Source organism: Platalea leucorodia (genome assembly GCF_965183815.1).
Source record: "Platalea leucorodia genome assembly, chromosome: 1".
Lineage (NCBI taxonomy): Eukaryota > Metazoa > Chordata > Aves > Pelecaniformes > Threskiornithidae > Platalea > Platalea leucorodia.
Window position 1 is genome coordinate 116,759,768 of NC_138823.1, and position 144,179 is coordinate 116,903,946.

At 41.5% G+C, this 144,179-nt stretch overlaps 1 protein-coding gene across 2 annotated transcripts; it reads right to left on the reverse strand.

The window, feature by feature from the left end:
- Nucleotides 1-39,038: 39,038 nt before the first annotated feature.
- On the reverse strand, nt 39,039-111,687 carry STAC (SH3 and cysteine rich domain; the record flags this gene model as incomplete). Of its 2 annotated transcripts, none has more annotated exons than XM_082326869.1 (11): nt 39,039-39,137; nt 47,983-48,120; nt 48,243-48,294; nt 52,069-52,192; nt 53,076-53,126; nt 57,648-57,729; nt 62,160-62,275; nt 63,991-64,072; nt 66,094-66,194; nt 87,628-87,904; nt 111,571-111,687. In XM_082326869.1, the coding sequence occupies 11 exons, from the start codon at nt 111,685-111,687 to the stop codon at nt 39,039-39,041; spliced, it is 1,239 nt and encodes a 412-aa protein (XP_082182995.1). The 2 variants fall into 2 exon arrangements, with proteins under 2 accessions (XP_082182995.1, XP_082182996.1); XM_082326870.1 differs by having other exon boundaries at nt 52,069-52,157; nt 53,062-53,126.
- Nucleotides 111,688-144,179: the final 32,492 nt, after the last annotated feature.

A 144,179-nucleotide genomic window follows, 5' to 3' on the forward strand; every position in this document is an offset into this window, starting at 1 on the left:
TAATATACGGTGGTTAACCCTTTACTGTACTCTGGTTCAAAAATATTTCCATGTGGCCCAAGGATGGGACTGAGAATTGGAATAGTCCAAGTTTCTTCTTAGCTCTTTCAGAAGTGGAAATCAGGCAAGCTCATTTGATGTTTTCATGCCTCTGAAAAATGGGGAAAAATACATTATTTAGGATGAATAGAGTTAATTTATTAATATCTGAAAAGCAGTTTGAGGTCTCTAGACACAAAGTATTCTAGGAAATGTAAGAAACATAGACAAGGGACACTATTATGCTTCGGACAAATCTTTCTTTTCCTGCATCAATCAACTTAGTTTGCTCTGAAATGCCAATGAAATATGTAGCATTATAATAGTTTTAAGCCTGAGTCGAATTCTTAACTGGGCTAAGTCACCCTTGCAACTAGCCTGTGCTCTTTGGAACAAAGAGCAGCCAGTGAGAGACAGTGAGGTATGGTGTGGACTAACGTGTGGTTGGTGGCCCTGGGGAAAGGAAAGGGAAGTTTTATAGAATACTTTAAAAGTTTTCTGGCTCATTATTTCTTAGCTGGAAAAAATGGAAGTGACACATTAATGACAGGACTAACACAGAGCATCCCTGCACACTGTCAGCCAAAAGCGCTTCTGCTTCCTTGCATCAGTCCTCGTCAGTTTTCACAGACTTTGCTAAATACTGAAAGTACCTGAGAAAGAGAGGGAAAAGAATAAAAGTCCCATTTCTCTCGCTTGCTTGCTGCAAACACTGAATGCGGCTCTGTGCCTTGCAGAAGGATGATGGATACACGTCTCCATGATGGCTCTGCTGGTCCTTCACTAAGTGTAATGTGTGTGAGTTGATACTCTCTGCCAGCAGCTCGGTAAATTGTCCATGGGAGCACCATCAGGGGGGTCTGTGAACTGGGTCACTGCTCCTGGAGGAAGCATGCTGAAACAGCACGCAGACGGTGCCCTGATTTATAAACGTTTCCTCTGTCTAGGCCAAGGACACCTCTAACTCTAAGAGGAGCTGGTTTCTCTTCTGTCTACTGTCTCTTGCCTGTAAAAGTGCTAGTCCTTAGTAGCTCTCGTTGTTCAGCTCCTGGCATTTGTTGCTGTCCCTGTGATGCAGCAAACCCTGTGTCCTTTTTCTATATATTCATGTCCTGAGCAAAGACAGGATACACCGTCGCCTTCAGCTCAAGCTAGGTCTACATCTGTATGTGCTCACAGTGTTTTCTGTGACTCCTCAGACAGAACTGTCCCAAAGCTAACCAGAGTCAATGTGAAGTTTTCCTTCAATGAAGGGAAACATTGTCTCAGTTTTCTCAGTCTTGTCTTACACAGAAATATATGAACTAGAGGACCAAACCTGAAAAAGTTATGGTTTTAAATGCATACCCCTACTAGGAGTGGCAGGCCCAATGAAGCCACAAGGTTTACAAAAAAGGGTCATTCTTGATGGCCTGAACCTGCCTCTCCCCTGTTGCTTATGGCTCCCGTGACATGCAATTATTTTCTAAATTGGAAGCTGAGATTCACTTTGAATGACGACTTTTTTCTTTCCCTCTAATAGGTGAGCCCATCTGAGACACTGATACACAGTGAGTATCTTCACCTTTGAGTCTACATTTGCCCCAAACCAAGGTCCACTGCAGGATAGTTGCATTTTTGAATGTTTTCCGTCAGGACTGGTTTCCCATTTTCACATTGCTGATTATGCTGAATGCATGGAGATCATGATACCGCCCTGTAGTACAGTGTATAAGTAGTATTTTTAACCTCTGCTTTGTGCCAGGACATGGAGATGGATACAATCCTATTCCATAAGCAAGGACCTTTAGAAACACCTACACACCATTTAACCCTACCTGAATGTGTAACTGCACTGAGGATCTGGTGCAGGCTGCCTGTATAGACCATAAGTTATACCATTGCTGAATTAGATATACAGAAAATCTGCATATGCTGTGATTAAAACTTCACTGGTTTAATTCTGGTGACACAAAGGATATCTGGGGAGGTAAGACTGTACTGAGAACAAAATGATGCTAGATACTGACTAGGAATCAGGGAAATATCCAACTATGTCCTGTTTTTTTCATATGTTTCCCTGACCATCTCCTGGGGGCACTATTAGATTCAGGATATTATGTTAGCTAGATTTTTGGTCTGACCCAGTATCTTTGTTCTTTCTCTTTTAATAGCTTCAGCATAGCTGTTTGCACTTCTTGTTTGAAGAAGACTTCTAGAGAGTGAGCAGTCTCAGGCAAACAAAATGTGTCTGTTGCTCAAGCGCACAGTTGCATTTTTATGTTAAAGCACCTCAAACACTGTGGGTGAATTTTTTTCCTCCTTAAAGGTAAAAGGGAGGCACCTTTGAAGAACACTCTGGGATAAATATCTAAAACAGGTGACATGAACTGCTACATGGAGACAACTCTCTGTCAGCTATGGAGGGTGACCAGACAACTGCCTTAACATAGGCACCTAAATTTTAGATCATAAAAGTTAGGAGAGATGATACCTTTTTGTAGTGTCCTTTATCAGCTGCTCTCTTTTAATGGCAGGGGAAGATCTAGCACTGGTCCGAAATATAAGCTGTATCAATGCTATAGCTTACAATAAGTAAAGAGTATGTCACTCAAATCCTGGTTATCCTGGGTGTATCTGGGAAGTTTTTCTGGTCAGTTCTTGCATCGCATCAAGGCTCTTGCCCCAAGGTTGAAATTTGCTGAACAAAAATAATATGTCCTTGGGTACATCTCATCTGTAATGCCATCCAGTGAATGTCAGTGAGAGGTCGATGTTTATTTATTACACTTTGGGAAATTGCTTGGGTTAATTTATGTGGGGAGCTTTGCTAGATGGGTAAGCATGGCAAGCCCATCGGTCTCAGTGTGGAGGGGGAGGATTAACAGACAGCTTCATCTGCCATGACAAAACTTCTCTCTGACATCTGGGCCATTAAAGTAAATGACAGGCTTTACTGCAGTGTCCATCTCTTGGAGGGACATTGACAATTTGCTGCTTAAGACCCAAGTCACAGCAGAGCACTTAGCTGACAACTGAGACCTTGGCATCAGCAGCCAGTATTGGTAATATACAGCACAAACACCACACGAAGGGTGGAAAACATCACTCAGACACACCTTGTTGGAGTAGATCAACAAATAACACTTCCTTCTCTGTTATGCCCTAGGGAGAGAACCTTTTTGCTCAGTGCGTGGTAAAGACGGAAGGTACCAACTTTGATTCTGTTTTTATTTATTCCTGACAAGCATGATTTATGAATTAGAACACTTGTTTCATTACAGAAAGGATCTATCTGCTCGGTGCCCTGACACAATGATTTCCTTCTAAGATTTTCTGCCCGTGCATTTCCTAGCCCCACTTGTACACTGTCTTGTCAGTTCCATAAATCATTACAGATAAGTAAATCCTTCTCTTACCCTTTTGGGGTAATGGCATTGTTAATATTTTCTGAACATATTACTCCCAGACTTTCTAGAAGAGAAGACGTGTTGCTTTGCTGTGCAGCACAATAAATGCGAAAGCATTCTTGTTCCCCTTTTTCGTCAAATTGGTAGAGTTTTTAACCCTTCGCATTGCTTGTGCACAAAGTCTTTTAAGTGAGAAGTACTCCATCAAAGCTTTGAAACTACTTTTGCAGTGCATGTGTATATCATCATATTTGAGCATTTTATCACTGAATACAGATATTGAACGATGCACAAAGCTTCTTAGCAATTTCACGAATTGTAAGAAAAAAAAAAAAGTCTGTATTTGTACAGCCTTTGAACTCCTCTCTCTGCTAGCAAAGTAATTTGGTGTACAGTAGCATGGGATTCAAATTGCTTTAGGTTTATCATAGTTCTTTTGCCATATTCAAGAAGAGCTACAGGTCTGCAACGTGATTCAATTAATTTGACTTAGAATAAGAAAATAAAGCCTGGAGCTCAATGGAGATTTTTATGGAAAAAAAATGGAGGTCAAAATGGACTGTAGAAAAATTGAGGCAGAGATGAAAAATTTCTGTATGGAAAAAAAAATCAAGACATGTAAGGCACGTTGTCTAAATAACCTTTTTAATATTTGTCCAAGAAAAATCATACTCTGGGGTTTAAAAGGATTTTTTTTTTCTTATGAAGCATTTGAATGCGCAAACAGCACCACAATGGAAGGGTTCTGATTCCTTAGCTCACTGAAAGGTAGGAACAACTTTCCTCCTCTGTCCAGAAAAGAGATAATGTGTTCTAATTTTATTCCCATGACCATTTAACAAAAATGTAAGAGAAATATCTCTTGCCCACCTTTCATAGTGATGTCTCGTCCCCCCCACCTTCTTCAAAGTTTCATGTGTCCTTTGATGTCTGTGAGTAGCCAGCTAACCAAGCCATCTGTGACATGAATTTATTCATGGAGATGAAAACAAGTCAGGAATACAGACGTTCCTTTAAGCATTAGCACATTAGCAGAAAACCAGCCACAAGTGTATCCCTGACAGTAACATGAAGTAAGACCATAGGTATGTCGATTATCTCTTCTCTTTTGTTAGGGGTTTTTTTTGTAGCTTTCTAGGCTCAGATAGGTCAGGTATAGCCCACACAGAGATGTACTGCTGCAGTGTTTTCCATTACAGCAGTAAGTCCTTTCTAATGGAAATTTTGGGGTGCAGGATGGCTGCATAGATACCTAGGAGCCAGATTCTGCTGTGCTTTGAAGGGGCGAGGACTTACGCTGAGTGATTTAATTCATTTCCCCAGCTTGCTCCAGTAACAAGGTACCACTCATGGTGAGCAGAGGTCACCCATAATGAGAGCAGTTGCTATAATTAGCTGTCATCATTTTGAAATGGCAAGCACTAAAAAAAGCTCTCGAGGTTAGGGGTTTTTTTTCCCCCCTCCCTTTTTTTGGCCTCACCCTTTCAGAATCAATAGGTCTTGCCTGAAATCAGTCAAAGGACTGACAAGCTATGTTTCACAAGGTAATGCAGCAGGTCTCTGATTGTACTGGACTGTGCCCTCTTTTGTAGCAGTGAATCTTTCAACCCAGTGTATTTTTTAAGACTGTGACACATCATCTTGTCTTTTCTTTTTCAAGGTACCCCATCCATATTTAACGTCCCCTGGAGCTTCATCTGTATCCAATTTCCTCTGCATGTCTTGGTCTAAATAGTTGTCATGTAGCTGTCGTTCACAGGAGTTTTATTCTATTTCATTGATTTTCCAGTGCTGGGTGTGGTGATTCTTACATCTAGGAGCAAAACTTACCCAGCAGTCTCCATTACAGTTACACAAATGATGGTTAATATATCCCCTGCTTTATTAATCTAATCAGCTAGTTATGAGCGATGAAGGTAAAATATGCAATGTTCATATTTTAGAGATAATTTGGAATGGAGAATGAATACACTTCCAAAAAAAAAAAGTGGACGTCTGATACCCCATTGCACAGGTGTCAGCCTGTTCCTCATTGAACTCTGGGGCACGAAGACTATGATACATGAAAGCTGTTAAGGCTGTGATGTTGTTATTGCTTTGTGCTCTGTCTAGAGGGAGGAAATAAGCATTGGGTGTTCCATGTATGTCAAAAGTGGTAGCCTCAAATTTGATGCTATGACTTGTGATTGTCAAATGATGACTAGCTAGACCAAAGGAGATGTTTGACTATATGCCCTGTATCTCTGAGCAGTAAGTATACATTTAATTTTCTGGTGGCTGATGAGATGAACCTCCATTGAAAACATGTATTTGCTAATCTTAACGGAATTGCAGTGGATAGAAATCTGAATGCAGTGTAAAAAGCTCTCTTTACAAGGAATAGCAATCCATAGCAAGTTGTTGCTTGTATTTTTCCCTTTGAAAAGGAAAGATAAAATGAATGACAACACGATCTGATTTTGTAAGCTCTAATGCGTGAAGATGTCTGCGTGGGAGTCCTTGTGCTGCATTTTACTGAAAAAAAAAAAAAACCCAAACCAAAACCCGAAACATGATAAAGCAGAAGTTAATCTGGAGAAGCATCAAATCAATGCTGCCCTATGAAGGTTATTCCCCACTACTTTTATTGCCCAAGGACAAACAAGAAATAGAGATCCAGTCTTCTGCACTGTCTAGGGAGGTCAAAGATGCACGAGTTCACAGTTGTGCCAGTTGCAGTCCTGGATATCACTTACCGGTGGTGTAGCAGAGACATCTGGCAGATGCCAGCAGTGCTAAAGAAGGGAGTAAAGCTGCTGTGTGGAGGTAGGTACCAGGAGGTTAGGTAGTGAGACTTGGATTCCCCTTCACAGCTGAAAGGAAAAAGGGTGAAAAGATGAGCTGGCAAAGCAGACTTCCTGGTGTACAGCACATGCGGCTGACACCTGTGTGTCTGGGAATGTGGACTATTTAACTGGCTACTAGCCCCTGTCCACATCCTTCCTCTGGATGCAGAGAGGTTAAGATCTGGTTTGCACTGTCAAAGACTTGAGTGAGAGAATTAGCCTGATTGGAGAATCTGATATTCATACCAAGAAAAAGAAAGTTAAAAATACCCATTGTTTAACTTCGAGTGGTGTTTCCAGCTGGTATATTGTTTTGATGGTGGTGTCCTAGATGTCTATCAAAAAGTAGGATAAATTGCTCTCTGGAAGCACCAAACTATCACATTGTCTGAATTGCATCACTAGTAGCACTCTGGTTAATTACTAGCATTACAGTACCTGTCATATAGCAGCTTACACATGCACTGTAATAACTATTATAATGTCTGCCACTGTAACTCTAGGCACACTATGCTTATATTTGAGCTTATTAATAAGGTTAAAGAATATGCGAGTCATTCGGAGCAGACATTTTGTACTAGCTGCAGAGGAATTTCTAATGAACTGTTTCCTGATGAGACTTGAAGGCTTCTAACAAACAGAACATGACACTCACACTCTCTGACATAATTTTAAAACTCTCCCCTTACTAAATATCTCTTTTCTGTCATCTAGGCAATGGAGAGCACTGCCGTGCTAATGTTTGTATTCTTTATTCCTCTCCTAAGTGAATCTTCTCGTACTCATCTCATCTTATTTCAGCTCTTCACTTTTTTTGATATGTGAATGGAGCGGTCCATGAAAGCCCCAGACACAGATCTTTGGTCAAGCATATGCTCCAACAATTTTGGCACCATCAGCAGTAATGTGATCTGCCTGTGCTTTCCCACCGATCCATCCGAATTCACTGCTTGAGTGACTCCAATGCCTAATCTTCACCCTCCATTGTGGCTGTCAGTAGGTCTCTTCTTTAACACTGGTTGATTTTATTCTTATTCTCTGGCAAATTCTAAAGTTTTACAAGATTCCCGTTTGTTTTGTAATGATAGCAAAAAATGCTCGGATGACTGGGCTGTAGAACCGGAAGAGTAAGCAACAACGTTCAGCAACGCAGACAAGACATTGGTTGTTTCTCTAACAACATCTGACCCTCTGTTTCACCCTTCCAGCCATCTGCATGGTCTTACACAGAGTTTCTGTTTCGCCTGTTCCTGCCAGAGACCCAAAGTCAGATGTATTTTGCTCTTGCAAAGCATCTGAGATCCTCGGGAGTCCAACTCGGGGGACTAATTTGGACACAGAACAAAGAACGTCTTAGCGTCATCCAGAGGAACCATTAGGCCAATGTGTCCATAGCGCTCCATGGAACCAAAAATCCTGCAAAGGTGGTGGAGAAGGAACGATAAGAGTTTAATAAGTCTCAGTGTTTCTTTTACTGAAACTAATTCAACATCTTTCTACTTTCTGTTACCAAATTCTGGGCTAAGCCAAAAGAAGAAACAGTAATGTGGGTGCAGAGAAAACTCCAGATTTCCTTCTATTGCAGTGATTGGGTACTCAAGCCTGTCTAGGGTGAGGTTGTTTCTACATAGCACTTATTATATGGTCCAATAATGGAGCAAATATAGCTGCATTAGTGTGGTCCTTTGCCTGGGTGAAATAGTCCTGTCAAGATTAGCTCAGGATCATATAACTTTTATTTAGAGCACAGATTTACTGAACCTGGGATGAAGCTAGATTACCTCCACGTTACTTCATTGCATTCTAAGGCCATTGTGTTGGGATCTGGCTCCAAGCTGTAGCACCTTCAGACTGTAATTTCCCTTCCCACCTCTGCTTGACTAAAGCTTGGCCCTGATTTAAGTGAGGCAAGGTGCTGTCATTAATGCAGCTGGCTATTCATGCTAATGGCATGAGTAGTTTATGCAGTAGATGATATTCAGAGTGGCACTGAGGTTTGCTCTGCTGTCAGCATCCCATCCATCAGCTGAGCACTGCATAGTCAATGCTCTGACACTTACTAAATTTAGTGTCATTGGGATTTTTTTAGACAACCACATTTGTATTGGTGGCTCACAGAAAACATGCTTCCTCTCATGCCAAGAAAACAACCACTCCATTTTTGTTTACTTGCAGCTGTTTGGGAGGGGGGAAGGGCAGGAGAGGATTTTATTCTTAGGCAGAAATAAACAGTCAACATGAGAAAGCTAGAAATCTGCTTAGTGGACCCTATAGACGTTTGCCTGTCCTAAGGCCAGAGTTGTGGGGTGACACTTTTAGAAATTCTGAATACATCTGTCTCTTGCTGACTTGACTTCAAGGTGATAGAGAAGTTTCTAAAAACTGCAGAATGGAAATACTTGGAACCAGCCTGTAGAACTGTAGCTTGCTAAGCAAGGGAGAAGGGGATCAGAGCATGAGGGCCTTTCCTGTGACTTGGGAGGGAGTTGAACTGGGTCCTCCATCTTAGGATGAGGACACCCAAGTTACTCAGTGACTGCTTTGCACTAGGGATGTTCTTTCCCTGTCTCTTTCTTTCTTCAAGTGCTTTCCTTTTTTCAGAGATGAACAGAAGAACAGCATGAGGTCCCAGGCAAGCAAAACCCTTGCACAAATCTTGTGCAAGACAGTATCTGCATGTGAGCCTCCTGGGCCACCACCAGAGCCAGTGGCTGTGCCAGCTGCTCAGCTGCCCTCGACAGCCCGTCTTGCTCGTCACACCAGTCCTCCCTGCTGTTCAGTGGCCTTGCAGCTGGGCTGTGCCGTTCACGCTCTCACCACCAGTCCCCCAGCAGATGTTTCTTTTCCAGTTTGTTGGCTGGGGTTGGGAAAGGTCACCAGCATGGCAAAATGGGGAGGGAAGTGTTGTCGTCTCTGAGAGCTCTCCACTACCCCTCTTCTGTACACGGTCTGGCCACTCAGGACTGCGGGGAGAGCTGTGCGTACGGGATCAAGCAGTGATACCTGACCTTTTTCTGCCTTGAGACGAATGCTGGTTAGTTAAGGTCTAGGAGGCAAAACTGCTGTTGGTGCAGGCACTGGGAGTGCTGTGAGCAGGAAGGGTTTGTGGATTTCTTTGCATGTGCCAAAGCAAGCAACCGAATCATTGCTTGTTCTGCCTTCTCAGCATTTTTCTGTCCCTTTATTACATATTTTGTAGGTTCCCTAAGTGGCTCACCTTCTTCAGGTACGTAGCCTGATGGGGTGGCATCACGGTCTGGCTGCAAGTGCCTCCCACCTCAAGGGTCTGCCCTCTTCAATTTGGTTCCCTATGGAAATGAGGCTGTGTGATCACACTCTCAGAGCACATGTCCCCCTACCTACAAACTCTTTGTCAACATCAGTCATATCTGACAGAGCCTTACCTGTCTCAAAGATCAAAATTTCCTACAAGGTTTATGAAAGTAAGTGTCTGGGTGGAGGAGAGTGGTGCATCCACAGAGAAGAGGCAATAAGCTTGTGCTATGCAGGCATCAGAGAGTCACTAAGGGAAAGAGACACCGGAAACCCTGTTCATGGGAATTACTTTTACAGGGGAATCATTCCCATTTAGGCAAAAGAGGGAATTTCCTAATGACATGCTTATTTTCTTCTGCATTTATTTATAATATTGATTTATAGTAGTTATTTTTGCTTTGGTGTTGCAAAGTGGCAAAGATGAAAGCCCACATTTTCAGTGCTGTTCAAAACCAAACACTAAAAGCAAAGAAAGCATGGGCTAAAATAATACAGCCCTTCCACAGCTCCCTGCAAAGGCCAGTTTGATTTAATAGAGCATTCAGGTTGTGTTTGGTGTCTCTTATCTAAACACAGGAACACTCTCCAAAGGAACGCATGGGCTAAGAAGATATGTGTATCACTGGGATCAGCTTGAATTCAAAAGCTTGTTGATAGCACCTTCTTGCCTGTGTTATCTGACCATTCACCCACCAGCTAATTTTACTTTTTCTGTAAAATATAAGGTGATTTACTGCATTGTGGGTTAGTATCTCTTTGACCTTTCAGGTCATCAAAGATCACTACTAGCATCTTTGGATTACATAGATGAATTAGGGAGTGTACGAGGCTCCTGATGGCTGGTACTGCAGAGCAGTCGTGCATTAAATAAGAGATTAATGTGGGTTCCCATAATCTGGATCAACACACAAGAATGTAAAGCTGGCTTTCCCTCTGAGTGCTTTGAGCATTATGAGCTGTCATTAGTTTCTCTGTCTGCCTGAACTACCCTCATGGGACCTGCAGCTCCCTGGTCCTCCTTCCTGCCATTCCCTTGCACTCAGGCCAAGTGCTGGTTCTCAGGCTGTGCCGTGCAGGATCATGTTTACCATGAATTACAAGTGCTCAGGGCCAGCACCAGGGTATGATGGTTTGGATAGAGGAGGAGAGCAGGGCAGGAGGTTGTGTTTCGCTCCCGGCACTGGTGGCAGATGCACTGTGCCTCCAATGCCACTTTTTCTCCCTTGCCTCTCTGGGGAGATGCAATGCAGCGGGTGCTGGATCAGTGGGGTCTCTCTAAAGGCTGATGTGGCTCCAGGGATGTCTGATCCAGCTGGGGCCCAGGACCCACGGGGAAAGTGAGAGCAATGGCGAAATGAACTACGACTCCACAGCAGTGCTCTGTAGCAGCTCAAAAGCAGCAGATTTTCCTTTTCACACAGCTGCAGCCACAATGTATGCCTTCCTTTTGCTAATAGAAAAATGAGCAGAGAAACAAACAATCATTGGAGATTTTACTGTTTCCCAGTTCAACAAAAATTTTCCAGTGGAAGAATATGTAATTCCTAGAATTTTCAACCAGCTGCTGCCTGCTATTTCGAGTTCCCTTCCCATGATGTGGTGTGCATCACTGGTGCACCCTGAAGATGTGCTTTCATCAACTCCTTAATGTAGGTGAGTATATCTCACTGTAAATTACCCAGGATATTTGCAATTTGTCTTTTGGAAATGATCTGTAGTCTTTTTATATGTGGCCCTCAGCTGCAAAACCCTCTTAAATCTTTGTCAGATAGGTAATAATGAAGAGAATACATTTTTATGCAGCATGGACCTTCTGACTGCAGCACACAGTAGTCTCTTACCCTCCAGTGTTCTTGCAGTACATTGAGCTGTCAATCATCAAATGACCTGAAGAGAAAAGAGGAGACAAAGAAGCTGAAGAAAATTCTGGTACTTGAGTGAAAATAGTTACATTTAGCTAACAGAGCTCTAATAATGTTTCATATCCTAATAAAGATTACTGCAAAATGTGCTTAATGGCAAACTAAATTAGCAGTGAATGCTTAATTTGGATCTGGTAAAACTGATGTTTATTCAGAAGATACAACCCTGCATTGAAAGATTCACATGCAACAGAATCTTCCATTCAAGCTGTCTATACAGGGACACCCATACACCTATACCCTGATGCATCGTACAGCCATAGTGTCCCCTTAGCCATTATGGCTGCTGTGGTACTGCCTGGATAACAGCCAGTGCATGTGTGCTGTGCACATCTGCACAGGGGTCTGAGCACTGAACCCATGCACCAGCTTTGCCTTTACCTGAAGATGTTGCAGGCAGAAGAGTCACCAAAGGGGGTGAGCAGAAGGGTAACAGCAACGAGAATAGTTGTTGGTGTTGACTAGCTTGGTGGCTACTGAGGACTGCGGCTGCTGAAATTAGCTGAGGGCTGCTACATGTTGGTGGATATCGGGGCTTTGGCAAAACCACAAAGCAGCTAGAAACTTAAAATGAAATAATGAAAGTTGGCATAGATGTGCCTCTTTCTGACAGAGGGCAGATTTTTAGAGGCATTGTAACTGAACTGCAAGGCCCAGCAGTGAGACTTCATTTTTCTCTTCTCAAAAAGTGTCATATAAAATGTTTCTCACTCATATGTAATACATAACCCACTGTTTGTACATGTGTCAGTAACCCTTTAGATTCCCAAAACTGAAATATATCTTGTTTTTCTGAAAATGTGTGCTGTTGTCAGTACCATATTTTTGTATTGCAGGATGCCTCTGAAGGCTTAGGGCTGTGGAAAATCTGATTTCTGTGTTAAATAAGAAATCACTGAAGCAAGTGACATGAAAGTGCACATGTTATTACACGGGCATGGAAACAGGGAAGGAAAATATTAGCTCACATTGTGAGTCTTGTAGAGCAGTCTGCCTGTGGTTTCCTTGTCTTTTCTCATGTACCTGACTCATCTGTAAGTACAAAGTTAATTACTGTCTTTATATGGACAAGCCTCAGATCAATCTCTCTGTTCCAGACCCATCTGCTTGTGTCCAAATGAAATCTCAGCCTGTCTGTCTGGCATTTCCTCTTGATGTGTCATCCCCAGCTCCAGTTCAGGAAAGCTAAAACTCAGCTGTTCATCCTTCATCACAACTCTTAGCTGTTAATCAACAGTCTCTCCCTCTTTTGAGGCAGCTCTGCTGTTCGGTAGGTTGCCCATTTCCTATATTTTTCTCAACACTTTGGGGCTTCTGCTTGTCCTTTGCTTCTTCACATTTAGGAGATACTCCTTAAGCACCCAGAAAAGTGATCTCTAATCTTTTGTTGAATCCCCCAATAAAACCCTCTTTTGCTGGGAGGCCAAAAAAATCCCTCAAAAAAAATAGCAAACACCTCACGAATACCTAAAATATAAAGACTTTTTACTTGTACTTGCTTTCCTAAGCTAAGGCTTAGATTATTCAGATTTTTTTCTGAAATTTGCTTATATTGCTCTTGAAGCAAGAAGCTGGCACTTGTAAAAGCAGTGTGATTTGGAATGGAGAAAAGTCCCATGATTTTCATTCTCAATTCACCTACTGTTAGAATAACAATAGATTTAATTCTTCCCCCAAAAGACTCCCATGGCAAGAGTCTAATAGCAACAAAAGCAAAATCAGAGTGGGCAAAACACCAGTCCCCCATCTGAAATCAGTCCTTCAGATCCCTGCATATGGCTGTGATTTGGCACCTTTCTCTGGCTGGGCAAGGGAGCTGTGCAGTTGTATGAGATCTATGTCGCGTGCCTCTGAATTTGTATGTTTTTTTCCTTGTATGGGGCTTTGTGGCTACAGCTACAATTTGCAAAGATCAGTGTTTTCTAATTCATTAATTTGCTTGTTGCTGTTACCATGGTGCTTTTCCTTGGCAGGCAGGGAGCACTCTTAACAAGTGCACTGAAGTCAAGCTGGAATTAATTTCTGCTTTCTCTCTGTTTCTTTTCCTTGCCCCTCCAGTGGAGAGGTGTGGAAGGAGGCAGCCGGCAGTATTTCTTCCAGCATGATGGGAAGTCACTGAAGCTGGAAAAGGGGCACATGCCTGTACACCTGCTCTTGTCAAGACATCCCGTCCTCCATCCTATAGCCCGCATCTCCTGGGGGAAGGAGGAGGATGAACATTCCCACACTGACCCAATCCTGATGACCTGTGGTGATGGAGAGGGAAGGCACAGCAGAGGTGGCAAGAAACATCTGTGAAGCATGGCAGAAAGGTGTGAGGCTGACCTGGGAAGCACAGAGGTGACCCAGTGAATGCTGACCCAGGATGGGAGGTAGACACAAACTCCTGCCACCAGAGTGTGTCCATGAGGCTTTCAGGTCTGGGGTGGTTCCCCGTGAGTCTATGGAAAGGTAATTAGACAACCTGGCTAAGAAACCTGTTTCCTTGACACTCTCTGTGTCAGAGCATTTACCCTTTCTAAAGGTTATTTTACTAAAGTGTATACTAAAATACTTTATTGCACACGAATCCTGATTTTTCCAATTATGGAACTAAGTAAGATGTAATGTGTTCATACTAGCAGAGCTAAAATATCCACTGGTAAGCATGCTGCAACAGGTCTAAATTCTGCACCAGATGTTTGTGAATGGTGTATATTGTACCCAGGAGCTGTGACTTTCAGGAGAGACAGCTGCTGTTGTTTCTTGGGTTTCAGCCTAATTAGAGCTACCACAGAGCAAATGTGGGTGGATCAGGTCTCCAGAGCTGGTCTGCTTGTATGTGTACAAACTGTATATGTGGTTTCAATGCCTGGTTGCAGTGGGCCTGTGGTTGCTCTGACGCCCACTCCCACCAGCAGACAGGAATCCCAATTGATTTCAGCAGGGCCACATCAGATTCAAACCATGCTGTGAACAAACCCTGGGGCCTGGGTCCCCAGAAGCACAATGGCAACTGGGAGGGCAAACCCAAGCCCCCTCCAAAGACCTGAATCGGGCAATAGGATGAATTCAGGAGGATCAGAGAAACCTTCATTCTTGGCAGAGTCACTGCTGCAGGGGGTAGCTCTGCTCTGGGGGAGGCCAGGAGGTACCAGAGATGTTTATCCTCCTTGCATCCTGCAAAATGTTACCCAACCTCTTCTCTGCAGCCAGGTGTGGAGGTACACTGTAAACCCTCTCCTCCCTGGGAACGTGTAAGAAGTGGGACCACTCTCCCGGGGGTGACTCAGAGGTTTGATTCAGTGGGGCTGAAGTCAGGGCAAGGACCACTCTTTTCATGCCTTGAGCTTCCTGCCTTCCTCAAGCATCAGCTGCCAACTGCTGCTCTCATCGGTCCTCACCCATGCTAGAAACGAGTGATTTGGCTCACTGGATTTTCAGGCCCCAAAATGGCTGTTCCCACCTTGTGCCCACTGTAGTCCTGCGCAGTGAACGATTTGCGTGCTTCCATCATGACCAACATATATAGTTCCTGTTAAGTAATATTTGCTCTCTTTCCTCATTGACCTTTTGCCCCTTCTTCTAAATTAGCAATTGCCATACAATTTTTCAATCAATCTTCTGAATTCACTTCTTTGGTACCTTGCCATAATATCCAAGCTCCCAGAAACTCAGATCTGGGCAAAATCTGACCATATGCTTCATCTCTCAGCTTCGTGTTGCTGCTTGCTGTCGTCACCCTGAATTCATAGCTGGTTGATCAAGTTTCTGTCCAGGTGACAGTGTTCACTCCAAAGAAGTTTGAACTAACTAACTTTGGCAGTAAGCTTTTGTGGCATGGTATTAGATGCTTTGCAAAATCATTGTATATCATAGTTGCTCTCTTGCCACCATCCATACAATTTTTTAATATTCCCTTATAGCTACTCTCCTCAGTGTCCTATTCACCTGGTGTCTTCCTTCCTTTCCTTCCTCCCATTTTTCTGATACCTGCCTTGTGGTTATTTTAAGTGTGCGATTCTCTTCCCCTCCCTTCTGCCTCCCTGGTTTGTTCTAAGACAGTGACATAATAATGATTATGATATGCCTCGACATATTGACTTGGTTAATAAATATGTTAATAGAAATTATTAAATACACAGAACATGTTGCTAAGTCAGCTCCACATCTTGTAGCACTACCCTTAATTATGTAAATAATCACCCCACAAATAGTCCCATTGGGCTCAACAGGGGTGCATGGACAAGGGAACATTTCTTATTAAGCATTCAAAATTGGGCCCAATGCACAACATAATGAGCCTATATTATGGTAATGATGCCTACCAAGGTAAAAATAGGAGAAGAAAGAAAAATTCTGAATATTTATCCCATTAACAGTTTGAACCAGTTTGAGTCTTAAAATGAGGCCAGGGCGAGACAGCATTGTACATACTTTTCCTTGGGGGAATCAGCTTCAGGTTTTCTTGGTCATTAATTCAAATAGCAGCAGTATCTCTGCTTCTATTATGGATAATGCCACATGAATGCTTACTGTACAGGCTCCTATTTTCAGTTTAGTTCCTGTGATCAGATCTCTATTCCAACTCCACATATTTATTGCTATTAAAAAACCCAAATGAACAGTGTAGGTAACTGAAGCCTTCCATTAAGAAGCTAGCAGTATAGGCCTTTCTCTTGCAAATTTGATTTTACTGATTGATAGCTATCATCTCCATTCTGCCGTGCCCTTCTTGGGCCAAATTCTTTTGTAAGGTGGAGATGGACCAGAGAACAGCAACTCTGAAAAGAGTTTTCACTTTAACATCTCACTGAAATGGGAACTGTGAAGTTATGTGATCCTCAGTTAATTTGCTGGGTTTGCCAGTGTCACTCTGTGAGTAATACGGTCTGTCATCTAGCCAAGGTAATTAGCTCTATGTGCAGGGAACGAATATGAAACTTTGAAATCCAAGCTCTAAGCAGAGTGCAGGATCAGCGTGAAAAGGAGCGGTGGGGATATATTATTTCACTGGACTGTATTACTTCAAACAGCATTGAATAAATTGACTGATGGTGAGAAACACAAAACTTAAAATGGGGCAGCCTCATGGTATCCAGAGCCCAGATGGGACAGAGCAAGTGTCTTGCCTTGTTTCCTTTCACATCTTCATGACCACTCAAATGCTTGGTTCTTCTTTCAGATGAAATTCTGGTGTCCCTTTTAAAGTGAGTCTTCTCCAACCCTGTGGTTATTAAAGGACTACATTGCCTTGTGCTGCAAAACAGGGAAGGTCTACTCTCTTCTGGTTTCTGCCCACCATTCCTGAAGGTCATTTCTTCCCTTCCAGCAAGCCAAGTGACGGCACTGTGGCAGAAGATAACACACAGCCCCAGGCAGAACAAGTTTCCTTTTCCTATTGGACTTGCTTGCCTTCCTTTATAGAGTTTGCTCAAGTTCCAGCAGGTGCAAGACCTGTTAAACTGAGGATGTACAACACGGTGCAGTGGTTTAAATCTAACAACAGCCATGATGCTTGAGAAGAGTCAATGTGAAAGCATTACCAGGATTTTTGTCTGAGCTGAAGAATGTGTAATTGAAAGGGAGGATAGTTAATAGGTATTAGGATTATTACAATAATAATTAGAATTATTAGAAGCCCTATGCAAAAGAAATGAATTCGAACTATACCAAAGATTGCTTTTTTAATCAAACTGGTTTTGAATAACAATGATCAAAAATGTATCATAAAGCGAAAGGTGTGAATCTGATCATTGTATAAGTACCATAAATAACTTTCAGCTATTGGAAGCTGCCAAGTTTCCTTAAGATTCAAGTATTCACAGCTTATGTCAGGGAAATAAAGGCTTCTATTTATTTTTTTTATCCCTTGCTCTGTAAGCCAGATTTTCTTCTCATTTGTTCAGGTGCAGGTCAACTGCAGTCAGAAAGACTGTGTTTCATTCAGAAGTATGTAATAAAACAGTTGTATTAAGTATACTTGTTATTAAATGAAAGCTTTTGCCATGCCCAGTCTGCTTGCATTACCTTACACTCTCCTCTCTATGGTGAAATCATTTATTGACCACACATAGATAGATTGTAAATATCTAATATATTCTGCACTAATTTATATTTTCAGTGATCTCATTTGTTTCCAAAAGCACTTTAGGGAAAACAAGGACGCAATTTGACCTACAGTTTGATTGTGACTGAGTGAGTTAAAGGGATCAAATTTTAAATTACCAAATGTTCGTGCAAGGGAGGCAGCCAATCAGCCCTAAATTGGTCCTTCTCTGAGATCTTGCATGTCAAGATTAATCTTAGAGCAAATATTTATTTGTATCTCGTAGTTTTAAACCATATGTGCTTTCTATGAAGGTGAAGAGGCTGATAATGTTGTGCCCCACAGCAAGGTATGAAGTTTGGCTCCCTGGAAGTGTTTTTTTCAATGTCTTGGTCATTTGAGGCATCACTTTATCTCTCTTGCTTTTTTAATTTCCTCTGGTCTCCCTCTCTTTCTCTTACATAAAAGCAAAGGAAAAGGGTCACAAAGGGCCACAGCTCAGGTTTTCCGTAAGGCGGGTTGGATTAACAGGAGAAATGAAAGAGCCCTGTGCCTTGTTCATCCTCTTTGTAAACAGCTGAAAATTAAATCACAGATATTCTTGGTTTTCAATAGCCAAACCTGAAATGATAGATTTCCATCATGGATAGTTTGTTTACCAGTACACAGACCACAATGTGTGGAGGTCACGTTGCAAACAGACTTTTACTTGAAACAGATGCATATTACACAGTCGCTACTTCGTTACAGTGGAGAGATGGAAAATCAGCGTTGGAATTGAAGAACGTCTTGTATTTCACGTAACCCTACCCTGCAGAGAGATTCTTCTCTGTATTTCAACAAGCTGCAGGTCTGATTATTATTACTGGAGGCTGCCAAGACAGTTAAGTGTTTGTGGATGTGCACCTGCTTGTCAGAATGAAAGAAGAGGACTGTGTTCAGCTTCCATTTTTTTTAGCCCTGTGCTCACAGTGACAGGGATGTGACTGTGATATTTGGAAGAATAAAGTCAGAGGTTGTTAGCAACAGGTCACTGGGGATGGGAGACCGTGCTGCTAAGAGGTCTGATGAACAAATTCAATAAAATGTTAAGATTCGATGGGAAATGCAAATATTTAATGAAGACCCATGTACAACCAGTGGCATGAACTGAGGACATAAAGAAAAATCGTATGTGATAGTTAAGATCATAAATTCAGTGTTTACCTACTTCATGCCAGCATGCAAAATGTTTATTTGTTATTTGTATGCAAATATGTGACAGAACCAGTGGAAACCCATATGGTCATGGTCTGATTGATCTAAGTCCAGGGTGTCTAAGTCCTGTGAACAAAACAGGCTAAGTATAATTTCTGCTTCAGGTTTTTTGTTATTGCCCCATGAAATAGCCTCTAATAGCCAGTGGGCTACTTTGTGCTATCTCCTATAATGGACAACAAAGTGTATTTATGGGCAGAAAAGCAATCATAGTCTGACTTCCCTTTCCTGGGGTCAGCACGGCTTCATGGTCTGCAACGTTTGTTCTTCTTTCCTGGCAGGAGTGAAGAGCAAAGGGCTGTACAGTGGCTCCTTGCTGCTCATGTCATGGCTTGCAACATAGCATACAACGGTTATGCCGTGAGGCAATATTTTTTCCCAGTTTGCACAAATAAAGGTAAATCCCAACTCCTAAGGAAAGGCAAGTCAGTTCTGTCTTTTTTTGATATTTAGAAACATCTCCATGAATATAGACAACAGCGTAGGTATCGCAAACTGAGTTAACGTGATAAGGGAGCTACAAGATATGATAAGCATGGTAACTCACAATCATCTTTTTTCAGTCTTGTTTCAAAGATTTCTGTCACTGTGAACCTGAAAGGAAGCAGCTATCATTTCAAAGGCTTTGGAAAAAGGTCTGGTCATGATGTCAGAAATGCGTGGGTGTTTCAGGGAACCAACACAATTCAAAGGACAGACATTAAAACACAACGTTTTTAACTATGTGGGACCTGCTTCCCCACTCCCATATGTTTAGTAGATCAATATTAGCTCCTCTACAGTCAATAGAGCTCACTGATGTAAAACTGCTGTGTGCATGTTCTTAATGATTCATAGTTTTGAAGCCCGGCCAGTTCTATAATTCAGCCCTCGCAAAGGCAAACAACCTCCTGCCAATCTGCCCTTTCTTCTCTCATCCTGTTATTTGTTAGGCGTCTGTAGCCCATTAGCTGGCTTACTATGGTATTAATATGTGGTATCATTAATCATAGCCAGATCTGCTGATAAGAAATCGAATGCTCTGGTAAACAACTGACTGCTTTTTTTCCATGACATCAACAACAAAGTCAAATGGGGTACTGGAAAAAGGATAATTCCCAGGATCATGTTAAAAGATTACATAGTTATGTAGAGGAGGGGAAAAGCTGCTTTCAAAGCACTGATCAGGAATGTTCTGTGTCATTTTCAGCAGACACACACCGGCATGACTTCGCTCACACCAGGGACATGTACACTCATACGGCTGATCGCTACGTGCCAGGTCTGTCCACCTTTAAGAAACGGATGGGACTTCATGGTGTAGTTCTTCAAATTTTTTTTTTTTTCAACCCTCACCCCAGATGGCAAATTTATCTCTGGAAGAATTAGGGTCATACTTCTTTGTGCCTGTCTCCTTAAGCTAAAAGATTAAGTCAGTAGTAGTTCCGTTAGCACAGATCAGCTTTTCTATGTCATCATTGATATTTGGGGTTGCAAAATGCAACTGCGAAGTTAATGCACTGTTACTACCCAAACGTTAGTCTCACTTGTGCTTGGGTTATTCAGGGCACCCATAGTAGCAGTGACAGAAACACATGCATGCACTTGACCCACAGTGACTGCTGTTCTCCTTGTCCCCTACTGCTGCAAGTCCACGTCTGCCCAGGTCAGCAGCTGGGTCTCTGAAATGGTGGCTACTCCTGCAGGTGTAGTCACAGGGCTGGCCACCAAGGGAACCTGCCTAAGCCCACCGTCTTTTCCTCCATAAAAGCAGTGCCTCAGGGCACAGGAGAGCACAAGGGGCTATTGGATTAGTATGTTATGTCACTTCCATGCTACTTTTGCAAGCGTTTGCTGCCGCTCACCATCTAGGAGAGTGGGATTTGGGGAAGCTCTTTGCATATCACACGTCTGGCTGACCAGGTGTCTGTCCACACACAGGGCTGCTTCTCAGTGCTGTTTGCTCATGCGCCAGTCACATTGGAATGGGTGCAATCCCCAGAGTCAGAATATGTGTGTTTTACATTTTATGTGTGTTTTACATTATTGGGATTCCTCTGGCTTCCTTAGGGTTGCTTTGCATTGACACCTGTGTGACACCGAAACCTTCCCCTCCTCCCCTCCCCTTCCCAGTGGCTGGCTGACTAACAACAGGTTTCAAGGTTGAGATTAACTGTGATTAGACAATTGAAAACTCTGACTAGTGCTGCAAACACTTGGACAACACTTCTTGAAAAACTGAGTGCCATGTTTAAGGCTTAAAATAATTTCCACTTCTTGTTCCTGAATAGCACAATTGCTCCTTTTTGTTTCTTTGAAGTACACTCAATAACTTAGTGAAAGGATTCTTATAATGAAAGGCCTCTCAAAGACTTTCAGTGATTCATTCCCATTTTATATTTGAGGTTAATAATGATTTTCAACAATGGTTCAGAGAGGTTAAGTTCAGATGCGACCCTTACACTGTCCCCCGCATTTCCCAGTTCTTCCTGGTCTTCCAGGGTTACAGCTGTCCTGAGGTTAGTAGCTTCAGTGCTGGGTGAAGATTTTCTAAGTCATCTCTTTCTCAGACTGAAACTCTGCCATTCTTCTAGTATCTTGTCCAACCGGTCAGTTACCCTTTCTCCTCAAAAGATGCGCTTTATTTCTTGTCTGAATTTGTCTCATTCATCTTTGAATCCTTGGTGCTTTTTTATGTCTTTCTTGGACTAAAGAACTTGTCACTGGCCTTGGCCTTGCTCTCTGAAAGTAATAACATCAGGTGAACAGATTACTCAGATAACTCAGCCTTTTGATGAGCTTCTGAATAACGACCTGACTAGAAGTCATTTTTGATGTGTCTGGCATAATTTTTGATGCCTTTTCCAGCATCGGGTTTTTCAGCACCTAAATTGCATCTAGTTCTGTACGTGTTCATCTTATCTGTGTTGCCTGCACAGGTAACACAATCTCCTTTACAGTAGGCTACATATTTCTTTTTTTAAATGTATCCTAGGATCTTTTTTTAAAATCCCTACAACATCCTGCTCAAACTTCTTTTGTGTTGGGTGGGAAACCTGTGCACCTTACATACATACTTTTCAGGATGCGACTGTCCTGATCTGAAGGTCTGTGGTTACTCTCTCTTAAAGCAAAAAATGTCTCTCTGCTTCTGTCTGGGAGAGAACTTGCGTCTGCGGGTGCCAGTGCACAGCGTGTTTGAATGGGTTGGCTTACGGGCAGCTCACCTCCTTGTGAGTACCTTTTGCCATGACTTTCCAAAAAGATTGGAGCTGTATTTGTCCAATAATGAACTGGAACTTCAGCATCAACATTGGCAGTTATTAATACAATTTCTATTGTAATCAACATACTCTGAAAACTCCTCTCCCCCAGTCCAGACAGTCCTAGATCTTTCCCTGGTATCTTCAGCATAAACTCTAAGTTTTAATATGTAGAAAATAAATAAAAAAAGAAAAGTTAAAGACACTAAGGAAAAATCTAGAATCTATTTTTTATGCATTGTAACTTTTTCTATATTAATTTCTATTGGTTTCTACTTTTATTTCTTGATTTTAATATCAACAATTACATCCTTTGTCAGAGAACCAGGGAGAGTGTTTAACAAAGGAGTGTTTTCACATCATTACCCTAGACTCCCTCCATAGACAGAGACAGGGATTTGACAGTGTCTTTGGGCTAGCGTCCTTTTGCCCAGGACGTATCACCTCACACAGAAGTGACTTGGAAACTCTTTCTCCTTTACTGACAGTCTGTACAGCACTACTGTCACCCTGGCTGTAGCAGCTCCTTAGGTGGGCATATATGCATGTCACTGGATCCTGTATGTTTTTCTTTAAGGAATATGTATGTAGGCATTCATCTTAAAACTTCAAATTATTAATGATTATGTTTCATTCATTTATCGCTCATTGTCTTGAAATTTTAGGTGTTCTCACAAATGCATCAGTCTCTGTCCCTTCCTTCTATCCCTCCTCCATCACATTTTTTAAAAAAAATTTGTTCTTAATCCATCTTGTTTAACCTGCTCTGTAATTCTTTTCAACTCTAAAACACAGGCGGTGAGAGGTAGGATCATATTCTCCATGGGAGTCTTGCAGCGGACTTCAATGGGAGTGGGATTAGGACCTGTTTAGCCTGACCTCCATCCTGCTGTGAGCTCTTGGCAGTTAAACCTTTTTGCCCACACAAAAAGGTTTAACCTGGGCTTGACTCACTGGGGACGAAGGCCCCTTAAAAAGGGGCTTGACTCACTGGGGACGAAGGCCATCATTTAAAAACAAGGATGGAGCATAGATATTTCATTTAGTTCTCTGGGATTCCACTGTTTTCTTCAGGAAAACAGAGGCCACTGCAGGTGTTATTTTGCTCCTAGTTGTTTCAAGGGTGATCAGCGCTGAAGTGCTATATGCACTTGCACAAAGACATGATCTTTTCTGTTGGCTTTTCTGTGGTATTGATTTAACAAAAGACGTCTGTCAAGTGGGAGGGTGTGTGGGTGGGCCAACACAAGCTGACTTTCCTGGGCACGTATATCCCAGCATTTCTGAGAAGTGCTTCAGCAGCTCGCCTCTGACTATGGAAAGCAAGGCAGAACAAAAGGGCAGGTGGCAAGCCCAGTGCAAGGCTAGTAAGGCTAAGAATAACAAACAACATGAGTTGCACGGATTTAGTTTGCAATGTTGTGGCAATTTGGGTGGGAAAGCTTAACGGCTCTTACCATGACATCAGATCATTTTTTGCTGGAAGGACGCCCATGTTCTGGAAAAGCTATTATGAAGTTATTGTCTTCTTTTAATTTAATTTAAAATCATCCACCTTTTTATAACATCAGCCTCTGCATCTTACTATTGAGAGATATTAATTTTGGAAAAAAAAAGGCCCAATAATTAACTTACATGTGTGTTTTTATCTGTAGAGCCAAAACAGCAGCAAGAGATTTTAGAGGACTCTTCCTTCTCTTTGCACTCTGATACCTCCCTGTCCCCTCTTTGTTTTCCTTCCAGTTGCCAGACCTGCAATCTCTTCCGTTCCCAAAAGGAAGCAGCAGAGGTGGTAAAGTGTGGTCTGCTTGGCTCATGCGCTATGCTCTGCACATGCATTTGTAGATATGCAGGAGTATGAAATACTGGAAGCAACACATAGCCTTTTCCTTAAACTAAAGCAAAGTTTGCAAAGAAGAGATTTATTAGTTGTAAGCAGCACTTGAAATCATCTAGCACCATAAAAGATGCTACTTGACAAATATGAAATTCATAGGAAGAACTACAAGACAAATTTTCAAATTCAGACATTTCTTAGAGTCTTCCTTGGAAGGACAAAAGGTCCCACATGCCCAGACTGGAAGAGACAGATTTCTTCTCGACTGCAGCACCAAGACCATTGCTATCCTCCACAGTGCTTGCAAGGCTCTGCTCTTTAAAGACCTCAGAGACACCACAAAGAAGCTGTGCTGGCCTTCCATCCAAATACCAGGAGTGTAATGCGACATGCAATGATGTTAACTGAGAAAATCTTTGTATCCTGCGCACTTATATGCATTTTGTGCAAAAAAAAAGGTGGCATGCTGGGCATATCTGTATCTACAGTGTGCTCCATGCAGACATAATGAAGCTTTGGTTGTAGGCTAGGTCTCAGCTGGTCTGCAGCACCGCGGGTGAACAGGGCGAAAGCTTGGACCCACGGCACCGAGGGCAGAGCTGCAGAAACCAAGTGGGAGGTTTGCTGGGCAGGAGTAGGTCTCTGTGCTGAGACCTGAGTCACAGGGGAGCTGCTGCAAGTGTCCGTCCTTGCAGGCTGCAGGTGGGCAGAGCTGGCTGGTGGCCCGGGGCTGTTTATCAAAGGACTGAAAACACGGGAATGCTGGAAAATACACAAGTCTCTGACCCTCAAGTACCAGCATACCTGGACTTGGTAGCAGAAGGCCTCATGCTTCACTTTTTTTAATTATCTCACACTTCCCTTAGGATGCTATGAAAATAAAGCATGTCCACAGCCCACTACCATGGGCTAGATGACAGGCCAAAACTTATTCCAAAACATCTCATTTGTATGCCTCAGCCCTATCTGTCTACTGTGTTATTTATTCCTGTGGCTTTTCCCCTTTAATCTCAGTTTTCAGAAGCTCAATTTTCTCTAGCTATCACTCTGTGTTGGGATGTATCATGAGTCATGCCCCATATACTCAGCATGTATAATAGTGCATGCAAAGAGAATTGTACCAGCCAGCATATCTGAAGAAAACATCATTTTTGGAAAGTTGAATCCGCCCTGCTGCAGCAGAGCTACTTTCAAGTTCCCAATCTTAATGAAGTTCATACCTGAATCTTTATTTTTTTGAGATTTATTCTCAATTTTTTGAGATTTATTTTGAATACATGTGATTACAACAGCCTTGGTATCTTAAAAGACAGCAGAACAATTCTTCTCTGAAGCCAACAGGACTGTAATCAGTATGTCCACTAGTAATGTCCACTAAATGACAGCCCAGTGTGTGAACTTCAGACACAGCTGCTCTAGGTGTTATTGGTCTTGCAGGACTTAGATTGAGCCAAGTCATGAAGAAATGGTGTTAATCTTGCATTGCAAATATGACTGAGAGCTTATTATGGACCTCTCCAATTTCCTCAAGATTGATGATTTAGATCAACCTGGCTCTGTGTGCTCCAGCTAGCAGCTGAACAGGATATTTTTGTAAAAAAATTATTGCACCAAATATTGAACTTTCATTAGAAGGCATCTAAGATTTATTAAAATTGACCTTTTATTCAGCAGGAATCAAAAAGTCATAACTGGATGCTTCACACATGTGGCACAGGGATCAGTTGTCAGCTCCAGGAGGTGAATGCTTTTTTATTTTGCCAGCTATCACAACACAAACGGTACCCTTTCAAAGCTTTTTTTTTTGTATGAAGGTGAAATTGAGAGTTATGACTGAGAGGCTGCTGATTTATCTGGAAGCCATCACTCCAAGATTCTGGGCACAGAGAAGCTGAAAACTTAGTCCTTGGTTGCTTCTGCCCCAATTTAAAGACTACGAGTTGTTCAGTAACAGCCAGGAGAGAAATTTTGACTTCCAAGGGAGGTGATAGTGCCCCTGTACTCGGCACTGGTGAGGCCGCACCTCGAGTACTGTGTTCAGTTTCAGGCCCCTCACTACAAGAAGGACATTGAGGTGCTGGAGCGTGTCCAGAGAAGGGCAACGAAGCTGGTGAAGGGGCTAGAGCACAAGTCTTCTGAGGAGCGGCTGAGGGAGCTGGGGTTGTTTAGTCTGGAGAAGAGGAGGCTGAGGGGAGACCTTATTGCTCTCTACAACTACCTGAAAGGAGGTTGTAGCGAGGTGGGGGTCGGTCTCTTCTCCCTATTAAGAAGTGATAGGATGAGAGGAAACGGCCTCAAGCTGCACCAGGGGAAGTTTAGGTTGGATATTAGGAAAAACCTTCACCGAAAGGGTGGTCAGGCACTGGAACAGGCTGCCCAGGGAAGTGGTTGAGTCTCCATCCCTGGAGGTATTTAAAAGACGGGTAGACACGGTGCTCGAGGACATGGTTTATTGGTGGACTTGGCAGTGATAGGTTAATGGTTGGACTCGACGATCTTAAGGATCTTTTCCAACCTTAGCGATTCTATGATTCTATGATTCTATGACTGTCTCTGAAATGCAGTTTCAGTCCTGTTTCTTCCTTTCTTCTAGAGAGCAACAGTTTGTAGCCAGCTGATAATATCACTGAATTTAATTAATTTTTCCTCCTGGAAACCTTTCACTTCCTCAGGTTTCCTCTAAGATCAAAGCTTTTTTTGACAGCTGATCTGGTGGCAAACTGGGATTCTGCTACTCTCTGGTGTGATTTCACCATGTTGCACCAGACCTCTGCTAAAAATCCAAATAGGCTCAACAGGGAAGCATGGCAGATCCTGCCAATGGACATCACAACACCCTGTAGCCCTGCTGCATCTTTACCAGGTCTGCTCCATCTTTACAAGGTCCAAGTATATAAGAAGCAGCACTCATTGCCATGTCTGTTGAGTGAGTTAATATTTTTCTAATGCCCCTTTCTTATGGGAATTGCAATTTGTAGAAACTGAAGCATTTGATTTGAGATTTTACTTATCTTGATGAAATTCCAACTCTGAATATGCCATGGAGAACTTTTTCGTATGGGTATAACGAATTTCTTTAGTAGAGAATGTATTGAGCTTAACAAAGGGGTGGAAGTAATCCATGTGGAAACTGATTGTCGTTAAAAGATGTTGTATGTTGTCCAAATCATAGCTCCCAGAGACTTTTATGAATGCAGGCTTTTTACTGCAGAACATGGTAAAAAGCTTTTCCTCCCCAGTTGTTCTGACCGTAGGGCTTTTCAAAGGAAAGGCCTTATGAATCTTTAAGGTATTTTTAGGTTGTGGACAGGTTTTATTGTGTTGGCTCTTCAAAACAGGCTATTTCATCGGCTTGTGGCACCTCCTTCAGAAAGGAGATAAAAGCAGGGGGTGTTTTGGTGATATTGTCAGCCCCTGTAAAACAATGCTGTGAGTCTGCACCAAATCTGGGAGAGGTGAGTGGTCAGCAGGAGCTTCCCAGGGAGTCCTTCACGCAGAGGAAGGCTCGTGTGAGGAGAAGGATGGTGGAATTGGTGGCAGCTGTGCCAAAAGCACAGGATGCATAAAACCAGCAGAAGTTATAATGAGAGCTCCTGCAAGTCAGTGGCTGCAGCATTCCAGGATATATATCTGCGGTGTCCCTGGGGTCTAACTGGGAGAGAAAACTTTGTCACAGAGATGCATAATGCAATCACTGTCTGAAGCATTCTTCTTCCGGAGCCTCAAAGGTGGCTGATGTTTGGCTGTCACTGCTTTGTCTGTGTAGTATTGACATGGCTAACATAATTGGGAGGAAAGGCAGAGTCAGAAGTTTCCAGCTGAATAATTTAAAACAATAAATAAACTGGGATTATCACTATAAACCTTTTTCTCCATTCATTTACTGTTTTTTCTTTTTACCTTATAACTAATTTTCTACTTTTCCTCTTTGTCAGCTAAGATTCCTCACTCAATTTTTTGTAATACCAGTCCAAATCTGTTGCCCATCACTTGCTACTTACTTTTGAATAAAGAGTCTGTCCTCATCTTACTCATTTCAATTAATTGCCATGCTTAAATGATCTTTTCCAATCCTCACTAACCCGAAGGCAACTCTTATCTGCCATCTTGATAAGTGATTAATGACTTTCCATTCCTGGAACCAATGTGAAAGACAAAAGAGAAATAAGACAACCCAGAGAAGACTCTCCTTCTAACCTTGCTTTCACCTCAATCATTTCAGGAAGGAAGACGAGAAGGGTAATAAATGTTTCACTCTTCTTCAAGGAACATCAGCTCTGTTGCTCCCCAGTGTTAATTACCTGAAAAATATTTAAATGAGTGAACACACTGGAAAAGAAAAAGTCCTTTTCTCTTGTCATGTTGGGCTGGTGGCAAAAACAGATTTCTTCTGTGCCTGCTGACACTGTTAACACCCTCTTCCTTTGAGTAAGATCTTATGTTGCTCACTGCAATCCAGCCAAACCTAAGAACAAGAGCAACACATTTTGTGGGTGTGATTTTAGCCCTATCCAAATGTGCCCTTGGAGTTAATGTAATTCAGTCTACAGTGCACCAGTTGCTGCCAGACATCTGTGTCGTGGTAACACTTTGGGCTCCAGTGGTACAAGGTTCTCAAAGTGCTTTACAGTTTTAACTCACTTACCTTGTCCTATGGATTTTTATCACCCTTGTCCGCTTGTTCTCAGCCCTCAGTAGCATGGATGAACACAGATCCAAGCATCACACGGCATACAGTTGTTATTATGCCATTGCACTTGGGCTGCAGAGGTTTACATTAATACACTAGAACTTCCCACTTCCCTTCATCTTCCCTAGGGCAAAACCAGGTTCCCAAACACATCCTGCCTATTCGAGTGATGATCTGTCATGCCGGGTCTTATTGCAGGTGCTTGACTGTGATTTGACATGCAACTGTGATTTTTACATACCCCAAGTCTCCCCGTGCCATTCCCGCTGCAGTGGGAGCTGCCTCCATTCCTCAGCACCATTTGAATCCGATCGGGTGAATGTCAGCTGGGCCTTCCTTCCTACAATAATCTCAAACCCATGGTTAGCCAGCTTATTTCTCAGCCTGTAGATGAGTAGGGAGTCACCATTCCTCCGCTGCTCTGTGCAAAGCTGATGATCCTGTTTTGGGACAAAGGGACTTGTGGTGATGTATGAGCTTGGAGACAGATTCTCAGGAAGCGAGTGGCATATTTATTTAAGAGTAATTTATGGCCCTGTTTTCAATGCCTGCTGGGACTCCCACTGTTTAAGGGCAGCCTTGAGGATGGCTTTGATATCACCTAGAGTATTTTGATTTTACTCAAAACAGTTCATTTTATATTAGGCTGTATCTGGTGCGGCTGGGGGGTATCATGTAAGCTGGTTAGCAGGTGTCGCTAATAAAGCAATGAACCCTGAAAGCAACATCTGTCTCATCCTACTCAGGCTCTCAGATGATAATTGCATCACCTGCTCTATATCTCATCAGCACTGACAGCTCTTCCTTCCCTTGCTCCCAAGACAGTCGGGGGAAGGCACTTATCCCATCTGTGTTTGGATTTCCACTAAGCTGGTGCTGAATCTTCATCTTCTGTGGAGAGTCTGAGAGTCTACAACATTACGTTAGATGCTGCTCCATCTACTTGTCAGGTCTTTCCCTGACTGGTTGGAGACCAAAGCCACAGTGATTCTGTTTAAAAGAGGGTGAAATCTTACTTACAAGAAGGCAACATCTTTGAAAGCTGGCTATGAAAGTGGTACTGCTCTGAAGGGCCAAGGGGTATGTATCTCCCCGGGTTTTTAAGTTAAGGCATGCAAAGAGCACTACCTGGTGATGCCTGCCTAATGATGCCTCTTTGAGGCTGAGGATGACCTGGCTTAGTCTGGAGGTGGAACCACCCTACAGGAATGAAAGCAAAAACGACCATTCCTATTACCTCCACCACCCACAGCTGCACTGATCTGGCAGGCAGAGGAGTTCACTCACAGAGATGGCACTGCAGGCAAGAGGCTGCTTTGATGCCTCTGGCCTGCTGCAGATTGTTTCATTAATTGCTAGCATTAAATGTGACTAGTGTGCTAGATCTATGAGGGGTTAATTGGTGCACTGAAGCAGGAAGACTTCTTAAAGAGCTCTTAAAACTCAAAAATTATGGAGCTTCCTTCTCAATTAGCAGGTTTTGTGTAACTGAAGTATAAGGGGTGAGTACAGTGCTGTCAGATGAAGAACTGTGTGTTTGCTCCAGCATCTGATCTCTCAGCTGATGCATTATGTTGATTGGATTTGTGTGTTTGGGGGAGGGAAGGGGGCATTATACAGTGAAGCAGACCATATTTTTACAACCCTTACTAATGTCACACAAAACATAAAGGCCACGGGGATTTTGGAGAAACCAAGCTAGAGCATCATGACATCTGAAAACAATGTGGTCAACACTGGGCAGGCTCTGCCTGAACACAGACTGGGAAGTGGTGCTTTCTGCACAGCTCACATTAACCCTGTGCACCAGCAGTGCTGCAGAGCAGCTGAGAGCCTACAACCAAAGCTTCATTTACGTCATTACATACAAAGATTGTCCCAGTTAATATTGCATGCAGGCTTGCATGTCCCATTGCGCTCCTGGTATTTGGATGGAAGGCCAGCACAACTTCTTTGTGTTGTGAATTCTTCTCTGAGGTCTTTAAAGAGCAAAGCCTTGCAAGCACTGTGGAGGATAGCAATGGTCTTGGTGCTGCAGTCTTCGAGAAGAAATCTGTTTCTTCCAGTCTGGGCATGTGGGACCTTTTGCCCTTCCACGGAAGACTGTAGGAAAAGTCTTTTACTGCCCGATGAAGATTTATGTCCAGGAATTAAACTGATTTTCTGTTCCTTCCATAAAGCACCTCTGAGTTTGTTCCAGGATGTCAGTAAAGCATATTTGGCTGCCATTTGTACTCATAATTCATACTATAGAAGCCTCTAGAGGCCACAGGACTGTACACATCTCTATAGAAAAACTACAGCAGATGGTTTAAAAGCTGCATGTGTAAGATGATGGGTAGGAGTAAGCTAATAATTTTTTCTTGGGCTATTTTTGTGTATTTACCATTTTATTTACATGGTAAAATGTTGCAAACTGTATAAATACTGAAAAAACATACCCACTCCAGTGTGCTTTTCTAGGCTGTCCCACCACAGTATTAACTTTTTCATTTTTTGCACCAGTACCAATGGATGAAGTGCCTTGTCCATGGTTAAGCAAGAAACTGAACCCATGGCATCTAGATACTATTGTTACGGTGTAACCTTCTCTTTACGCTATAATAGCCTGGGCTTACTTCTTCCCTGTGCAGCTGATACCTCCTTCTAGCCAGGACTGAGCTTCCAGTGGCTTAGTCAATTCAGCCAATACTTAGTAAGGTGGATAGATGCACTTAGGTAATACACACCATGTGTACTGTCGGCTTAGTCTCCCCTGTGCCTGCTAATGTAGGATGATGTACTTTAGGCCTTCCTGCAAGCATGAAAGAGTGGTAAGTGAGTCTGCTGTGGGCGATTAGGAGCCTGGTCACACTAGTCAAATAATTCACCTTCCCAGTACCCATTTGGGGTCTAGCGACTTCTGGTTAAGAGGTCTACTATGGATCCAAAAAACCAAACGTGACCCTGCACTTCCTTGCAGCAGGAATGAATAGCAAACCAGATTGCTGTGCTGGCCATCTCCAGACCTGATTGTGGTACAGGTACGTCAGTGGGGCTGGATGCTGCCCAGCTGGAGATTAGGTGGTTTACATTCAGTTCACTCCAGGCACCGCCCAAAACACAAAAGCACTCATGAAGATCATTGCCTTCCCTGCCTTCCTTCTGCTTGGGCATTGGTGTTCACAGCACAAACAAGGGTGTCTTTACTCTGCTATTTACCAGGGGACACTATTAACACAAAAAAGCCTGGCCCCACCATCCTGCAGAGAGGAATTTCTCACTGTACCTTGGATAATATCCACAGGAAGCACTGCCTTTGGCAGGAGAAGAAAAACCATGGAGGGGAGACCTTTGCAAGACTGAGCACAAAGACACAAGGCAGCAGCTGATTAGGATGTGGAGTGAGTGAAAGAGAGCGCAGGAGAGATTGGCATTCACTTTGCAATTCTTGAGCCAAAATGTGGAGACATAGAGTAATAAATAATGTGAATGGGCTGAAAACAGAAGGTTTTTTCCCATGTTTAGTATGACTCATGTAACACTTGGCCTTAGGGACTCAGACTTCTTCCAAAGGGTTAAAATAAGGTAGCATCTGCTTTTCCCTTCCATCCTTCCTCACATGGGAGTGAACCCTCTCCATCTCCAGCACTGGTGGGGATGTGTCTCACAGCAGCCCCATATCCCTTTGAATGAGGGTTTCCAACCAGTTCGTAGAAGATGCTCATGTGGAAAGGCTGCTGAGCCAAGGCCAATGCCAGCCTTGCCTTTTTTGGGGCAACTTGCTTGATTTAGTACAGACAGCAAGCATTTAACAGAGCAGATGCACTGGATGGACCTGAAAGGTTTTTTCTGGCAGGACAGAGAGTGAGATAGTGGGTGTAAAATGAGGATGGCTGGTGTGTTGGGGTGCTGGTGTGCTGGTGCTGCAGCCTGCCCAGTTGGACAAGGACCACAAGCAGCGGAGGGGAGCGACCCCTTGCAGGAAAGCACAAAGAACGCCCATTTTCTGCCATGTAGTTTGCAACACCGCAGGGGTGTGCAGGAAGGCCAGACTGAGGTTTTGGGGACTGCTGCCGCACCGGCTGCTTTGTTTGGCTTCTATTTGCTTGGGATAATTTTGGTTATTTTTCTCCTGCCAGACACAAGGGCAAGTAATGGCCAGCCAGCAACAAGACTGGCATGATCCCTGGAAGGAAGAGCAGCTGGAAAGAGACTCTGTTGGCATGGGCTGGGCATGCTGGGAAGAGCCCAGTGGTCTGCTCTGTGATTGCGCTGGTGCACCTGCAACGCTGCCCTCGAGCAAGAGCGTGGGGTTTGGGAGTCGCTGCCGCGGCCACCCGGCCCAGCCCTGCCAGGGAGAGGAGGCTGCGCGGAAAAGATCAGACACGTTGAAGGGTTTGCTTCAGTACCACTATTGGACTGTTTATTTTAAAAGTCTGATTTTTACCTACCTCTGATTTCTTCCTGTTTGTGATGCAAAGCTGAAACAGCTCTCACAGTCTTTCATTTTTGTGTTGTCAGCCTCTGACCCTATCAGCTGGCAAACCGCTGGTAGCATAATAATTACTTCATTCTAATGAAGGTAAATTTATGTACCCTTCTCATGATGTGTATGTGGGACTGACTAGCATTTTTTTTTTTTAATTTTATTTCAAGCCCATAGGAATCCTTCCTGGTGTCCTCTCCTTCAGGCCTCCAAGGAGAAGTTATTCTTTATTTTCAATATCTCATTATTGTGAGGCAGCCAGGTCAAAGAGGTATGATTTACATGTTGTTCTGACAATGTTTTCAGGCTGCCAACTTGTATGCGGCACGCAAGCCTAACTTTGCCTGATGAATGACATGCATTTCAGAGCAGTGAGTATCTTGACTCAATGTATTGCATATTTGCAGTTCAACTGCCTGTAACTCTGGGTTTATATGTTATATGCTTTGTCTAACACAGATAAAACTTGCCAAGGCTAGACTTCTCTCTGTACAGCCGTGTCGTCTCTGTACTTGTCGGCCACCAATTACCATCCTAACTAGGTGCTGAGTACATTGAGATAAGGAAAAAAAATTAGTCAGGACAGATTTTTAAGGGCATGAGCTCTTGCCATGGGTTTGATGTTAATGAATGTAGGAGATGAGATATATATATATGTATGTATGTATATGTATGTTTATGTTTTGCTGGTATGTACATAAATAAAGTGAAATTAATTTAAGCTTATTTGATTGAAGAAATGACATTAATTTAGGTAGGTGTTGTATAGATTCCTTGAGCCACTCAGGAAACAGACATACACACTGACCTGAAGCAGCCCTATTACAGTTTTTCTGGGCCTCTTTTGTGGAGACCCTGCCAAGTGTTCATTCCCCAGGCACATGACAATTTTCTATATAAAGAATGGCTTTAAAAATAACTCTCATGTACCTCTTAGATTCAGATGTTTTAGCCATGGAAAACTCAATGTTGTGATGACATATATTCCCACTGGGGAAAATATTTATTCTTCTTGCTTTACACAATACAGTGTGCACAATCATCTGGATAATTTGGGACTACATTTTAATAAAATACCTCAAATATGAAATTAAACACTTGTGTTGGTCTGACCCTATTTGTACAGAAGGATTATGCATGGGAATGTCATTCGCACTCCTTCCTCCTTATATTTTAAACAGAACCTGACATACTTTGTACTTGTTCACTTTTTTTGTGCTTATTTTAATTGCTGTACAAACTATTAGATAAGCATAACACCAATGAACAGAAAGTACATAGCTGCATTTTGCTTTTTGTTATGTATGAATGAGCACAGCAACACCCACCCTGGTCTGATTGCCCAGGCCAATGCTAGTCACTCTGGCGGTTCATAGCATCTCAGAATGTTATCCAGGAGAAACACTGTTAAATGCTAATAGAAAATGAACCACACATGGATCTGACTCCCCCTAGGCATACGGTAAGTGCGTGCTACTGTTTCTCTTGTGGATATTCAGTATTCTTGCAGGCAGGGATAGGACCATGCCAATATTCTTCATGTTCAGTATTTTAAATTAAAATGTCCTTAATAAGATCAGTTCTATATAGTATTAAGGAAGTTATGCTTGTATTTAAATGCGAAATGTTCTATTTAGGAAGCCACCCTTGTCCACCAGCCAGTAAAGGAAATTCTATAGAAAGAAAACAGGGTTAAAAATGCAACTCTTCTCTCATTTCTAATAATAACCATTACTAGTAACTCCAGAGGCATTGTAAAATGTACCAAACAGACACGTGGTAGTCAGATGTATGTGTTACAGATATATACGCTACACCTATACATCCAGAAATTCGGGCTAGGAATTCTTCTGCCCTAATACAGATGTCATGTCTACAAAAGTCTACATATGACGGGCTATCCAATGCTCCCGTGATTGCTGATGGGGAGAAACAAGCGCTTGTGAGGCACAATCGAGGTTGTGCAAATGCAGAAGTCTCCAGTTGGTCAGATGAACCATAGTACTGAAGTGCATGTTACTCTCTTTTCTGGGGAAGGGGGAAAGCAAATTGATTTACTAGCTTAGCTGTAGACATCTACAGTTAGATTAGACAAATTACATCATAGATTTTGGGGAGAACGGTAACATTGACTAGCCTTTCCGAGATAATAGCTGAACTCCAGTCCCTGTGGCATTCAAGGATTCTTTTTACTGTGGACTTAAATGGGACAAGATTGATATGGTTTGCTGCATTTGTTCAGTATCCTTTAGGGAAAGAAAGATGTAATTTGAGTGCTTAATAAATCAAACTTGTCTGAACATATTTAAAGTAAATGAGTTTGGTTCATTTTCCAAAGACATCCATCTAGTGCCATTTTAGACAACCTACGTGGTCTCCAGTGGCTTCTTTAGGTCACAGCTTTTCCAAATCTCCAGTGTCACTGCCTGCTGGCCCTGTGCAGGTTCCTCTGACAACCTAGCCTGTCTACAATGGCACTGGGTGCTATATTTAGTCAACTGAATCTCAACACATAATTACAAAACACATAATTACAAAAAAAGCCCTGTAAGCAATGCTAAAGATACACCATGTTTGTAGGAATAAGCGTCTTAGTTCCCCTGGGACAATGAGTCCACAGCTGACGGTGCACTGCAGCATCTGTTTCCAAAGGACGCCACCGAGTCAAAATGGCCAAGGGTAGAGAAAGATGAAAATAAACTGCGATATTGTGTTATTTACGGACAGGAGGAGATCATGATTCAGGCAGCTCATCCTCAACTCATGTTGATCAACTGTTCCTAGCACTTATGAAAATATTCTGTAGCCAGTTTTATGCTGTGATGAGATGTTGAATGGCTTAAAATACATTCTGATCTGCCAGAAACGAATGTTCAGCATGGCCCCACCACAAAACTTCACTCTGAGTCTATACAAGCTACATACATCGCAGAAGAACTACTTTAGAAATGGTTTGCTAAATGTGGCAAATGCAAGTGCTGTAGATTTTAAATGGAAATGCTCAGTAACATCTGCTACTGATGGGTTTAGTGAATGTTCTTGAAGGTGGATAACTGAAAATGATAGAGTCTGATGCAAAGAAGCCAAGAAACATACACTTCTATTCTCCTTCCAACCATCGCATAGTCTTTATTAAGCAGAATATTAAATTAAATCTGAACAGCATTTATCTCCTAAAATTCAATTTTTCTGAGCATACGTCAGATAAAGTCCATTCCATCTCCTGTCTGACTTCTAACTGGTTGCTGATGCAGTATCTATTGCGAACTGCGTATGGTAGGAAAAAAACGATGGGATACTTGTCTGGATTCAAAGTAAGGCATCCAATATAAATTTGAGGAAAATGACCTTAATTCAGCAAAGTGCTTCAGCTTTAAGCATGCAAATAGCCAATGAATCACATGCTTAAAGTAAGACTCATATATGTGCTTCTTGCTAAATTAGGCATAAATTACGTCTCCATATCAAATGGCAGCAAAAGCCCAGTAAAAAGACAAAACAAAAAAACACAAAGAAAAGATAACCATGAAAGCTTTGGTTCAGAAGCAATGCTTTTTCAGATGTAATACAGTCCACATAAGGTCTGTTTTGTTTTTACTCAGTCATTTTATTATTTATTGCTCAGTATCAAAAGGAATAAAACTGACATTGATTGAAGGCCATTGTGAGTTGTAGGTAATATTCATATAATTCTTTGAATAGTATGATGCACATTATAGGGATAAAATGAAATCATAGAAGACTGAAATAGGAGGGAATCACAGTATGATGCAATCATGTAAACAACAGCACATATGTATAGATTAATACAGATTTCCTTTGCCAACTTGACAGGCCTGATCAAAAGTAGCAAATATTTTAATTCTAACAAACACTTGAGTTTTTCCTTTGAATGGGTGAATATAAAAAAAAACCAACAAACTTCTTATAAAGCAGAGTGGATTAATATGTCTCTACTGCTTCTCTTCTTGATCTTTAAGGCTTATCAGAATCCTCTGTCCTCCCACTGAGTTTATCGGTTTCTTAGGAAAATGAGCTGAGCAAATGTTCATTGTTTGAACTGAAGAAAAAAGATTTATAAATTGCTGATATTCCCATGGAAGATATGAAATCAGATACTTTTGATCAGCCAGGAGGACATTAATAAGCTGTATAGACCACTTACGTTATGAAGGACCACGTTTCAGCAGTTGACACCCCTGCAACTTTTTCCTCTGCAATTAAATGATACGTAAGAGCTGTAAAATGTGCCTCTGAGAGGTTGAAGACTGATCTGCTCTGTGAACTTCTGGTCATGTGTAGAGTTGCACCAGACTTCATAAGGCTTGGTGTAAGATGAGCTATTCAAATAGGGTAACCCAACTATGAGACCTGGACTGTGCAACACAAATGCAAACTTCCTCAGTATATGGAAACAGAACTGGTAGTTTGTTTTTAGAAATAGTGTCAACTTTGTGAAGGCCTATAACCCGGCAGCATCTGAATTTCTTCTTGCAGTATCAGGATTTAGGACATTAATTTGGGGTTAATTGCAGTAAAGACTGGCATTCAGTCTCAAGCTGGTCAAATAAGGCATGAATTCAGCAGGGAGCTTTGGGAGAGGACTTAAACTTAATCTCTACGTCATAATACATGCTAAGCTGTTTAAGTGTATTTGGTGCAATTACATCCAATTAAATACTTGGAAATTTGGTTCCTTGTCTTTAAAATAAGGCCCCTGCTCTAGAACAGGATTGGCACTGGCTGACATGTATAATTTGGTCAAGATCCACAGGTCCCACAGACTGCTCTCCAGGTACCAAAAGGGTCATATGTCCAAAACGTATTTGAAGATGGAGGCTTACATGGACACAACAGACCTGTCTGCACAGTCTCATTGGGTTGGAGAAGATTTACGGGATGCTGACGGTGGTTTATGCCAAGGGGGAATTCATGTCAGTGTATTTACTGCTGAATCTGCAAAACTTCTATTTAGCAAATGAAGAAGACACCTTTGGTGTGTGAATACAATGCTAAGACACTCAGTGCCTTTCTGTCACGAGTTCTGGATTTCGATAATTACAGGCTTCACTTCTATGTGCAGTCTGTCCTTTCCTAGCGTTTTCAGTCTTCCAGGGGCTTAGTTAATTGTTTTATTTTTTATAAATAGGATTCATATATAAAATCTTTTAAGTGCAATAAACACAGAAAAATATAAAACATTTCAAGCCTGTGGCTCTCTCCCAGCGTTTTGCTCATTTTCTGTATCACCAGAAAAAGGTGCAGGAAAAAACAGAGGGATACTTCCAAGCAGGCTTGTGAATCGGAGGACCGGCTATTTTTGTGAGCTATGAGAGCAGCCATCACACCCGACATACGCTGAGAGCTTTTGTTCATATACAGAGAAAACAAAGGACACACAGGTTCGCTACTCTTTCATATAGGAAGATTGCACAGAAAGAGAAAGCTGCCGACTTCCAGGGCACAGTGCATTTCTCGGACTGACGTTCACATGGTGTCTCCAAAGTGCTTTGTTATGAGACTAAACACCAGGATTAAACGCTTAAACTGATCAGTTGATACCGGGGACAAAACTGTAGAACCACAGCCACACTTTACTACAAGCATTGGACTGTAGTACGAGGACAGTTTGAATGGTACTTTCCCCCCTCCCCCCTAAATACACACTTCAAACAAGAAAGCAGTCCAACAGGTTTCTAAGACACAAGAACAGGACGTGAATTTAGTCCTTCAGAACAAGCTGTCTGTCTCCATCAGGGTCGTAACAGCCATCTTGCACCAGAAATCAGCCCAGACTTCTTTTTCCTTACCTTATTCCTTTTAGTATCTAAGGACCTCTCATTTCCCTAGCGGTTTCTGACTATATTTTCTTTCAATCATTCCACTTTTCTTATTTCTTAGTGTTGCTGTGGCAGTCTAAATGTCTTTTTCTTCTTGTAGTTGCAGTTTTCTCACTGTTTCCCTGAACATCTGCAAGACAGCCCATCTGGGTTGACACAGTGTGAGATGAGGCAGACAGGCATTGCCAACAAAGGGCTCCTACTGCAGCAAGCGGGCTGTTGAAATCAGATGTTTTCCAAGACGTCTATGGGGACAAAGCCTTTCTTCTTCCCGCTGTATACTTTGATAAAGCCATCGTGTTCCTTTTCAGAAGTCACACAAATCTGAACGCAAAGAAGGTATGAAAATAATGAACTCTTTGCCATGATCAAGTGACAATTATTCCAGGCTATTTATCAGATGGGTTAGACATCCTGCTAGTTACTTCTATAAGCAGAACAATCATTTTTAGATTCTCACTGCTTTGATAAGAAACTCAAACTCATACATTTAGAGAATTACTTTTACCCTGCCTTCTTGAAGCCCCACATATACATGAGAGACATTAAAATCGAACTTTGTAGTGGATCAAAGATTTTGAAACTTGAATTATGACTTCAGCCTACTGTAATGATTGTGATTTAGCTGTCTGTGTATGAGAGGATTGGGTATTTCAGGCCATGAGCTAGCTGGCTCCCTCAGTAGTTGGTGGTGAAAAGTAATCCTGATGCCAAGGTGGGCCACGCGTAGCAGCTGATCTGAATACAAGCATATTCTCTTTTGTATGTTTAAAGACCCCAGATACTTCTCAGATGGGCAGTGGGTTATGTTATTTACTCAGCTCTTGCACCTACAGGTGCCTGTGCCTGTTGTGGATACCGAAGTATTTGATCTGAACACAGATCTGCAAGTGTGTTTGCATAACACCTACTCCAAATGGAGGCAATCATGGTGAAACCATATGGTCTTTACAATAGTATAAATATTACATCACGGTAAAGGCTTCCATTTCCTGAAGACCTTTGTGATCTCAGGCATTTCCATTTTAGGCCCCATTCTGCGATACTTTTGGAAATGGCTGAGCCATTCGAAAGCCTAGTGGTGCGGGTAATTTAGACTGGGCACTTGAGCACAGAGCCACACGAAATAATTGTTTTCAAACATCTGTGCCAAGGAACTATGTATTTCCTACTAATCAAACAAGGTTAAAAAATAGCCATAAAACTGGTGGTCCTGTTGAGACCAACTCATTTCAACTGATTTCTCATTATGTCGGTGCCAGGTATTTAAAGCCCTCTGTCTGGACTAACACTCACAAAGGCTCTGTCTGATGGGTATTTACAGTGTTTGATTACAATAATTCAGAGGGTATGAAATGAACAAAAATGGCTTGAAAATGTTCTTGGCTAAGTGCGTTTCAGCATGACTGTTATGGATTGTATGGTGACACCTAAATACCACATCCGAATTCTGGCCCAGCTTGTCCTCCTGTTGTTACATACATAAAACTTACTAGCAACACTGATGCTGCCAGAGGGAAATTAAAGGTCATAAGAAGGAGGTGAAGCTGCTTCATATTTGGCACCTCCAGTATCTGGAAATGGGCAGGTGCATCTCTGTACCTGCAAACAAATGTTTGGAAAGCAAATGGACTCATTAATTTTCTTACTTAAGCTACCCACTTAACACTAACTGAATTGGATCCCTGGGGCAGAATGATTGAGCACACCAACAGAGTTGACATGTCATTAAAAAAAGTAATGTATTGTTGTTTGGGCTAAATCACATGGAAAGCATGGGAGAGGCATGGAATTGATGCCGTTTAGTTTAGGTACTGTTGCAAAAGAGCCAAGCTCATTTGTGTCATGAATCCCTGGCACAGCAGCTGCTCCCTCTCGGGGTCACATCACCATTCAAAGCAGAGAGGTGTAAAGCACATGTACACAGAAAGGTATTTCTGACTACTGCTAGATGGTGGTCTGTGTCTCTGAGAAAAACTATAAAAACTTCAGCGATGAGAGAAAACGCCTACAAAGAAGCACCAGACTAAGGATGGCTGAGCATGGCAGAGTATCTGAGTGTAGGAAAGAGCATCTTGGTTGAAAGATGCCCCTTCTCAGTTGATCCTTGCTGCTGTGTGAGAAAATGAGCTTTATAAAGCTTTTCAGGTTTATAAATAGACCTGGCTGGTTAAAAGGAATGCCTGCATCCATCACTGTGCTTTCGTCCTAACTAAAGATGTCTGCAAGACCTCTAGCTTTTTGCATGGGCCAAAGAAACGCCAAAAATAGTCGTATCTCCAGAAGAGACCTGCAGCAGGTCTGCACTGCTCACTAGCCATGCTGCATGTCTTGCTTAACCTCTGGTGCTGTGCAGAACATATTGCGAGAACAGAGTACTTTTCCCTGATGTCCTGTACTGTCAGCAGAATGATTTGTCAACAAAAGAAAAATACTGAACTTTCTGAACACTGGTTTTCTTTGTCATTGAAGTGAAAAAGGATGGCAGATTTGGTCTTTTTTTAGAGGTTTTTTTTGGTTCTGCTGCTGGTTTGAGTGCTCCTTGATATCAGTGGGAGTGCTCAGCTACAGCAATAGCTTTAGATTTTCACTGGGCATGAGGAGTACAAGGCCTTTCTGTAACTTCTCTCACTCTACATACTAATACATTGATCTGAATTCTCCCAAATTCCAGCTGAAATTCTCTCACGCTAATGCACTAAGCCTTGCATGTGCTGGCCCCCAGCTGGCAGAGTTTTTCCCCAGTCCTGAAGGAAGGGGATGTGTTGGGGGCAGAGTGAGCTTGGCCACAATATGCCACACTTCCCTAATCCTGTGCGACTCGGGAGGTCCCCTGGTGCTGTGGCAGCTGCTGGAGCTTTGCAAAGCCCTGGAGCTGCTCCAAATTCTGCAGGTACGGAAGAGAGGGAACACAACACCATCTTTGGCCACTTTTGTCCTCATCCCATTTTGTGAGTGCTGCCAAGTATTTCACCCACAAGTTGTAGCCTCTTGACTTTCTTAGGTGGGTGTAAATCAGGAGTAACCCCAGGTAAGTGCATGGTGGTATCCAGAGTTTTGGACTCCACCTGACGAACCAGCTGTCACTGAGGACTGGCCCTGGTGACAGACAGCAAACATGATGGTTGTGAAGGCCCAAGGTGCCACAGCTACCATCAGGCATCCATGGTTTGCTGTATCAAATTGGAAACTGCTTAAAATGGCAGCTATTCAGGCTGGCATGTTTTGGGGGGAAGGCTGCTGGCCTGACAAGGTAAGTGAGCCACCGCAACACAAATGGAGACAAACACTTGTTTCTTTTTTCCTGCACCCTGGCTCAAGAGGTTAGCAGTGGAGTAAGCCACAGGGTAAGAAGCCACATCTCAGGCTATTTGTCAGTCATCAACTGATCTTCAGAACTAGCCAAAAGTGGGATCTAATATTATAAAGTCACTTCCCCATTCTTTCATCTCATTTTGTTTAATAAAAATCAAAACAACACTAACACTAAAACAAACAACTGTTCAGATCATGACTGTTGTCTGAACTTGTCAACATCTACCCTCAGGATTTTTTATCCATCAGTCAGCCCCAAGCAATTAGGAAATGATCCTTTAAGCTGCAGGGTCATTAGTACTCTCCTGTTCTTCTAAGTCCTGTGCTTTGAATTTGGGCTCAAGTGTCAAATTCTCTTTGTCCAGGAGTAACTTTGAACTTGCTCTAATTTTCTGCAGCTGTCTTTTGCTTATCTTCTCTCTCCATATATTTAACCCATCTGTCAGCCACAGTCTGGTTCTGATGATGTAGGAATTTGGTTATGAGGACAGTACAGTTTCAAGAGCTGTCCTGGAGCCTGCAGGCAGTGCCAGGTCAAGACATTTGAAAGCTCAAGTTTTCTGTTTGTCTGTAAGAACGACAGCACAGGGACACTGTGAATTTCTACATCATCTGCTGCCTGTACACTGAAGTTCTTGCCTACCTGAGCTTTGGGGATGGAAATGATAAGTAGTTCAGTTTTCATACGCATTCAACCACAGTGCAAATGATGATGACAGGCTTTATATCAGCTGTTTCATTAGCTTTTGGACATAGCTTATTTTACTTACAGCACTTACTTACTTAGGCTTTTAAAGATGACCTGGACTAAACTGGATGCATAATGGGCTGTGCCCATGTCTTGGACTCTTGCAAAACTTGTGTGCCACTCAGTGTCTCTGAATGAATGGGGACACCCCTCCCTGCTCAGCAAGACTGACGTCAATGAAAATCAGAGAGAGCTGGAAGAAGACCCCTTTCCCCTTAAGCCTAGCTGTGAAGAGCAGCAGTTATAGCTGGGGAGCACATGAAGAACTACAACGTGACTTTCTGTGCTGGGTTTGTGTTTTACGTGATTCAGTCTGAATGCATAAGTCACCGTGATGCAACTGATTTTCAAAGGCAGCCGAGTCATGCTCTTAGAAGTTCAGCTCCTTTTAGAGTATCCCAGGATGAAAAATGTGGGGACATAAAGTAATTCCTAGGCAGTGAGGTGAAAAGCCAGGTAGCAACAAAACATCCAGACTAATCAGAAGAAGACTCAAGACAGGTGGATCCCCTGGGGCTGGAGACCTGGGCTGCAATCCTGCCTTGTTAAGCTTCACCTCACGGATTTATTTAAGCCCATTGTCAGACTATTCTGGGGTGGTTGGATCAGATCAGCACACAGCTGCTAATGTACACGTGCTTAAAAATCACTCTTTTTGAAATTTGTGTGACCGGATGTTGGGCTAGGAGGGAAGTTTGTGCCCTGAGCTGTGGTGCCAAGGGGACAGCGAGGCCGACAGCTCTGGTTCAGAGGTTGTGGCCATCACAACAGCAGGGGCCCATCTGCAGCCACCACAGAAGCTGACTGGGAGATGCTTTCAGTAACAGGGCTAGTTTACATCAGTGACATTTATAAAACACATCCATTGCAAAATGGATCTGTTGCACTGACCTTTATGTAAACACACAGTCCACATTTGGATGAGGCAGAGGGTTTCTGATTGCCAGTCTTGTTACAAATGTCGTGGTTTGGGGTCACTTCTATTGCACAAGATCACTTGTGCAATTTAAAATCAATTGTGTTATTTAATCACAAAAAACCCAACTCTAAAGTGATTTGTGTTAGTGTGACTGTAGACGTCAGAGAAGCTGCCAGTGAAGGATGTGAGGAGATTTTTTTTTTGAAGAGGGTATTTCCTTCATTTAAGTAGGATATTATAAGAGGAGTAAAACTAAACATTCAAACAATAGATTGTTATAACTTCTTTAAAAATAAGGATGACCAAAAATGTCAGAGGCATTTTAAGAGATGCTTTTCCAAACATTGATGATACGTTAGATATATCTTTTCAAAACGGTGACTTTTTGATTTGTCAAATAAGAGGTCAAATAAGAACCTGTAGTCATGCAAAGAAGCATTTGTATAATGTGTGGTAATGAATTTGGGTAGGCTAGAGCAGAAGTTACAGGCTGGAGAAAACTTTATATATCCAAGTGATGGTACAGTCAATCAGAGTTGGAAATTATGCAGCCAGTATTGTGTGTGAAACAGCTTAAAAGAGTAGAAAGCCACAGAAATTGGCTGGTTTTGTTTTCCCTGTTAATAATCTTCCTTTATTAATGTCAGAGACTAATTCTGCCTCCCTCCCACAGATTCCTGATTGAACCCTGTGGTGAATTTGTTTCAGGATCCACAGATCTGTCAGTGAACCCTAAACTACAAGATGTTGATGTCTCTGAAGCAGTACACTTTTTCTCCCCAAGGCTGGGTTTGATATTTCATAACAAAATTTTCAAGGGACCCTTTGTGAAGACTAGGTCGTGCACATTGCTCAAGATGGGTGAGCAAATTGTGTTGGTTTTCTCTCAGTCCTCTCCTTGAGTATTGGCTTTGCCAGAAAGGTTTGCATGAAGCTGAATCTCAACATGTTATTTCCAGGGCATGAAAGTGGCAAGTGATTACAGAGAAAGCTTCACCCACTGTGCTTCAAACTTTGAAGTCTGCTTGCCTGAAATGGCTTTTCTTAAGGTATTCTTGTGGCTTTGTTGATGTGAATATATTGCCTTTTGCCTTACAAGAATAGACTCTCTACCTGGGAACATTAATACAAGGCACAAAGCGGATAGAGACCTGCAGTATAAACTGTGCATGTTATCAAACAATATACAGAAAATTCATATTACTGTCACTGGATAAGTTTTCCTGTTGGCATATCTTCCTTGCCTTCATTGTCAGAATGGCTCTGGACTCTTATTAGACCCTGCAGAATTTGACCCAGTGAATTAACAGCATAAAATGGAGACAATTTGCCATACTACAGTCACAGGAATTTATTAGACCAGTTAATGAGTTTTTCTAGCTAAAGTGAGACTTGACAGGAATTGGTAGCAATGAATAATGTCCCCTTCTTGCTAATCTGGAACAAGCCAGTGCTTTGCACATAGTACGTATATTGTGCTCACAGCACTCTGAACACTGTGCCCAGAGACAGCTAAAATGGCTGGTTACATCCCACAGAAATCCCCAAATAGAACAAAAAAAAAAAAGAAAAAGAATTCTGACAAACTTTTCCCAGAGGTCCCACTCAGACATTTTTTTTTTTTCTTTTCATGTCTTCCCTACTGCACCCCTCTCTCTGCTTCACATGGAAAACAATGGGGAAATAAAGGACAGAAAATAAGAGAAATGGCCGAAGAAAGAAGAAAGGAAATTTTACTTTGGAAATATAAAATAAATTTTTAAGGTAAAAAATTCCCAATAAAAATTAAAAAGTTTTTCACAATCATCAGAGTTATTCCACAGTGAAGGCAACGTTGTTCTGCTAAAAAAAAAAGACAAAAAATTGTGCCATTCAGGCAGTGATCTCCATGGTGGGCACATGTCCCACAGGTGGGTTCAGGAGTCCTTGTGCTCCTGTCCCCATACTACTGCTGTGCAGGCTGCCAGCTCTCACTGGGGACTATTAGGCGGGGCTTAAATGCTGCATGGGGGTGCAGGGGGAAGCAGATGAGCGTCCATGACCTTGCTGTTACTGTCCCACCTGGAAATTACTCAAAATGGCCTTGAAGCTACTTGAATGTCCCCTTTTTGCATAATTTGTGTGAGGGTGGAGTGGGATCTGTTGGCTCTACTCCTTTCCTCTCATGACTCTGCATTCATGTGTTTGTTCAGTCTGCTCTCTGCCCCCTGTTTTACACCAATTATTTCTTTCTTTCTTCCTCTGAAGCCTCTCCCACAAGGAGTGAGGACCCGACAGCATTCACATTCACCCTCAGCGTTTGTGTGGGTTTGAGATAGGGCTGAATAAGTTTGCGAAAAAAGAGGAAGTAGTAGACAGACAGGATGGATTCATCCCTTTCTTTATCTCCTGCCCCACCAGAGACGATGATGAGCTCTTGACTGTGAGTTCCCTTGTGAGCCTATTATGAAATAGGGACAATAGGAAGTCCTTGTGTTTAGATGAAGCTGCCAGACCTGCCCACTTGGAAACCATGGTTTTGTGAAAAATGAGACAAGAAACGGGGCCCTCACTGTTTGCAGCAGCAACCACACTAACAAGAGAGGATTTCGTATGCCCACTGATGAGAAGGGACTCAGACCTTGACCATGCCCTCATGCTGGCATGCCGTATTCCCACCCTACCATTTCCCCAAGCTTTGCCCTTGTGCATTGCTTATTCTAGAGCACAAAGGGTGCAAAACCTGTTGTTCTGCTTTGGTAATATTTTTCCCTCTCTGTGCACATATATAAACAATCAAAAGAGGTGCTGAGTAAAAAAAAAAAAAGACTTTCTCTCTTTCTAGAAACTTCAGGGCTGCCCAATATACTATGTGCACAGGGGCAGTTAAAATGTATTCTGGTCACTGTATTGCTGTGCCTTCCTTAAAAAGCTGTGTATACCCAAGGATTGTTAACCCTTGTATGTTTTGCTATGCCACAAGTCAGCAGCAGCAGCAAAGTACAAGTTAACCTTGTTATCCACCAGTGGAGTGAAGTGTTACAGAAGTTCTGTGTGGAAAAACCTGTGGCCCTGAAGTCCACCCTGATGCTGACTTCTGCTCTACTTTATTAAAATCAGTGGTTGTCCAGGCACTGTAAGACAAACAATTCCTGGTGACGTGACATCAATTGTCAAAGGAAAGGAAATACCTAATGAGGTAGAAGAACATTAGGCTTCACAAGATGCAGTGAGAAAAATCTAGCTTTCTATTTCATTCAGGTGTCAGAGAACCCAGGCTGTACATCGCCCTAAGTCAGCCATCCTCCTATTCACATGGGCTTATGCCACAAACCTGTCCCTTAATGTAGGTTTTGAGCCCTGTCCTCTCACTTTACCTCAGCAAGCATTTATACCCCAGAATCACCAGACTTGGCACTTGAATGTATTAAATATCTGGTAAAACTCTAAAATCACATTTAAATTCAGATCATAGACACACCCCATAATGGCAGCCATGGCTTTCACCTTGTGAACCTGTCTGAATGACACAAAGTAGAAGGAGCTGCTGAAAGTACACCGGGGTGAATGGACCCTGCGAGTCTTCACTGTACATGGTGTACTTGAACTCATGGCAGCACTTCCAGTTTAGAATAAATTAAAGCCTGTAGAGAGGGTGTGTAAGTGGTGACACAAGCAATTAATGATTAAAGATACTTTGCAACTGGTGAATAAGAGTTAAATTTAAGATTTACAGGTTGGTTTGGTGCTGTCTTAACTCTGCTCCTGCTGAAGCCAAAGCAATGAGCCGTGTTTAGATCTTTAGGCAAGGTAAGGGGAGGGAGCCACTGTCTTTTATTAGATTAGCTCTAACAGTGAGGAGAAAACTGGACCATTTTTCAGGCACACAAGGTCTACCTCTAAGAATGTGTTTTCTTCAAGCTGTCCCTTTGAAGTCAGTAGGAGAGTGCATAATATCTAAAGTATCATTATGGATGTCTGTGACACTGCAAATTTAGGCTATGTTAGGCAGGGGGCATGCGTTTGCACAAGACTAACACTGGTCTTAACTGGCTACTAGACACTATTACCATACAAATAATAAATTTTGTAGTAAAATAGCAGTGAACAGCATCTGCCTGTGCTCATCTTGCGCAACTTTCCCTCCAGTCACTGCTCAGACTGCTGGATGCTCAAGTCCAGTGGGGATCTGGCACAGGGGAACTTACCTGGTTCTCTTTCAGAGTTATCTGTCCCTGTTGCTTGCAGCCGATAAATGTCCTGATACACCTGTAAATCTTCTCATCGTGTTGCACTCTCTGAACGAAGTTAGCAGGAAAAAATCCAGTTCTGTCATCAATTTTCCCCTGTGGAGAAAACATATTGATAGAAGAAGGTTGTTAACACTTTAATACAAGTTCAGCATAGAAAAGAACATATTTTTCCCTTCGGAAAGAAAACAGATAGATATAAAATAATTAGCACATACCTTCCACCAGTCTTCATTGGAGTCTTCCAGAAGAGTGATCATATCCCCTGGCCTGTAATTAGAAGAGGAATAGTAGTTAAGATGACTCTTAATTGTTATGCTGCATCAGCTTCCACAATTACCTTCTAATAGGAAGGTGGTCCTTCCTTGGTCATTTTATCTGAGCATTTGCCGCAGGTAGACTCAATGAGGCAGCAACATTTTATTCAATTATACATGGTAATGTAGAAAGACGGTCTCTGTATAATGGGGCTAGATCTTTAGTTTGAGACAACATCTGTGAACTGGAATTTTTGCTTCGTGTTTAATAAGAAACTGTTTAAATTACAGTCCCTATTTGTTACAGGCATTATCTTGTTACTTCAAGACATTTCACACTGTTGGGACACACCACTTTATCATCTGTGTTTTCAAGCTGTGATTGCAGAAGGAAGGCAGCAGGAAAATAGTTCTATTTAACTGACAAAGGCAATTAGTCAGCGGGGATATAATTCTGCCCAGGAATGTCTTTTTGATTTGAATGGGACATATTTACCTTTATAATGTGTGGTACAGGGTTGTAATTGCTAAGTATCAGCATCCAGCTGACTAGTTCCAAAGTAGAGCTAGGAGAATAATTTGGTTGGAAATGCTAATAGTGAAATGTGCTGAGCTGATTTTGTGCAGGTAGTTGAACAGTTATTTGACCTCCTTCCCCCCATTGGTGGCACTTCATCAATGTTAATATGCAATTACAATAGCGCTGCATTGTAGAAAGTAAGCAGCAGACCATTTCCAAGAAGATTAACCTCAGAAAGCTCTGTCTGCTTGATAAGAGGCATTTCTTTGATCTTAATAAAATTAATGGTTGACCCCTTCAGCTTTCCTTGCATTCCCTGTTAGGCTCACTGTATTGTTGAGGTATCAGCACAAGAGCCTGCAAACGCATCTGGAGCATGTGATGGATAATGGGTCCAATTTAACGGTGTCTGTCAGAGCATGCATAGAAGCTGTGGACCTGTCTAGGATGCAGCTCGAGGTGGGGGTGGTGCTGGGCCTCTTTGGTCCACTTGTCCAGTGGTTACCATTGCTGCTGACAACTGGAGAATCAGGCATTTAGTCTTCTAACACCACGTGATCTGAACCAGAGTTTTCCAGCTTTCACGGAAAGGCACTTTCAATAGGACAATAGGGTAGGATTTTCGTCAAGCCCTCCTCAGAAAGCTGCTCCAATGTGTTCAGAATAATTAAATGTTGCTGAGGTGAGAAAGGAAGCTAGAGAAAAAGGACAACTTGGTGTCCCAGTGGTAAAAGATTTCTTCATGGGAAAGGACTTCTGAGTCCCTTATTCCAGTTAATATTTAATATAAAACACTTAAAGAGGTTTTGAGGGAGCCCATCTTGCCACTTCAAAGTGAATAGGCTGTAACACCATTGGAGCTCTTACACTGCAAGGAAGAATTCTTTCAACAAGAACGATTTAGAGAGCCCCACCCTCCAAAAACCCTCCAGCCTCATCATTAAAAAAATAACTTAGAAAATATAAATTTATTTATCTCTCTGTCAGAGAAACATGGCAACTGAACCTGAAGTCTCTCCATGTCAGTGGTCTGACCACTGAGATTTTTAGATGCAAGACCTGCAGATTTTGCTTTCTGATATTTTTTAGCACAGGGCTAACATAGATGTCTCTAATCTCCAAAAAGGATTCAAAATAGAAGTCCCAGCTGGACCTATGTTACTCTTGCTTCCTAGACTTAGGCTGCTAATCCCTGAAAGGGGGCAACTTGCTTGGTGTTTACTGCTGGTTGAAATCACTCTCGGGTCTCATTTTTTACTTCTGTAAATCACAAGCCTGGATAAGCTGTTTGCTCTACATCAGTGCTCTAGATTTCAGTAGGTGGCAAGATAGGTACTCATCAGCCCTGGAGTGGCCAGGCAACTACTGATGATCATTGTAGCTCCCTTCCAAATATTCTATTCTATTCTATTCTATTCTATTCTATTCTATTCTATTCTATTCTATTCTACTCTAATCTACTCTGTTCTGTTCTGTTCTGTTCTAATCATTGCAGTGTCTGAAACCTGGGGTTGCCTGTCTCCAGGGCTCTCTACTTATTGTAAAATAAGGCCATCTCTTAGAATAAGCATGTTACTGGAATGTCCTACTTTACTTATGCCAGAGCTTTAGAAATCCTGACTGGCTGCTCCTGCTGTTGAGGAAGAAATCAAGGTTGTGGTAAGTACTAATTGATGTACTACTGGCACCTCTCCGCTGCAGTAATCTGCCACCCCTTGCATCCCCTCAGAGGTGAGCTGAGATCTTCAGAAATCTCCCCTAACTCTTCTTCCCAGCTCAGCTCCTTCCCCTGCTACTTGCCTTCATTATGTTAGGACTGATCAGTGTCTGGCTGGTCCCCGAGCTGGGTTCCCAGGACAGTGCTTGTCAGTCTTGACAACATTGCTATGCTGAACCCATCTCCAATAATTCAACTATGTTAAATGAAAATTCATGCAAGTGAGCTGAATCCTGCTGGCCTCTGCAGTGACCAAACAACATTACCAGCTATTTGGCATCCCTTATGAAACAATGTTAACCCATGTATTACTGAATTTCTGGCCATGGGAGAAACAACACTGCTGTAGCTGGGTAACACTAGTCTAAAACCTGGCTGGTGTCTCTGGAAATAGCCTGTTAGTCATGACAGTCCAGGTTGCAGACCACAGGTTGCTTTTTCCCCTAATATGAGGGACAGAAGAATTTTGGAGAATGATGTGTTTTCTGGATTGCTATGTCTTGATGAGGTCCAGTGCAGGCTTGTCTGAGCGGTGTTCCACTTCATGGAACAAATGTACAAGCTGGAATATACCCCTAAAGGAGCAGGCTGCAAAGTGGAATCCCTCAAGCAGAATAGCTGGCAAGTTGCACTAAAGGTCACCATACCCCGTGGTTATTTCCTGAAGAGCTGACATTCCTAAAATAATGATCAGGAAATGCCAGCAAAGCAGAATGATAGGGAAGCTTGTAATTTCTGCCTTACATCCCACCCATTAGTTCCAGAGCAATGAGAAGGCACAGCTGGGAACAGGAAAAAGGCTTCCAGTGAAGGAGATGCTGACAAGAGGGGCATTTCTCTGGCAGTTCCCTAAATTCTGTGGCACGTGCATGATTATTTTGATGTAGGGAATGCCTTGAAGAGAGCTGACATATTTCATGACAAGAGCTCTAGCAAGACCACACAAAACATGAGTAGCATGAGTCAAACTAATTGCACTAAAAGAAAAGATGTCCTTTCACTTCAGTGGGCTTGGATTAGACCTTGCAGTGCTAGCAACTGATGCAGAAGTGAGGAAGGAAGTGTTAAAAATTACAATTAACAAGGTTATTTTGCAAAGATCAGAATGCATCTTTCTCATGTGAAAACTGCCATCCAGCAGCTGGACATTGTGCTCTTTTCTCAGATATAATCTGAATGTGAGGAAAAATCAAACAGGACTGGTAAAATGTTCAGCATTAGCATGAGAGCTGGTGAGGAATTCCTACTTGAAAACTTCTGGTTGAAAAACAAAAGCAAATGAAAACTGAATATTTTCTAGCTAAAAGCCATCTTGCTCCTAAAGTGACATAAGTGTTTTTGAAACTTTTTATCTATTGTGTCCTTGCCAAAAAAGCTGGTCACCAGCTTTTTATCTATGAGAACATCTTTGTATCTACAAGTGGATACCTCTGTAAAAAATGTTTAGTACAGATGTCAGAATGAACCCTCCCTCCCTTGAAGTCATATACAGCCATATGAGCCTCAGTTTGCATGGGTCAAATCAACTAATAAATATTTTTGGGCTTTACCTCATCTCCAAGTCTTCATTTTCTTGTGGTACAAATTTGTACAAGGCAACATAGGTGTTCATTTGTAACGTGCTTTTATAAAATGGTCCCTTTAAGAAAAAAGAGAAAGAGAAAACATAAATATCTGTCCTGTACAGGAATTTGGTTTGCTTTGTTAGAGACTGAGGAACCAGTGCCTGATCTTCCAAGAAATGAGCCAGAATCATCTCACTGCTTTCACACCTTGGAGGACTATGGTCCAGATACGCTGCGAGCCACTGAGGCAGTAACTATCTTCATATAGAAATAAGATTCTTTGAACCCCAAGATCAAGTTCCAGGCTTCCAAAGAACACAAGCAGAAATCTGAATAAGTTGGTCTTTTGGGTGAGATCTTAAAAATGAGTCTGCCTTTTGCTGTCTGTTAATGTATGACTCTTATGAGCCCAGTAGTGTATTACTGGCATTATATAAGGTGTCTATTATACAGTCCTCGTTATGGATGGAGCTAGAGTTGTACAGTGCACAGGTCCAAAAACAGGGTGGGAAAATCACTTTTTTAAACAGAAAGCTGCTTGCACTGGGCATCCCACAGAGAAGACTGGCTACTCTATCCCCTCCCTTTCTCCACTGGTAATCTGGAGGAAAAAAAGCACCTAAACCAAACCCCAAATAATCTTCCACATCAAATCTGTGATTTTTACGTTACTGCAGTTCTATTGTAATGACATGGCCTCCCCACTGGATCTTTTGTGTTCACAATATCAATTTGTAACAAACAGCAGAACATAAAAGGGACCATAATGGGTAAACCAAAGAGCCATCCAGTCCTGTATATTGCTTCCAACTGTGGCCAGTGGCCCAGAAATGGTATAAGAACATGGCAGTCAGATATTGATACTTCTCCAGAATAGTGCCCCAGCAGACATACTCAAGGTTTTCAGCTATCCATAAAAACAAGCCTTTTATATGACTTTGCATTCCTATTGCATTCTCACAAAATTTATGCCCATACCGGGGAATGTATACTTTTTGGTTCTTCTCCAAAGTGTTCTGTGCCATTTTCGGAGTATGTAAACACTGAAATAAAGCAAACACATGACATCTTAGCAGTAGTTTAAGACTCTTCACCTCACCAGGATCACTTTTATTTTGTTAATCTCTTCCCTTTCCCCTTTGTTTTCTTTGATCCCTTGTGCTCTCCTCTGAACCCTTCTACACCCCCAACAAAACCACATATACCACTGGCACATAGCACAAAACAATCTCTGTCGTGAAGAATTTACAACAGTAACAAATAAACCGTTTTGATCAGATGAATATACACAAGAACAGCGCTGGGAACAGAACCCAATTGTATTACTATTTAAAAAGTCCAGCAGCCTTTTCCTCACACTGAATACTGTATTTTCATGTTTAGGACGAGCAGTATTTCCGTTTAAAAGCACCTGCAAAACCTGATGACCATATATGAGCAATATTGTGGGAAGTTTGTATGCAAAACCCCTTCTTCCCCCTCTTTGACCCTCTGTCTCTAAATGTTTGATACCCTTCTTCGATCTCTCTCTCCAGTAGTCCCTGCCTGGGGCCAATGGATACACTGCCTCTCTCTGATTTTATACGAGGTACCTGAATTGCTTTCAAATTGGGATGGGTTATCCGAGACACAGGCCTGTATGTGTGAAAATTTGCTTCAAAGTTACTATATCAGAAACTCACAGAATAAGACAACAGTCACAGCACCTAATCGTGGAATCATAGAATACCAGGTTGGAAGGGACCTCAAGGATCATCTGGTCCAACCTTTCTTGGCAAAAGCACGGTCTAGATAAGATAGCCCAGCACCCTGTCCAGCTGAAGCTTAAAAGTGTCCAATGTTGGGAAATCCATCACTTCCCTGGGGAGATTATTCCAATGGCCGACTCTTCTCATTGTGAAAAATTTTGCTCTTGTGTGCAATTGGAATCTACCCTTGTCTTTTCCATGTGACTCTTTGTAAAAAGGGAGTCTCCATCTTCTTTGTAGCCACCCTTTAAATACTGGTACATGGTGATAAGGTCTCCCCTAAGCCTTCTTTTCTCAAGGCTGAATAAACCTAGTTCTCTCAGCCTGTCCTCATATGGTAGGCTTCCCAGTCCTTTGTTCATCTTTGTGGCCCTCCTCTGGACCCTCTCCAGCCTGTCCACATCTTTTTTGTATAGCCGGGACCAAAACTGAACACAGTATTCCAGGTGTGGCCTGACAAATGCTGAGTAGAGTGGGATAATGACTTCTTTATCTCTGCTGGTGATGCCCTTGTTGATGCAATCCAGCATCCTGTTGTCTTGCTTTGCCACAGCAGCACACTGTTCACTCATATTGAGCTTGTTGTCCACCAGGACCCCCAGGTCCCTTTCCACAGAGCTGCTCCCCAGCCAAGTAGATCCCAGCCTGTGCTGCACTCCTGGATTATGTTTTCCCAGGTGCGAGACCCTACACTTGTCCTTGTTGAGCTTCATAAGGTTCTTGTTAGCCCACTCTTCCAGCCTATTCAGGTCTTCCTGCAGGGTGGCTCTCCCTTCTGAAGTGTCCACTTCCCCACTCAGTTTGGTGTCATTGGCAAACTTCATCAGGCTACACTTGATCCCATCATCCAGATCACTTATGAAGATAGTAAACAGCACTGGGCCCAATAACGATCCCTGGGGGACCCCACTTGTGACAGGTTGCCAGTGTGAAAAGGAGCTATTTACCACCACCCTCTGGGTGCAGCCTGTCAACCAGCTCCCCCCACACCGCACAGACCACTTGTCTAGACTGTAGCGCATCAGTTTCTCTAGAAGGAGGCTGTGGGAAACCATATCGAAAGCCTTGGAGAAATTCAGGTAGACAACACCCACCGCTCACCCCACATCAATTGGGCAGGTTACTTTGTCACAGAAGGCAATCAATCAGGTTTGTTAAGCACAATTTGCCCTTGGTGAATCCATGCTGCCTTTTCCCAATCATGTGCTTCATTTGACTTGCGATAGCCCTCAGGAGGATTCGTTCCATAACTTTCCCAGGGACTGAAGTAAGACTGATGGGCCTATAATTTCCTGGATGCTCCTTTAAGCCTTTCTTGTAGATTTTGACCCAACATACCTGATATCTAATCAGTTACCCTCTATTGTAATTGCATCATGAGCTGACTGATGCCTGTCCTCACTTATCTCCCTAGAAAAAACACAGCAGCTTTGTTACATTGACTGAATTCCCTCTTCACATTTTAAGAATTGCCTGGTGTTTCTTGCTTCTGAATAAAGTCTGAATATGATTTTAATAGCTCTCTACAACTACCTGAAAGGAGGTTGGAGCGAGGTGGGGGTCAGTTTCTTCTCCCAAGTAACAAGTGATAGGATGAGAGGAAATGGCCTCAAGTTGTGCCAGGGGAGGTTTAGATTGGATATTAGGAAAAATTTCTTCATGGAGAGAGTGGTTAGGCATTGGAACAGACTGCCCAGGGAAGTGGTACCATCACAGTCCCTGGAAGTATTCAAAAAATGTGTGGATGTGGTGCTTAGGGACATGGTTTAGAGGTGGACCAGGCAGTTAGGCTAACAGGTTGGACTCAATGATCTCAGAGGTCCTTCCCAACCTTAACGATTCTAGGATTCTGTGAGTCTATAGGAGCGATTACGCGGCCACACATGTGCTGGATCCTTTCACTCTTCTGCAGGCTGTGTGTCTTCTGCTGTTTCCCTTTAAGCAAAGAGTCTCAAATGTACATTTCCCTAAAACCTTATTTGCAGAAGACAGTTTTTTAATGGGAAAAAAAAAAAAAAAAAAGAACTGGAATAGACCTGATTCATCAAGGCATTAATGTGGCACTGCCTGCTAAAGAGGCAGTGGACAACTGAGGAAAAAGTAGTGGTGAATCACCCTGCAACAACATTTTGAATTTCCTTTGTTAAATTTTTAATGTCTGTTTAGCTCATGGTCTCTGGATATTACTAGGAGGCACTTGAATCTGAAGGCCATAGAGGTATGCAGTTCATGTCTCCACACAACAGAAATCCATCTATTTTCATATTTGTTTGCCCTAGCAGCAGCAGACCAAAGGAAAAAAAAAAAAAAAAAGCAGGGATTTTTACAGTCTGAAAAGGATTTTACCATTTCCATAGCTTGTGCAAACAGTGCGGGCAGTTTATTAAAAGTCTACCAAGGGGAAATTTTTGGAGTGACTGATGCATAATTTATACCCTGAGCCTCTGAAGGATGGATTGTAAAAAAGCTAGTGCTGATCAAAGGAATCGTTAATGTGCCACGGAAGTTATTTGGAGGTTTGACACATGCTGAGTTTTTAAACTAATCTCTTTGAGTAAGTTCCTTGAATGCCTCTGAGTGCATTCAGTGAATGCAGATCTCAGAGAAAGAAGTTTCTTTGGGTTTCAGAAATGACACTGCTGATCGACAATGAAATAAAAAGTTATGTGAAAACTCAAACAGGGCCAAATTAATCTCAGGTGGGCAGGATTAAACAATGTGAAGCAGACTGAATTCTTTATCTTTAACCAGGTCAGGTCAACTTGCACTTGCAAGACAGAAAACCTAAATAAATTGTCAGGAGAAAGCAGATAACATAGATGGGATGTTCACAAAATGAGAGGGAGGAAATGACTGAACACAGTGAGAAGTGATAGGACCAGGAGGGGAGGAAAGGAATAAAGAGGCAGCATAAAACGGGAATGGACAGCTGAAGCTGGCATTTCACCTACATGAATTGCTAGCAGCATGTAAGGAGCACTGGGGGTCTAGCAGATGAAAACTATGCTCACTGTGATTTATTTTTATAGTGTATATCTCATGTGAGATTCAGCAAAGCAGCCTTCAGGTGCTGTTAGAGAAGTTGCTCTGATGGTTTGGGCCTGAAGTTTTGCTTAGTGATCCAAAACCCTTTGTACTTATTACTTCCCTCACCACGACTGAATTCAAGAACAGGGTCACAAACACCCCCCTCAGTGGCTGAGATTTCATTACTAAGCTCTTGACTGGTATGATGGTCTCAAAATCCCATCATACCAATGCTGTAAAAATATTACTCTTGTACTGCAAGCAGACAAAAGAATCGGGCTATTAATGTTACTGGGCACATACTATAGTTGTACTGAGAAGCTGCAATTACAATCAGGATTCGTTGTGTTGGATATTTTACAGACATATGGATATTATATGATTCATTTCCTGTCCCAAAGAGATTATGGTATACAGAGACATGTAGACAAGTCAAACATATGGAAGAGAAAGGAAGTATTATTTTTGTTCCACTCTGCCAATGCGGAACTGAAGCATGTTAAGTCTACAGTCTTGTTCATGAAGCGTAGGAGATAGACAGGGAATGGACCTGAACCTTGTCCAGCGTCAGGTCTGGACACAACAAATTAAGAAAACTGGTGGCTTGGCTTTCATCTGAATGGCAAAAAGCATTCCCCAAATTCTTGCACCAACTACATGCCCCACTCACTTCCTGCTCTGAAAACCAGAATGCTGCTAAAACACGGACATGCCATAAAAAACCACCTGAAATAGGTTGTACACAGGCCTATACATCTGAAGATGCTATCCTGGCCTGGCAGCACTCACCGCTGTTGCTGCGTTTCCTGCTTATGTCAAGGGTGCCTGCAGAGCTACCGCCTTCCTCAGGAACTTCTGCCAGGTCAGCTGTCTGCAGGGACAGAAAGAGCAAATGAGATGGGACAAGCCAGAAAAAGCGAGCAATGAGGTGAAATAAGACCACACAAGAGCCTTTGGGGAATGTAGTACTTGGGTGCTATCACAGCAGAGCAAGTCAGCCTAATGGGACTGCAGAAAACACTGTACCTGGTGATGCATAACAAATACCTACTTCACAGGGAGCAGTGAAGGCCCAGAAAGAACTCCAGACCAAGTTTCTAGTCTGAAGTACAAAAGATTTCTGCAGTATAAAGTGAAGTGAAAGTTAAGGAACAAAGGATTATGTTAAACAACATGGTTCTCTGTATAAAATAGAAGGGGCTTGGGGGAATTTGTAGATCCTGCAGGTATAATAAATAGCTGTCTACCAAGGAGACTGGACATTAGTTGAAACTATTGACTATTAATTTATTAACCCTGAATACATTATTCAGTAAAATAACTGTAATGTAAGGGTGATTTTAATTCTGTTAACATGCTGTGAAAGAGGGAGCTGGAGTGTGATGGAGCTGGAGAAGTCAGTCTTTAAATATCTGCCCTCACTCTCTTTTTAAACAGTCATCTGGCTGGTATGGTTAGGGAAAAATGAAACCCAAATGTTCTTACTAGAATTACTATGATTTCTTATTTGTACCATATTAATGTCAATCATGATTAGGGACCCATTGTTCTAGGGTGTAGGAAAACATGGGATGACATAATCCCAAACCTCAGAAGTATACTCTGTGTAAGGCACCGGATTCCTCGGTTGGGTAGTTGGCTTCTCCATGTATAGCCCAACAGGAACCAGGAGCTGCTCCAAACAACTCTGTCCGCAACTGACCTTATGGAGCTTCAGTTTCTGAACTCTCCACACGTGACTTCTTTTGGGTAAAACGTCTTTTATAACCATAAAAAACCCAAACATTGAACTTGAGTCAGGTGCTCGCTCTGATCTGAGAAACTCTAAATCCTTATATGCTCCTAAGATTTATTTATTTTTTCTTAACAGAATTTTCAGACACATGGAAGGATTTAACTTAATTATTCCATGACACTATAGAATTATACTGTACACATAGCTCTGTCCATTGCTTTGCAGACCTTTGCCTGCATTACAGGAAGAAAAGCCAAATGAGGAACATTCACTGCCTTTGTTCAGGGAGCACAAAATCTGAACTGCTTTACAGATTTTTATATGTTTTTTTCCTTTTACTAGTGTTGACAACAAAGCTTTTTTTAGAACGTACTTTGACAATTTTATTTCCCCTATCTAGTACTTTCCTAGCTACTTCTCCATCCAAGGATACTAATGAAAAAAGAGGTTATAAGTAGATTTATGCCACAGGTATCTTGTGTTTATCTTGTTTCCCTTGCTATTTTAAGAGCTTTCAACTTTACTGCTCTGTTATGCCTTGGTTTTAGACTCAGCCTTTCACAGCACTTCATGCTTGTCTTGCATCTTGCACAAATGGGCCACCCCTAGACGAGAAGGCACTGCAGTAGCAATGCTAACATGGAGTCACTGTAGAGCTTATCTAGGGATTTCTAGTGGCTGGGTGGGGAAGGGAAAGACTGGCTTTGCTGAAATAGTAAGGCCTAGCTATTTTTCAGCTCATTGCTATGGCATGTTCCTAGCCTTCATAGACTAGATTCATAGTTGCTGAATAGCTTCCTATTTTGTTGGGTACTACTGCATATGGGATGTGCAGTGACTCTCTTCAGTATATACCTCATCCAAAACCTCCTGAAGTAACCTCAGTTACCTTTAATGATTTTTCAGTCAAGAGCTATATGACAAATGGTCTAATAGAAATTATAGAGGTACAAAGTTGCTTTTGAGAGGAGCTGAGCCACAAAAAACTAACAAGAACTGGAATCACATTTGCATCACCTCAAGTGACTTTCTGTATAAATGTGGGTTGCAGAAGCACATTTTTGAAGGAAGCAGTAGGTAGTAAATCTGGAGCATATGGCCACTTTCTTTTATGGGAAATGCAGAATCCGGGCTGAAAAATCACAGTGGGTGCGTCCACACTGCTCAGTCACGTTAAAAATATCTTGGCTAGTTCAGAGCAAGAGGGTTATCGCTACTCTGTGCAGAGACATGAACTGCAATCCTGGAAGCTTCATGGCTGTAGAGGCAGGGCACAGCTCCTAGGCTAGTCACCTTTTAACTAGGTAGCTGGTAGTTTTAACTACCTTCAGCAGGAGCAGCTATGCTGCTCTGACCCAGAGAAAGCCCTTTGACAGCTTGGACACCACCTGCAAGATGCAGTAGGATCCCAGGTGTCACCATGTCCCTGGTGACTCTGGTTTCGTCACGTGGCAGAACCTTGAAGAACTCCCCAGCTCCTGGGGCTGGGGCACAGCCCAGCTGCAAAGCCTCAGTGCTGCTCTGAGCCTCACAGCTGCATTGTTGCTTCTGCTTTGAGAGAAGAAGAGCAGCACAGGAGTGAGGACCACTGGGGAAAAATCTTAGTCCCTATGCGTTATTAACTGCACATGTGCTGCTAGCTCACATGCTCTGGTGCATTTTTACCTGGGCTCTAAGGGCTCTGTGTCACGTCCCTGCTCTGGTCACTGGTCAGTGCCTGCTCCTGGGTCACACATCACAATTGCAAAGCTCCATGGCTCCATCATTTGTATCAGGGTTGTGTCTGCCCCTGGTTTTTATCCTTGTCTCAATACACAGGCTTGCACTGGCAGAAATTATGGTTTCACATGTCTGTTTATTCAGTTCTCTAATGTTTTCTCTTTTCTGTATGCTGACACATGTTATATTCTCTCTCAGCCTCAATACCCTGGAGAAATTCCCATAATGAACTTGCGTTCCTCATTCTACACCCACACCCCACCTAGTTATGATCAGCTCCCTAGGGCAAACTGACACAGCATTCGTGATTTCTACGCTTGAGTTGTCATTCATAATTCAACATAATGCTTTATTGATTTAGAAAGCAATAATTACATTTGTAGAACTTCTGTTTCAAAGTAAATTAAATAATTGAAAGAAAGAACTGTAATCACAATGCCACAGGTGGTAGAGTCACTTTGGGTTTTAAAAAAGACTGGAAATTACCAAATTCCTTTTAAGGCACAAACAAGGGTGGATAGAGGACATGTCCTTTGATAACTCCCTTGCAGATTTCACTTAGTTCTTGTTTAAATTTATCTATCTTCTTTCCCATCTGACACAAAAGAATGTCTGTTTAGAGGCCACCTATACCACCTGAGGTTACAGTTCAGCCATGTGAGTGAGCACACATTTAAGTGCCAGGGAAATGTTATACCAAACATAAACAGATTTTAGCACAACTTTAAATTAAATATGTAAGTATTTGCTCTGAGGCCTGGAGACCAAGTCTCATCATGTCTCTGTGCCTGGTGATTTTTATTCTGAGGTGAGTGCAGGAAAGATTGTCAGATAATGTGGATCTGATTTTTAGACAGGACAATCAGCTTGAGCTTCCAGTGTATTCAGCTGTGATTTTTTTGGGGGGGCGGGGGGCGGGAAGTGGGGAGGATTTCTTGGGAAAAAAGAGAGCCCCAAGCACAGGTTTAAGTGCCTGTTTATGAGAGATGAGAGGGTATGAAATGTTCTTTCAACACCATGCATGAGCTCCTGATCTCATGGGTCCCAATACTGTTGAAATAACCATTTCTGTAAGGAAGAAATTGGTAAGTGTTATTGTTGAGCTAGGTATGGATTTAGCAAAGGCAGAGCTAAGGGAACTATTGTTTCCCTTGTCCTCCTTCCCTAGCTCTTCTGCCATGGTCCTGAAGAAGTGACTGTTATGATAGGAGAGAGTGAATGACAAGGATCAACATGAAGGTGAAAACGTCCCTGACTGGAAACGTCCCTGACTGGATATGACAAGCTGAACACTCCTGTATTTGGGTTTTGGAGAGAGGAGCCCAACTCTGTGATGCCGCCCTCCTGAGTCTACACTGGGCAGGGGTGGAGCTGCCAGTCCATTGCCTTGTTGCAGTAGCAGTGGCTTAATTTTGGCTGGGCTTGTATTGTGGAGCTTGTACTTTTAAATCTAGGTGCTGAGGACTCCAACCCATCACTATCACTTGTATGAAGGGTAAATGCCCACCACCACCAAGAGGCAGGATGTGTCTACTCCAGCATGACAGTTAAATATCTGTTCCACTTTTACACGGATATGCAAAATGAAAAGAATATAATTTCCTTTTCCAACCTGATAAAAGAAGATTATTAATTTAATTTGTATTTTTCTCAAGAGTCATCTAAAAGATACTTAAAACCTGAGTTTGCAAAAATAACGTTTTCTGGTCTCATTTTGGAAGCTGGGAGTGAGATTATTTTTTTTTTAGTTTGAAATACAAGCTTTGTGAACTCTGATACAAACTCCTGTGAATGAATATCTGTTGCTTCTCCACAAAGAAAATGGAAGAAAGATGTGGGATACTTACAGAGTTTCTGTTGGGAGAGTCAGACCCACTTCCAGAACTGCCCTTTTTGGTTTTCTGAGCTAAGGAAGTCCCAAAGCGGAGAGTTTCATACACAGGGTCAACCTTATTTCCACAGGCTGCAACAGAAGGAGCAAAACATACATCAATCCCTCGAAGATATTTCTAGTCATGTTCCTGCTCCACTTGGAGAAACACCTGCCTCTACCAACATGCCTAGACACAAGTTGAGAAATTATCCTGATAAAAAGTGTTTGATGAACTTAGTGGAACTGGCTTTTGCTAGCAATTTTCTGCTGCCTCTCTGCTCCTGTAAAGATCATCCTCCTCTCATACAGGCTCTTCAGGTCCCCACCATTGCCTTGTCTCTTTTCTCCTGCCATCCCCCTTCTGTAATCACCACTGATGCTGCCTACAGTGAGGTAAGGAAAACAAAGTACCAGGAGGCTTTAATCCATGTTTTCTGCCTGTTCCTACCACTGAGCTCTTGGATTGCTCTCAACAGTAGATGCTTGAAGGGAAAAACCCTGCATCGTGCCTGAGCATCCTCGCGGTACGGGTGGGCCATCACCTTTATGCATCTGTCCTCGCAGTGCTACTACTTGGGCAATTTGGATAAACAGGATGGCCTGGATCTTCCTTGAAAGGTACTGACATCCCCACTGTGGGGCCATATGAGGTCTGGAGGCAGGTATGAGTAGGTACCTGCGGTTGGGAATGTGCTCCAGGTTGCTCAGCTCAGTCTAGGGGTAGCCAGAAAGGCCACCACCCCCACTGGCATATGTCCATTCAGTTTGCACTCCCACTCTTGCTCATAGCTGGCCCCAAAGTCATCTCCCATGGCAGAGAAATGGATGTCTTCAACTGGCATGAGCAAATCCAGTTCAAATCCTCTTCTACATACTGCATTATTAGACCTCAGCCTCCCTCGCACTACAAGGCAGTAGACATGTAGAATACAGTACATTTGTAGCACTGCGTAGAAGGAAGGAAATTTTGACCAAAGTACTGAGAAAATACATGGGATTTTGAATTTTGATGGCAGCAAGGCACACCTCATTTTTTAGCCAGAGTTTGTTCCAAATGTTTCTATAACTTCTGACAAAAATTATGGATGTTTTTTAGAATGAGAAACTTAGATGAAATCCATATAATTAACTTTTTTTTTTTTTTTTTTAACTGCCCAAACCAACAAAGTAAATGCTCTCAGACAAGTTATTTTAAACTGACTGCCTAGTTTTGGCTTTCATTTTTTGTACTGCCAGGCTTGCCTGGTCAGAGTACTGGTGGGGAGAAATATTTTCCAGAATCAACTCAACTTCTCCATTTCAAAATGTTTCTTATCAGGAATTTGGTATTACAGTGAACAAAATCTGGTCTTTTAAGTACTCAGACAATGTGTAGACATGGTCAATAAGGAAAAATATGAGGAAAGTAAGAAGTGTGGGTAAAAAAGGACAGGAACCTAGCAAAGTCCCTCAAAAGCCAGACCAATCTTTTATCTGGTTCTTCCCAGCTCAGACCTTCACCTCAATATTCCAGTGGTTCCTCCCTTTAAGTTCCTACCTGGAGCTCAGGTAGTTATTATTATAAACAGGGTGATTACTAAGAGGGTATATATATGGGGTTTTGAGTGAAACGCACAATAAACACACCCTCTCCTCTTCCAGCTTTGTATCTTTGAAGTGGTCCTTTCCTGAGATGGCAGAAGGACATCCAGTCACCGAAAGGAGCTGGAAGGCTGCTGAGGGTAAATACCACGGCTGGAAGTCTGCCGCTGCTGTTGCAGAGCACTGCCAAAGGGAGACTGAATGGAAAAGCAATCAAAACCTACCAATAGGCATCACTTCTTTGATGCAGCCAAACTGTTCATGAATGAGTAGTGGTGAGCTGTAGTACCGTCGAAATCCCTTTGGCTGGAGGGAGAGAAAGCAAAAACAAATGAAGTGCATTGCTGCCATGACCGAGGTAGTAGAAACAGTGCTTCGGCTAGTGGCGTAACAGTGCGGTGAGGCTGGAAATTTGCCTCCTGTTGTTGAGTCACTGTGAGGTTTATAGATCAGGGATTTATTTGATTCTTCTCCTGGAAAAAAACAATTTCCCGTATTTATGCGGAAGGAGGAGGCATTAATTTTCAGCCCCCCTTTTTCTTTTGTCTTACACATAATCAGCACTAATTAATTGCAGCAGAAGTGCTGAATCATTAGAGGTTCTGGGAAGTTTCCCTCTCCCTTTCTTCTTATGTAATGTGAATTTGCATTGTTTTGCATTTGCTAAACATGCGACTATTCTTCCCTACCCTAACTCCAAATCCTCATGTTCCCACATATGCACTTGTGAAACCCAAGGAATTTAGAGCCTTTCTATAAGTCTTTCTAAGGTTTGCTGCTGACTGACAGAAGCTTCCACTGCTTTTTTGTCTTGTAAGATCAAAAAATTCCCCAAGTCGTCACCAGATGAGTACCCAAAATGAAGGTGCCCTTCAAAGTATTAGAGATTCACAAATGGTCTCTCAGGTTTCTAATCTTTGCAGGCTGTGAGATCTTCCAGTCACAGTGAGGAGAGGGAAAGCCTCATGGGGATGTGCATATTTTCCGTATCCTATGTTCACTATATACCAAAAAATGATAAACAACTAGTTCTTTTGCTAATGAGCTGCAGTATAGATTAAGAAGAAATGAGGGGACTGATAAATTTAGTTTCTTAGAGGAATAAATTCCAGATTCCCCAGCCTCAGTTTGCCCCCAAAGAAACTAGATTCAGACACAACATGAGCTCATAAAACTCCCATGACTTTGCGGGACAACTTCCTGCTGTAAATTTGGGGTCTACTTTTCTGCTTTTTTAAACTAGTGACCACAAGAGCTGAGGCTGGAATCAAGAAATGCGTGAAACGATATGAGGTCATTCAGCGCTTCACAGACCAACTTCCTATACCAGAATGCCTCACACTAGGGCTGCGATTATGGTTTAAATACATAAAGATTTGCCTCAGGTGAATAACCAACAATAGCATTCCCTGAATACTCTTGGACAGAAAAGATCTTTCCAGTGAAAGGTGGGTTTTCTAGCCCTTTTGAAGTCAATGCTTGCATTTTTTCATCATTTAACACAGTGAAACTGTTTGGATTTAGCTTGTATTTGTCTCAGGTGCCTTCAGGTTGCAACAAATCTGAGAACATCTGAAACGTGAATATATGTATTCAGTTTTCATATTCCAAATGGTCATTTTTCCAAGTTCTTTTTCTAGGAGTAACCGAAATAACCATATTCCCATAAAAGTCATCAAGATGGGTTAGAATAGTCTCAATTGCAGTGTCCTGCCTTTGCCAATAATGAGAATTTGCTGCTCAGAAGGTGACCCAGACACTAAGGTACTGTGTCCATACAGGGACAGGTCTCCTCCCAGTCTCTCCTACCGAGAGATTGCTTCAAACTCTGTAGTGTCTCACTGTGAAGTATCCTTTGCTTTTCTTTTTAAGATGAATTATGGTTTTTCTTCAAGCCCTAACAGTGAAAAAAAAAAAACCAATAAAACATAATTTGAAGGATTTTTCATTTGTTAAACTCCATTGAAATATTTTGAATAATTTATAGCATTCCTTGAGAGATTTACACTACAGCAAGCACAGTTTAAATCAAGGGAATTAATTCTGTTATTCAGCTAAATTTGGATTATGTAACTGTATTTTCACATCCACAATGCAGACTAGATTTGTGTTTCATTTTTGTTCAGGTTTTTGAGTAGTAGCAATAGCCCAAATTGATAATAAGGCACCACCTGGCTTTACTTTTCCCACCTCAGTAAAGTGACCCGGTGTCAGTTCTGTTAATGCACCAGCTAAATGCCAGCCAGGGGGTCAGGCACACAAAGCAAGCGGCTCCAGCACAAGCTGATGCCTCCCACCGCGCTGCCTGACCTGAGCTGCTCACTTACCAGCTTGCCCATGCAACGCTGTTGTCCAATACTGTCTACACACTTGTGGTGGATGCTCATCTTACACGCCTTACAGCGCAGTCCATGCTTAGCGTTTGTCCCTGTGAAATGCACAGAAATGATTTAATTAGACAAAATCAATAGTTTCCATGCATTTAACAAATGACCTGAAAGAACTGATGGGAGGTCAGTTGCAGTAGAGTAAATATTGACAGCATTCTTCGCCTTGCCTACTTTTTTTAATATACATTTATATATGCATTTTCTTTACAGCCTCTCCATTTTAGGCATTTCTCCCCCAGGCTCTTTCCTAGACTGTTGCTGCCTTTAGATATATATTGGATTATGTTCTGTTGTATGATAGTTGTCTTAGTGATGTCTCTGCATCATGAACATCAAGCAAAACCCCTTTGCTGTTTTGAAAGGGCTTGGCATGAGAGCTGAGCGTGGCTGAGGGAACCACTGAAGGAGCACCCAGGCTCTGGAGCTGCTCTGGGGAGCCAGGCCATCAGTGGAGGGCCAGGTTTTGTGGGTGAGAGGTAGCTCCAGGGGTGTGTGAAAAGGCTAAGCCAGCTCCCTTACCATTGCCCACCCATGTGCCTAGGGACTGCTGCTCTCACCTCCCTGGGCCAGTGCTCAGAGGGTGCAGGTAGGGCTCCTGGCACATCCCTGAGCAGGGCAGTGAGGATGCCATGGGTCTGACCTTGCTCTCCTTCACTGGCAGGGGAAAAGTTCAGTGCCACAAGCAGGGGAGCTCCAGGAGAAATTTTGCCTTACACAAGCAGACTTCTCTCACTTGGGCAACCATAGTTCTGCATTATCTTCAATGTGGACCTACTCTTAAATGACAGAGTCAAGTCTCTCTCCTTCCAGGCAGGAAGAGCCACTCTTATTCATACACCCGTAAGACTCCCTAAACTACACAGAAGCAGTTAAGCTGCAGCAACTCTTTTATCCCCACAGGACTGTGTAAATGGAATGAGTAAACAACATGTCAGTTCATTATCATCTACTGTGAGAGTGAGTAAGAAACAAGATAGTAAAAAAACCACAAAAAATTCTTGACATTTTAACCGGCCCTCATTAGTCAGACATGATAGGAATATTAATCAGAAGGATCCTGCATCTGAAAGTACTCATGTAACTCTTGGTTATTTGAGTAGTTAACTTCATGTACACACTGCTGACTTCATTCAGTGAAATGTTACATCTGAAAGAAGCACTTCAGGGAAGGGCTCATCAAGTTGGTGACAAAACCTGAGCCTTGACAGGACCACTTTCAGGGGAAGAGGTTCCTGAAGTGGCCACTTTCAAGCCAGACAGAGGCAGCCTGGAGGAGCTGGGGGCTGGTAGTGAGCCAGGCTCAGACATTTCACTTGTGTGCTTCTTGTAGGACAGGGCACTGACATCCTCCCCACGTTCTTACGGAGACTGCTGGAGAGATAGGGAGTGAACGGGGTTGAGTGCGGGGTGCACCCTGGAGACTCCCATGGAGTGGGGTCAGCGCCTGCTCCCCGCTTGTTGCCTGCCTGGCCCCTCTCGACTGAGCCAATGCAAGGCACCTCGCCCTCATTCCTGGGGTCCTTTTTCCTAGTAAACACAGGATTTACTAGAAGAACACATTCCTAGTTTGTGGTTTTTGGGGGTTTTTGGTTTTTTTTTTTTTTCTGTGTGGTTGCGCTTGGATTATTGTGCTGTGAGGATTTTTTCAGTTATAGTTTCTTTTCAATAACACATGCTCAAACCAATATTGACTTCTGCAGCTTTGTGCTTTTATTACTGATGATGAAATGCTGAATCACCCTTCCTGATGGTCAACAACTGACACAGTGAGAAAACAGGACTTCCTCCACATTTTTTTTTATTCTATTTATAGAATGAAAAAAGGAAAACGACATCATACTTTGCCTATACAACACGTATTTAGCGTCAGTGCTTACGCTGGGTTTAAGTCTCCTCGCACGCTGGTCTGTACTGACATAACTCTTACCTGCTTTACCAAGTTACTCCTGAGATTCAGCTGAAAAGGCAGTGAGTCTCACAGTCCTTTCTGCTGGCTGTGTTATGCTCTGCTCTGTTAACATTACAAGGTGGATATTACTCCTTACATGTTATAGCCACGTGATCACAGAAGATACACATTTGTCAATACAACTGTGCATCCAAATGACACGCAAAATGAATGCAAAGTATCTGTGCTACTTTCAAAAATTAAAACCCAACTTCTTCAGAGAAGTGGTCATGTGAAAATGAGTAAGACAATAAATCACAAAAGAGCAACACTATATTGCTGGATGCCATTTGTTACCTGTGGGTAGGTAAGTAGTGGCTTCAAAGAGAGGAAAAGTATTTCAGTCACATACTTGAGTCTATAAGAAGTCTTTGTAAATCGAAATGAAATTCCCTATCACTACCAAATGCTTCAGTCTTTAATTCATTGTAATTTCTAACTACTTGGTTTACTGTGGGACTAGGCAGCTTGGAAATAATTTGCATGTATCTCCCTGCCTCCAACTGAGGAATAACTAAAGGGCTTGAAGAAGAAGCATTTATTCTGCATTTGCACTTAACTACCATAGCTCAAGCTCTGAAAATGGCATTTCTACAAGACACATTTTCTTTTTTCCCCAGGATAATTCTTTCTTCTTCAGTTTCTGATCTCCATCACACTAAATCAAACCTCCTCAGAGAATCATGGTTGAGCTATTTCAAAACTGTGTGCCAGAGATTAGACAACTACATATTGGCAATGTATCTGTCCCAAAAGTTGAGATTCAGAACTGAGGCACAGCCACAGCTCACATTATGGAGAAGAACAGATCCACATTTGGTATAGGCATAAACGAGACCAGGGTTTGACCCGTTGCATCAGGTTTTGCCTCCCATGTAAGCAAGCTTGCTGACTTTGCAGTTGCCTGAATGGGGCTCATTTTGGAAGGCATCCTGGTGGTTTGAAATGGGGAAAAAGCAGGCAGAACATGGATCTTGTAAACAAGTTATGTAAAGCTGAGTGAGTACAGTGAGAGTCCTACAGTCATGCCGGTATAAGAGAGGTATTTCATTATGCTTAAGTAGTGGCACAGGATATAGCAATGTGTTGAAACATTATTTGCCAATAAATTCCCCCAGAGAGCATGAGAAAGCTAGGAATTTGGTCTGAACATACATTAAATAGTAGAAAATAAGTGGCATTAATGACTAAAAGTAAAAAAATATGATGATGACAATAATACTACCACCACCACCACCACAATGGGGCATGCTATTTGAGAGGAAATTGTATAATTTCATTTATCTGCCATAGGGTACCAGGGCTTGTTTGAAGTTGAACGCCTCTCTGTGGTGTGCTTATTCCCACTGGGTTAATCTTTCTGTAGACTGAAGCATGGGGAAAGGGAAGAGTAAGGAGAGAGTTCGCATTTGAGACAGCCACAGCAGCATCTGGAAGGGACAGTGTTCCTGCAGAAGTAGTGAAGTCTGGGATACTAACACACTCTTCTCGGGGACTTCTGCTGAACACACTCTGATGACCTGCAAGCCTGACCATCACTCTCGTTTGCTTCTTGCCACCCTAAATAGCTGACAGCCTGACTGCAGCCTACCATTTATTCCCATTAGCAGATATTCCCCTACGCCAACCTTAAAGCACAGCTGGAAGCTACTGGTATAAAGTACTCACTGAAATATCTGAGCACACCTGGAATCATTTCAATCTGTGGTGGATCAGAAATAGAGGAACTAAAGGCTTAGCAGTTAAGCTAAACTTGGAGTACCTTAACTACTTTTTCCTCTGGTTTTCATTCAAAGGGGGAGTAGACTAACAGCTTTGATGGACTCTTTGTTATTACTTTCAAAAAGTAATCATCCCTCCCACTCTCTTCTCCAAAGACCCTTACTAAGATTACTTAATCAAATTGTTAAATGCTGAGCATGCCAGAACAAAGGTTCTGCTCAGTCACTTTTTGATTGCAATCTAGGGATGTGATTGTCACTATTTTTATTAAGGCACACTACTTCATTCAATGAACAGGGTGGACAGTGTTCAATGAACGGGCAACTCTATTCAATACTTCTTTTTTACTTTCATCGGTCCGTGTGTGTCCTTAAGCATCATCTCTTCAGTACCATATTAGCCTATTCCAAACCAAGGTGATTAATAGCCTCATGGGCTTTCTTATGGGCTCACTGTCCTTGTCTCTTTATGCCTTGCAACATGAGCACGTTTGCCAAACCTTGGATGTGATGGCTCCCATCTGAGGGACTCACGGGTGTCACTAATATAGCACTATTTAGCCCAGATGCTGCCATTTAAGTTGTAAAAATTGCAAGCTGCTAAAACTGGGGGTTTAGAATGGAAAGTACTGGACATGTTTAGCTGACTTGTAGTGCCCATAAACATAACTGTCAATGTAGTCATGAAATTCATATAGGAAAAAAACACTCATGCATACATTTGCACATATGTTCTCTGTGTCCTATGTATTAATGTATCTATTAATTATCTCACAGTCTGTAAAGGCTGGTATTCCTTTTGCAAATGAAAAAGCCCAAACTGACAAAAGAACCAGTGTTTCACTGGAAGCAAATGAGGAAATTTCGTATCAGGATACCTGAGTAGCTCTTAAATAAATTTACAAATGAGGTTCTGCCACAGTCATTTTCTTCAGATACCAGCTAATGCATACAGACACCCGGCACTGGAAGGACGCATTGTTTTGAGAAGCAGGTCATGTTTAATAACGGCTTGCTAGAAATACTCTCCGACTGGGTCAGCTCCCATTTGAATATCTAAACCAGTGGCTCGGTTTTCCAGAACAGCCGTGGAAAATTGAATCTTAAACTGTTCTGATAATCTGACCTTAAATACTACCAAAAGGACACACTGCATCACTTTTGTAAATCTAAGCCTTTTTTGGAGGAAGTTTAAATGGAAACAGAGCACCTCAACACAGGTGAATGGAAAGATTTGGAGGCAGAGAGACGGAGGAGACAGGGCAGAATCTGATTCCAAGTCTTTATGTCTGTCTCTCCTATAAAGGTAATTTAGTAACTACTCTGCATTTCAGGAAAGTGACATTTATCCTAAGGAATGCAAATGAGAATTATGTTTGTCACACACATGCAAAAGGAACCTTTATCATCCTCTTGGCCAGCACAGCTATGGCTGCGGCACTGTTGGCTGATGCTTTTTGCTTGTTGTTTCAAGACTCAACATAAGATTAATAGCTAGAGAGGGAGAATGAGCCCTACAGCCTGGACAAATCTGAAAGAAAACTGCAAATGTTGGTAACAACAAGATGTTATGCTGACTGTATAAAGATAACTATATTAGGCACTTATGTTAAAGGGGGGGGGGGGGGAGAGAGAGAATAAAAAGATTCAGGTCTATAAAAGAAAGAAAGAAGAAGGGAAAGAGACACAGAAAGACTGTCACCTCCATCTAATCCAGCTATGACCCAACCACTATTTTTTTTTCATTCCAGCTGAGAGGAACGTGCCAGTCAGAAATTGTTTTGATTTAAAAAATTCATAAATAAATACATTCAAAATTACATATTTTCCATAGCACTTCAACTTCTGCTGTGGGAGGCTGATAAAAATAATGAGTGCCTTGCCCCTTTCTACCCAAGTGCATTTGCAGTTGTCACCAGAAAGCTGTCTCCATGCCAGAATTTATGGGAAATGGAGAATTTTAAGCAAGCTGGGCCAGTATTGTAGCAGTGAAGGGTTTAGGATGTCACTTTAGAAGAAAAGTCCCTGAAATGGCCCTGGTGCCCCTGCAGTCATCTCTAAGCCTTTGTGCAACCTCTTCTCCTGCCCCCTTCATTTTTAATTAATTGGTTTTGCGTAAAAGCTCTGATGCTGAAAGGGAGACTATTTTTAAAAATTCCTCTATGGCTCCTTCCTGCCCCAGCAGCTGGCTGCTGCTGGACAAGTGCTCACCCTCCTCCTTCCCCTGCTCTGCCTCAGTTGAGAGCTGTGGGTAGATCAGAGAATGGCATTTTCTACGCAGGACATCCACACCTTCAAAGTTAAAAATCTTGAGCGTAATTCCCCCAAGCCATTAGGTTTGTAAGGATGAGCTGGACATCCCCTTACTTGTCCTTCCTTGGCCTTCAGCCTCCTTGGGTGCCTCCTGCCACCTTAGGAATTGCCCCCTTTCTTTGCCCTAATAGCTAGCACCCTCCTACTTCTTTTTCTTAACTGATGCTGGGACCCCATTGACTCCCCCGGCTGACATCATGGAGAGGACAGAGGTGCAAATCCTCAGCTGGTCATCAGGCGAGCTATAGATCAAAGCCTGAACCCAGCCACCTTAGATGGTTCACCGCTGGAAGTCATTGCTGTCTGATGCCTGACTGACAATTCAAGTTGATGGATGCACAGTTGCCAGGTGTGTTGACTGATACACAAATATTCACCTCATGTAAAATTATCAGTAGTATTAGTAATCTTCCCATTGTACTTTCCACTGCTAAATACAGGACTGAATGGATTGTTCAAAAAAATTAATAAAAAGAGGACATAATAATTTTGTGGTCTGCTGTGTATTGTTCTTAACTGGCCCACAGATAAATGTATTATGGCAGCTCTTGGCATTGTCATTTTGATGATTCAAAAGGATCAATTTTCCTTTTATAAGGAGATGAAATTGCACTTTACGGATACCCTTCTCTTTTGACCTGACTAGATAGTCTACACTCATTTGAACACTGTGGCAAAGGCACTCTATGCATGAATAACAGATGTGTAGAATGAAAAAGTTCAAAACACACAGAGAAGACTAGGCAAAAGTCTTATTTAAGCAATTTTTCATGAATAATGGCAGTATGGGACTGACTTGAAAGGTTTTACTCTTTAGTAAGGGGTTTTTTTTGTGTGTTGGGGTTTTTTTACAGTTAAATCTGCCAGTTGAAAATGTGCAGAGTTGTGGATAGGTTAAATCAGTAGCTCCTTGGGATGGGGGTACACTGTACAGGGATGCCCAACAACATGTGGGAGCTATAGGCGGAACTCCTCCATTTGGGACCAAGCTGCCAGGTCTGGACCTGACACCTTGACTGGTTGGAGTGTCCTGTTCCCCCGAGTCCACCTTGTGCCAGTCTAAACCAGTGGGGAGAAGCTGCGACTCATATATTTATGTTCTGTAGAATAGAACTTGATATCCAATCATAGAACCTGTCCTGCCAAATTAATAAATTTCAGATTATGTGTCACTGAGAGGTGCGGGTCTGTTTGAGTGCCTACCCCACCCAATTTCCCCATAACAATATCCAATGTTTAAATAGCAAGAAAAGTTGCCCTGCATGTAGGCAGGCTACAAAACAGTGCATAAAATTAGAACTGACTTCCTAGTGATATAGTTTTCTTTAGAAACGACATGCTGAGAAAAAACTGAGGCAGTAATAGGCAGGTTTTTCTTCAAGGCTGTTACAGAGAAAAAAAACAACCCTGCTAAAATAAAGTCCTTTCTAACTTCATGGTTTTAAATCATACATATCAGCAACAGGAAATGCCTTTATTCTTCTTGCAAATCAACTCTGTAAGTCCTTGACAAAGGAACTTCCAATGCTGCCAGACCTTTTATTCTGTGGTTCAGGAACAATGAGACTTACTTAAAATGCAAATAGGCCTTTCCTGTCTTTTGGTGCAAAAGTGATTCTTATTCTTGATATCTGGTGATCAGAAGAGGATGAAACTCACTGCTCTGTGCTGAAAAATTTGGGCACAAGAGTTTTTTTGCAATGTACTTTTCACATATTCAGCAGCTTTGCTATAAATGTCTGTCCCTGAAAGGAAATATCCACCTCCGTACTTCTTAAAATATCATCTCAGGTTTTTGATCATCTAAATGTTAATTAAGATGCTGGAACGCCATGATAAATAAACTAACAGCTAACTATTGTTGAAAGAGAAAGCCCCAGTCCTCTAAAAACCAAACACAATAAATCTTATCTAACATTCTTTGCTCTAAACAAACTGACACTGATAACTCAATACCTACTTTTCTAGACAATTTTCTAGACAATTTTCTAGACAATTTTCTAGACTGCTGAGCCTGTGCTTGTCGATCTTTCCACCGGATTGCTTTGCTGAGAAGAAAAATAGCTCAAAGAAGATAGGCATAGACTTGCCTATGGGAGGTGATGCTGAACTGCTCCAGAGATGATGATGATACCAGAGCTGAACAGGACAAGGGAACATGGGAGAAACTAAACCTGGTGTGGTGTCCCAAAGGAGGAGAAGCAGAGATCAATGGCTGATCTTGGTCTCAGTAATATTGGTAAACAGTGTGTTCAGTAACACTTCTTGAGAGGAAGATGATGAAAGTCAGATTTCAAACAAGATCTCCATGTTGGCAGGCTCAGATTATTTGTACCTCTGTTCTTACATGTGTTGAAATGAAAAGCCATCCAATTACAGACTTTTTTTTGTGTTTTGAGATGCTTTGAAAAAGCGGTTGAATTTTGTAGGGCCGCTTATACGTACTGAAACCTTGATCTTTCAAGGGCCTTGTACCATGATAGAGGAATTGGAAAACAGAAAAACAATATCTGAACAAAAACTATGCTGCAAAATGAAGAGAAGGGCTCTGGGCTTGCTGAAAATGTGGGAAAAGAGTTACAGAATGAAAGAACAGTCTGCCCTCAGCAAAGGGATTTAATATCCTCCCTGGTCGGCTGATGGAGTTTTAACATTGCCTGTTGCTTACAGAGCTCCATCATCAATGGGCTTGAAATGAAAGGCTGCTATGTGCCAGAAGATTAGGACAATCAATTAGGACTATAAAAGGTTTAGTTAAAAAAAAATAAAAAAGATATGCAAATAGCCAGTTGCTCTCTGGCCTTCTGCTGTTTCAAACTTACTGAGGTTTTTGGCTCTTTCCTCCTGTAGCAAAAACGCTCCCTCATCAGCGCAACCTCTTGGTGTTGTTCCTGGTCTTTAGGTTAGCACAGACTGACTGGCAGCGCCTGCAGCAACGGGCCTCGCAAACGAAATGCTGACGTGTGACTTACCATGGCCGGGACTCATCTCCCTCCCTCTTTTCCCCATTCCACAGTAGCTAGTGATGGAGCTGGCAAGTGGAGCAACAGAAGATAACTACGCGTGTCTCCACCTAAAATCTAGTGCATGGTCAGGATCTGGCCACACACAGGCTTCTGCTCCAAAGCCATTTCTTCCCTTGGATCACACATAGCTGAGGAGGACTTCATCAGAAGCTACAGGTGTATGCTACAGCATGATTTGCTCAGACTAGAGAGGATTCATGGCACCAACGTAAGTAACTGGGCAGTTATACCAGTTTGGCGGGATCAGTTTCCAGGGAAGTTATTTTTACAGTTAGCCACAATGTGTTGCTTCTTTACAGAATTTTACGAAGTGTTGCAGTTTCTTTTCCACAACAGTTTTGAAAACAAAAAATGAAATGGTAAATGTGAAAAACATTCAAATGTAACCTTTCAACCCAAGTGCAAGTTTTTTTATTTTTTTTTCCAGAAATAGTTACTGATTTCAGTGACATCACACAAGTTGGGCAGAAAAACACTTTCGTTTACTACTGCCATCTGCTCAAAGAGGCAATCTCAGCCTTCACTGTTACAACCTGAGAGAATTTAGTACTTGACACATAGCAGTGCTGGCCTAAAGTACACCTACAAGTACACTTCCATGTGGCATCAATTATCGTTTAAATGAATATGAAAAACTTCTGTCAAATGATTGTACAGAAGTTTCTGCAGCTCAGCAATGCAAAAAGAGTATTACCTGCCTGGGGGTCAATCTGGGGAGTGAAAAAATATGGACGTTAAGCTGAAATGTTACTTTCTTTCTAAATATTTAAATCATTAAACTAAAAATACCAAAAATCTGCTTTCTAAGATTTTGTCTATCAACAGGAATAATTCAATGCATCACTTGTAAACTGTCCATGGTTAGAAAGTATTTGCATTATAAGAATTCACGCTGGATCCAAGTAGAAACAACCCAAGCCAACTCAAGCCATAGCTTTTCTCGTGTACACATGTGGTTTGCACGAGCATGACTACGTGGTTTGTTGTCCAAAAGCCTTAATTAACATTGACCATAATTGTGTTACCACTATTACAGATAAGGAAACCTACAGGGCTAACAATACGCTTGGTAGCTACAACTGTCTGGCCTGTACAATGATATAACCTATAACGAATGTCTAGCAAAATCCATCAGATGATAACCTTGCTTTTAGCAAAATGATTTCCAGTGCAAAGGAGATGTTGGTGGGAAGTCACTGAAGGCATGATTTGGAGGGGAGAGGAGAAAAAAAAAAAAAAAGCAGATCAGTGTGTCAGAAGGCACTGGCACTTAGCTGGATCTCAGTAACAGAGAGCAGGGTCAATACATATATTCAGATTTAGGAGCTGTCATAGGCAAAAAATAGCTGAAATTGTGAACGGGAACAGGCAGCAGATAACTGTGTGTATGTGCATGGGTGAATGTCTGAAATTGAACTCCTCAACTCTCAAACAGGAGCCTGCTACTTGAAAGCTGCAACCAGTATGGGCTGCTTGGAAATTTTGATAACACTGTGACTAAACAAAAGTGCTGCATCCCAAATCCTCCAATTAATAAAAGAGACATGAGATCGACCCACCCGTTAAGAGGCTGATCATGCGCTGCTCTTATGCACATACACTATTTAGACTGGAGAAACTGGGAGCTTGATTTCCAGAAAGAAGATTTGGTGCCAAGAGATGGGTTTCTGAAAGGAAGAAGTGGTCTCAGAAAGAAGAAGGGGGCCCAGAAAGAAGAAGGTGAAGATCCTGGCCTGGGGAGAGGTCTGGGAAATGGGAGAAGATCTTGGAGATGAGGAAGCCATGGTCATCAATGCCAAGGATCTTGGCCAGTGGCACCTGAGACGGGTAACTGCAAGCAGTGTCACAGCAGGAACTGACATGACTTTCGGCCCAAACTTCCCAGGCCAGCAGTCACCTCCCCGCAGGGAAGGGGAGACCTAGGGAATGAAATGCTGGCAGGGAGGGAAGGAGGGAGAGAGTGTGAGGAAGAATAAGTAGGGTAAAAGCTGTAATGTCACTGATTCTTCAATAAAACCTGGTATCCAGATCCTCTCCGCATTGGCATTTATGCTGCCTCATCCTGGACAAGAGCTCAGCATAATTTTTGATTCTTTGGTTAAGCAACAGGCTGAATTTCCAGATGGGGCATTTTGAAAGAGCATCTGTGAGAGATGCACCCAAAGCCCATCAACATCTTAAGTATTTTCTGTTACTCTTCAGAAAAATCTCTGTTTCAGCTAACAAAGAGTTTGTTGCCCTTGGAGAACACCACTAAGCAGTTCAGTCTGCCAGAGCATGTCATCAGCTTGTTATGGAAAACAACTGCTCATCAGAGGCTGTTGCTCATCTGCTGCTCTCTAAGAGAAACATCCTGTGTCCTCCTTCTGGTGACATTTGAGACCCATCATACTCAGTGGCTGTTTATCCCATTGTGCTGGTTTTGGCTGGGAGAGAGTTAATTTTCTTCACAGTAGCTAGTATGGGGCTATGGTTTGGATTTGTGCTGAAAACGGTGTTGATAACACAGGGATGTTTTCATTATTGCTGAGCAGTGCTTACACAGAGTCAAGGCCTTTTCTGCCTCTCACCCCACCCGACCAGCGAGGAGGCTGGGGGTGCACAAGAAGCTGGGAGGGGACACAGCTGGCACAGCTGACCCCAACTGACCAAAGGGCTATTGCACACCACATGCCGTCATGCTCAGCATATAAAGCTGAGGGGAAGGTTGGCAGTGGGGACACTGCTCAGGGACTGGCTGGGCATCGGTCGGTTGGTGGTGAGCAATTGTTTTCATTTGCATCACTTGTCTTTCTTGGGTTTTGTTTCTCTCTCTTTGTTATTTTCTTTTTCATTACAAGGTATTATTGTTATTGTTATATTTCAATTATTAAACTGTTCAATTATTAAACTGTTTTTATCTCAATACGAGTTTTGTCTTTTACCCTTCTGGTTCTCTCCCCCATTCCACTTGGGGGGGCAGTGAGAGAACGGCTGTGTGGTGCTTAGTTGCCAGCTGGGGTTAAACCATGACACCCATCCAAAGGTTATTAATGGAAAATGGACTTCCATCCTCAGCTGTGTTCAGGGACTAGATCTAACAAGACAGTCCAAGCACCTTGGTGTAACCTTTCCATATTTGCTAGCTGTAACAAGCACTGCAAGACAGACAACATCTCACCTTGCAGCTGTAAAAAAATGTGCAGATGAACCCCGATGATGCCAATATGCTGTGCCTGGGCTTAGAGAGGAAGGCAAAGTGGTGGAACAAAATGAGGCTGCACATTGCAGCTTCTCATTTCAAGCCCGTTGATGATGGAGCTCTGTAAGCAACCAGCGATGTTAAAAAGTCATCCCCATGCTTCACAAAAAAAGACCTGGGGCAGCATAAAGTCTGTCTGGAGAGTTTCATGTGCCACAGATCTTGGGATATGAAAGATTGCTACACTTCTGAGAGGTGCAGCTAGAAAAACAGGCAATATTAGCACTGTAAATACAAGTTCCCTCATCAATGCACCCAATCCTCATTTGGAGGGATATTCCTGTGCATTAAAACTATAGTTTTTCTTTTGTGATTGCTGAGGAAGCCAATCAATGCTGTTGTAGTTCACACTGGCTCAGGGATTATACCACCTGTATGCCATTTCATCTCTTCGCTGGGAAAGTGGAATTGTTGCAGGGACTGGGGGGAAGACATAGCCACCTTTTTTTTTTTTTTTCCTTCTTCTTTCTTTCTTGCTTCCAACACATCTATTAAGCAGGAAATAATCTAGTGGTCAAAACAAAATATTTCAAGATTTTCGAGATCACTGCTTGCATGTTATAAAGGAAACTACAATGTAATCACAATTTTCAACTGAAGAGTGTGTCTTCAGAATTAGAAGTCAGGGAGAGGATCCATGTGTGTGCAGCATCCTTCAGCATGTAAGATAAACCTATGTCAAAGAGCAAAAAAAGTTGTAGATCGCGTATACCTGGAAAACTAAAATTTAGGCAGTTTAGAGAAGATAATTGCTGAAGTTGCATTTACTTGCATTCATATTATTAAAGCAGAAAGAGCACGCAATGCTCCATGTGAGCCACAAGGATCACTGCTCTCTGAGACATCCTTCTATATTAAGGACAGCAACAAGCAACTGCGGGTAGGCATTTTACTCTACATGATGGCAATGCTGTATTTCTTGCAAAAGCATTTCTGCTAATTGCCTCATTTTATGGCTTCTGCAACTCATAGTAAGGTGAAGCTCCTAATAATTTCCCTTCTAGATGATGCTTTTGTCAGCTATGTGGCAATGTAATTATCCACATAACAGTGATACTCTGGTAGACAAAGACTCTAAGTAGAAAAATAATGCTTTTACTAGAAGGTCAGCTTCAAATTTGCTTATCTGAAAATACCCAGTGTCCCACATGAACTCAGGAAAAGTACATAGCAGCACATAAAAAAAGAAATCTTATATTCTGCTTCATCCCTAGGTCTTTAACAAACCTTAAGCTTACCATTATGTTCTTCACCAGGGTTGATTTCAGTAGCAATGGCCACTACTGAGTAGGGTGTTTGGTGTTTTTCAATGTAGTTTTTGGTCAAAAATCATCTTGGCTAACATCACGTTACAATACTGATTGTAGATGTGCTGGAAATTTTGTTTGTTTTCCATCTAATTAGGCAGCAAATGTTGGTCAACATCTTGAAAGTCTCTTTTCACTGAGGATTAACTGCAGTTTCATATTAATAGCAATTTCCCCAAAATTACAGTGAGCTTGAAAATTATCTAGTAACAAATGTGAAACATGCTTGATGCTGTTCAAGGACAAATTAGAATTTAAAATATATTTCCACCCTCTTTTCTCAGCTAAGCAGTTCCTGATTATCCAATTTACTGATAACATTCTTGCCTCATCTCAGAGGAGGAAGCCCTCCCAAAGGATAAACAAACTAAATATTTGCTTTTCAATATTTGCTTTAAAGTATGTTTAACTCTTTATTACCACAGAAAAATATTAATTTAAACCAGGGATAATGTGTGGCCCTCTGTAGCTACTTTACAAATGTGGGTCTGTATGAATTGGATACTTTTTGTCATGCTTATTAAAAATAGGAGACATACTGATGGAGCTCACCTATACTGCGTATGCTGTATGTGTTTCTACCTCTTTCCATCTGTTCATATGCACTTTATGTATTTTAATAGACAAACTATCCACTTTCTGGAAATTTTGCGGGGTCCAGATGACATTATCTATACCTGACTTGTCTATAACTAACAGTTAACTGTATACTGTACAGTTTGATTAATGTAGCACTTCATATTTCCAGAAGGCTTTTGTTTAGCTCTTCTTACAGGGCTCCTCTCAGAAGGGGGAAGGTCTATGCTTATGGAGAGCTATTGAGAAAGAAATTATAGCAGAAGCCACATTCAATTTCAAGATAATAAATACGTTAAAATTATTATTTTGCATCCATTTTTTGCAGATGTGTGTTAAAAAATACAATGTTTTTGTTTGCCCTAAACCCTAGCACAGCAGGCCAGAGAGGACTGAAGTAATTCTCACTCACATCGATTCTCAAAAGTGCTAGAACATTTAGGTGCCCAGAGCCATTCAGCATCAATTGGAGCGAGAGCCTAAGTCTCCTAAAGCCAGGAGTGGATTTACTGGAGGGAAGGAGGAGGGAGAGACAGGGACTTTAGGCCATTAAATAACATATGGGATGGCACCTGGTACCAGTCACTGACAAGGTTACACAACTGCCCCTTTTCTTACAATCAAAACCAAAGGAGGCTGGATTCAGTTGCTTTTGAAAACCTCTTTCTACAGGGAAACCCTTTGCCTTCTTGCATTAATAATAAACAACATATACACACACACAATTTTATACTGTAGTAGTCTATCATCTGGAAAATAGACCTGGGAAGGCTCAGCTGTGACCGCACAAGCCCACTGGAGAGGTGGACACGAAGCCACTTCCACAAGCTGCTCCAGAGGCATCTCCTCCTCACGGGCAACTCTTTACCCTTCTCTACAGGGGACAACTCCCATGCAGTGGCAACACGAATCTCTTTCCCCGAGGTCATCTGAGCTGGGAGATGCTAGAGAGACTGGGAAGAGTGGAGGGCAGGGTCAACACTGAATGAATAACATTATTTTTTTCCTTTATCCTGCAAGAAAATCCTCAGTAAATAAAAATGCATTTTCATCTAAAGAGCTCTGGAAGAGTCCTCCAAACTACCACAGCCTTGGAAACACAGCTTCAATTACAGTCATGCTTCCCAGGAGTAATTCTACTTTGTCTAGCTGCCAAGCAGTGGTGATCACCCTGTGACTGTTTATCACATCCTTGTCTACCTGGATAATGCTGAATAAAGGCAGGCTTGGATCAAACAAGAACGCCTGCTTAATGGATTGAGGCAGCAAGCTTAAAAAAAGTCAGGAATATTCTTCATGAGGGAGCTGATCAGACTGGAGGTAGAAAGCACTGTGTCATAGTTCCTGTGAAATTTTGCTATACTTAATAAACATCCACATAAATTACAGTTATATAAACACTTCCTCAAACTATGGAGTTTTTCCATTGCTTATTAGCCGCAGTTACTGATAGGCTAAGAGAAGAGGTTCAGATGTAGCGACTAACAAAAATGGGGGACCGTAGCTCCTATCCAGATCTCTCTCTTTCCTTCATTCCTGCATTTGAAAAGCTGGGCCAATTTATCAACTTTCAGCCTAGCTTTATGGTGGATGTTGTATTACAGCTTTGGGGATAAAAGTGGTTGAAAGTTCTAGTAGCCACAGCAGCCCAGTGAAATAAAGAAATACAGGCTGCTTGTAAGAGATGTGGCCAGAAAGAATTATTCATGGCACTTTGTTGGTTGTTTGAAACTCCAGAATGACTGGCTAATCCAGAGCAGACGGCAGTAGGAGTGAGTCAATACTGAAGGGATAGCACAATTTCATTGCTTAAGCACTGTTGATTAGTAGACTGGAAGTAACTGTGCTAGGGGTTTATTATTGGTTTTATCTTTTTACTTGCTTGTTTGTTTTCTACAGGTTTCTCTGACTGAAACCTAGTTAGTTCCTTGAGAAGACAGGTACTAAGTTATTTACCTCCAGAGCTGCAAAGGTCTGGAGAATCTGCATCCAAACCAGAAACTCGATTGCCCTGAGACTAACTATAAATGCATATCTCTCAGGTGCCTACGCCAGTAATGGCATGATCCAGAAGGACCTGGTTTTGACTATTATTGGACATTGCAGAGCACAATTTTGTTTGGTCTTTCTGAAAGTTTGTGGCCCTCTAGTATGTCTTTCCAGGCAAAGATACCCCAACAGGTATGTCAATAAAACAGGTGGTGGGTCAAAATTGTGTGTCAGAGTTAAGGTTAAGCATGGAATGAAACTGCTAAGTACACTTTTGAAACACAAAGAAACATATAACAATGTTGTTATAAATGAGCACCTATTTCTTTAAAACACTGCTTTAAAGGATTGACTTTAAAGTCAGCTATTTTTAAAAGCAAAGTGGCTTTTTTGCTATACTACTTATATTTGACTTAGATGGGAATACATTAATTGCATGTAATATGCTTGGAATGTGTGGAAAATAACATTTTTTCCATGTGAGTCAGCACAGGAAATGAACTGCAAATGAGTAAAATGTTCAGAAGTCTACAGATGGAGTTTTTTTAAAAATACGCAATGTTTTTCAAGAGTATAGTAATGACATCACGTTTTCTTCAAGAGCAAAGTATCACAGAGATGACTGATGAAGAGCAAGAACTTGCTTCTGATCAGCATAGTTTAATACTCTAATCTGATGCCACATTAATTTAATAGTTTCTGTCTTTCCTGGTACCAGGTATTTGCCTCCCCTTGTTGGACATTGCCAAAGCTTACCACATTCTTGCTAAACACAGGAAATAGTAGATAACACGAAGTAAACTCAGAGGTGTTTTGACTTTTTTTTTTTCTTTTCATGGTGATGTAAAATAAACACACCAGTGTCTTCTAAATAATGATCTACTGATACATTCCACAAGATACTTTTATTTTCAAAATAATTTCCTTGCCGTGGTTAGATATTAAAATAGTAATAAATACTACTAGTAAGAACAGCAAATGAACGGGTTTCTAAGAGTCATACTGTGAGAGGATGTTCATGGGTGGATATACTTAGGAAAATATGCAACCCACCATGGAGCTGAATCCTCAATCCTAAACTAACCAATGCTTGGAGCTCACAGTGGCAGTGAGTGGCAGAAAGGAGTACAGGTTCTGCTCCAACATACTATTGATTTGCTCTGAAATTACCTGAATTATTACTTTTGATTTCAGTATTAGAACTGATGATTGTATTGGCGTATTTGATGCTGCAAGAAGGCCCCATTAATGTAAAATGGATCCTCCATGCACTCCTCAGAGCTCCCTTGAATCTGAAATTTTCTCTCTTATTTCATTTGGCAGAAAACTACTGCTTCTATATAAAATTTTCCTTCTGTTTACTGAGGTAGAACTTTAGCCCCAGTCTAGTACAGTTAGTAGGAACACTTCAACTCCTGTCTTTAATGTGAGGTATGAAGCACACTTAATATTGTTTTTTCTTTTTTGAAATTGAACCAATAAACAGAGTTTCTTTTGAATATGTTGCACTGCACTCTGGGATGCATGAAAAGCATTTGAATGAGTAAGTTTGCAGTATACTCATCCTAGTAAACATCGTCCTCTGAATGCTGAAACCAATTACATGTATTTGGCCTTTATCTTATGACTGTACTTCTGTCAAATGAACAAACAGGCACACGTGCTGCATCCCAAAGGCAACATTTGGCTCATAGTGCCTAACAATCAAGGAGAGATGATGCACATATTTTTTGTAGGAAGATAATGTTTCATGTTCCTTTGCTTTAATTTTGCTGTGAAAAGAGCAGCACAGGGAGCCTGCTGCCTCTGCTTCGAGTGTCCTCTTTGCTCTGAAGCTACAGACAGATTCTGCCACGCTAGTGAGACTGAAGTGCGTACTGCACGCTCATGCTATGCACAGTTCATCATGCTGCCTTGTACCAAACAGAGCTGCTTAGTTCATAGATCAGAGAGCCATTTAAGGTGAACGTGGAATCATTCTTGGTGGCAAAATTGAAACCATGTAAAGTCAAGCTGGGATTTTCCTGGACTCTTTCCCCCAGTCTTCAAAACATGTATCTGTCTTTGCCTTTATTCTCATCAATAAGGAATTTAAAGCCATAGACTCATTACTCTCAAATGTCACTGCCCGTGAAAAATGCAAATAGAAAGAACAAATAAGCTCCATGTTGCAAGTGTAAATTCAGAGTCCCTGCACAGAAGTGAATTTTTTTCAGCCTGCCTTTGGGAGCGGGCTTGACATAATTTCCTGAAAAGCTGCCTGTTTTGCTTCACCATCCCCATAACCAACAGTTGCACAACTTATATGGATTAATTGAGCTGCAAACAGTCACATCCAGATCTCCCATGCTGCTTAAAACACAACACAGCGAAACCACACATGACTGCATTAAGGATCAAAGAGAGAGGATTACAGGAATAGAGGAGACATCTGTCTATGAGAATCAGGGCATCTAGACTCTAAGGCACTATAAGGGAAAACTCTTAACATCTTTTCTGCCATACCTCCAAGCAAAGATGTGCTGGAGGAGGTCAGAGCAATTCACCTGACTCAGCCTGCCGCCAGACAAAATAGGTCACATTAGCTTCTTCAGCAATTATTAAAGGCTTCTTTCTCTAATGAAGTGGCTAAGATACAGAACAGAAAAGGGAAGCCTTCAGAGCATAGAAAAGAACAGAAAAAGTTCAGAAGGCAGGTGGGGTTAAAGCTGATGTTTTGAAGCTCATAGCTATGCTTCAAGACTTTCCTATCCCAGGCGGGACACAGATTGCCCAGCAAAGGAGAAGGGCATGAGTGTTTATGAACTGGAGTTACTCCCTGCAAAGTTTGCTGCCAGTAATAATCCCTCTTGAGCAGCAGTGTTTTGAAACAGTATTGCTGAGTTGTGCAGATTTGTGACGATACTAATCTCCATACAACTTCATGAGAAGCTGCCAGAAATGCGAAGGACTTATATTTGCAGTATGTATTTGTGAAACTAAGCTTTGATAGGACATCCATCCCCATTACAGAATGAGACAAGTTCTGGGCCTGCTTCCATACATAAAGTTATTTCAACTAACTGCCTATCTTCCAGACTTCCTTTCAATCTTTGGACTATGAACTTCCCTGATATTGATGCTTTACTCTTTCTCCCTTTAACTTGTTCTTCCACTTAAAGTAGAAAAAACCTTAAAAGACTGGAAAATAACACCAAAAATGTGGGATCAGAAGTCCTCTGTTTCCCTGGGTTCAGTAGAGCTGTGGTGTGGAGAGATTGACATCAGGCCTTATGTGTTTAATTCCTTAATATATGGAAGCAGGATTGTCTTGCATCAGATTTAATGTTCTGCAGACAGCTGCCTTTTCCAAAGAACATGAGCTCCCCACAAAAGTGGGGGACACTGAGCACCCTCATGTGGAAAAGGAGGTACCATTCCCTGAAAAAGGTTGACCAATCCTATCAGCATCTTTCAAGAACTTAACATACTGTTATCTGAAAGGCAGTGACTTCCATGCCAAGGGACAAGAGTTTCTTACAGTAAGCTAGACAAATTACAGACAATAGTTTGTACTCAAAGACCTACACTGCTTCTACATGAAGCTAAACCAGTGTTTCACTCCTTGTCCTGCCTAAAAACCTGGAAATTGTGTCACTCAATTTCACACTGGTACACTGCCACTGAATTTATTCCTGATCTACTGTGCTAGGACAACTAGATGATAAGTAGCAAAAAGACCAAGTCATGTGCATAACAAGCTAGCTGCAACGATGCGAATTTCTAGGACCAGACTTCTGAATAGCAACTCCTGCAGCTTCCCCACAGTGGTGACCATGCATGCTCTACACCTCCAGCCACCTGCCACCACTTCTTCCCTTCTTCTGACCTCTCCTTGCACAGCCCCATAGATAATCCACAGCATGAAGGCTGGCTTTTTAGGCCTTCCACACTGCACTGAAAATTACCTTACAAGCAGGACTCAGTATGGAGTTGTTCTCTGCACACTGAAGAGAAAAATAAATTATTAGCTCTGTCCTCTATCTGTCTGTCAGTCAGTCCCCGGCAGTAACTTACATGCCCATGGACAGTTTCAGAGAGAAGACAGGGCGATCTTTTAAAAGTATAAAGTTTGTGTGAGGTTTTGTGAATAGCAGGGATCGGGTAGAAGAATCCCAAGAAAGTCCACAGTGTGAATGCAGCTGTTATTTCTTCTGTTGACCTGGTCTCCTGTCCTCGTTGTGGCTAGGATACAGTTAATTTTCTTCCTAGTAGCTGGCATAGTGCTGTGTTTTGGATTTAGTATGAGAATAATATTGATGACACACTGATATTTTAGTTGTTGCTAAGTAGTGCTTATGCTAAGTCAAGGACTTTTCATTCTCCCATGCTCTACCAACTGAGAAGGCTGGAGATGCACAAGAAGCTGGGAGGGAGCACAGCCAGGACAGCTGACCCAAACTGGCCAAAGGGCTATGCCATACCATGTGATGTCATGCTCAGCATATAAACTAGGGGAAAGCTGGCTGGGGGGCCACTGCTCAGGGACTGGCTGGGCATGGGTCAGTTGGTGCTGAGCAATTGTTTTTCCTTTGCATCACTTGTCTTTCTTAGGTTTTATTTCTCTCTCTTGTTGTTATTTTCCTTTTCATTACAATTTATTATTATTATTATATTTCAGTTATTAAACTGTTCTTATCTCAACCCACAAGTGTTCTCACTTTTACTCTTCCAGTTCTCTCCCCCATTCCCACTGCGGGGACGGGCAGGGAGTGAGCGAGTGGCTGTGTGGTGCTTAGTTGTTAGCTGGGGTTAAATCGCGACATCTCCCAAAACACGTCCCCTAGACAGCCAACATGCCCACACAAGCAGCTCGGGGCCTACCACCCAGCAGATGATACTTCTTGCCCAATTGTCGCTTAGGAGAGATGTGAGACAGCTGGAGGAGGTAGGCATGGTTGCTACAGTGAATGGGAACTGGGGGCACACACAAGGAGCAAGAGAGTTAGAATTACTGCTGTGGAAAAGAGTAAGGACAGCGGAAATAAATTTGCAAGACGGATCTCTGCTCTTTCTAGTGTAACATACAACAGAGTTTGTGCTTGGTGCTCAGTATAACCTGAATGAGAGAGGAATTTGACTGTAGCTGAAACCCTCACCTGTGACTTGTGATAACAGTATGTGTCTACAAGGCAAGAGATCTGTCAACGCATGTAGAACTTGTATTAGCCTGTGGCAGATGTGACATAAGTCCAGATCCTTTTTGCATGAATATTCTCAAGTAGACATCTGGGCTCACATAAGTTATGGAAAGGTCATCCTGCACGTTCTAGCACGGACACCCACACAGATTTAAAAAATCGTTTCTTACCAACAATCATGTGGTTGCAGACATCGCAGAAGGTGGGTTTTTTGAAGATGTGCTCTTGGAAGATGTGAGCTTTGTTGTTTTCTGGCAGCTGCTGGGTTCTGGTGGGGGAGGACGCCTGGCTCTCTGAGCTGGGGAGCTGCCCAGTGCTTGTGCTCACCTCAGGCATCAAGTCTACTTGCAGTTTCACATCACTATTAGTCCTCTGGAAGAAATTGTCAGCACTTTTACTCCGCAAGCTTTTGGTCTTGAAGGAGAGTGATCGTTTCAGTTTCTGCAGCTGCAACAAATAAGCCAGTTACAATTACTGCCTTTTCCTCCCCAACAGCAAGGCAAGGCTCCTGGTTTTGGGGTGTGCTGTTGACAAGTGAACCTGGGAGCCACTGGCAGACCTTGAACCACCTGAACAATAAAACTGACTTTAGAATTTAACCAGCAATTTCAGAGCAAAGAAAACAGATCCCAATCAGAAAATAAACTACTCTACATATGCTTTCTGATAGACAATAAACTTTATAGCCCTAATGAATGCTTCTATTGGTCTTTTCTTTCAGGTATGACAGCAAAGAGGTACTGCAGAGAGTTGTACACATTGGAGAATATATCCTTTGTATTCAAGCATGAGACAACTTAGAGTGTTATTCATCCTTGCATGGTCCTGTAAGCAGCCTGTAAAGCCATTTCAGGAACAGCTCCTCACTCAAGAGGAGTGAATAGAGTAAATATATTTGATATACTTAAATTTCTTGAATTTGGCAGAAAAAGAGATTATATGCAGTTTTGACTGAGAAATTCTTGTTTTATTTTTTTTAAAGGAAAGAAGGCTGAGGAGCAGTAATGGTATAATTAATTAGCCAACTGATAGTTAATGCATTAATTAATTAATACTAGTTAACACACATTCACATATATTCTTGTATATTGTATTGTGTATTGATTGTCAGACTATTAAGCACCACAATAAGGTGTTATTAACTTACATTTGTCAGCTCAAACTCTTTACCTGTAAACTGCCTTTTACTTTATCAGACCTCCTCTCGTCCTTCCTCCCCCCTGATTTTATATAAGGCTGAGAAGGGTGCTAGGTGAGGCACAAAAGCTATCAGGATATCAGCTACACAAATTTGCGGGTTTGTCAACTCCAGTGGCCCACAAGTAGAGCCTGGGTAAAAGGAAAGCCAGCTCTGCGTCCACTTCATGTTTGCTGTCTCTGAAGTGTAGCACATCCATATCACCTTTCACTCAGCATTATTCTAACCGCTGCAAAATCATTTCAATCACTGCTGCAATTCTCTGGGTGAATGTGATGTAACAACTGAAATTTTCCATGCCGCTCAGGCTGCCTGCGGTAACCAGCAGGAATGGTTTATATTAGAAACTGTTTATGTTAGAAGCAATGATGATCAGGAATCATAATTCACACTAATATAAAGGGAAGGAGTTCACATACTTTCCCAAAAAAGCATGGCACTGGTCTGTCACACTGACTTAGTGGTCTCAGAGCACTTGCTCTCCCCAGCTTCTATTCCTGATCCACCCATTTTCTTTATGATGCAGCCAAAAGCACGCGGTCGGAGAGGGGCCTCAAGGCATCCCAGGGGGAAGCCTCTCTTCTACCTTCAGACACGGGCAGGTTGCTCTTGGAGAAGGGACACACTCCAGCTCTCTTCCCCACGTTTCACAACAAACTCCCTGAGTCCACTAAACAGCCAAAGAGCTGCTATTGCCTCTGGTTAACAGTGTTTGGCTTTGCTACATGGAAGCAAACTGCATTCTGCTCCCTGAGCCGTTTCTCCACAGTGATTTCGGGAGTAGGAAGGGATCAGAGCCAGGGGCCCATCCCACATGCACCACTCTGACTCACAACTCTCTCTGGGTTCACAGGAGCAGCCCTGGATCCAAATGAAGGAAATACTCACCTGTTTGCAAGAAACTCTCAGTCTCTGGGGGAATGTGTAAATAAGAGCAATTAAGTCATTGAATGCCAGCTACGAGGCAAGAGCAGTTTCTGGTTTCTGAAGCTCTTTCAGCTGAAGGCTAAGTCATGGACTAGCTGAGCCCAAAACTCACTGTACAACACCACCAACGAAATGTGAGTTCTTCCCTCTTCTGCTTGGCTGTTAAGTCACCGGCTCCTGAAATTACCGAGGTTACTCAGTACTGAGATTACTTCATCTCCCCAGTGACAGCCAGGAACTCAGCAATAATTCACCCCCTTGCTCCTGAAATGCTTCTCACTGAAGTCAGACCTAATTAGTGTAGCAAAACAGAGAGAATTACAACACCACAAGGTGACTGAAATGGCATTCATTATTGATTTGCCATCCATTTCTACAGTGCCACATGAAGTTAATTAAATTTCAAAATGTTGCTTCTGCCACAGAAAGAAGACTAAGCTGTGCAATACAGTATTTGTTTTATCATGAAACAACTGTCCTGCTAGTTTGGACAATGTATGCAGTATATTTTAAGAAGCTCTGCATTTAGTATCCTTATCCCATTCTCCTGTGCACAGTCACTTGCCAGTTCAGGGATGTACCAGCAGCCTTTCCTCCCCCAGGCAGAAAAGGCAACGGTTTTTCAAAGAAGGGTAGTCCAGCATTCAGGCTATGCATGTCCAAACACAGACCTACACACTGAGGTGAGCATGCAACTGTGCATGCTGCATGCATCTCCAACCACAATGTTCAGAGCAGGAAGCATATTCAAGAATAAGTTGACCAAGGTACATTCACAAATTTGGCAGGCATCTCTGCACAAGCTAATAGCCATCTCTGAGATTCCCTGAGCACTGTCCTGTGTTAATCTGGTTAAATATTTTCCAGACAAGGTGAGCATCCTTGTTGTTACCCAAATGCAGATTTCATACTCATTTGCATTCAGGCTGGAAGACACCTATATGTTTGGCTTGTATTGCATACCCAAAACACCAATGAAAGTCTGCAGCTATTATATCGCAAATAGGTTACATGTGTACAGAAGTGACTACGCAAAAATACAGAACACCGGCAATGTCTAGCAATTTGCACAGCTAATTATACACTTCACTCAGTACTGTTAAAAAATACATCTCAGATCAGAGTGGTTTACACCCATCTTGCATAAGTGAGGGTATACAGGGCAACAGAAGATTGGCATCAGGTTTTAAAATTTGATCCAACTTTCCTTTTGCATATTAGGCCCATGAAAGAATTTGAAATAGGATACTGGTATGTGATTGTTTACTCAGGAAAAGTTGGCCCAAGCAAGGGCAAGGGCAGGTTGCTGTACAGATAGTATAAATTGTAAACCCATAAAAGCTTAAGTGATTATTATGCTGCAGTCAAGTAAGCATCACTTCCCTTACTTAAATATCACCATCTCCTCATTTTTAAGTTTGCTATGGCCTAGCCCTGTTCTTTTATTAGAAGATTTCAAATGTAATTAAATACAGGCATGTAATATATGCCTGATTTTGATCTGCCGCAAACTGATTGAATGTACTTGTGATGCCACTGGCTCCTAATAGAGCTGCTATAGCATTCACCTGAGGCAGGAATCGGCTCTTTCAATAGAGAGGAAAGTATGTAAATTTTACTATCTATAATTTCTTCTGCAGAGTGATTGAGTCCAAAGTTAAATCTTAGGAACAAACACTCCCAAACTTTGGAAGAACCTGTGACTAGGGTTGTGCTGCACTCAATACCTGCTTCAACACTTCAATGAAAAATCATGTATAGGGACTGAAAAAAAAACCCTAAAACAAGAACAAAAAGGCTTTAAGAAACATATTTGAGATAAATCTCTTAAGCCTTTCGCATTTTCTCCTCTGCAAGGAAGGCTACGAATTAGCTTTCATTTAAATAAAAATAAAATTCCCACAAGCACAAGAGTTTTTCTAGACTCATGATGGCATCACGAGACTTCACAGCGTTGACACTTCAGAAACATGAACCCTTGATACCAAATCCAGGATGTTTCTGTGGTTTGAAATTAGAGTCGGGGGGGAAAAGTTTGTCTGTAGTTAAAAGCATTTTATCAGTCACACAGACTCTCAGTGACTGCACATACCAGCCCCGCAGGCAAGGTAGAGGTAAGTGCAACAGCTCAGCCTCAGAGCTTGATTAACCTTTTTTTTTCAGTATTTTCCAGCACAATCTCCATCTTCCACCAAGTTACTGAATGGTCAAGCTTCAAGGGATCAGGAAGCTCTGATGAACTGCAGTTTATCAGCACGTCCTCTCTTCCTAACTGCCCTATACTACGACTCTTTAGCTGCTATAACCAGAAAACAGGAGGTAGCAAAAGGACACCTATTGAAATTCTTTCCTTGTGTTAACTAGGTGCCACTGCTTTTGATGTGAATGGGAATTGCACCTGCCCTCACTAAGACTTTATTTGACTTAAGCACTGGAAGCATGCAACTCTTTTCTACAATCTTGGTTTAAGAACTGCCCATAGAAGTTGGGAAGATATCACTGATTTGAGCTGTTTTATAATCCCTAGCTTTACAATTACAAAAGATAATCATCTACCCTACAAAGAGTTATTTATTCAGGCTCCTAACTGCTCCCTGATATCTCAAAACTCTTTTTCCCTTGCCTCTCCAGCTTGTCTACTTTAGCAGTCAGTGTGGCTCAGTAGGAGTGGATCTGGAGACTGAAACAGGGGCTGTTGAGGACCCAGCAAGACACACCGTATGCATTTCAGGGCACAGAATACTCTGAACCAGACCAGCTCATTAGTCCTGGCGATCATTAGGTGCACACCTGGAGCACAAGCAAACTCCCAGGTGATGCAGCCTGTGCACCACATCAAGGACCAAAGTGGGGAGAGCAGCAACAACTGGGAGATTTGCCTTGAAACCACACTCCCAAATCAAACTAAAATACTAAGCTAAGTGTCCCCTATGCCATCACCATTTCTCTAGCACAACTTCTTCATTACACCTTCTCACTATTCAAAGCTCAGGGAAAGCCTCACTCCTTCTACATCCTACACACAAATGCTTCATTCCCCTTCCTGAAGCTCCCTCCTTAGTGATCTCAGAGGGAACAGTTGTTAGAGGAGAACAAACTGTTTATTCTATTCTATTCTATTCTATTCTATTCTATTCTATTCTATTCTATTCTATTCTATTCTATTAATTTGCCTGGGCCATCAGCTTTGGCATTCAGAGTAACCCTCATGGAGTCTGCCCACATCAGCTTATTTCTCAGCATGCTTGGTCTCGTTCACTTCTCAGCCACTGCTAACCATCCTTGTCAGCAGCAGAGGCTCCTGTGCAGCGTGGGGCCAACAGGGAGATTATTTTTATACATTTCCACTCCTAACTATCTTCCAGGAGAAATGAACAAATGAACCAGGCTTATCAACTGTACTTTACTGACAGACCACATAACCAAGCCCTCATTTTCAGATATCAGCTGTCTGCTGTATTGCTACTGTGCTAGCAATAAAAAGAAGATATTGCTTGCTCTTCTCTATCCCTTTCTTTACACTAGTGTTAACAATATCATTAGATAGATTACAAGTAATACAGGGTATTAACAGAGTTGGAATGAGCCATCAAGCCAGTTTGATTCCTGCAATTCTTATAAAATGTAGCTACTTTGTTTTGCTATGCAGACTAAAAATGCTCTGTCAGCAGATTTCACTCTGCTGTGAGATAAACATCCACCTTCTGTAAGGAACCATTTCTTCTTCGTTTCAGCTTCTTAGAGCAAGTTTCCAAATTATTTGACTCTCACGTTGTTATAAAAGAAGGACTTAAATGCATAGTGCCCAGATGATGTTGTGTAGATTCACTAGAGAGCGTGTTAGGTACATAGGATGTTACCAAAAGGGACTCAGACCAAAAGCCTTTCAAATAAGGGAAAGAACAAAAGTCTTGGTGAAAGGCATCTATTCTACTGAGTACAGTCCATTTTCGGGGTGAAGGAGCATTCAATTTGTATTAGCAACCCTCAGAACATACTTTAGATGTTAACTAGATTTGTCAAAGGACTAGATGTTACGAGGGTGTAAGCTAGCCTGGCGGCATTGCTGGGCTTCAGCTCGCTATGCTGATTAAGAGCAAACAAGGAACCAGCTCAAACAAGTGCTTACTTTTTGTGAGCATGAAGGCTAATGATTTTCTTCTTACAACTGAGGGATACAAAAGTAAGTGATTTTTGAGCACAGACAAGGGTGGGTTTTTTTCTGGATTTGATTTGAAAATGCACTGCCTTGGCATTTTAATGAGCAAAAATAAGATTACGACATGCCCAAAGCCGCTATGCAATTTCATAAATAATAAGTGTGTTTGCCTGCTGATGAGAGAAGTACCACGTCTTATAGCATTAACAAGATAAAAGGATATTTCAAACACATAAGGGGTTGGTATTGTTTATTGGCAAAGCATTCGAGATAAAATTTGTGAGCAAAGCTGATTCCTTTTCTACCTTCTTTCTAAATAATAAATAGTACGAATACTCTACTAGTACAAATTGAATTAGCTAAACTGACTTCAATTGTAGCTGATTTATACAGTCTGAGAATCTGGCTGTATCGTGTATTTGTGTCTGCCCTAGCCAGCTTTTTTGGAAGCTGTATCCTTTTAATCCACTACAGACAAAGAGGGAGTGTTAGTTATTGCAGAATCTGCTACGTATTATATTTGTGTATTTTCCCAAACAGATTGCATAGCTGGCATTAGAACAAATATGTTTGTTACTGTTGTAAAAAAAAAAAAAAAATCAAACTGTCTGCTTGAATACTGTATTGGACTAGTCAAAGGGGAGACATTTTCCATAATACCTAACAATAACATTGTTAGTGATTTATTGGCTACCTCCAGCTACTCTGGTTGGCTCTTGCTGCTCTGATCGTCATCCTCAGATTCTTCTTCCTGCCCTATACTGTTTTGGAAACCCACTCACTGATCCTCAAACCTATTTAGGATATAAACGTTTTCAGGAAGGGCTCTTTCTGTGATTTTGTTTCACACAGAGAGTCCTAACTACAGTGAAATGCTCCGATTGGCACGTCAGAGCGTAACAGCAAAAATCCCTGAAACAGCCTCAGGGTTTGAAAGCACGAAATCCGAAGGGATGCTCAGTTGTCACTGCTCCCACAAATGTCACTGTGAATCACACCGTCTCAGCCCTCTCCTGATGTACTACATCCTTGGCAGCTGTGCATTTGCATCTCTAATTGGCAGACCTCTAAATGATCAAGCGGTACAGTCTGCACATGTAGCCAAACAGCGTGTTTGCTTAGCAGACCTGTTCATTCTGTTTGACTCTCTGGTTTGGTTTAAGTCAAGCTGAAAAATTTATCTAGTTCTCAACAATTGCTCCTGCAGTTAGTTTGAAATTATCCTACAGTTTTGGGTATGTCTTCTAATATTGCAAGGAACCAGGATCAGCAAATACGTGAGACGTGAAATGAAGTGCTGAAAGTTTGAAGGCCTGAAAATATGAAAAAGTCTCCCTTGTGCTCCGAATTCCTCTATATATCTTCAAAATTCAGCATAAGATGTGACAGGACAAAGTAATGCAGTCCAGGGAGTGATAGATTTGAGGAAACACAAACAATTTATTAACTATAACAATTGCCATCAAATCTCAGGGAAATCCTTTTTTGTCTCCGTTATGTTTGGAACTGTCTACTTAGTCTTAAGGCATAAGAAGAGTAAACTGCGTTAGATATTCTGCAATTGTGACTTACCCTGATCTCGTATTACCTTCCCTGCCAAATATATTTTCATATTAACTTCAAAAGACTCACAGTCATTTAAAAAGTTTAAAACAGCTTGTAAAAAGTAGGAAACATATGCAAAATAAATATAATGATACTTATATGCATGTCAAATCCAGAAAGTTTTAAGGCTTTTTTTATCAAAAACTAAGTAAAATCCCTCCCCCGACACATTCAATAAATTTATTTATTTAGCCAAAACTCTCCAATTTTATATCTAACAGCATTTTTGCTGTTGTGTTTTTGAACAACCCTATTTTGGTGTATTCCTCTGTTTTCTTTTAATCAAGCTATATTAGAAAGAGTAATCTAAAAAGAAAAGAGTACATCTTACTTTTCTCTTCCTGAGAGATCTGATCTCCATTAGTATTTCTTCAAACTTCCTAACAGGTTTGATTTAAGTTTAGTTTGAGGAAAATGCTTGCAATATCACTCAACCATGGTTTGTGTTCAATCTTTTATAATTGAGGTTATGAAAGGTGGCTGGTGGAATAACCAGCTGCAAACCTCTGTGTGCCTCCTGTCTCTCTTTCATGGTCTGGCAACTGAATTGTCTCCGGTCTTTCCTCCTGAAACCAACGGGAAAGCTCACGAAGAGAGCAAGAGATGGTTAGGAACAGTCCTCCCATTTTTTTTAAATCCCTCTGTACTTTCAGTTTCAAGACCCGTACTTGTTTACAACATCTTGTTTTGTACTTTGGGTTTCACCTCAGGCATCTGGTTGCTAAGCAGCCGGTCATCTCCATACTTTGTCCCCATTAGGATGAGGCACATGTGTGGTTATCTCTTGCCTCTTGACATAGAAGGAATTTGGACTGTTATCTCTGTGGTCCCTTCTGGGAATTCTGCATTTTGCTGCCCTGTTTGGATATCTCTTTTCCATTTCATCTTCTAAATGGAACAGTGATTTCCCTTTGGTAACTCCCGATTTAGTCATTTACTAATCTTTGCTGCAGTGGAAGTGGCACAATGAAATTTGGAGATTAAAAGGCTGGATTTCAGAGTAATGTAAATCCGGGCAGCCCTGCTGAGGTGAAGGAAGCTACACTGGTATCCACCTGCTGAGAGTCTTCAAGAATAATAATAATAGGGCCTGAGTTTTGCTTCTTTTCCTTCTCATGAGTAATCTGCAGTGAATGTGACTGCAAATGTAAGATTAATCATCCTTGATTGTATCTCGTGTCTGTCCATCTATGAAGTGTGCATCATTATTTTCCACTATTGATCTCATGAGGAATTAAAGTTCCATACAACCCCCTTGGACCTTTAAAAAAAAGAACAGTGTTCTGCTAAAAAGTGCTCGTCTACCTGTAGTAATTGTTACCACTGATTTATTTTACCCATTGGTTTTTCCTCTTTTTTTTTTAACAGAGCTGTTTTATAATACTTTAAATGGTACTATGTCTCTTGAAGCAAATATGGAAATACATCTGGCAGGGAGGCTGATACTAACCGAGGGCAAATTAACATCAGCACCAGATCCCACATACTGTATAATCACATTAGTACCATCTTAAAACAAAAAGGAAGACTGAGATCTACTGGGAGTTGTTATAGTTAATATTCTGTCAGTGTTTCCACTCTTACTTCTGGGGTTCCAAACTTACGCTGTTAAAAATTGCTTTGCAATGAAAACATGTAAGTGCTCAGCTCTACAACAAACTTATTGTCACTGGGCCAAATCCTAAGTTCTTTGCTTACTGCTAACTCCCGCTGACTTCAGCGAGCATGTTTCCTGCGTAAAGGCTTGGGGTTTGGCTGGGTTGTTGTTTTTTTTGTTCTGAAATGAAACTTTTTTTTACTGTTTTACTCTGTGCATTAAAAACAAAGGCTTTCTGCATGCAGCATGAAGAAACACCTGGCCACATTTGGCATCCTATTATCTGGCTGACTTTATTCAACCCTTCTCAATTCCCTCCTCTTTTTTTAAACAATCTCTGTCAATCTCTGCTCCTCCACAACCAAATATAGATAGATTCAGGGGGACACCTATGCTTCTTGCTGCTTTTGTTTTTCCTAGACACTTGTTTCAAATTCATACTTTGTGTGAATGAATTCTGCCCAAACTTCTCACTTAGCTGCTGTGCTTTAACGCTGAGATGATGTTACCTCATTTTCCGATCAAAGAAAGAACTGGAAATACAATGCCAGAATTTGGGTGCTATACAGCCTATTGGCTTAAAAATAGCCCCCAAACATGGATATTTTGGCTTATTTGATCCCCCAGGTTTCTGCACTCCCTTCTTTGCTGCCTGTTCACAAACAGAGATTCAGATCCAAATTTTACAACTTGTTTCCTTCTTTCCGTTTCAAACTCTTCTCAGTGGGAGATAGGATAGGAACTTACGCCTTACAGAATATTAGCAGTGTTTGTTGGTTCACTTCCAATTTTTCTTTTTCACAGTTCCCTTCCCCTTCTTGTGCATATTTTTGCAATCTGGTACTAAATTTGCTGCCTTCCATCTTTTTATCTGTCCCATAGACTGATACTGTCCCATTCTCTGAACGCGGCTTCTTGCCAGCCACTCTGGAAGCCAGGCCATGCAGCTGCCCTGGCACTGCCTGTTCTGACACCACAGGTCCAATAGGACCCATATGGTCCTGGTGTGGAGGCACATCGCTGCCCTGGCACCACTCTGGCCTGAAGCCTGGGATCTGGGGGAAGAGCTGACAGCACAGGTCAAGCAAAGCTAGTTAATTCCTCTGGGCTTCTCCATGCTTCACCTGGGTACCCGCTGAGTTTCCTTCATCTCACATTTCCAGTCCTAAAGTCCTACAGCAGCAACCAGATACATAAAAAATGTTGTGCCAATTAAAATTTTTTCCTACCTTGATATCTTCCTTGTTATTCGTTCTGCATCCAGATATCTTACTGTCCACCATGGCAGAGATCTGTTTATTTCCAGATCCAGTCTAGATCTGGTACATTTTTCATTAAAGCTCTTCTCAAAGTGCAACTTATGACACGCATTTATCCCTTTCAACACATCTACTCTCGTTGTTTTCTAATTTTCAAAAAGTACTTCGAAATCATTTTGGGGAAACCTGTGCCTGTGGTACCAGTTTCCAAGGAACCTGTCACTGGTACAGAAAGTTTCCATCTCAGTCTGTCTTTTGTCTTCTTGTTATTACATGTTAGTCATGCCCACCAAAAACTGCATTCAGTGTCCTACATAAAGAATAAGCCAACTCTCCACATGAAGAATCTGTTTAACTTGATGATGATATTGTTGTATATACGACATACAGTTACTTGGCACTTCATGGAGACGTTTGAAGGCCTAAACACTGCTTCAAGAAGTTGACAATGTAAATACATGTATTTGGAGATGTTAATTGGCAAGAGTTGTTATGTATGAGATTTATCATACATCTTTAACTCCTTTTGCCTCAGGCTAATCCATTTCTTTTATATTTTTTCCTAAACCGCCAAGCTGCTGAACATCTTTAACCAGCTATTGTTTCAAGATCAACCCTGCAAAACAAAAACATTTTATTTTTATCCTCACCAGCTGTACAACTTTCCTCCTCAAATTACCTCTATCAAAGTTTCAAGATTAAAATGACTGTCTGAACTGCAAAAATGTGTTTTTATATAAGACAGCTAGCTTCATGTAAAAAGATAGTTAAATAAGGAATACCACAAACAGAAAGGTAGAGAATTTAAGACTATAACTCTTTCTGAAGAACTACAATTTTTTTCTGAATGTTAAAAGAGACTTTTTTAAGTCCTTCAGAATCCTCTACAGTTAAACTGTTGCTAATGAAAGCCTGCACACAAACAGCTAATAAAAAAAAAAAAAAAAGCTTGTAACACTGTCATGAGGTTGTGCTCACCTAATAAACGAAGCATACCTAAACTTCATATTTTTGGTGTTGCAAGAGAAAAGAGCTGTTCGTATTGACATAAGATACTGACAGATTTAATAGGAGTTACTTATTTGATAGGAAAGTGAGGGATCTCGAAAACTGTGAAGCCTTGTCTGACAAAGAAAAATATCAGTGACTTCAACAGGAACAGCATACTGCACAGGGCTGCATGAGGGATTCAGGCAGGCAGAAGAGCAAGCAGGGGAACAGAAGAAGGAAAACGAAAGGAAAGTCAAATTAGGACAGAGCGAGTTTTAAACAATATGAATACGAATCCTGTGTAAGAAGGAGAATTTCCATGAAATGCCTCACTTTGTCTAGTCTATTCTGTTGTCAGAGTAGGTACAATTCTTGGTATCAGTAGAGTAGCGCAGACTTATAAAAAGTGTGACATGTTACAGCAGAAATCAGAGCTACTGACCACTGCTGAACTGAAGAGCGAGTGCAGTGCTAAATTCTGAGATTTATATCCATTTTCTCCTGTCAGTTGGGGTTTTTTTTTGTTTTTTCTTTTTACATGCAGTAGTGGCTACGACTATACTGGAGGGATGATAACTTACGGAAAGCAGATTTTTTTTCTGGAACTCAGCAGCTGGTAGTAAAGACCAAATGATATTACCTCAATTGCTACTTCAGGAATATTGTATTTATTGCAGTGTGTTCCCTACAGTGCCAGAAAAAATAGGTTAGCTTTCTCATCTTGTTTGAAAAAGGTCTGGTTCTTTTTTGACCAGAGTGAGTGGCTACTTCTTATGGCCAGCATCTAGTCATAACTGAGTTCTTCTCAGAGGCAAATCATACTGTTAAGATTTTTGTTTTAAGGCTGGGCTGTCATTTTCTGAACCTTTGTGAAATGCTTTTAATTTAGCTACGTGCTAGCAGGATTCAAGTAGGTCTACTACAGCTGTTGGCATTCATTTTAGCTTTGATAATCTCTAAGGAATCATTTGTCCTGTGCCTTTTTCTTGGATACCAGGCAGGAACTGCTTAAAAAGCCAGTGCTGTCGAAGTGCAGATCTGCAGCCCAGGGAAGTCTGCGGGAGCCTAGGCTGCTGGGGAGGCAGGAGCTCAAAAGCCCTCCAACTGGCAGCGCAGTTGAAAAGGGGTCTCCTGAGTGGAATTGGTCTTCAACTACCTACCCAGAAAGGAGGAGACTAAGAAGAGGGCTTCGTTTCTTCTGCATAAGGAATGTTTTCTATTACCTCATTGCCTACGTTTTAAATGTATGTGTAGTTTCCTGCATATACATATAAAGAAAACATGAGGTTACATCAAGAGATAAATAGGCATCCACATGCAAGGAACACACCACGTAATACCAGATAACTTAAGGAAACTAAAATGCAACTTAAGGCATTTCTTTGTGAATAAAGTAAGCACGGCTTGGGTATAGGTGAAAGGGAAAGTGCAAACTGTAGGGTTTGCTTTGTTCCAAGCATACTTATGGCATGAGCACCAGCATCCACACAGAATTTATAAAAGGTCCCTTCCCATAACAGAAGAACCACCATCCGTTTTCTTAACAGGAATCTTTAAACTTGGCTAAGCTTGGAAACCTGGAAGTTTTTCCTGTAAAGACAGAACTTGCATCGGCTCATTGTATCAGAGAGCCTGGTCCTGGATCAAAGCATTTGGGTATGAATAGGAACAGAATGGAGAGACAGAGAGAAACATTGAAAGGCAGAGAGCGAGTGGGTGAGCTGGCAAAAAAGTTAATTGTTCGCCTGGATCTTTAATGGCCAGGAGGATGAAGTCCATTTGTCATTACGACTAACTACAGAGATAGATCTAACTGCTGTGAACCTGCCAAAGACTCCTGTGTGCCCATACTTCATGAAACTGGTACATGATTCATCTTGTGGCTACAGTTTAATAGCAGCACTTCACATTTCGAAGCCTGGATAGGCTCACATTTTTCTCTCTTTTTGTCATAGGTGCATAACTTTCCATTATAGGGCTGGCTGGAAAACAGCAGTTCCACTTAGCAAAAATTTTCAAAGTTTGAATGATTTTGCTCTATGTTGACATAAAAAACAACTGCAGCCTTTCAAAATGTCTTTGAGGGAGCTATGGGCATAAGAGGGGAAAGTCAGACAGACTAACCTGCCAGGGGAACAGATGACTGACCAGTTTTTGTAGGCAAGGGTCAAGACCTCGCTCTGACAGATTCACAGTGGTGTTCACCCTACTTAAATTCAAGCTTTTAACTCAGCTGTAACTGCCTACTATGGTAAACGAAAAAAGATTTCCCCTCAGAGAGGCTAATTTAGAACACATAAGGTAGGCTTTTCCTCTAAATCACCTCTGATAAAACAATTTCGGTCTGTGTTCCATTTATAACATAGAGAAACTGAACTACTAACTTAACTTCCTAAAGTTGGTCTCTAATTACAGGGGAGGCTGTATGATTTAACCTAGGATGCATTTTTCTCCTCTTTTGACTGGAAATTTCACCTGCAACCAGGGAAAGCTTCCTGACAAAAGTTTACACAATCAAGAAAACTGAATATTTCCTCAAAAACAGAAGTTTTGACATTAAAAAAGGCAAAAAAAAAAAAAAAGCACTCAACAAGCACACATTTCACTGGAATGTTCGTTACCAGAAATGTCTGGCAAATCTTTACAAGTCACCTTATGTTTATTTGTAAATAATTCCTTAATTAGATAATTTGAATTAAAAGAGGATGTGTGAACATAAGTGAGAAATGAGCTACATACACTTATAAAAAATATAAATAAGTACACTAAAAGGTACAACAAAAATTGTATATGCTGGATCCTTGAGCTGATCAATACTGGTTGATAATTTAACAGTAGGTGCATTTTAAAAACGCATATGGACCCGAACGTCTTAACAATTGGATCCTCAATTTACCTGCACAGAAGTCTGTGGCACTCTGCCAAGTTTACCATGTTGAATTTTGCCTAGTATATTTTGTTTACTTGTGAGGACAGAGATGCCCAGTCCAAGGCCATTTCTCACCCTGTGTATGCGCAAAGGCAAGTGGGGCTGGGTCAAGGTTTTCAACCTCTCAGTTCAATCCCAAGACATTTTGAGAATCGCTACGACAGCATTTAAACTGGGAGGGAAAAGACTGGAAAATCAATAATGAATAGTACACCTATATATGTGATGTTTGAGCGGGTGACTTGTATGCATCATGCCAGAAATCTGACTCTTTGCCAACATGAGCTGATGCCTCCCTTCACTATGCATGAGCAATTTTTGTGAAAACCAAATGAAGTTAAATATTGGGGTAATGGAGATGCAAGTCTGTCTCTAAGGTCATATTCAACAGCATTTTCTATAACAACCTGTCAGGCTGACTTTGCTCTCTCACCTGAGCTGTGCCTCCATAGGGTACATTTCTTTGTCTTTGATGAATAAGCTATGAAAAAAAAATCCTAAATGTTGATTTTAATAGCTTCATGAATACCAGTTTACTGTATTTTGCTCCTTTCTGAATTAAACCTAATCATCAGTGACTATAGGTCAGCTGCATTTTGCTTCTCTATTCAGAACACTAGACTGCTAAAATGATCTTTATTAATAAAGCAGTGCATGTGTGGCATTTTAATAAAGCTTTTAAATGGCACTCAGAAATGGAGCATATTATGTCTACAGAAAGAAAAGCGTTCAAGTTGTCACTGTTACTCGCCTAAAGGACTCTGTCTGCAATTCCATATTGAACTTGCAGCCTTCTGCGGCTGGGAAACTCCTCTCTCTCACAATTATTCATGCTATGGTATTTTTAAGTTTCACCACTGCATCCCCTGAACTGTAACACTTTCATTTGACAGTGCTTAGCAAACTACTCTCATCAGTTAAAAACAGGTCAGCTAGGAAATGCTGACCTGTCAATGGGAAAACTTTTATGAGCCTCTAGCACATTTATGTGAGACGTGAGACTCTTTTTTTTTTTTTTTTAATAAATAAGAAGATATGCAAGCCATTTGTCATCTTTAACTGCTGATGTCAAAGACAGAAGAAGTCTGCTTTTTAGACATCCATTGTAAATAAGTTTTGCAGGGTTCCTGAGTTGAATTCTCTGACAAGGAGCATGTATTTTATCAGTTGGTCTCCTGAATCAATGGAGTTTCCTTGAGCAGAGGCATATGTCAAAGGAAAACAAGGTCAAGTTATTTCAGTCATTCACACATAGATTTCTCGTTTTCACAGCTGTCCTCTTTGCTAATGAACATGCAAAGTTTGCTTATGCTTCAGCTAGAATACAGACATTCACTTGCCTGGAAAAGGCAGTGCTCATTAAACACTGAATGACCATTTGCCTAGGCAAGTAGAAGTTGTGCAGGGCTGAATACTGTGTTAAGAACATTCAACTCGTGCTCAGATCTAAGAGATTAGTCCTCTGCCTGACAAACATCAGCACAAATTTATCAAATATGCAATCTTCTACCTACCAAGAATATACAGCAATGGCTCAGGTAGGCAATAGGAGAAATGCTCGTCATATAAGGAATTGTAGTTTTCTATCAGGTGATTATGATTTACTTCCATTTAAACTAAATAAAATGTAAAGGAAAAAGGAACCTCTAAGCCAAGTTTTGGATTTCAAGAGCATAGCCTTTGATGTGCTATATTCCCTTGAAGAAATTCCAAGCCTTCAGCGCTCTCAGCTCCCTAGGGATATATTTTAGACCACATCACACTTTGGAGTGTGACACAGAAGGACCCAAGCTAGTGTCGCTCTGAAGGTATGAAGGTCTTAGCAGTGGTCTGGAAAGCAGCACAGCTGCGTAAGCAGGTCACTGCATCTGCTAACGAGCGCTGGCTCTCAGCAAGGACTGAGTGCTGATGAACCCAGATGACCATGGGTTCTGGAACAGCCTTGGCCTTTGCTAGCCTTGAGGTATCAGGTTAGAGACATGCTTCATTAATAAAGATGACTGATCAGAAATGGTCAGACATTTGAATGTGCTTGGATGTGTAAGAGGCACAGAATTTCTTCAAAGCAAATCTGGAAAAAAAGTACCTGGAATATGAAACAAAAAGAAATAAAAATATTCTGTGAACGTGTGCTCCTGGCAAACTGCATGAAAATAGTTACCCCAAAAAGGAAATCTGGAATAAGCAAAGAGTCCAGAAAGAATGGTGGGGAAGGGAACAAGAGAAAGAAAAAGAGAAAAAAAAACCTGGTGTCCAAATAAAACTGGAGCTTTCAAGCAGAGTTCCTTAGGTGTAAGCATGTTAATTGTCAAGAAAAGCTGAGTGAGTCCTTGCAGAACATATTTAAGGAAATGTCAATGGATGGATTCAGGCTAGGGAAAGCAAAAGAGGAAACAGGCTGTAGTACAGTAAGGATGGGATAAAAGGCTGGCTCAGAACTTAACAAACACTTCATCTTACTTTCTTCCCAGAACAATGACCCTGAGGCAAAATAATAGCAATAATAGGAAAGAGGTTGCAGAAATGGATGGTATGACAATAAAAAAGCAGTTCAATGTGTCTGCTGAGGTGAAAGGGAGAAAAGAAACCAATTAATCTCCATTACAAAATTCTACTTTGGAAGTCTAGGAACAAGTTTTGTTAACAAGTTTTGTCAAGCCAGAAATGATACAAAGTAAAAGACCAGTCTGTTTCAAGAAGCAGGAAAAGCGACCCCAGCAAATACAGATTTGTAGATCTGACCTCAATAGTGCTTGACAAAAATGGGGAAAAAAAAGGTAGATCCTCCTAGGCCAGTTGTCTTGGATAAGATGAGCAATATTCTAGAGAAAGAAAATGTTTTAGGTCAAAGGTAGATTCTGTCCATTTGGATTTCATTAAAATTATTGAGTATGCTACCAAAAGGGAATCTATTAGCCAGGACTGAAAAGAAGGGAAGTAGTGAAGAAATTTTAAGGAAAGTTTAATGGGAGATGGTTACTGTTGAAAGGAGAAATATTAGGTTGAAGGAAGGTCGTTGGTGGAGTTCTTCAAAGAACAACACTAGCCTAGTCTTAGGGTCAAGCTTGTTCTCTGTATTTTTATTACTGAATTTGATGCAAAGATTAGGCATGTCATAAGGCCATTTCCCTCTGACATGAGGTTGGAGACATTGTCAAAACTGAGGAGGCCTGGGGCTTGAGGGATGGAGTCATGGAAATGTGATGAAGTTCAGCTGTGGAAATGCAAGCTTGTGCACGTGAGACCTGATCCAAACCACTCTGGATGAGGACAGACAAATCTATCCTGGATCCACTGGAAACTACACAGAAATAGAATGGCGACCTCTGGTTGACCGAGGGGTGATTAGGAGACACAAACATCAGAAGCATGGTTTCTGGGAAAGTTAGTGAAGCATTAGTGATACTGTAGAAGATCTCATGTAGAATACATGCACAAATTGAGTCACCCTTTTTCAAGAAAGATTATTCAAAACTGAAACTGGTGCATGGATCTGCTACTAGAATGAGATGAAGAATGGAGAGTTTATCTTATATCAGCCTGGCTTGTTTAATATAGAAAATAAAAGGCTGGGAAGAGATATAAAAGTCTATTCTTACATGATGGAAACCTGCACCAAGAATGGAAAAGAGATGTTTAAGCTAAAGCAACATTATCAAAATTACAATGTCATGCAAGCTGGAGAGAAATAAACTTAGACTGGAATTAGAAGGGGGCGAGGGGCAGAGGGCATCCCTTAGCCATTAGAGAATCCAAGTGTTGGGAGAGCCTTTTAAAAGTAGTTGTAAAACCTGAATTCAACAGGATTACTTTATGAAAGAGTATACCGCATAAGAGACTGAGAAGGTAGGACTGGACTGTCTTCCAGCTTTGAAAACAACTTGTTTTGTTTCAGTGAAAATTTGCACTTTTTAGCAAATCCATTTTTTTCCCACACCAGATTTGAGTCAAGTCATCTTTAGTTGTTGAAAGGTAATAGATATTTTCTTCATTTTGGCAATGTTGAAAGTGTGGATAGAAGAGAATGAACTGATAACATTTCTGTTTTGCCTCAGATATCTCAATGTGCCGAGGAACTGATCTGACATATGTATCAAAGCGATAACAATACCAGAGTGTTTTAATCAGAAAAAGAGTAAGAAAGAGAGAAAAGTCAAAATAAATGTAAACATAAGAACAAGCCTGCTCAAGAAATTACGGATAGGGTAGAGTATTACTTTCCTGCTCTTAATGAAATCTTCCTGTACATAATTTGTTCTAACACTTCATCAAAACACATAAAAATACTTAAGGTCATTTCTTTCCCTTAGTCTTACCTTCATGGTATGTACTCACCATTTTACGCAGAGGCATGGAGGTAAGATTCAGACGGAGAGCTGTTTTTTTCTTCCGCTTTCACAGGATTTTTTTAAGCTGTTTGGTACTCCTTTGAAGACTACAGCTGTAGTTTACATACTGGATATTTATCACTGGTGTGGAGGGTGAAACACTAGCTGTACACCATAGTCTCTGCCCTTTTAAAATATTAATTGATGAGTAACCATCTATGGAGCCTCATAAAGTATTAACTCTTTAAGTGGGGAAGATCTCTGCTTAACAGCATAGCACAAATCCTACATGATTTAAATCCCACACAATCCTATTAAAGTCCAAAGAGTTTCAAGCTGTTTATGTTAGTTCAGTATCTAATATTAACACCTGGTTTTGAAACCTCATGTAAGCAATATTGGTCTATTGAATCAGCAGGACAAGGGAAAGTAAATTCAATCTTCTTGACCGATGTGGTCATACATAAATGAAGTCTACATCTTGAACTTCAGTGCTTAATCCTTTTCTTGGCTTGCTACTTTTCAGCAACTTCCATTTCATGTACTACATATCAGGTTAGTTAGTGTTTGAACAATTGTGCTACATGTCCTGAATTGCCATACCTGAATTTGAAGATAATGGTCTGCATTTCCCTGAATACTGGCCACTGGACAGTCAGTGTATAGAAGTGTCAGATCGAGACAGATGTGTTTGTTTTGTGAAATACATAGTCCAGGTGCCATATTTATTTGGAGTTTCTCTTTTTTTTCATTGTTCAGCTATTCAACTTACCTAACTGACCTGAATGTAAGCCCATGAATTTGTGGTTCAGATGAAAATTTTGAAGCTATCACACCAAAGATGTGTGACTGCAGTACATAACAATTATAGCTGGACTTTATAAAAAGTAGATGGAAATGGGCAAAGCTGTGAAAAAACATTTGGTCTTCACAGATATCCACTGATATCTACAAATAAGTAACTTTGACATGACAGATTGCCTTCAATGGCAGGGGCAGGGCTTGATACCCCTTCTGAGGTGTATGAGAGAGCCTGAAAGATGTTTAACACACTTGAAATGAAACACTAATAGCTTGAAGATCAGCAGTACTAACCAACCCTGCTGGTACTAGCTCAAACATCATAGTTGCCCAGGTCACCCTAAAACTGGTAAGGGAATTTTCTAAGATGTACTTATTGTCTGTGAATATCCTCAGCCATTATTCACAATACAGCAATAATGACTTGACTCACACCTAAAGAAATCAGCAGATGGGCTCCTTCCTCTTCATATAGAAATGTCAGTTAAATATAAGAAGGATAAAGCTAACAGAGTTATGTGCCAACTATGCCAAAACATAAAGAAATACTGCCAGGTGTAGGAATCTCTTCTTTAGACATGTATTCCCTCAAATTTTAGTTTCTTTACTAAATTCCAAGGTACCTTTATATAAGAGAGATCAAAAATATGATCTCTGACTGCTGCCACTAGATTTCTGCTTATATTGCTGAGTTAGTGATTGTACTAGTGTGCAGTGTGTCTTTAATTGCTACTACCAGGAAGAAATTTTCCCTTAGGATTCATTAGCTAATAACTTCCTCCCTTGCTGAGTTGTAAATCTACAAAAGTCTTTGGCAAACTGGTCATTTGCCTTCTTGGAAGCCAGATGTGAAAGACCCAAAGAGGTGGGAGCCATAACTACAAACATATGCATGTAATAGAATTAGCAATTACATGTATTTGTATGATACCCTCAAAAAATTATTCTCCTAATAAGCTTTAAGTATCCACTCAAGTCATACTTAGGTGTGAAGTAAATGTTTTCAAGAGCCAATAAATTAATTTAATAAATTAATTATTAGTTTTGCAACATTCTTAACCATTCAAGCTCTAGGGTTTTTAGCACAGTAGCTGTATACACAGTGTTACAGGATGGCCCACTTACAGCATGTTTGCTACCCTTCAGACACCTATTTGAAGTTATATTAATGAAACAGTACACAGAGGTGCTATGCGTAAAGTACTTGAGGAAACATAATCCAAAAGACACTGTCATGTTATATAGCAATATATATACTATGCCATAAGGCAAATGTACTTAGAACATGTAAATGGGTTTGCTCTCAGGGCCCAGGAAATGTGGTGAACTGAAAGCGTATTTGAATTTCCTCATTCAGAGCAGCTGTAGTGAAGTCCAGGTGTCCAGGACATGCATGAGAGTCTAGTTTTTCAGCTTTCAGCATCTGAGTATGCTCACCTGTAAATATCCTCCTAATCCATAGGAAAAGGTGGTGGGAGGATTTAGCGATTATTAAAAAGGGAGTTGCTTTCCTGTGGCAGGGGTGTGTGACTAACACGAGAGTCATTCTTCCAAATTTTACCTACTTGGTAGGAGCCCAAAGTTCTGCCTCTCAAACTCACGCTAGTCAGGAATTGCAATCTCTCCTCTGTGTCATCTTCTGAGTACAGTCTGGAGTGTGCTAGATAAAACTCTTTTTCTGGACTTTGTTACTACAAGGGACTACGTGCCACAGTCGTCTACGGTTACACAGGACTGGAAGCAAGCTTGCTACATTAGTTCTACATTAGTTTTTCAAAATTGTTTTTCTGCTGAAATGTTTTCAAATGCATTTTGAAGGCTGATATTATCCATGTTGTTTCTGTTCCTATATTTGGAGTCGTAATAGTGTTTTGCTACAGAAACAAGTCATTGTGGGGTAATTAGATACTGCACAAACTGTTCTGCAGTAACTGCAGCAGACATGAACTTGTTAACCTATACAACACAGAGTACCTGAAGAAAGCTTAGCCCTCTGTAAATGACAGGATAGCTCCCTCAGCAGGGGACACCATGGGATAAAAGCTTGCAGACAGGCCCTTGGCAGGCACTGACTTATGCCTTTTTCAAAGTCTTTAGCTTTTGAAGTACATCAATTCTCTTAGGAAAAAAAAAAAAAAAAACAACAAAACAGCACAAACAACATCTTTATGAAATCATTGGGAATTTTTCCATCCTGCTGTTTACTAGGACCACAAAAAGAAAGCTTATATCATTACCCCAGTAATCAGAAGGTTCTTTTGACTCCACCTACTGAAATGACAATACAGCATGCTTTCTGATCATATTTGCAGTTCTAAGATGTAAATACGCAGATTATATGTTTACTAAAAATATCCGTATGCAAGTAACGGCATCAAGTGCACAGTCATAGCTTTTGCCTATTCCAGTGTATAGCTTCAAATGCTCACAAGACTGGAAAAATTGATGAGAATAACATTTGATTATAAACCAGTTTGTAGTCTATTTGTTCTCTGGCCAGATGTTCCTAATTCCTGTTGTCATCCTCGCAAGAGCACGGATGCACAAACAGCAAGAAGGGACCCTACATGCAGCACTTCGCTTTCTCTCAGTTGAGGATTCATGCTGGCCAGTTCGTCTTGGGCACAGCGGTCTGTGACCCACCAGGAAAGTCTCTCCAGCACCGTTGTAATGAAATGCTTGACCATGTGAGGAGCACCTCCAACTCCATAACCATTTGCCCAGCACTGCGTGAGGACCATAGCTGGGAGCACAGGGAGCACACAGCCCTCCAGGCCCTGTGTGCAGCCCAGCACACATGAGGAGCTGGTGCTGGCAGTGCACTGAAGGCCACGGTTACTTTTGGGACCTCACTGGGGGGCTGAGCTTCCCACTGGCCAAATAACAATTCAGCAGTTCCAGAGAAGTGGTCGGGGGGGGGGCGGGGAGGATTTAGGTACCGATCAACCAGATACTTTTAGAGCCTGGGGTTAAACCAATATCCTGTTTACTTTTCATTTCCCATTAACCAGGAAGACTGTAGCAGTGTCCCAGTAGTGCTGGACTATATAGTGAACAGCGTGACTAGTGTATGCTATCGCTGCTGGGAGAGCTCTTTTCTTTTAAAGAGGCAGTTTTACATAGGGAATACCTTAGCTCTCCTGCTTGGAGTATAGCATCTAATAAAAAAAAAAATCCCAAAGCCCACGTCAGAACTCTACCCACACAGACAGATAATTTCGACTCACTCTCCAGAAACCTAGCTATAACTGTGGAATAATGTAACAGTCTTCCTACATTAGACCCAGGCAGCCACTGCCTTTAAACTCAGGCCAGCACAAACCTTCCCTGTCAAGAAGCTGTTTTGCTCATACAGTACCTGCTAAGGCACTGCCCAGCTGTAAGCTCCTAGTGACAAGGACCTCCCCATTTTTACATGTTTACACAGCACACAGCATCACTATGAAGTTCACAAGAAGATCTGTCAGGTGCTATCATGATATCAATCATAAGTAAGTAGTAGCAGATCAGTAAAAGCACATTATCCAGGTAAGCTGCAAAGACCATTCATTATGTAAGGTTACTACTTTTCTCCTTTTACTTCTCTATCTTACAAGTAACATACCCGCAGGCAGAAAAACTTTTCATATGCAAGTCAATTAAAAATTCAGAGGCCATGCCATTTGAGCTGGAAGTTGTTTCTCAGTAAGGTAAATTGAAACACATTTAAAAATGAATAAATAAATAAAAGCTGTGAAAAAAAATCCCTTTCTGGGTGGTGTATATGAGGATTATTGTGCCAAAACTGTCACTTACATCCTGTTTTAACTGCTGGCTCATTAAGCAGTGCAAGTTCACTGATGGGTCTGCCAGAGAAGGTGAGGCAGGTGAAACACCCCAAGCCCCCAGGCAAAATTCTCTTCTCTGAACCTGTGAGAAAAATCAATCTTTCCAACCATGAACAAAACCCTTTAAGTGATCTCATGCTTGATGTGAAAATAGCTAACAACATCTATTGGCGTCAATCCCCTCCCTGAGCCCACCACTCCCCCAGGCCCTTACTATAATAAGGAGGAGAAAAAACAAGCAAAAATCCCCAAACCCAAACCTCTCAAAAGGCAGGTATTTTCCCCGTTCAGACTCCTGAGCTGCCCAGGTGACAGGGAGAATTCAGAAGTAGGAGTGACAGAGCAGGCACCGCGATCAGAGGTGGCTCATAGCACTCTACCACTGATCCTGGCACAGGGTTCCAAATAAAAATCAAAGCAACACATCTCTCTTCAAAACACATAAAGAGAAAAAAAAAAAAAAAAAAAAATAAATATCTCATTCTCTGAGTACCTTTGATTCCTGGCTGGTAGTTGATGCTGGAGAGGGGGGCTGCTCTGTGCTCTCCACTTCATTCTCTTTCTCCACACTATCCACGCTGACTTCAGTCGTGCTGCTTGGAGGAATCATTTTACCTCTAAAACACTGCTACTATCAGGAAATAAAGCTACAGACCTTGCTTGCCTTTTTTCATTTAATGTCCTCTTTCTTCTCTGCTCTTCTAGAGCAAATGAACTCCAACTGCTCGGTTTCACTACATTTGCAAGACTAGAATTCTCTGGATTTTCTTTTTTTCCTTCTCCTCCTCCTCCTCCCCCTCTTTCTCCTCTCCCTCCTTCCTTCCTCCCCTCCCCTATGCAATTCTGCTGCCAGGGAAGTAAGTTATTGATGGCTCTGTAGGTCAGTTGTGTGCCTGCTTCTATGTTTTCCCCGATCCTCCTCCCCTCCGTGTGAAGCCCGGAGGTGTGGAGCAGAGTCGTGACCGTCAGCCCGGCGATCAGAGAGGAGTGAGCCGAAGCAGAAAGCCTGAGCCACGCACACACACACGGGGCACTGGAGGGAGGAGTTGTATTTCTAATGCTGTGAATAGCTTTGGAGGAGCATGTGCTGTCATAGTAGTGAAAGAAAGTAATGCGCGCATGCACTCACACACACACATGCACACAGAGAGGCAGACAGTGTATATGAGGTTTGGAAGCGTTTTACCTTTTAACAGGCTGGAGAAGGCAGAGTTTGAAGGGCAGCTTTATATTTTTACAAGTCTTTTCCTGAAGAAGGACTCTAGAAACAGAGGAGAAAAATTAATCTTCCCATACCTTGTCCCAGAGAAGATTATTTAAAATCCCAGCTACCCACTGTCTCTAAATCTCCCACCTTGCCTTACATCCCAAACTTGCTAGCAAGTGACAGGACAGAACCAGGGGAGACTCACCTGTGGATCCACGTGTTCTTTGCTCTCCTCCCGGGCAGGGAAACCCAGCTCTGAGCCATGCACACGCAATCAGGGTCAGCTGGAGCTCCCGCTACTGTGCACATCCTATACCTGTAGGTTGTCATAGAGATAACACGCCATCGGGCAGCAGCAGCGCAGAGGCAGCCGTTGGGAAGGGCCTGCTGGCTTCCCCCACTGCTGTCATTCTCGAGGACGCGGTGCCTGAAGTCATGCTTGGGGCTGCAGTAATACCCGCAGAAGGTCAGCATGACTTTGCTGGCTGGCTCAGATTGCTTTATATTGCTCGAGTTTTGCCTCTGATTTAAATCTGCTACAAGGTGCCTGTCAGCTCTCTTCCCTGCTGAATGAAGGTCCGTATTGTGAAAGGCTGAATGGACATGCTCCCCACCAGAGCTCCTGCAGAGCGGGAACCACTCCATATGACTGGTGGAGACACCTCTTTCATTTAAAGAAAACAGAAAAAAGCAACTCGAACATGTTTCCAATACACAATACTTAATCCTGGAAAGTGAGAAGAAAAAAATTGTGGCTTAGTTAATCTATAGTGGAGGTATAAGTGTTTGGAGGTGATTTGCTGAGGTCTGAGTCCGAGAGGAGCTTCAGCACCTTGTGGCTCTGGGAGAGGGTACGAGATTCCCTTCCAGCCCCATCCCTTAGAAACACAATTGCTACCTGGAGCTGCCTTGCAGCCCTCCCACCCCCCCTCAAATAATCCATGCGTGAAAGCGAGGGCAAGTTTTCAAGATAGTAGGGGTTATATGGATAAAAGCCAGAGCAGAAATTGCCCTGAAGCCTCTGTATTCTTAATAACTATGCAGAAGCCAGGGAAAAAATCAGCTTTTCTTGAATCCATGGTGAATTTTCAGGACTGGCACTTAGATGGGAAAAAAACTTTATTTCTTTGAAATAGAGCATATAAGATACTGAAATCTTTAGCAGACAATAAACATGAAATGTTGCAATGCTATTTGTACAGCTGCTTCAGAGCAAAAGTGCATCTTAGGAATCTGCCAGTAGAACCTATTATTTGGCCTGTAGTTGCTAACACCATTACAGAGATCAAAAAGAGAACACTGGTTGCTGTTGAGGCACTGTCAGTGACAACTGAGATTGAAGCAAGGAAATACAGAGCTCAGAGGGGCAGATTTGTCAGGGAAGTAAAAGAATTTATTTCCAAGGGTTTGATTTCTAAAATACAGCAGCATCTTAGACTGTTCTCTTCAGAGCCGGAGGAATTCTCCAGGTGCACAGCTCATTTCTTCCACTCAGCAAGTAGGATTCAGGCTTTGCTGTAAAGTCAGCCTCTTAGCAATGAGCAGGGACTGGGCAGAGTCACAGTTTGGGAGAACTAGGGCAGCTGTGGGCAATGGAGATCTTGGCAAGGCGACAGCAACCGAATGCTCCAGCTCTGGCCATGGGATCCTTCCCTGACTGTCCAGCCTAGCACAGCCAAGTCAGGGCCAGGGCATGGGGTCTGCCCCCTGCAAGGACTGTTCTGTGTGCCCAGCAACGTGACAGATGAGAATCATGAAACTAATTTTTCTCCAGTTCCCCAGCAGTGTTGTGAACCAGTCTTTCCTGTTAAGAGTCTCGAAAACATCATCTGGTGAACTTGTTGGTCACCTTTGAAAGGGACCTGGAGTGGCTGGTTAATAGTTAATGCTCTAGGGGTTGTAAAATCTTGCACGCATTTTGTATGAAAAGCTTGTAACGTCATGACTGTGTAAGTGACTATCATACCACTCTACTCTTTTTTTTTTGTTGTTTTACCAAATTAGTACTAACACCTGCTGTACTCCCTCTCTTCTCCCAATTACTCACTTGTCAACCACGACTGATCTGTCAGTTTCTTGACAATTAGCCTGGGAAAGATGAGTCAAACCTAAAATCTTACCAAAAAAGCAAAAAAGAAAAGAAGCTGGATTTCTTATATTTTTATTTCCTTCCACAGGAGCTGGCTAGAGAAAATCAAATATTCGGTATAACAAAACAGACCGATCAAATTAGATGAACCTACATCTCCCTCTCTCTCCCACACTTCACTCCACACTTCACTCCTGAGAAGTTGGACTTGTGATTACTGCCGATCAGTCTCTAAGTGAAGGTACTCGGCGGAAATGTGAGCGCTGCAGCACAGTGCTAAACAAGAGGAAATTGAACAGATTCTCTAGTGAAGAGATGAGTGTAGATTTCTGGAGTGGGGAAAGGCAATTTGGATGAATAAAACATGAGAGCTGATTCTCAGCCCCCAGCTGAAGTTGTTGCACCGTGTAAAGGCGCCTGAATTTTGCCTGGAGTCACTGCCAAGCACTCCCCTGCTGGGTGGTCCGAGGCTGACTGCATGGGTGCTACGCCTTGTCCGTCCTCCCTCCCTCCCGCTCTCTGGCCACGCACACAAAGGTGACAGTGTGCGATACAGAGCACCCCTCTGCACCAGGGCTCCAGCAGTTCTTCCTAAACTCTGCAGCCAGCATAACAGCATCCCAGAGGCTCCTGACACCAGGAATGTATACACACTGCTGTACTGCCAAGTCCTACCTGCTGTAGAGCTCCATAGCGGCAAGATTAAGCTGATGTAGAGGTTTTGGCCCATGCCATGTTCTTTTGCCTTCTTTTTCTGGTACAGACACTCCTCTGAAATATTTGAGCACCTTTCTAAAAAAGAAGTAAGTGAGCAGAGCTGAATTTCACAAAAGGAAAGATATGAAATCAACACTTACCAAAAGATGTTATTCCCTTCTAGAACCCCATATATTTACTAGAGAAAAATAAGTAAAAAGGAGAGGGGGAGCTATAGGTGTCATTATTCACTGCCTGGTGCATAAACCATCTCATACTCCTGAGCAAAGAAGGTATAAGCAGGCATATAGAGATGATACTAATAATAAACGGCACTGGTTTAAACCACTATGTACCTCTCTCTAGAAATGTACAAAGCAGCGAGGAATCAGGCTGGTTGCCACCAAGGCAGAGACTGAGAGTCCAGCTTCCAAGAGGATGCAGACTGAGTGCCACAGAAAACTATTTAGACACAAAAAAGGTGGTAGTTCTGGCACTTGCAGTGAAACTTGATCAGCCTCTCCCCAAGTCCTTCAGTCCAATTTGTGAGTGTTCCAGGTGAGAAACAGTAGCTTCATTTCTTAGTCAATTCAATTTTGTCTTTGTGGAAACTGGCAACAGGATACCCATCTAGTGCCATTTGTGATGGGAATTTTACTTTTGGGATGGTGCATTTGGCCAGATGTACTGGTGGACGTCTTCACTAGGCTCTGCTCTCAAATATCCACTATTGCCCTCAGCTGGCTACTAGACTGCAAAGACCAGACCACTGCTCTAGTGGAGTATCTGCCTGTGTTTCCAAGTAACAGGCTTGTGGGCACTTCTCGCCAGCAAACACTGTACCCACAGAGAAAACGATATTAAAATAGTATCAGGTGGCTGGGGTTTTTTTGTTTATAGTCACACACCCCTTGTTTGCTTTCAGTACAATCTTGGCAGTTCATCGAGCTACTAACATAGTAACACCCCCACACCCCCCCCCCGGATTCTGCTTATCAAAATACCATCTAAGGGCTACAATCACTGGCTCATCAAGCTGGAAGCACAAGCTGGTCAATGCTCGAAAGCATTCCTGGTACTAATGGGATATTGGTAGTTTGCATTTTGACTAAAATGATCTCAAAGTACTTTTTAGATTTAACATATTAAGCCTCCCACTGCTCCAGGGAGTGATTATACTGTAGCAAACGAGTAACGGTGGAGGAAGCCAAACCAACAGATTTGTGCTTGTACTTAAGCAGGGAGAAAAATGGAACCTCTGCCTGAGTATTAATTTCAAAACTCTCTTTCTCTCCATCCATAGCAATGCTACAGGGAGTGATGCAGAGATCACGCTGCATCTTGGGCAACTTGAATCTGTCTTTCAGAGAGATCATGATGAGATTGAAACACCACTACCCAGACATCTAGATGAGGAGAAAGAAGAATGCTGCATCCTCTGGTGACAGCAAGAACTGTTTGAGAAGGGGAGAAGAGGATGTAATTATAAAAGATGGAATTTAGCCAAGATACAGCATGTAATATGTTCAGTCTTACAAAAAGCATTGCAATACCTTTAAATAACCAGCGACAGTCCCGACCTGATTTTACATCTCTGCTGGCAATATGATTCCTTCTCACTTTTTATAGGAAGGCGATATAAAAAGAAGAGGCCCGTGGAATCAGTAGCACCATTTCCTGCAACTCACAGATGCTCCTAGAAATTCCTGCCATTTAATAACCATTTACTGACTCGGTCCAATATGACTATAGCAGGAATGCCCTGAAACAGTTCAACGGGTTGCTGCAGCGGTGATTTAGCCAGGTACTAAATCCTTCCAGGATATCATGCTCCAAATATTTAAAGAGATAACAAAGATATGATAATTAAGATCATCTCCTCCACTCTTCCTGGACTCTGCTTTAACCTCACTTCTGTTTCCTTGATTAGTCATTAAGACTCTTCCTGATAGCTCTCAGTACCACTCAGAAGGGTCTCATATAACCATACCATCTCAGCCAGCTCTATCTACCACTTTTCCTCTGCCTTTTCCAGGGTGGGGTGGGAGGAATGCCCCACAGGGTCACCACCCTGGATCTTGGGCTTATTTTTTTTTCCTGAAAGGCTTTTGATAGAAGGGAGCTTTCAATTGCCTCTTTCTTTCCCAGACCTTCCTTGACCTGAATTGTCCCTTAAATCGTCCGGTTGTTAGCCTTTCCAGGCATGAGCTGGGTATTACAGCTTGCAGGGCTTCACTGCATTCGTCTCAGGTTCCTGTTTTCTCCATTCACTCTGGTATTGAATACCATCATCATGAGCTATTTCTTAACTAATGTCAGTGAAAATGCATTGAGAGCAACGTTTTGCTTAGACTGTAAACAGAATCCAAAATAAGATCTGGCAAACATTCCCAGCATAGCTGGTGGTGAACACAAGGATATGTATATGCATTTTTTTTCCTATAGATAACGTAAGGCTGTGCACCAATTTTTAAAAGGCTGTGGATGCACAGTATTTCCTGTCTTAGGTAGTTAACAGCGTGCCTGTCACTGTAATATTTAGGCACAAACATGCATGCTGAATGCAAAATGAACCTCACTCTCAACTGCAAACCTGCAACAGTTGTGCTGTCGTATTTTGTTTTGGAAGAAAAAAGGATTTCTCAGCGTGCCAATGACCTTTTTCAGGAAAGTGGGGCTTTTCTACAGGGTGTGGTAGAACTCAGTTACACACAGCAAATCTTTTAAATGCCTTCGGACCCTACAGGATGAAAAGATTTGTAGAAATATCAGAAATTATCATTATCTAGATTAACATTCCACTCTATCAGATTAGTGCATGTGTCAACTGGAATACAAGTATGTATGATGAGTGTTGCCTACAATTATGTAACTTATTATAATGATATATTACAGCTCTGAAACAAGAATAAAGAAAATAAATGTTCAGCCTGTTATAAATCTGATGGGAAAGTGAATATCTTACAGCCCAAATATATTGGTTTTGTTCCTTCACTCTTGATAAGATGCAAAATTGAAAGATATTGATGGTAGCTGGGTTGTTACCTCTCTACATAGTTACCAGTTCAAAATAAAAATGGGAACTAAAATTCGAATTAAGCAAAAAATAAAGGTAAACCTTAAAAACACTGCAAAAGGTTATCTATAATTATTTGTATTATTTTATTTAAAGCAATAAAAAGTCCAGTACAAAATGATAATAGGAAGATAAGTTTGGCTTCTTGGCAAAGACAAGACTATCACTATCCTATGAGCCTACCAAATATAATCAATACATTTTAAGAGGATTCAGGTCAATTTACATAGAAAAAATCAGATCTCACTATTAAGTCTACAAGCAGTGATAAAACAACTAAAGCATTGTAGTTGAGAACCTTTCCAAATAGATTTCTTCGTAGAAATAACATCCATTTTTTAAAGTGCTCCAGTGCATACAATTATTATATTTTGTTGCTTAAAGCCATAGGAAAGAATATGATCACTTACTTGCATTTGAAATCTTAACACAGCATTCTGGGATCACTGCTTCTTTTGGTAAGTACATATCATTGCCTCTTATTATTCAAAGGGGTCAAGCTCAGCTGCAAGAGCAAATGATTTCACTAGCAAAGATAGTCAAGATTTTTAGAAGTACAAACGTCAGAAAAGAAGAGAAATAAAAGAAAAATGAGGGAAAAATTGTCCAAAATATGAGTACCTTTACCTTCCACATTCATAGCTATTTCTATTCTTCATTGGATTTAAGAACAAAATCACTTAAGGTTTCCTTACGTTTGTTAGTCATACCACCTGCAGTAATACCACTCTATAATTGTCATTCTGATGCCTCAGAGTGTTTGAAGTGTTCAGGCACAAAGGGATTGCACACCAGACCCAGTAAGAGCTGGACTTCTGCTGTTTCCATGGAATGGGTTATCTCAAATTCAAATGCCTAATAACTGAGCTCTATGGTTTCAGACATCGAATAAGCAGGGTACTGCTTATTGTAGATTTATCCATATAATTGGTCAAATTGATTTTGATAAGATAACTGAGACACTTAAAGTTACATGAATGATGATTTAGCTAATATACCTCTGTATGATTTTAAAATTCTATTTTAATTTTGTAGTCCATAATACTTCTGTGTCTTATTAGTCTCTTCTATTGGACCATGAGAAAAGACTACTGAGCAATGAGCATCAGGACGGCTAAAATCTGGAGGAAAAGCAAGTTACTACAAATTCCTAGGGAGGGCTAATATTTGGCATGCTTTAATTTAGTCAAAAGCAGAACTAACAGAAGTGAGCACAGATGGCTGGACATATATAAATTCAGGGGACCAACAATTAAAGAAAACAACAGTTTATGGCAGAAGGGATAGCCATCATCTCAGAACGTCAGGGATCGTTTCAAACTGCAGCATTCTTCTGGGATCCCAGATACAAGGAAATCCGGGAGACTTGGTAGTCCATGTGATCAGAACATTCAACAGATGCAGACATTAGGAAGATATAACTTCAGTCAGAAAAACACTTTGATTCATGAGAAAATATGAAAGGGAAAGTACTAGTAATCAAGCTGGAATACAACAGATGAGATTGTCTTTCCAAGGGGATGTGACCAGCCCTCAGATATGAACTCCTGCAAACACAGAAAGTTTATATCTAAATTGTAAGTTCTTCAGGCTAGGTGTTGTCCTTCCATTTTGCGTTTGTACAGCATCTAGCAGCTAATTTTGCTTTCTGTCTGCTCTTAGGTATTACAGTAACCCAAACAAATAATCATTTTAAAAAGTGGATGTGTGTCTACTCAATCCCAGTGGCACTGTAAAACTAACTTCTAACTTGTGCAATATTAGGCTGTGTTCAAAGATTTTATCACCAAAATTTTCTCTTTGCTTTCCCCTTTGCTCCTGCCCTGCTCCATTCTATTATGATGAACAAAGTTCTGCTTTTCTGCACTGATTATTAGAAACTAGAGAAAGAAGTGTAAAAACATCTTTAAAAAAGAAAAAAAGAAACCACAATGGTATTTTCGAGACTGAAAGCTTAAACAAAGACATTGAAGTAAAACAGTAGAAGCTAAAGAGTATTTATATATATATATATAATGTTCATATGCTGCATACTTAGTACAGTAATGGCTTCGTATATTGTAGCCATGTTGAATGAGACAATAATAAGCAGTAATGCTCAGGAAAGATAGGGGAAAGATCACTGCAGTAAGGACTCCATACATCAAAAGAAGTAGTGTAGAGAATGACCTGATTCAGAAAAAAAAAGTCTGCTGTGTATTGGTGTGACCCCCTAATGAGAGCTTTGTGTAGGAAATCTATTTTTATCTTCCACATAGAAGAGCAAAGAATGTGCAGAGCTGTGAATGATATGATTTAACTGCAGATAGTTGGTAAAGGTTTTGACTTCTTTGGGATATTTTTTTAATCCCATTGCAGCCAGTGGAGTTATAAGGATGCTTGCAATATATCTTAAAAGCCATTTCTCCATGAACTGAAATACACTGTGCTGAAATCATCATGGGATTTTTCAAAAATGCTTCATGGACATTTCTTTTCTTCCACAGATGTGAAAGCTGCCTTCCTTGGACCTGGACGGTAAAGCTGAACCATAACCCAGCACTTAGCTGAAAATCCTAACACCACTTTGGTCCAAAACAGGTTAGGTCTATTTTTCTTGTTATCATTATTTTTTTATTATTAGACACCTAAAAATTACTCCTGGACCCTATGCTCAGAAACAAAAATAAAAGTAATTTGGTGCTGGCTTCACTCACCTCATGTCCATATTTTTTACTCCTTAAAAAGTCAGGATACAAAGCTTTATTCTACTGAATCAAAACTTTATCTGAACTAAATGCAAAAAGTAAGTTGTAAGTAGCATAAAATACATGATAACAAGCAGCTGCAACCAATTTTTTTCCAGTCCTTTATTGTTAGGTGTTGTTTAGCAGCTGGTAAATAGGTTATTAAAAAAGACTTGGGGACAATTTTCCAAAAGACATGAATGACACCAGAGTCCTGAACTTTGGTTAACAAAAGACAGATAAAGCTCATTTTTAGTTTAAAGTGAACACATCTCCCTCCCACCCAGAGAGGCACATTTTGAAAATTACAGTAAAAGCTTCTGTGCCAATTCTGAAAAACATCTTCCCTGAGCAATACAGCTTTGCACATGAAGTTTCAGTCCTATTATTCCATTGATAAGGGGGAGTAATTCACTTTCAACTATCAAAAGAATAAATATTTTGAAAGAGGATTATCTTAAAGGGAAATTTTGAGGATGCATGAAAAATCATGGGACCACTGAAATCAGTAAAAGGTCCTAGGATTTCATCCCTGCAAACAAATCCAGGTGGTTCCAGTTAGGCATGTCTGCTGCTATCTGTAGGAATAAAATGATTCTGAAAAAACAGGCCATAACAGTTACCTGGCAAACAGATCAGACAGTGCTATTATAGTCAGCATGCAAACCATTTTCCCTGTTAATTATATGTGTCTAATGTCAGAGATCTAATTATCCAAGAAAAAATTAAAATTCCTGAAAGAGCACAGAACTGAAAAAAATGGAATACAGCCAAACTTTGCTGAAGTTTTCACTCATGACAATGTTAGCCTGAGAGATCAGCATCAATTTTGACTATGTTTTAACTGTGGTTATTTTTTTTCAAGTGGCATGAAAAAAAGGGAAAAATAGACCTTGGGTGTATTACTGCTTACCTCTTCCAGCGCTTCTTGTACCATCTGACTGTACTAAATTACCCTGATTATTTTTTTCCTTCAGTCACTGTAAGAGAAGCATCCCTGGAAACATACTATATTACTTTGTGAAATACAGTTTTACACCAGTATTCATTTCACCTCTGAGAAAACCACTCACAAATTCCTAGAGCCATGAAGAATATCAATAACTGCTCTGTTAACTATTTAATCTCATCAATTGTGATTGATATATGAAACAGAAATTAGAGTTTAGGTGAAATTCCTTCCTGAAGACATAAGTTTTCTCTGCGTACGTGTTTGCCTTGTTTCACCTAATTCAAGAAATGAAATGGCTGAGTTAAGAGATCTTCTGATGACCAGTATTACTAGGCTCCTTTCCATCTTCCTCCTAGAGGTTCCCTGGACTGAGGACCAGCTATTTCTCCAAGCCTCTTGGGAAGCATTATCCAAGTCAAGAGCAGGTTTACATTTGGCAACTTTGTCCCAAGGTTTCCTGCTGAAGTACCTTGTCATTTTAATGAGTCAAGATGTTATGGGACTGTGCTCTTCACACTTTTTTCCTTTAAAAATCTAGCACTCAAAAAAAAAAAAAAAAAAAAGGAAAGTGGAGACAAAGGTGAATGGAAGAAGAGGGAAAATTCTGTGAAATGTTCAGTTATTGAGTTTATTGAGTTGGCCCGATATTGGTTGGTATTCAACTGGGTTAAACAGCCACAGCTCAACTGAATTTAGGGACCTGTGTTAATTTACACAAATGGGTTTAGAAGCATGAAGTAGCATTGGAAAGCAGGTGAGCCAGAACCAAAATTGTATCTGAAGACACATGTGGAAGTTTGTAATTTTTTTTAGATCAAGCCTAAAGCCTCTGTTCTCAACTTTCAACTTCTCTACTACCAGAGGGTATAATATGAGCTAAGGGCAAATTTATAGAAGAATGCACCAAAAGGAGGAATAAGTATTAACTTGACATTACAGAAACTATATTAACTACATCACCTGGGACCACAAAAGAGACACAAATTAATGGAACCATCGCTCTCATTTTGTAAGAGTCTACCCATGAGGGAGCAACTTGACAAAATATCAGTTGCTATTTTAAACGACAAAGCCAAACCAATTCATCTTAGCTGTCAGACATTCCTACTCAGAAAGGACAGTCCCTGCTTTTAGCACGCACTTCCCTATTTTCTGTATTTTTCTGTACAGTCTGTCTCACAAAGAAGTGTAACTATTCCAGCGCATCTCAGCACAGTTTAAAAGCCATGTCCCTATTTCAGCCTCAGGGGTTCCTATTAATTCCCTTCAAATGTGACATGTTAGTTCAGTAAAAAAGGAATTTCTGTTTTAATTAGTCACCTTAGTTATCAACACATATTCCACTATCAGTCCTGGACATGTAAACGATTTATATATTCACCATAAGGCTAGCTTCGATATTGAGGGCCTTATCCAACAAACAGTTTGTCAGTGCTCTCTAACAAATTTAACCTACTATTTTTTTCACTCAGAGAATACCACTACACTATAATCTCTACTGGGATTTATTAGGAGATGTAGAAAAGCATGGTTGTCAACTTAGGCAGTGTGGTAAGCAGCTCCACAGGTTTTCCCAACAAGGAGGAGGCAAATTGCCACTCAGTGAGAGCACTGCTGGTGTCTTGGCTTTTATTAAAGACTCATCGCAGACCTGGTAGAGAGCCATCAATAATAAGGCTTCTTGGGGCACAGGTTCTGAATGTATGTGAGCATGCCCCTTTGAGCTGTGGCCAGAGGATCTTCCCTTCTTCCCCAAGTGGGGAACGAAAGAACGTGGAGTTATAGAGTGATTTGTCTACACAAAACCTGTGTGCCTGTCTGTGTTCACTCCATGTAGACTCAGGAATGGACTGCAGGCAGGTTTCAGAACATGTTTAGGAGAAAGCTAGGGTTTAGTCACTGATTAGCTGCCTCCTTAGATGGAGGTGAGAAGAATAACTGCTTCCTATTTGTTAGAAATGAACACCTATCCACCATAGACTCACTGGTCACTTTGGCTTGATGCTAGCATGAAGGTCTGTCATTCAAGCTGAAGAGGAATAGGTGGTTTTTTACTCCTTGAAATTCTAAATCAACAACATAAAGTATCCTGTCAACGACTGTTGAGCCTTTCCTAAGCCCAGCTTTTCAGTTGTCATGGCTTAGTCATGTTGGCATGAAGACATTAGGTAATACACTCTGAAGGCTAACACCTATATCTACTTATTGAATCACCAAACGTATCTCCTAATTCCCTCACTCTTAGGCCAGTACAAACTACCACCCTTGCTCTACCTTGGTCTTTGATTGGAATAGTTGTGCATAATTTCTCTCATCTCTTCCGACAAATCTCTCCAGTGTTTATCATTTATGACGTGGACAAAGCCTTTCAAACCTGTGAGTCATTAGAGCTTGATCAAGCCACGTGAGCTCATGAAAGGAGGAAGGAGTGTGCTTGTGGACATGCTTTGCTTTCTTATCTGTTGTGTGTCTGAAGTAAGCCTTTTTCTAGGCAACTGCTCATGAGCAATGGTCTTTCTATAAAAGGAGGGAATGCACTGGGTATACTGTGTTCAAATGAGCCTTTAAGTCTGAATGTAAAATTCTTTTGGATGTCAGCTGTACATACCAAAGCATATTTGAAATGGAAAATGGATCAAATGTTGCACAGTGCTGCAGCTGGATCGGCCTCCTTGTCTTCCAAAATTGAATGATTTGATATATTTTTTTAATCCCTTATGAATAAATAAAGGTAAAAGAGCAGAATATTAAGAACTCAGATCTTGACAAGGAATGTGGGAGTTGGGTTTAGTTTTGCTGGGTCAGATACACGGATGGTGGAATTCACTGCAGTGCTTTCAAAGCTAATGGCAACACCCTAAATTTGCACAGCAGAATATCAGATTATGCAATCAAATGACACTGCAAAACGTATCTGTGATTTTGATGTAAACCTGTCAGGTGGTTCATCTATTTTAGAGGAACATGATTTCTGCCAATTTTGATGCATTTGACATTAACTGCAACTTAACTGTAGCAGAACTTGAACCCAGTAGAGCACCTGATAGTATTAGGTTTCCAGACACTTAAGAGACATTTTCCTTATGAGGGTCAACAAAAAAGAACATTTGCCCATATTAAATTCAATGTTATCACAGCATTCCTGTGACTGCTCATCAGAGTCAATGGATAATTTAAAGACTGTAATGTAAGAGCTACATTTTCTTTGAGAGTAGGGCAATTCCACATTTAGGAGAGAGTTCAAAATCCAATTTTATATGCATATGAATGCTGCAAATTCTTTTCTGGGCATGGTGTGCTGTACTAATTGTTTTGATTACAAGAATTACAGCCAACAGAGAATTAGCTCTGGGGCCACCACTATAGAGCGAATAAATCTCACGAATCTAAACATCTCAAAGTTTGGGATTTAAAAGACAAACCAACATCTGAATTCTGCTTCAGACCATGCAGCCTCCTCCTCTCCCCTGCTTCCGCCTTGATTTTGCATCCCAGAAGTCAGACAGCTCATTCCAGGCACGACCCTATTCCATCCTTCTCCCTGCTCCAGTGTAACTTATCAAGCATACCCTCATGTGTTTTCATGCTGCTGCTACTACAAAATCTATTTCTTATGCAATACTGGAAGCTGCATGTCTGAGGTCAATGGTCCTAAGCAAATGTCTCACTCCCTGGAGGATCACTGAATTATGTAAAGGTTGCAAGAACTGGGGCCCAAAACTATATCTGCTGTAGCCTCACAGCCTCTGAAACAAGCACAGTCCTCTCAAGTCCTCTGTTTATACCTTCTACAATGCAGATTTAAAGCAATCTGGGATGGCCAAACTACCTTTAAATGTAAAACCAGATTAACCAACCTACACTCATCTCCATGTACAGATCACTTATGTGAAAGACCTTCCAAAGGCCTTAATCTGCAATGCCCCCCCAGCCATTTTTTCTCTCTATGCAGCCACAACTTAAAATTAAGATCTCGGTGTATTTGTGGCATAGCTCACCCACAGCATGTCAGCAGTACAGGTTTTACTTCTTCAGCATTACATTGGTCATACATCTTTGCTTCTAGCTGGAAGAGTGGCTCATGAAGACCCTCAGCAAAGTTTCATTTAATGCAAGGCGAAAGCAGTTAGAAATAAGGACACTGAGCCAAGCACACCTCTCAGTCAGGTTGGCTCAGCGCTGTGAACCAATCAGCCTAATTAGACAGACATGATGAGGAGCTACTGTCCTCTCTAGAAGCACCCAACTGTGCACAGAGCTGGCAACAGTAATCAGCCTTTTATCAGAGACAAGAAGCAAAACATTAGCAGCACAATTACCACTGAATGACGCTCAGGTGCAGAGCCTTGTGTATCTGTGTGTGTGGCACTGGGGAATTTTTAGGTTGCTGTGAAACTGTGCTCCAGTAGCTAGAAAAAGAAAAAAGGAGAAAGGAGAAAGAAAAGAATGAAAGATGGATGCAAGTTCTAGCAGAATTAATTGAAAACTGTCAAAACTGTGAGATCTTGGGAAAAAAAAAGCTCAAAAAAAGGCAATTATATTCTTGCAGTTTTATGAAGTTATTTCTGCTTTAATACAAAAAGAATTGAACAAAACTTATTTTAAAATGTTGAAATAAGAGACAGAATTTCTTTTCATGCTGTCATATCTGCACACTTTTTTCAATAATTATAGTTTCTAGTCCTTATGATTATGAGTATAATTTAGAAAACATTAATTGGAACCCTATACAGAGTAGAAGTGTCTGCAGTCACTGAAACAACAGCTTGGATGGATAGGAATTACTTCATCCACCTTAGCATGTATTAACTCTGAAGACTGATGACAATACTGTTACTATTTCACTACATTTCACTTAAAATATCTAGCTAAAGCGCATATTTCAAAAACTTATATTATCTCTAAGCATAAACCCCCACAACTATATTTTGTGTAATCAAGTATGAACAAATATTCTCATAGAATCACAGAACCGTTTAGGCTGGAAAAGACCCTTAAGATCATCGAGTCCAACCGTTAACCTAGCGCTGCCAAGCCCACTACTAGACCATGTCCCCAGGCACCACATCTACACATCTTTTAAATACTGCCAGGGATGGAGACTCAACCCCTTCCGTGGGCAGCCTGTGCCAGTGCCTGACTACCCTCTCAGTGAAGAAATTTTTCCCAATATCCAACCTAAACCTCCCCTGGCGCAGCTTGAGGCCGTTTGTTGGAGTTTCTTTGACAGAAATGTTTTCTTCTGGCAAATGGTTTCTTTTCACTCCTCAAAAAGGGTCCATTTCCAATGAAATATGAACGTTCAATACAACTAAAACATTTTTCTGAAGCTAAAGTTGACAAAATCTGAACTGGGAGCAGCAGTTCCATTTATATTCAGGTTTGTAACATTGTGTGTTACATTTCCCTTGTGCCGTGATGTTACCTCTCCCTACACACTTTGTCTGAGGCTCCAAGGACCCAGAACTGAGGGTCATTTATGCAAAATAGGTGTAAACTTAACTCACATTTTAGCTTAGCCTCAAATGATCTTTAAGCTCCTTCAGGATCTGGTTAACCTAGTTACTAGCTGCACCACATTAGACAAAAGCCAGAAAACAGAAATGGTGGAAAGCTTTTTCACCAATTTGTTCCTTTAGTTTTTTTCTCTCCCACTGAAAAAAGGCACCAAAGTGAAAGACTTTGTTTTCTCCCAGTCTAATTCCTCTTACATCTCCGCAATGCTGGGTTTTTTTGTTTTGTTTTGTTTTGTTTTTTCCCCTCACTTACACATTCTTTCAGATGCAGATCTGGAAAGCAGTTCCCTGTTCCTAAATTTGTGTCACAGGCACAATGAGCCGGTGGGAGATGAAGGCAGTGGAATTCCACAGGCCCCCCACTGACTCCAATTAAAATGAGGGCCAGAAAGCAATTACTCCGTGGAAGTATATCTATCTGCAACCACCCGGGAGGGGTAGCATTAATAAGAGTTTTAATGCTGTTGCCTAATTAGGAGGAGGAGAGCTAAGGTTAGCAGTTTTGCTTGTCACAGTGATCCAAAGCATGACAAAGGGGAGTGAAAAATAGTACTTTTAAGGTAAGGGAAGCTTCACTTTCAAGCTCGCGGCAACTACGCTTTCATCTGATGACTGCATGACAGATGGAAGGAAAAAGAAACACCCCTAAGAAGCCACAGCCTAAGAGCGCGTCACAGATTTTGGAAAGCTGTGTCTTCAAGGAAAAAGAAACTTTGAAAAATGAAAAAAAGGAAAGAAGCCATCTTAATTTACATATTTCTTTTGAACCTCACTACCATCCCATTACACCCTCCCCCCCTCCTCAGGTCTCGCATTTGGGCAAATGCCAACTCAAAACGTGTGCCTCTGGGCTCTGGATGCTCTCCAAATTTGCCAGCACTTTTGTTCCTTTCATCATTAAGTAGCGAGAAGTTCAGGGGCTGAAACGTTTCTGTTAATGTTGTCTGGACCACTGTGAATTGATTTAAAAGGGCTCATCGCCCTACTCTTGATAATCAGGTCTCCCTCCTTTCACTCACAGGGTGAACTTGCCTGGTGGCCCTCCAGGCAGGTAGGCTCCAGTCTCCGGCTCCTCCTCTCGGACAATGACGCCTGTATGAAAAGCCAGATCCTCACCTCTTCTCAAGGAGGTCAGAGGATGGTTAGAGACCAACTGTTCAGCCAAATCCACCTGTACTACAGGGTTTGCTAGTGTGCTCATTTTGGCTGGGAGAGAGTTAATTTTCTTCACAGTAGCTAGTATGGGGCTATGTTTTGGATTTGGGCTGAAAACAGCATTGATAACACAGGGATGTTTTCGTTATTGCTGAGCAGTGCTTACACAGAGTCAAGGCCTTTTCTGCCTCTCACCCCACCCCACCAGCGAGGAGGCTGGGGGTGCACAAGAAGCTGGGAGGGGACACAGCTGGCACAGCTGACCCCAACTGACCAAAGGGCTATTGCACACCACATGATGTCATGCTCAGCATATAAAGCTGGGGGAAGAAGGAGGAAGGGAGGGACATTCAGAGTAATGGTGTTCTGTCTTCCCAAGTAACCGTTATGCATGACGGAGCCTGGCTTTCCTGGGGATGGCTGAACACCTGCCTGCTGATGGGAAGCCGCGAATGAATTCCTTGCTTTGCTTTGCTTGCGTGCGCAGCTTTTGCTTTATCTATGAAACTGTCTTTATCTCAAACCATCTCAACCCACGAGTTTTCTCACTTTTACCTTTCCACTTCTCTTCCCCCATCCCACTGGGGGCGGGGAGCAGCGAGCGAGCAGCTATGTGGGGCTTAGTTGCCGGCTGGGGTTAAACCACAACAGCTAGGAAACTTTTTCTAAGGGTGCTGCACTGCATCCTCTGCTGAATTAAACTGCCCTTTCCCACGAGACGCAAATAGGTCTGCTCCAGTTTACACAGGCAGTTATACTGCATCACATTCAGTTTGACTGGAAGGAGAACTTGAGATGGGCATTAATACAATTATCCTCACTAGGATGGACAGAAAACTCCACTCTCATGGCAAAGCATATAAGACTATGTTACGCCTGTTGTTCATCAGGGCCTTTGTTTTAAATGTTATTAATCTGGCAGCATGTCCAGAGGCAGAGTATCCCCTACAGCTACTTTGGATCACTGGTGAATTTGAGGAAGAAGCACAATTACTGAATCATCTCTGCCTGCATTGTTCCAGGTTTTCAGCCACTTAGCAACCACTCTTACCCTAGCCAGATTATTAGAATTTATGAGGCCATGGCCCTATGGAGTATATGTGCTGTCTAGACAGACAGATGCAATAGGTTTATATTGGACAAACTGGCACTGTATGCTGTTTATTAACAAAATAACCTCTTCCCATGTGCTAATTATTTACTTTGCTACTGGAAAATGTGCCACAGTAATATCAACATAGAGCAGCCAGCACATAACATTTACACTGAACTTTAAGTCATGTCAAGTACTGTTGCAACATTTAAGAATGGGAAGCTTAGAAACAACTACTACTCTCATCTATTTAGAGTATGACCAGAACAGGCTCAATTGCTCTCAAATGCTAGCATCTCCTTATATATCGTCAGGAGGGTTAAAGGTGACAAAAGTAAGTATTTATACATATTTCTTTCTCTCCTTTGCTGTACAATTAAAACAAACAATTGTTTTTATCTGCCAGGCAGAAAGAATGTATGTATATATTACAGTAAAATGGTACAAGTCTCTCTCCATGGCTAACTGGTGATGATGTTTTTAAAGATCGTCTGGGAAGATATATGCTCAAGTGCTATTACGCCTCTACACTGGCAGCTAAAAAGAGAAAAACAACCTCAGTTACCCTTCTGACATCTCTCAGTTGCAGACTCTTCCTCCCTGCAAGCTGCCAGTTGAGGGGGTCAGCCAACAAGAGCAATCCCTGTATTTTAGGTCATTCAGAAACTGTTCCTTCACTTTTACTCTTATGAGGGGGAATCAGGATGCTTAAGGAAATCTGGAGAAGCGACAGGGCTTGCTTCCCCTTCCACCACCCACACGATAGGTCTACACACAGGATGAGGAGAGCACTTCTAATGGAGAGAAAAAGATTGCACTCCCACTGCCTGCGAGTAGCTAGACACCAGGTCTCCGGCTTAAAAGCCAGCATCCAGCTCACAGGCTCCTAAGTGGAGCTGCACAAGCATGCCAGGATCCCTGCTGCTATTGAAAGCTCTCTTATTAAATTCAGGCGAAGCTCAGCATGTTTCACCTGCACTACCCTGCTGGGCTCTCTGGGCAAAATTCTTACAGCAATAGTTTTGGTTAAAAACAAATAGCGGAGAGAAAGAAGACAGCAGAATTTAAAAAAAAAAAAAAATTAGATATCATTCTGAAATCAGGAAGATAGTGAATATACAGAACCTGGGTATATTAAATGATGAACCTGTTTTTCCCAGGATACAGTTATCATGAGTCTGGATTTTCCTGGCATAACATCTTGCCCCTCGTTCATTTTGTTCAGGAAGAGATAAGGCATTTAGCTAGTCCCCTGGGATTACAACATACACAGACTTCCCCTTGGAGCACTAAGTCCAAGTGGGCTACCCAAAATCCAGTGGTCTGGACAGCCCTTCTACAGGCATCTGCTATGTGTACGTCACACATGTACAGAGCCTGGATGCTCTGGGTGGGACAGACTTGCCTCGGGACAACTGTATATAACCTAATTGTCCATCTAATAGACAAAATTACACTCCCAGCTAGAAACACAGATGCATTCACTGTAGAATCAACTTCCATATGAACAGCATGTCTGATATATCCAGCATGTATTGGGTTCACTCTGAGTGACTTTATATGTATGTGTATCTGGATGATACATGGGGAGCCCTGGGCCAGTACATGGTGCTAATCCGCCATGAGAGAGCAAAGAATGATAGTGCTGCGTAGCTGATGGCTTTTCACGTTACACAATGAAGTGTGGAAAGTTTTATGATAAAATAGCAATGCTACATCTACTCAGCATGTGTCTGTACCACGTGATTGCTTTAGTTCCAGTCTACCTGGCTTATTTTAGCTTGAGGCAAATGTTTCACTACAGCTTTGACTCCATTTTGAAATGCTTGCCTGCTGCGCTGTTCTCGCTGCTTGATAATTCTCTCCTGAGTAGCAGACTCCTTAGAGCATTTCTGTGAGGATGTCTCTACAGAAAGTTTCCTGAAAAATGGCTGTTAATACCAGCTATAAGAACTAAAGGCAAGGATCCTGAATGTGCCAGAGACTACAAAGAAACAGAACAAAGTCTCTAACAGGGCACGTGAGAAGAACTGATCCTTGTTAAGGGGAAAGGGGGAAAGGTGGAAAGGGAAAGGAGTGGGGGATTTCAAAATTCTCTCTTTAAATTATCAAAAAGGGACTAAAATGGCACTAAGTTCTGGTCTTATAGTCTCCTGATTCAATTTTCTACACTTCCTCCCCATTTCCTCTTTCCCCAGTCCTCATTCCTTCCTAGCCGCATACAAGACATTTTAGTGGCTTGATGGAGACTTTTTCTTAATGCTACCACTTTGTGGAAACAATACATTTCCTCCATACAAAACTGAAACCTTCTTCTTCTGTAAGTGGAGTTGAAGAGCCACTCTGTTAATTTTTATTTTAAGGTTGGCATCATACCCATGTAATGATACATGAGCAGTAGATGAGTTGAGTCTATAAAGGAAATCTGAGATCAAGGGGACTCTCAGGAAATCCTCCGCAACATTAGACTGTGGTGCATCGTGCTTGGAAAGAAGTGAATCATCATTCCAGCCAGCATCAACACTCGCACAGCTTTTCCTTAACCTTGGAGCCCACTGCCAGCACCCTTCTGGCCTGTGATCCGAAGTGCAAATCTAGTCCTGTACCTTGGGGATGGCTTATGCTAAAGCCCTGCCCTCCCAGTAACGAATTAGAGATCCATCCTACCTTGTGGGCCGATCTCACTATTTTTGTGTTCACTGAGCACCAGCAACTGTTCAGCCCAAGCAGAATATTTGGAGAGAGAAGGGGACTTTGAAGACAAAATAAAGAGACAGGAAGAGAAAGAGGGTGACTTTGCTACACGACAGTGTTGGTTGGTGCTCATTATCAATGGGCACTGACTCCTTTATCAACATGGTAGCTTTATACTAGAATTACAAGGCCTGGAAAAAAGCTTGTATGCTGACTGTGCCTTTAAGTACTTACAAGTAAAAGATATCACAAACCACTGTAACCTCAAGGAACTGAAAACCCCATCAAACAAACAAAGCCAGCCAGATACACTGCCCCCCAATTAAGCCAGAAGTGAAAATGCACTGACCTGAACATTTTTTAAGGTTGCAAAACAAGTTTGATTTAAATTCTGAAAAATAAAAATCTAGAAAACTTGGCAATAAAGGCACATAATAAACTTCCTCTGCTACCAGAACACACAGGACTCTTGCAATTCTCTATTAGCAATAGGAACACCGGGGTTTTCACCAAGTATGTTGGGCAATCAATCCAAGAGTATTTGCAGTACCATTTCCAAGAATTAGTGTTTGCAAATATAGGAGGATTTTTCAAATTATCTCTTCCCTTACCAAGATAAAGAACTTATTTTTTGTTTGTGTGTTTGTTTTGAAAACCAGAGAACTCTCAACATCTTCCTGCTGTAGCATTTGTGGTCGAATTTTAAGCATCTACACGGGCCAATTTCTTGAGCACTTTTGAAAATCCAGCCTCTTAGCCTGGTGCCTAAATGCGTACTGTGAGTTAAATCAGTTTGGAAAATCCGGCCCGGAACATGACGACCACCTAATTATTGTTCAGATTAGATTCCCAAAGACAAATGGTCTAAGAACCACTGACTAAAACAGGCAAGAGATACAAGCACTTTTAAAACTAATTAATACTTCATTAAACCAAAAAAAGGAAAACCAAAAAAGCTGATGTAGAAAACTGGCCTTCTAACAAATGTCTGTTTCCCTGCTTCTTGAGGGCATCTATAGGTATGACTCAATCCCCCTACTTGACTTCAACCCCCATTAGGTGGAAGGGGATTTTCCTGAAACTATCTTTATGAGGAAGGTGACAGAGCTGTAAGTTTGCCAGCAGAAGCCAGTAGCAGCTGAGAGAAGTGGAGCAGATGAGCATGGCCCAGTTTAGGCAAAGACGGACTGGTGCGTGTCAGGAAGACCATAATGGTTAAACTTTTCTATAGCTCTTTGCCAGAAGCAAAACCGGTACCTATTTGAAACTGGTAAGACTGTCTGGATTGGGGTCTGCTGATGAGGATGAAAAAAGAGAGAGGCAAGGCTGAGATGGCAGCAGCCATAGCCATGCAAAGAACCTGAATAGGCCCAAGATAATATAAAGTACACGAGCACATCTGCAAAAAAGGCACAAGGGGATGGCCAACGCCACCCTGGGATCACACATTGAGATTTTGATCTCTGAGCAAACCTGGTCTCTGTGCGAAGACAACCTACACAGGAAAAAAGTGCCAGTTGCCTTTGCAAGTGGTGAGTTCTTTAGGGCAGTTTGTTGCCCATGGGCTGTAGCTGCAAAGCAAGTTCAGGTGACACGTGAGGATGGGACACGTTTCTCCCACGGTGAGGGCAGTAGGAAAGGTACCTGCAAAAGTCATGGCTCTCGCAGAAAGCCTCGTGTTGCCACAGCCCTGTGGGTTGCCCAGTAAGGCAAAGGGTGGTAAGGCCCAAGGTTTCTCAAGAAGCATGGTTAGCACAGTGCTCCAGCAGTGCCCAGCCCTGGGAGGGAGGATTAGTGACCTTTATGAGCAAGCGTCAGCCATGCTGTTCATCCCAGCTCCTATTGTCAGCACAACAGGGGCAAGGTGCACTTAAAATATCCTCTGTGGACTCCCAGCATGTCAGGTGATGTGCTTGCATGACCATTCCCTGAATTTCACAGCAGGCAGACAGTTGAGGCATTTGGCCTTAAACTTGCTGATGGGGATGTCTTTACAGGACTATGTAGACACAGCCACTACCATGAAATGTCAAAATGCTTTTCAATTCTATACGTTCACAGCCAGAAAGATAAACAGCAAGGTCTCAGATAAGCTCTTCTAGTGTTTTTGTATTATTTTGTCCTAGCACGAATGCATGTTGGTTTTTTTATCCTTTTTTTTTTTTTTTTTTTTTTTTTTTTTAAAGCTGACAACTAATTTCTAACTAGATTGACACGGAAATTGTATGATGAATTCCTGTTATCTGTTTTTTTTCCTCACTCTTTATTAAGGTAGCCAAAACAGCGTATTTACTAGGACAAAAATACAAAGAGAAGATTAAAGAAACAGACTTGCTACTATAGCAAATTTTATATCACTTCAGAATAAAGAACACTTTTCTAAAATGGCATTTCTTTTCATGAGGAATGCGGTAAAACACATGGAAGAATTAATTTGAACTTCCAGACAAAAAAATAAATGCTAACAATTTATATTCTTCCCTAAGGTTCATCCCTTTTGGGAGGGGTGGAGGAGAGGAGGTTATTTTTGTTTAAATGAAACGAGTTCATCGAAGCTTGGCAGAATCTCAAAAGGTGGGAAGCTCAGGAATCAGTTACAGCAGGATGAGGACCTTTGAATACTTCCCTGAAGGTCTTGCACCTTTTTTTTTTTTTTGCCAACTTTGACAAGTTCTCTGTGCCTAATAAAATAGGTCATCTCATGAGTTTCTCAGACTCATGCTTCTAGTCCCAGACATAAAAGCAAGACAGTCAGCTTTCCTTCTGCTATTTTACAAGTTCTATATGAAGGCAAAAGTCCATAGCTGTAGGAATAATTAATGAAAGTCTCAAAACTTTTAAGCTGTTTTTCAGCATAGCACTTGGTAAGATGGAACTGCAGAAATAATTGATTATTTGGAGTTAGTGACTGAAACTATAAACCATCCAGCAACAAACAAAACCTAATTTGGATGAGGTGCTCTGAACTGTAATATTTCGTCCTCCATCTTCTCATTAGATTAAAAAAAGCAAAAACATTTTTTAGAATTTAAAGCTGCCCTTTTCTGTTGGCATTGGTTATCTCTTTCCTAAATTTTAATTTTGTTTATCATGATCTAAAATGTGGATTTGGAAAGAGAAAATGTTTTCACTTCAAAAATGCTGCATGAAATATGAAAAGCAATGTTACAATAAGGCCCTCAATTTTCCCAAAGGAAATTTTCTTCTGAACTTAGTTCCCCACTGGGAGATTGTTTAGGTCATGCAGAAATTGATTTTTCAACTACTAAACAAAGTGGCTGAAAAACTTTTGCCTAAATCTAACGTTATATCCGATTTTGTCAAAACCAGTTCAGCTATCCTAACCTCATTTCCTAGGTTACTTTCCAGATTTCTTAACATTTACTTAAAGACTACAATCAGATATGTCATTCAATCGAGTAATAATTGAACATTCAACTAAATCATATGTATTTCAGTAACCACACATTTGTATGAAGTGAATTAAAAGCTTTGGTCTTTTCTGATTGCACATTCCCAAGAGTTTACTAGCACCCACTAACAGGCATTAACAGACTGGGCCCTCAGATCCTCTAAATCGAATATCATACCATATATGAAAAATGTGTAATCATGGATGAAAAACTGTTTCTCTATGCACAGTAATGTATCTATAAAATATGCTTACAGACAAATGCCCACACTTAACATTCTGTGCACTTTAAAAAATGGAGGTGCCATTTAGGGGCACATCTGACATGCATTTTAAGAAGGTCTACAGAATACCAGAACAGAAAAAAATCCACTCCTACAGACTTACAATGATGCAAAAAACCCCAAAACACCTGTATGTAACAATGTACAAAAATGTAGCTGGTAATAAAAGAGTTAGGAACAGGGTAGATAGTCTCACTATGGCTGGGAGGAGATAAAAAAGTGTTAGGAAGATAAAATGGGCAATTAATGTGTAAGCATATTTTTTTGTGATCTAAAGCAGAGTGGATAAAAAGGATTATAAAACCCTTTGTATCCCGGCTCTGTGCTCTATGGCAAGTACACCGTAACGTGCACCTCCTGAGAAAAGTACATACACATATAAACTGATAATAAGGATGACATCTCCCTCCCTTTACCTGCAATTCACTGATGAAGTTGAAAAACAGTAGTGTGTAGCAGAAATTCAAATGGTTTGCCATGGCCTTGAGGCCAGTTGAGCTTCTTTGGCATAAATCATAGCCATTTCTGTAGCCAAGAGAGCTATTTTATTGTATTTGTCCATTTGAAGATGTCAACAATCTCATTAAAACTGACACTACTAGGTTGTGACTGATGTTACTAACTCATGGAGCTAGTGCAAAAGAATCTTCCTTTGGAGATGTAATTTCTCATTTGCCTTAATTAGGGCAAATTGCATGCTGCAGCTATGCCAGGCAATGCTAGTAGGTGATGCCACGTTAGACCATGCCTGAAATACACATCCAAGTCATGGCCATCAGTGTCGTTGTTGGTTGCATCTGCTGGGACTTAAACAAGATCTGAATGCTTCCCAGGAGATGCGAGTGTCCCATCTTTGCTCTGCTAAACAATGGGTGGAGGAGGAGGCTGAAGACTTGCATCTCCTAAGAGCAGCACAGGACAGCTTTGCAGTTCAAGACCCTGAACCGCTTGACAAGAAGGCGTTCAGAGGCAGCTGTTGTCCTCGCTCTCCATCTTGGGTTTGGACTCTTTCACCAAATTAGAATCCTGTTTCTACAAGCCTTGGGTTTATAGCTTTTTAGTCGTAAATTTAACTACGACTGATTGGGGCTATTGTTTTCCCCTGGTAGCACATCTCAGTGATTCAGAGTCTGAAATGATTCATTTAAAAACTCAGGGACATTCACAAGGGATTATTTTTGGAAATGGACAAAACATCCAACTATTGCAATAGCATCCTGAAGAGTCACTTATACAAAGGCAGAGGAGATGACTGACTGAGGAATCATAAGCAGCTGAACCTACAGTTCTGCTCTTAAGCCAGCATGAGGAAATGTTCCTGTGTGTATGTCCATTTGGCTGCTAATAAGAAACTGGAAAAGATGGTAAGCAAAGCAGTGCTATGACTCATTAGGGCCATCAAATTGTTTTCTTCACAATCTCAACATTTCCCCTTTAGCTTTTCATCATTATTTTTGTATTTTATGACCAAAGTTAATAAAAAAAAAAAAAAAAAAAAAGCTGAGAACAGACATAGTGGTTTGGTTTGGAAGGATTTTTAAATGAGTTTCCCTCTAGGTAAATAATTCTCTCTAACTGTTCCCTAACTACCAACTTGCACCAAACCCACTAGCAATTTCGTGCTGTCAGCTTTGGAAAAAAACTTAGCAGTAGAGAAGGAACAAAACTCTTATTTCAAAGGCATAAGATTCAACAGCCCTCCCTGAGTGCAATGGATCCATGCAGTGGGGTATGTTCAATGCAACATCACCCCACTCAGCCCCAGGCAGACAAATTCTGCATTTAATGGGAGGAACAGAAGCTTCTCACCTGATTCCCCACAGTATGAACAAATGAATGGGGACAGCAACACGTGTAGGAGCAGTCCTGGTTTCTCTCTCTTGTCAATAGAAGAGAAATAGTTGTTGGCAGCACGAAAGGGAAGACCACTGGAGTGTGAAGTAACCACCCTTCCCCTAGACTGAAAGGGAGTTTCTCACACTCATCACTTCCCATTTTATGGCCATCTGTATAAGCTTTCCCTGGGTAAGAAGTTGTGCAAAGTCACAGTACAACTACGTTCTTTACTGGCAGCTGTGCAATCTCTGCAATCAAAAGGCCAATGCCTCCCCACAAAACTCTCTCAAGCAACCTACCCAAGCTTTACTATAACATTCAGTGTGAAACCAATAACATCCAAGGAGATGAAGGAGGCAGCATAAAATGAGAAAACTTAATGCAGACTAATTCTTGTTCTGAAGAAGAGGAGAAGAAGATTAATTTGCTCCATGCTTCCTGGTATCAACAAATGCATGCCAAGGAGAAAAATCAGAGAAAAAAATCTAAAAGGCTCTGGAATACTATCTGGCTTTCTGTATAAAAACAATTTTGGAGTGGGGTGGTGTTTGTTTACATTCAGTTTCTGCAGCTAATCCTTTGAATCCTGAGTTCTCAAAAAAAGTTGCATATTCTCATCATCTCATTTTCTATACATATCTACCTTCTATGTAGGAAATCCGTCCTCACAAGACAGAACACATCCTTCTGCCTACGTTAGGAGCTCCCACCAGTGAATAAGACTTTCCGAAAACTCTGGCTCCTTTCTTTCTTTCTGGGGTGGGTCAGGAGTCTTTTGACATTACATAAACACCAATTTCACACTCATAGTAATTATAGTTCTCTTACACTGAGTTTAGGGTTTGTGATTGTTATACAGTCTGTCCACCCTCTATATTTAGATTCATAAAACTAACATCCTTCGCTCAGAAAATATCACACACTTTCACACTCAGATCTGTCCTTTCATCCTCCGAGGATTTTACAACTCTGCAATAGTACAAACAAGACAGAAAGGCTTAGTTTTCCAATATATATAGTCATGGGACAATATCATAGTCTGAGCTCTCTTTTTTTCCTAAGAATTATGGCTTGCAGTAAGCAACTCGGCTGCTTTGCCCCGATCCCACTGGAAACTTTGCTGCTGATTTCAGAACAGGAAGAATGGTTCAATTTGTTATATATAAATTTGATCTGATATGAATTATCTTCAGGATACCACAATGATGTTCCCTCTACTCCATTATCTTTTTTCCACCACTGGTCAGTAGGTTGATATAAAGAAAGGCAAAAGTATATGTTATGGACTAGCCTGTCTTTTGCAAAATATCTTTCTAAGGTACTAGACTTTAGACCCCTCACGACATTGAATTTTGTCTAATGCAACTGAGCATTCATTTTATCAACCTAGACAGAATACCAATAGTAAGCAATACTATTTTGCAGTGATAAGATTATATTTTCATTGTGGAAAAGAATGCAGTATTACTCTCTATTAATTGTTTCCCGGGGTGCATACGCACTTGCTGGAAGCTTGGATCAAAATCTAATAGAATATCAGATAGGGTTAAATGAAAGTACAGATAATTAGATGTAACATTGATCTTCCTGTTTTTAAGTACCAGTTTGTTTGGTGATTGTGTATTTTTCATCAGGCTGGCTACTTAGCATATGACAAAGCACACAATACATTATCTGAAACCAGGAAACAAAGGTAATCACAAGAAGTGAAAGCCAGACACTCTCAGCTACAGTCTACCTAGAGATAGCTATACATTGTGCCTGGAAGACAAAACTTATCTTACAAAAGAGGTAAAGCACAGAGAAAGGTAATAAAGCAAAAAAGATACTTACCCTGAAAGATACCCAGTAAAATCAGGTATAGGATAATATCCAAGACATGGATTACAGAAGCTATATACAAGAGAGATGTGTGCATTGCATAAGGGATGTTTCTTAACCAAATAAGAAGGTTATTTATGGATAACTTCTATTCATAATTTAAGTACATAACCTATTTTCACACACACACATGGCTGGAAAAGTAGCTGCAGACAAATAAGCATAAGCTTTCTGCTCATCATGTACTTTATGTGACCCAGGTGGTTCTTCCAAGTCTAATATTTAACGGGAATGGTACATGCTAGTCACTCAAGTCTGCACTCAAATAAAGAGTCTTCTAAGACGTGGAAGAGGCATGGTGGAGCTCAGTGAGCATTCACACATTACAAATCTTGATGCCCAGGAGGGACAATACTCCAATTTCCTGTTTATGGCTCCATAGACTAAGATGACTATTTTAAATGGACGAGAGCTCAAAAGAGGAAAGGCAAGACTGGACAGTGGAGGTGAGATACTGAAGAGGAAAAGGTTTCTGGGAAAACTAAAAGCAGCACATTAAAAGTTACATTACAACCGTATCTCTACAAAAGCCAAATTCAAACACAATTTTCAATCCATTCCCATTAGGTCTTGTGCCCAGTTATGATCTTTTAAATCCAAAAGGGTAGCAATCCCTCTGCATACCTGGAAAATTGCTGTATTCAGAGGGATGTATTTATAGAATCATAGAATCGTCAAGGTTGGAAAAGACCCTTAAGATCATCGAGTCCAACCGTTAACCTAACACTGCCAGGTCCATCGAGCACCATGTCCTCGAGCACCACATCTATCCGTTCTTTAAATACCTCCAGGGATGGGGACTCAACCACTCCTCTGGGCAGCCTGTTCCAATGCTTGACCACGCTTTCAGTGAATAAGTTTTTCCTAATGTCTAACCTAAACCTCCCCTGGCGCAGCTTGAGGCCGTTTCCTCTTGTCCTGTCACTTGTTACTAGGGAGAAGAGACCGACCCCCACCTCGCTACAACCTCCTTTCAGGTAGTTGTAGAGAGCAATAAGGTCTCCCCTCAGCCTCCTCTTCTCCACACTAAACCACCCCAGCTCCCTCAGCCGCTCCTCATAGGACTTGTGCTCCAGACCCTTCACCAGCTTCGTTGCCCTTCTCTGGACACGCTCCAGCACCTCAATGTCCTTCATGTAGTGAGGGGCCCAAAACTGAACACAGTACTCGAGGTGTGGCCTCACCAGTGCCGAGTACAGGGGCACAATCACCTCCCTGGTCCTGCTGGCCACACTATTCTTGATACAGGCCAGGATGCCATTGGCCCTCTTGGCCACCTGGGCACACTGCTGGCTCATGTTCAGGTGGCTGCCAACCAACACCCCCAGGTCCTTTTCAGCCAGACAGCTCTCCAGCCACTCCTCCCCCAGCCAACCATTTAAATGGTTTTACCCTTGAAGGTGGGAAGAGCTGCACTTTTATTTGGTGTACTTGCCAAGAAAATTCTGATTTACGGTTATTATACTATTAAAAAAAAAATCCCAGCACCTGTAGTAATTGAGAAATCACAAAACATGTGTTTTTAGCAATTGTTAAGTGGGCCTTAGCAGTTGGCAGCAAAGAAAAATCACAAAGAAAAGTACGTTTAAGTTGATAACCCTGGCCCCATGCATGTAGCAGTAGGGAAGTGAGAATTACTACAGAGGACCACTTTGAAAACAGCGAACTGCATTCATTTGGTATTTTTCTCAGTATTTGATCTGAAATATGGACACGCAAAAAAAAGAGTTATAACAAAAGCAGCAAAACACAGCCTGGTAATTGCTTTGTCGATACCTCACCTAACAAGACCTGATTTCCAGCAGATCTGCATCTGAAGTGTGGGAACATGCACCGATGTGGCTAACACAGAACAAAGTCACCACCTCTCCCAGAGTGACACAAGCTTGGGCGTCCCTCTCCCACCCAGCTTGTTGTCACAAAAAGAAGTTCCACGCTCCTGGCAAATTTGGTTAAGATTTGCTAATGGTATCAAAGTTACCAGGGACAAGTGAAGGGGAGGAGATTGGTAACCAGACTTTTTGATCGTCAACATTTTGTTGTCCTAAGAAATGCAGCAAAACCCTCTGGAAAATTAGTCTCCAACACCATTTAATGGGGAGAGCATTAATTTTAGCATTACTGACTGTATGTTCGTCCTCTGGACCAAAGTGACAGGGGAGAAGAGTCTGTTACAGCTCCAAATAAGGATGAAATAGTATATCACAGGCCATTAGAGATCTTGGTTCAATTCCTACTCGCTTAGCCAACATGGCAACTGTCACACTATCATAAATTCTGCAAAAAGATATCTTAGGAGCAGTTCTGGCAGCTTCCTCTACTACCTCATTCTTAACTCTCTATTTGGTAAGCGACAATATCTATCAAGTAAGCATCGGCAAAGTTGGGAAAGTAGGGCAGAAATGGGAGGACTAGGCAAATGCAAAATGAAGAAAGTGTGGTTTTGTTTTCAGAGAAGAACTAGGGAGAGAACTAGGGAGAGAGTAACAGTAGCCCAGCTAAGTATTTGGCAAGTATGTGTAAGACCTCACTATCAACTTTAATTAGAGTACTTCTTCAAAACACTGTGTAACGCACTTTGATCAGAAGCATAAGAAAAGATGACATGTTCTTCTAGAATACTGCAAATATGAGTGAAAAAACCATCCTAACATTTAAAAATATTTTAATGCCCCTATCTTCCTGCCCTTATAGGTGCTAATATAACAAAGCAGGAGAATTCAAACCTGAAGTGCCTAACCGTACATCAGCATTATTGGAGCATTCCTGAATTCCTACAAAATTATTTGGCAAAAACTCAATTAAAATGCAGATCATTAAACTGTAATTATATAAATTTCTTTCCATATTTTCCCTGTGCTTTCATGCAGGAAGCTGTAAACAAATATTTATAAAACATACTGTGGCTGTAATTAAAGAGATCACAGTGCTGGTAGAAAGAGGGCTGAATGGGTTTACATCAAAGTGTTCCGCTCAGAGCATCTATTAATTTAAGAGGCTAAGCCGATCATCATTTTTTCCAAGTTTTTGAGCAAATCTGAAAGTGCTAGGAAAAAAAAGAGAAAGGCTCTTTCTTCTCTCTAAGTCTAAAATGGTGTAAATGCCAAAGATTTGATTAGTTCTGTTAATAATCAATATTAGTTCTGTTAACCATCAGTATTTCCAGTCAAGGCTCTAAGTGAAGCTAGTCCCCATCCCTTTGTGTGCTTTACCTCTAGTGTGGAGCTCAATTTTGGTTCTTTTAGCACTGTCCACAATTTGGGAACTTATTTGTTGCTTAAGGGATTGAAAGGCTGCCTAAGAAACCCCTCCATTTTTGTGGTCAGGTAGAGAGCTTCTAAAATGAAGTTTGGTCTTGGTGAAAGGAGATGCCTGCAATGCAAAATGGTCACCCCTTCTTTAACAGTACAAAGGGCAAAAAGGAGCAGCTGGACCCATGTTGCAATGGAGCTGTGCCAAACCTATAATTTTTTCCTACAGAATGAAGGTGAAAAGTATAGCAGGGGGTTTCTTGCATGTTGTGTAACACTCTTTAATAAAATGCGGTGAAATTGTGCTCAATAACTGCATTGACTACTTGAACGCAGGAAGTTAGATTAATCCTCTTGTCAGCTTCACAGACTAAATGTCCCATCCCAGGCTTCCTTGCCTTTGAAATCTGTAAGAGAAAATGTTCCTAAACAAGAGAGTCAATGAATGAAAAATACATGGAAGAACATCACCCATGATAAAAACGTTCACTTAAAATACCCACACGTGCAGTGTTTACTGTCTTGAGCAACTATGTTTCGTGCTACGAAGATGAGGAAGACTGCCTTAAAATCCTCAGTGCACATCCACATCCAGCCTAGAGAGGATGCCAAGGGAAGCGTTTGCTGTGGTTTTGTGTAGGAGACAGGCTGAGGCAAGAAATTTGCAGGTAAACTGCAGGAGTTACTTCCCAGAGCTGGGAGCTCAGCCTGGTGGCACTTTAACTCCAGGTTAGAGGAAGACCATTTTCTGTCTTCCATCCCTTTGGTGAGCTTTCCATGGAAAGGGGAGCTGGACATGTGGGTCACAGCCAGACTGCAGAGCATCAGCCCCTCACTAGTCAAATAAATCCCTACTTTTCTGTATCACATTCACCACAAAACCCTGCCTTGATACAGCTGAGCTACAGCTGCAGAAATGTGCTATGCAAATGAAATGAGAAACTGCTTTAATATTCTCTTTTCATGGGCTCTTTTAAATGCTGAGGTCTCATTTTCTCAGTTTCAGGAAATTTGCTCTTTTGCTTTTTGTTTTTGAGGATCAGTATTAGATTGGGTCTATAAGTGAGAACACAACGACTAGTCTTTTCTTCTTTGTTCTTATTTTCCTTAATATGACACAAAAAAATTAACAAAACAAAAACATTTTGACTGACATACTTGTGGTTTGTTCTTTCCTGCCTGCTATAAACAATGTTCTAATGAGTTCATTTTAGTTCATTCCCATTTTAGGGGT